The sequence below is a fragment of the Eleutherodactylus coqui genome, chromosome 1 (assembly GCF_035609145.1).
Source record: "Eleutherodactylus coqui strain aEleCoq1 chromosome 1, aEleCoq1.hap1, whole genome shotgun sequence".
Lineage (NCBI taxonomy): Eukaryota > Metazoa > Chordata > Amphibia > Anura > Eleutherodactylidae > Eleutherodactylus > Eleutherodactylus coqui.
Window position 1 is genome coordinate 184,698,657 of NC_089837.1, and position 144,179 is coordinate 184,842,835.

Genomic DNA, 144,179 nt, shown 5'->3' on the forward strand with positions numbered 1-144,179 from the left:
ATTTTGTGGCACTCTCTAGGGTATCTCAACATCTCAGCTCGTATTAGAAATAACTTATTTTGAATGTCTGCATCCTTTTAGCCAAATAACTATTCTCTACATTGAAAAGTATTCTATAATGTATACAACTATACAAGTTTTCATTTTCTTTTAATCAATGTTCCATGTGCCTTTATTTCATTGTACATTGCCATATCTCATAGGTCTGCATTTTGATTAATAGATGATTGCAAAATATGAAAAAAAAAGTTTTTATTTAAAAAAACAAAACCAAAAAAATGTTTCGGTTCCTTTTTCTCCATCATTAGACAAAAGCAAGTACCCTTAGTTGATTTTATTGGGACATTATCACAGATATCTTGGTATACTGTATTTGCCTTAAATGAAATGCTTAAGAGCTTGAAATTTACTAGTTTTAATTTAATTTATTTAATAAAAAAAAAATGTTGTGCACATGAACTGCGCAATTCATATGAATCATATATAAGAAAATATATGGAATATTTTTTTTTTTCCTGAAAGACATAATAAAACACAAATCTGTTTTATTTTGCTTGGTTTTTAAAATCCTGAAATAGTTGTGTTACTTTTTAATGCACTGTGCTACAATACTGAAATATTGACACTCATTGTAAAGAGTTCCGGCGCTTGCCCTTGAGGGTTGAAGACTGGCGATCACTGCTAGCTTGCATATAATCCTCTTTCCGCACTGAGATGTGTCAACGTGATCCTGCTGTTTTATCTTATTGTGCATACAGAAATCTACACAGCTTTGTACATGCAGTCTGAGAGACAGAAATCTTATAGGGAAATTCCAGGCAAAACTGATACACTGTGTTATGCCTACTCCCGGGTCTGATACATTAATACTATGAGTACTAAAGAGCAAATCTGTGAGTCATGCTCTGCAAGTCATGGTCTGCCCTAAACACAATGTAAAATTGGACAAGAAAAACGGAATTCTTGACGGTGTGCACACAGCTATGGTACAAGTTGTTAGTGGATGCTACAAGACCCTTCACTTCTCCTAGCAAATCTGTTTTACTAAATACTAGTATTTTTAGAGTAAACCCTTTAATTTAATATCTTCTTAGAGAAAAACGATGTATCCCTCCATAGTCTGACGCTGTCCAATCAGTGCTGACGTTATTAGACTGTGTAGGGACACACCCCTTTGACAAAGGGAATTAGTAATACCCATTGGTCAATTTATATATTTTTTGGAATAACTGAGGAACAACATACTGCAGCGTTATCTAGTATTGTTATTTTCTGGGGAATACAAAATAGACAAGTCATTCTCATCATAACAAAAGAATGCTTGCCTCCATCTTCGTACATATTATCTTTGTGCTTTTCACAAAAATATGTGCTTTAATTTTCAGCTTAGGTTATGTTCACATTTCATCTACAGTCTATTAAAAGGCACTGGGTTCTGCTGGTAGTCATTACACAATGGATCCATCCTATAATAATGGAGGTCATGACATGATTGTAAACAGAACCATAAGGGGTTGTACCACAAAGGATATTTATTACCATCCAGATGATGATCACTACCATTGCAACGTCAACTAATCATCACAATAGGGTCTCTATCCCCCGTTTCTTCTTATGACTGCAGTGAGGAGTTTGAGTGAAATGGTGATCAGGCATGCATCCTGCTGTTCTATTCATTGTTTATAGGCTTGACAAAAATAGCCGTGTACAGCAATCCCATAGACTTTGAATGGAACAGCACCTTAGGTGCTTGACCAATTCTCCAGTTAAACTCCTCCTCACTGGTATTTTGCATTCTGTTCCAGTGATTATTAAGGGTCTGAATGGTGGGGCCGCTGGATAGGTGATAGAAATTAATTCTGGGACAGCCCCATAAAGCAGTCTTCCAACAATAGTGTGTGATTGCATTTTGCTAGGAGAAGCCAACACTTACTGACCATGGGAATCCACCTGCCAGGACTCCCACCAATCATCTGACTGAAGGAGCACAGCTATGACTATCACACACATGTAATCTTAGACCACTAAGGAAAACAGAGGGGTGTTCACAAAATTTTAAAAGTGTATTACTCAGACCTTAACCAGCCTTGACCAACAGCTCACATATGGGGTTTTCTCATCATATAAAGAGATAATATATAGGAAATACCATAACTTTATGATGGGTGGGGGTCTGACCTCTGAGACCCCACTGACTTTAAGAATGAAAGGGCTACAGAGCTGGTTTAACACTGTGTCATCCTTCTACGTTTTCACATCACATTGGCCACCTGGCAGTCAACCGTATTCACAATGAGAGCATGCTACAGGTGCCTACAGGGTAGGTAACTGAGACGGCACTGTGCAGGTGTTATTGTTCAGAGCCACCTACAGGTGCGAAGAGTCACAAGTACATGAATTTTGTTGCGAAGACATCCAGTTCTTGATGCAAAGAACAGTCTTTTTACTAAACATAAACTGTAGAGATGAGCGAGCGTACTCGTCCGAGCTTGATACTCGTTCGAGTATTAGGGTGTTCGAGATGCTCGTTACTCGAGACGAGTACCACGCGATGTTCGGGTTACTTTCATTTTCTTCCCTGAGAAATGTGCGTGCTTTTCTGGACAATAGAAAGACAGGGAAGGCATTACAACTTCCTCCTGTGATGTTCCAGCCCTATACCACCCCCCTGCAGTGAGTGGCTGGCGAGATCAGGTGTCACCCGAGTATTAAAATCTGCCCGCCCGCGGCTCGCCACAGATGCATTCTGACAGAGATCAGGGACAGTGCTGCTGGTGCCGGAGCTGCTATAGGGAGAGCGTTAGGAGTTATTTTAGGCTTCAAGAACCCCAACGGTCCTTCTTAGGCCATAGTCAGAAATCGCAGATCGCACCTATCTGCGATCTGCGATTTCTGTTCTCTTCTCTATATGCGTGCAATGGGGCCGGCGGCAGCAGCGCCGACCCCATTGAGAACATATAGAAGACAAATCATTCTTCTCTGCCACAGCTGTAACAGCTGTGGCAGAGAAGAACGATTTTTGCCCATTGAATTCAATGGAGCCAGCAATACAGCAGGTTCCACTGAAAGCAATGGGTTGCCGGCGTGCGCGGGATGAATTGTCGGGAAGGGCTTAAATATAGAAGCCCTTCCCTGCAATTCATCCAGAAATGTGTTAAAATAAAAAAAATATATACACTTACCTTGTCCCGGCAGACGGAGTTCAGCGCGGCCGGCAGTGGGTGTGAAGGGGGTGTGAGTCAGACCTGCCTCTGATTGGCTCAGGAATTTATTTTTACACATTTCTGGATGAATTGCAGGGAAGGGCTTCTATATTTAAGCCCTTCCCGACAATTCATCCCGCGCACGTCGGCGGCCCATTGCTTTCAGTGGAACCGGCTATAGGCATGTAACCCAGGAGAAGTGGCAGCGGAGTGTCATGCAGGCAGTGATTGTGCTTTGTTGGAGGTAGTGTGGTGCTTAGCTAAGGTATGCATTGCTAATGAGGGTTTTTCAGAAGTAAAAATTGTTGGGAGGGGGGGGGGGGCACTCTTGCCGCTATTGTGGCTTAATAGTGGGACCTGGGAACTTGAGATGCAGCCCAACATGTAGCCCCTCGATTTTCACAAATGAAAACCTTAGAGAGCATCGGCGATATACAAAAATGCTCAGGTCGCCCATTGACTTCAATGGGGTTCGTTACTCGAAACGAACCCTCGAGCATCGCGATAATTTCGTCCCGAGTAACGAGCACCCGAGCATTTTGGTGCTCGCTCATCTCTAATAAACAGCATACAACATAATGGCCATAGTGGAATACACAAAGATATTCTCAGTAGGAGGAGCAGTCGTATATATTACACAACCATAGTACAGTCCACAGGTACCAGGGAAGGCAATGGTGTCTCTCTCTTTAGCACAGCAACTTTTGGAATCCTTCCATGATGCAGAGATGAATGTTTATAACCTCTCAGTCACCTCCCTAACACCTGCTCTTGTTAAGGGGGTTGTCTGGGTGGTATCCACATTTTTTTTTAATAGATTCAAATTAGTTAAAATAAGATAATATTATTTTATTTTATTTTAACAAAGCTTGACAAAGACCTCGGCATGTAGGTCGAAACGTTGTTTTTTTTTATTATGGAGGAATACATTTTGGATTTTTTTAATCATCTGATGCTGCCTGGAACTTTTGTTACACTGGATGATTACTTTGGTCTCTAATCCTGACCTGACCTGGCTTTGCATCGTTCTCCTCGCCTTGGATTAGGCTCTGAGAAGACCAGGAGATTTTTGAATCTTTGTATGCTGATGGTTATACAATATTTCTATTCTCTTGGCATCATGGCTGCCAGCATCTGAGTGGGGATGCCAGGTGAGTGACACATGGTCACTGTAGCCTCTAATTAGCTGCAGTGGTCAGATGGTAGCTGTTCCAAAACAAAGACAGAGGTGAGGACGGGCAGGAACAGTTACTTTTATTTTTTTTTAAAACAGATTTGGATGTATTTAAAAAAAAAAATGATATAACACCCAGACAACCTATTTAAAGTTTATACTAGAGATGAGCGAGCACCAAAATGCTCGGGTGCTCGTTATTCGAGACGAACTTTTCGCGATGCTCGAGGGTTCGTTTCGAGTAACGAACCCCATTGAAGTCAATGGGCGACCCGAGCATTTTTGTATATCGCCGATGCTCGCTAAGGTTTTCATTTGCGAAAATCTGGGCAATTCAAGAAAGTGATGGGAACGACACAGCAACGGATAGGGCAGGCGAGGGGCTACATGTTGGGCTACATCTCAAGTTCACAGGTCCCACTATTAAGCCACAATAGCGGCAAGAGTGGGCCCCCCCCCCCCTCCCAACAACTTTTACTTCTGAAAAGCCCTCATTAGCAATGCATACCTTAGCTAAGCACCACACTACCTCCAACAAAGCACAATCACTGCCTGCATGACACTCCGCTGCCACTTCTCCTGGGTTACATGCTGCCCAACCCCCCCCACGACCCAGTGTCCACAGCGCACACCAAACTGTCCCTGCCCAGCCTTCAGCTGCCCTCATGCCACGCCACCCTCATGTCTATTTATAAGTGCGTCTGCCAGAGGAACCGCAGGCACACACTGCAGAGGGTTGGCACGGCTAGGCAGCGACCCTCTTTAAAAGGGGCGGGGCGATAGTCCACAATGTTGTACAGAAGCAATGAGAAATCCAATCCTGTGCCACCTCCATCTGGAGCTGCACACGTGGGCATAGCAATGGGGAACCTATGTGCCACACACTATTCATTCTGTCAAGGTGTCTGCATGCCCCAGTCAGACCGTGGTTTTTTATAAATAGTCACAGGCAGGTACAACTCCGCAATGGGAATTCCGTGTGCACCCACAGCATGGGTGGCTCCCTGGAACCCACCGGCGGTACATAAATGTATCCCATTGCAGTGCCCTGGACAGCAGAGCTAAAGTCAGATTAAATGCAGGTGGGCTTCGGCCCACACTGCATGCCCCAACCGGACCAGGGTTTTTAATTCATAGACACAGGCAGGTACAACTCCCTATTGTGAAGTCCCTGTGGACCGACAGCATGGGTGGGTGCCAGGAAGCCACCGGCGGTACATAAATATATCCCATTGCATTGCCCATCACAGCTGAGGTAATAAATTCATGTTTAATGCAGGTGGGCTTCGGCCCACACTGCATGCCCCAGTCAGACTGGGGTTCTTTAGAAGTGGACACATGCAGTTACAACTCCCTGTGGACCCACAGCATGGGTGGCTCCCTGGAACCCACCGGCGGTACATAAATACATCCCATTGCAGTGCCCAACACAGCTGATGTAACGTCAGCTGTAATGCAGGTGGGCTAAAAATTAATTTGATTACACTGTAGGCGAGGGCCCCCAAAAATTGGTGTACCAACAGTACTAATGTACCTCAGAAAAATTGCCCATGCCCAACCAAGAGGGCAGGTGAAACCCATTAATCGCTTTGGTTAATGTGGCTTAATTGGTAACTAGGCCAGGAGGCAGCCCAGTTAAAATAAAAATTGGTTGAGGTGAAAGTTTCAACGCTTTAATGAGCATTGAAACGTCTAAAAATTGTTTACAAAAATTATATGACTGAGCCTTGTGGGCCTAAGAAAAATTGCCCGTTCGGCGTGATTACGTGAGGTTTCAGGAGGAGGAGCAGGAGGAGGAGGAGGAATATTATACACAGATTGATGAAGCAAAAAGGTCCCCGTTTTTGATGGGGATAGAGAACGATGCTTCCATCCGCGGGTGCAGCCTACGTATTGCTTAGGTATCGCTGCTGTCCGCTGGTGGAGAAGAGAAGTCTGGGGAAATCCAGGCTTTGTTCATCTTGATGAGTGTTAGCCTGTCGGCACTGTCGGTTGACAGGCGGGTACGCTTATCTGTGATGATTCCCCCAGCCGCACTAAACACCCTCTCTGACAAGACGCTAGCCGCAGGACAAGCAAGCACCTCCAGGGCATACAGCGCGAGTTCAGGCCACGTGTCCAGCTTCGACACCCAGTAGTTGTAGGGGGCAGAGGCATCACGGAGGACGGTCGTGCGATCGGCTACGTACTCCCTCACCATCCTTTTACAGTGCTCCCGCCGACTCAGCCGTGACTGGGGAGCGGTGACACAGTCTTGCTGGGGAGCCATAAAGCTGTCAAGGGCCTTAGAGAGTGTTGCCCTGCCTGTGCTGTACATGCTGCCTGATCTCTGCGCCTCCCCTGCTACCTGGCCCTCGGAACTGCGCCTTCGGCCACTAGCGCTGTCGTATGGGAATTTTACCATCAGTTTGTCCACCAGGGTCCTGTGGTATAGCAACACTCTCGAACCCCTTTCCTCTTCGGGTATGAGAGTGGAAAGGTTCCCCTTATACCGTGGGTCAAGCAGTGTGTACACCCACTAATCCGTAGTGGCCAGAATGCGTGTAACGCGAGGGTCACGAGAAAGGCATCCTAACATGAAGTCAGCCATGTGTGCCAGGGTACCTGTACGCAACACATGGCTGTCCTCACTAGGAAGATCACTTTCAGGATCCTCCTCCTCAGGCCATACACGCTGAAAGGATGACAGGCAAGCAGCATGTGTACCCTCAGCAGTGGGCCAAGCTGTCTCTTCCCCCTCCTCCTCATCTTCCTCCTCCTCCTCACCGCGCTGAGATATAGACAGGAGGGTGCTCTGACTATCCAGCGACATACTGTCTTCCCCCGGCTCTGTTTCCGAGCGCAAAGCGTCTGCCTTTATGCTTTGCAGGGAACTTCTCAAGAGGCATAGCAGAGGAATGGTGACGCTAATGATTGCAGCATCGCCGCTCACCACCTGGGTAGACTCCTCAAACTTTCCAAGGACCTGGCAGATGTCTGCCAACCAGGCCCACTCTTCTGAAAAGAATTGAGGAGGCTGACTCCCACTGCGCCGCCCATGTTGGAGTTGGTATACCACTATAGCTCTACGCTGCTCATAGAGCCTGGCCAACATGTGGAGCGTAGAGTTCCACCGTGTGGGCACGTCGCACAGCAGTCGGTGCACTGGCAGATTAAACCGATGTTGCAGGGTGCGCAGGGTGGCAGCGTCCGTGTGGGAATTGCGGAAATGTGCGCAGAGCCGGCGCACCTTTCCGAGCAGGTCTGACAAGCATGGGTAGCTTTTCAGAAAGCGCTGAACCACCAAATTAAAGATGTGGGCCAGGCATGGCACGTGCGTGAGGCTGCCGAGCTGCAGAGCCGCCACCAGGTTACGGCCATTGTCACACACGACCATGTCCGGTTGGAGGCTCAGTGGCGCAAGCCAGCGGTCGGTCTGCTCTGTCAGACCCTGCAGCAGTTCGTGGGCCGTGTGCCTCTTCTCTCCTAAGCTGAGTAGTCTAAGCACGGCCTGCTGCCGCTTGCCCACCGCTGTGCTGCCACGCCGTGCGACACCGACTGCTGGCGACGTGCTGCTGCTGACATATCTTGATTGCGAGACAGAGGTTGCGTTGGAGGAGGAGGAGGAGGGTGCTTTAGTGGAGGAAGCATACACCGCCGCAGATACCACCACCGAGCTGGGGCCCGCAATTCTGGGGGTGGGTAGGACGTGAGCGGTCCCAGGCTCTGACTCTGTCCCAGCCTCCACTAAATTCACCCAATGTGCCGTCAGGGAGATATAGTGGCCCTGCCCGCCTGTGCTTGTCCACGTGTCCGTTGTTAAGTGGACCTTGGCAGTAACCGCATTGGTGAGGGCACGTACAATGTTGCGGGAGACGTGGTCGTGCAGGGCTGGGACGGCACATCGGGAAAAGTAGTGGCGACTGGGAACTGAGTAGCGCGGGGCCGCCGCCGCCATCATACTTTTGAAGCACTCCGTTTCCACAACTCTATACGGCAGCATCTCCAGGCTGATAAATTTGGCTATGTGCACGTTTAACGCTTGAGCGTGCGGGTGCGTGGCGGCGTACTTGCGCTTGCGCTCAAACACTTGCGCTAGCGACGGCTGGAAACTGCGCTGACAGAAATTGCTGGATGGGGCCGAGGACAGCGGAGGTGAGGGTGTGGGTGCAGGCCAGGAGACGGTACTGCCTGTGTCCTCAGAGCGGGGTTGGATCTCAGTGGCAGGTTGGGGCACAGGGGGAGAGGCAGCGGTGCAAACCGGAGGCGGTGAACGGCCTTCGTCCCACCTTGTGGGGTGCTTGGCCATCATATGTCTGCGCATGCTGGTGGTGGTGAGGCTGGTGGTGGTGGCTCCCCGGCTGATCTTGGCACGACAAAGGTTGCACACCACTGTTCGTCGGTCGTCTGCACTCTCAGTGAAAAACTGCCAGACCTTTGAGCACCTCGGCCTCTGCAGGGTGGCATGGCGCGAGGGGGCGCTTTGGGAAACAGTTGGTGGATTATTCGGTCTGGCCCTGCCTCTACCCCTGGACACCGCACTGCCTCTTGCAACCTGCCCTGCTGCTGCCCTTGCCTCCCCCTCTGAAGACCTGTCCTCAGTAGGCGTAGCAAACCAGGTGGGGTCAGTCACCTCATTGTCCTGCTGCTCTTCCTCTGAATCCTGTGTGCGCTCCTCCCTCGGACTTACTGCCCTTACTACTACCTCACTGATAGACAACTGTGTCTCATCGTCATCGGCCTCCTCACCCACTGAAAGGTCTTGAGACAGTTGCCGGAAGTCCCCAGCCTCATCCCCTGGACCCCGGGAACTTTCCAATGGTTGGGCATCAGTCACGATAAACTCCTCTGGTGGGAGAGGAACCACTGCTGCCCAATCTGAGCAGGGGCCCGAGAACAGTTCCTGGGAGTCTGCCCGCTCCTCAGAATGTGTCATTTTCATGGAGTGAGGAGGCTGGGAGGAAGGAGGAGCAGCAGCCAGAGGATTCTGAGTTGCAGCACTGGACGGCGCAGAACTGTGGGTGGACGATAGGTTGCTGGAAGCACTTTCTGCCATCCACGACAGGACCTGCTCACACTGCTCATTTTCTAATAAAGGTCTACCGTGTGGACCCATTAATTGTGCGATGAATGTGGGGACGCCAGAAACGTGCCTTTCTCCTAATCCCGCAGCAGTAGGCTGCGATACACCTGGATCAGGAGCTCGGCCTGTGCCCACACCCTGACTTGGGCCTCCGCGTCCTCGGTCGCGTCCACGTCCTCTAGGCCTACCCCTACCCCTCAGCATGCTGTATTACCAGTAATGCAGAAACAGAACGCTGTAATTAAATGTGCCGCTTATTGGCCTGTGGTTGGAGGCTGACTTCGCTTACGGAACGCCAGGAAATAATTTGGCGCAAGCCTGCTGTAACACTTAGCTGGCTGCGTATGATTTTGTAGAACTACTACACCCAGCACAGACAGACCCAGAACACTGAGCACAGTCACAGGCAGGCCAAATAGATTTTTTGCCCCAAATTTTTTAGCAAAGGCCCACTTCCTATATTCAATCAATATGTCTTCTGTCCCTGCCTACGCACTTCTGTCCCTGGAGTATGTCACAGAACTGCAGAGTGTTGCACTGTGGACTGCAATACAGCAGTGATTTCACAGCCCAGACAGAGCCAGGAAATAATTTGGCGCAAGCCTGCTGTAACACTTAGCTGGCTGCGTATGATTTTGTAGAACTACTACACCCAGCACAGACAGACCCAGAACACTGAGCACAGTCACAGGCAGGCCAAATAGATTTTTTGCCCCAAATTTTTTAGCAAAGGCCCACTGCCTATATTCAATCAATATGTCTTCTGTCCCTGCCTCACAATATATGTGTTCTGTCCCTGCCTCACAATATATGTCTTCTGTCCCTGCCTACGCACTTCTGTCCCTGGAGTATTACTGCAGGGCGCAATGCTCTGCACGGCCGATATACCAAAAAAAAAAAAATGTGCAACACTGCACAAAGCAGCCTCCACAGCACTGCACACGGTTAGATGTGGCCCTAAGAAGGACCGTTGGGGTTCTTGAAGCCTAAAATACCCCTAACACTCTCCCTATAGCAGCTCCACCAAGATAGCACTTTCCCTCCTCTATGTCAGAGCGCATCTGTGGCGAGCCGCGGGAGGGGCCGATTTTTATACTCGGGTGACACCTGATCTCGCCAGCCACTCACTGCAGGGGGGTGGTATAGGGCTTGAACGTCGCAGGGGGGAGTTGTAATGCCTTCCCTGTCTTTCTATTGGCCAGAAAAGCGCGCTAACGTCTCAGAGATGAAAGTGAAAGTAACCCGAACATCGCGTGGTACTCGTTACGAGTAACGAGCATCTCGAACACGCTAATACTCGAACGAGTATCAAGCTCGGACGAGTACGTTCGCTCATCTCTAGTTTATACCTCACAGCCTCCTTAGTCTGTGGTATCCAGTTTTCTAAGAGCCCTCAGCATTAATCTCTAACACCTTCACAGTTTCTGCGTCTGCTGCAACAACTATTCCACAAGTTCTGACTCTCCACCTGCAGCTCTCCTAAAGGGGAAGGCAAACAGAGCAGAGCACAAACTTAGGCCTCAGTCAGACAGGCGTTTTTTCAGGTGATTTGCGCATGCGATGTGCGCATATATAGACCCAATGCTTCGCAATGGGATCGGTCACATGTCCGCTTTTTATGGGGATGTGTGATAAATTATAGGACACGACGAATCGCAAAACGCGCCTATCTGCGTTCTGCGATTCCTTGTGTTCTATATATGCGCTCAATGGGGCAGGTGGCAGCAGCGCCAACCCCATTGAGAACATATACTATAAAGATCGTTCTCCTCTGCCACAGCTGTAACAGCTGTGGCAGAGAAGAACGACTTTCGCCCATTGAATTCAATGGAGCCGGCAATACAGCTGGCTCCATTGAAAGCAATGGGCTGCCGGCGAGCGCGGGATAAATTTTCGGGAAGGGCTTAAAAATATAAACCCTTCCCTGAAAACCATCCTAAAATGTGTAAAAATAAAAAAATATATATACTCACCTTTTCCCTGCAGTTCAGGAGCTCTGCCGCGTCCGGCCGGCAGTTCTCCTGAACTGCTCTGTGTAGCATTCAGCAGCTATTGAATCACAGCTGAGAGCTGCCTCTGATTGGTCCCTGCGCTCAGCCAATCAGAGGCAGCACTCACTCACCCATTCATGAATTCATGAATGGGTGAGTGAGAGCAGCCTCTGATTGGTGAGAGCTGTGACCAATCAGAGGCAGCCCATTCAGCAGGCGGGGATTTTAAATCCCCACCTGCTGAATACTACACAGAGCGGTTCAGGAGAACTGCCGGCCGGACGCGGCTGCAGGGAAAATAGTGAGTATATATATATTTTTCATTTTTACACATTTTAGGATGGTTTTCAGGGAAGGGCTTATATTTTTAAGCCCTTCCCGAAAATTCATCCCGCGCTCGCCGGCAGCCCATTACTTTCAATGGACGAACATCGTTCTCCTCTGCCACAGCTGTGGCAGAGGATAGTGGGCAGAGCTGGGCCGTTTCGCCGAAAGCGCTGCTAGCTGCAGATTTTTCAGCGAATCATCGGCCCCGGTCACGCGATTTGCGGATGCGCATCCGTCATGCAATCCGCAAATCGCGTGAAAAAACGCCCGTCTGACTGAGGCCTTAGACAGTGCTGACAGTCCTCAATCTTTCTGCATCACCTCTCTCTTTGCCTACTCACAGGGCATACATCCTTCAACTCAACTGGTGTACCCCCTACCTTGAATTCTCATTAGTGAGAAGGACATCTTCTTATGAAGACTAATTGGACAACCCAGCATGGGCAGAGTGACATGCCTATGTGAGTTCATGCTACTCTTTGCATGTCAATCACGTTTACTGCCATTATCGTTCCCTACCCATCATGACATTTGGATCTGCACTTCCCCTTTGTCATGTTAGTCAAGCCATCCTCGGACATAGCCAATAAAGGCCTGCACAGTAACGTGTTTGCCATATGAAAATATCAGTAACAAGTAGCAGTGCACTCTGCCAACTTGAGGACCTGCACAGCAGAAACATCTGACTGCAGGTCTTGTGTACACAAACACCATATGAAGTAATAATATAGTTTGGCCACTAGGTGGCAGCATAGCAGTGGGAACATATACAATAAATAATCGTATACGTATGCAAGCTCAACACATTTAAAAGAAAGTTCGGAATGTGATTGTGGGCACTTCACTACCTGACACAGAAGAAAACTGTGATGTGGGTGCAGAACTAAATCAGCCCTGCAGCCCTTCATGAAGAGGATCAGTGAGGGTCCCAGCAGTCAGACTGCCAGCAATTATAAAGTGATGGCATATGACAGCGAGATGCCATCATTTTAAAAGATTAGAAAACCTTATCCTGAGTGCATGCAAAAAAAGGTGGTCAGACTGCTGCTCATATACCACAGTGTTTCTGTGGAGATTTCCTGGGACTTTCCACAGTAACCAATAAGACTGTAAAAACCAAGATGGAATAGGCTAGCTGCACTCATGTATCTTCCATGAATTTATTACATTGGGTTTCTTCAAACCTCAGTGTGAGAAGCACTGGGCTACATGATATAGAATGAAAGTTTTAGGCCCCTGTCCACGGCCGTGACGGAGTATCGCCAGCGTTATTCCGCCGCGGGTGACGAGGGGGGAGCACTGAGAGGCCTCAGCAGTGAGCCTATCTGACAGATAGGCTTACAGCGGAGAATCGCGGCATGCCGCTTTTTTTAGTCCCACAAGCGGAGAATCGGTATGATTCTCCGCTTGTGGACAGGAGGCTGCACTTTCCATAGCAACGCTATGGAAAGCGTGCACTGCATTACTCGCGGCCGGATTATCGCCGCGGATAACGCAATGCACAATCATTCGTGGACAGGAGCCCTAAGTGTGAGCTTTATCTAGTACTTTGTATATCTATTTGTTCTACAGGTTCAGTGATTGTGTCGTTTGGTGATTCTTCTAATGCAAACCAATGTTAATGTGTGCCTAACTTTGCAGGTGACTTTTCAGAACAAGCATCCATGTATGTTCATGAGGAATAACACTGGATCTGGTTGTTATATGACTTGCATATGGCATTTTTCATCAGTGTTCCCTTCCAAGGGCTGTATCTGTAATTTTCAGTTGTTTCTGAGCTGCTGGGAGGACACTGCTGCTACAATGTCTCCTATATACTGCACATGGGAAACACAAATTCTTCTCGCTAAGTGCTCCTTCACATGGACATATTTGTGCGTGTAAAATATGCGCACACAATACTCAGTAAATATAACCCATTTATTTCAATGAGTTCCTTCATATGCTTATATTATGCATGTGTATTTTCTGCCATGCAAAGAAAGATAGAACATGCTCTATCTTTCTGCACATTTGCACACCAAAGGTCCCCATATAAGTCAATGGGGGGTGCTCAAATGTGTGCGCAATATGCAAGGAGATGCGTGAAACACTGTGTAATTTCGCTGGAAAAAGAACACATCTGGAACTAATTATACATTTCAATCAGTGCGCTTGGTTGCCGTGCACAAATGCAGATGCCCTGCAGACAGAAAAAGTATAGTAAAATACGTGGATATGCATGCAAAAAAGCTTTATTTATAGCACAAAAAACTTGTGCTAAGCCGTGCGAAATTGCAATTCCGCACATGTGAAGCTGGCGTAACTCTCTGTAGCACACACATAAACAGGGGCGTAACTATAGAGACTGCAGGGGATGTGGTTGCACCCGGGCACATGAGCCTTAGGGGGCCCATAAGGCCTCTCTTCTCCATATAGGGAATCCACTACTATGAATAAAGCATTATAGTTGGGGGCCCAGGTTTTGTATCGGGGCCCGGGAGCTTCAAGTTACGCCTCTGCAAATAAATAACTATGTACGAGTTCAGGCACTAAGGTGGAGCCTCAGGTGTAGAAGCCGCAGGTCTGGAGCATAGTCCGATGGAAAGCCAGGAGTCCTTGAAGACCCATATACTCTGAACGAATATCGGGCAAACGATGCCCGACACACGTCCCCGCACATACTCACTCCCGTGCTGTTACACAAGAGCGAGTATCACTGGCTTGCTCAGCAGGAGGGCGGGGAGCTGGAGAAGATTTCTCTCCCCGCTTTCCCCTGCCGCTCTCCATTTACTTAACACAGCGGCCGTTCAATGATGAACTGCTGCTATTTACATTGAACGATCATCGTTCAGGATTTTAAGCTGTATAAAATCCTGAACGATGATCGTTCAGTGTAAACAGGAGCCGTTCAGCACTGAACGACTGCTGTGTTAAGTGAATGGAGAGCGGCGGGGGAAAGCGGGCAGAGACATCTCCTGCAGCCGCCCCCGCTGCTGGCTGGCCACTCTGTCAGAGAGCCAGCGATACTCACTCCTGTATAACAGCACGGGAGCAAGTATGTTTGTGGGCTAGTGGCGGACATTGGTCCAGTATAAATGCTGTCACCTAAGAGCCCATACAAACCCTTTAATTTGAAGTGATTTTATATAACATACGGTAAACTGTGCAGCATGAGGCTAGCAGCAATTAGTTCAATGATATGCGGACTTCCTCTGCCCTCCAGCCATTGATAAATTTCACAACAGTGTGGAGAACACTTTAATGAGCAGCTGGAGGGCATAGGAAGCTTGCATATCATTGAACTCCTTGCTGTAGTGCTGCCTGGGTTTTCTCGTCCGGTCGATATACGGCGTCCCTCTCTGCAGGGGGAGGAAGCTGGAAGAGCCGGGAGCAGTGCTCTGAGCTCCTGCCCCCTCTCTGCCTCTCTCCACTATTTGCAATGAAAGGGGGCGGTACAGGGGTGGGACTAAGTGGGAGAACTTAGCTCCACCCAGTCCCACCCCTCTCATTGCAAATAGTGGCGAGGGGCGGAGAGGGGGCAGGAGCTCAGAGCACTGCTCCCGGCTCTTCCAGCTTCCTCCCCCTGCAGAGAGGGACGCTGTATGTCGGCCGGACGTGAAAACCCAGCCGATATACAGTCTTCTGAAGGCGCCCTAAGAATTTAGTTCTCTAAAACCCCTTCATTTTAAAGGGGTTATCTGAGAAATTAAAAGCTATTTCTTGCTGCCCAATTAAAAATTAAAGGGGTTGTCCAGGGGACATGCATTTTTTTTATAAAGTTGCATAATATACTGAAGAAACATTACAAAAGCCATACTCACCTCCTGCTCAGCTTCTGACCAGTCCCTGCTGCGCTTTATTACGGGATGCAGGGAGCTGGAGATGACGTGACCAACATCAGAGACATTTGAATGCGGCAGTCAATCACCAGCTCAATTCAGCCAGTGATTAGCTGCAGCGATCACATGACTTAAGGCTCACTCACAAGGGGTAAAAAGAACTGCAAAAAGAACGGAGGCAAAATGCTTATTTTATTCGGTACAGCTATTGCGGCAGCTTAGCCACACACTTGTATAAACCCTTCCCCTCAGCAGCCATCTCTGCACACTGTGGAGCCGCTTAGGTGGGAACCGCACACGTGACCACTAGCCCCGCCTCCCCGGCAGGCATCTCTGCACACTGTGGAGCCGCTTAGGCGGGAACCGCACACGTGGCCACTAGCCCCGCCTCCCCGGCAGGCATCTCTGCACACTGTAGAGCCGCTTAGGTGGGAACCGCACACGTGACCACTAGCCCCGCCTCCCCGGCAGGCATCTCTGCACACTGTGGAGCCGCTTAGGCGGGAACCGCACACGTGGCCACTAGCCCCGCCTCCCCGGCAGGCATCTCTGCACACTGTAGAGCCGCTTAGGTGGGAACTGCACACGTGACCACTAGCCCCGCCTCCCCGGCAGGCATCTTTGCACTGTAGAGCCGCTTAGGCGGGAACCGCACACGTGACCACTAGCCCCGCCTCTCCAAAGACAGATAAGTCCCTGCGTGACGTCACTGCGGGCCGATACCGCGGCGGTTGTAAGATGTCGGACTGGAAGGAGGAGGAGGACACTGTCGGAGCGCGCAGTGCTGCGGGGAGCCAGCCCTGGGCGCCCCCGGCCCGAAGGGAATGGGGTGAGCCGGCATGGAGGAGGCCAGGACAGCGTGGTTGTGGGAGAGAGGAAGGCGACAGCCAGCCTAGCCAGTCCTACAGACCGCCGGCCAGGGGAGTAATGGAGTTCCGCAGGAGGGACGGCGGCTACGACGCGGCATCTAAGCCCCTGTGCTTCCACCTGGACAGCTCGGTGATCGGACAAGTGATAGGTGAGTACCGGGGGTGCTGGTGCCCCACACCCGCTAGCATGGGCTTTCAGCTGGGGAAAGCGCCCCCTGCTGGCAGGATTGTACTGTTTTTTTCCTCCTGCTGGCATGTAATACAGTGTTGTAGACTGGTGGGGGTTATGTGTAATAAGTAAAGGTGTTGTGGGGACAACACTGATGGGGCCACACCATAGTAGTACTACAGATACCAGCATGCCACCCATTGCCTCAAAGCTGCTGTACTGCTGAGTGCAGCACCACCAAGGAGCAGCCACTGGGCCCGACAAACCGTGAAGTTGCTGCCACTACAAGAGATGGTGCCCGCAGCGGTACCCGGCCTGGGGGCAGCGGCGCCCGTGTGTACAGGGTACATTTAGTCGTCCTCTGTGCTGCGGATGGTCATTACGGCTCACGTCAGACACGCACAGTACAGAATTTATTGTTAAACTGCTTTTCCTGCGTCGCCGCCCAGCGATATTGCGGAATCCACGGCCTTCTTGCAGCATCATTGCGAATGGGTGCGGATTGGACGGCTTCTGTTGACTTCAATGGAAGCCGCTTCGTGGAGTTCGCGATGAAATAGAGCATGCTGCGTTTTTTTTTTTTTTTCTTTCTTTTGTTTTTCCTTCACTTGTGGATACCACTTTGGTTTCCACTCGTGCGCAGGAAGACTCTATTTCCTATAGCATGCTATGGGCGCTAATTGCTGCAGATCCGCGGTGCGGACGCCCGCTCTGGATTCTGCCTCAAATATCCATCCGTGGGCAGACGCCCTAGAGGTCCCTTTATGTGGGATGAGGCTGGGAAGAGATGAACTGATAGTCCATCAGCCGCTCGCGGCCTTCAGTGGTGACACTTCTATGGCTGCTGGAGCCTGTGGGTGGTGCTGACTCCATTGCAGACAGTGGTAGAGCACCGCGATCCCCTGCTGCGGCTGTGACAGCTGCGATGGGGTGATGGGATCACCGCAGGGATGTGAGGCTGCTCCCATGTGAAGACGCCTCCATCCAGGGGTTTCAGAAGGAGGGTGTATCAGCCCGTGAATCCCGGCCCCACAGCGCCCTCACCAGTGTGCAGGGGGCCTGGCACAAGCATCTGTAAAAACTGTGTGACGCAGGGGTGAGCAGCATTTTACTGCGTTTTCACTGCATGTTTAATCTGATGATGTCCTCGCCTTCCCCTCCCCGGGACATAGTAAGCAGCACTAAACTCCGTACACAGAGCTCTACAGCATTTTTAACGCACCCTGTTCATTTCAGTGGGTCGTGTGGGGTGTCAAAAAGGAGCTGCCATGCTGGAGATGGAGGATGCAGCGCTCATGTTAGTGCCTTATAACCTCTGCACTAAAACGCCCATCTGAGAAGCCCCATTGGAATGAATGAGGCTTAGTGCGGGGCCTTTAGTGGAATGTCTGAGGCCTAAGAGGGGTGTATAACGTATAACCCCCCCCCCCCCTCCCCCCCTATATATTTCAGTGTGGTGGTGAAATAGACAGATCTGCCTAATAATGGTGATACATCCCCACCTTATACCGGAAACACATGAAATAACCGGTAACAAAACGCCTGTTTGACCAACTGCAGTATCTCCCTCGTCACCATTAATATGGCGCTGCGCTGTGCATGTATATTTCCAAGCATTAAGCTTTGGGCACCCCCCTCTGGAGCAGCAGCGGACCACCTCCTGTCGGGAGAAAGGGGATCCACACCTTGAGATCCAACTGAGAAGACTGTGGAGGCCGCTGTACACACATCTGCCAGGCCCGGTGGTGGCTCTTCTCTTACATGGCTGACCAGCTCTGTGCTGCCCTACAGCCCTCCATCTGCCGTCCTCTCAGGGTTCCCGGATATTCGACAACAGGATACACTGCTGGCATAATGTTCTGCCGTCAAAGTGATAGACCTCAATCGACCCCATTATAAGGCAGTGGGTGCGGTTTGAAACTCATAGGACATGCCTGATCGATGGGCCCCCCCTGACCCATGTTCGGCACCTTAGAGAAGATGAAGGGGTGACGTGTGAGCACCAAACATCCGTGTAAAGATACTGCCCATTTCCAGTGACTGGTAGGCTATGCGAGGCCCCATGTTAGACTGGGGACATGGGAGTATGTAATCATTTTTTTAATTAAAGGGGTATTCCCAGCATTAACACTTATTACTATTGCCTATCCATCAGATAAATGCCTGCTCACTGGAGGTCTCGCTGATCACAAGAACAGGCTTTCTGAGTACCCTTTTCTCCTAACGGCATTCCCTGCAATGAGCAGGAGCGTAAAGGGCCACTCCGATGAACTTCTTTTACATCCCTGTCCTTTCACCTGATTACCTCTGTGACACTCTGGAGGTTTCCTGTGTATTGCAGTTACTTCCATGCAGTGCAGCCTCCTGTCTGATGCTTATTAGACATCTTGAGAATGAGATTTCTTTACTTTCTTTTCCCTAAATAAGCTGCAGACCATATTTATTGAGTCAAGGAGTGAGCTGTGATCTGCTCTATTATAACTGTGTGACAGGAGCTGTATGATAGGAGTGTCTTTGCCCCCCTTCAGTCAGTTTCTGATTCATGCAACAGCTAAAGTAATACCAGCTTGCTTGTATATACTGGGGGGATAGCTACATGGTGAAGGAGAAGAAAATCACCGGAGTAGCCCTTTAAGGGTGACTACCCACTACAGTTTTTTTTCCACTGCGAAATTCGCAGTGTTTTTTTTTTCTGCAGGGGTCTATGGGGCTTGTAATGTTAAAATCACATTTTGCGTGATCACGATTAACAAGTCCCATAGGCCCCTGCAGGAAAAAAAAACGCTGCGAATTTCACAGTGAAAAAAAAACTGTAGTGGGTAGTCACCCTAAGAGCTGTGGCTGAGCGTTCATCCTGCCCCTCTAGGTCCATGATATGGGCATAGATGGCTTCTCTTTGGCAGTCCCATAGAGTTGAATGGACCAAATGCACCAATCCTTTCAAGCTGCTCACTATGGGAGTGCAGTAAGGACATGGGACTCCATTCATGTGATTAGTGGTTGTTCCAATTGTAGGAACCCCCTCCCCTTCCTCCATTCAGCGGTGAAACATGCATCATCTATCCTGTAGTTGGTGTTGATCGGATGTTAGTTCTGGAACTACCCCTTTAAGGTCAGGCTCACACAAGCGTGTTGGTTTGGCATTATACACTGTGCCAATCTGCCATAGGCGGCCATGTTGCTACTCACACGACTTGTGCAAGTAAAATTGCAGCAAGTTCTCTCTTGGCGCTTATTACGTGCGCATACACGCCATCATAGTGCATGGCTGTGTGCCGTGTGAGTATATATGAGCCTGCACGCTGCCAGATACGCTTGTGTGTGCCCATTCAAAGGTAATAAATTTTTTATATATTTTTTCAGGGCGTGGAGGGGCCAAAATAAGGGAGCTGGAAGAGGCATCCGGTTCAAGGATTAAGGTAAGCAAGATGGATATACTATTACACTGAAATTAATGTGTCGTTAAGGGGTTTTGTGAGATTACGACTTTTTTCAAGCAGAATTGATTCCATAATTCGTTAGTTTTCCCACTTAAACATTTTTCCCTTCTTGATCCCACAGCTGTATATGTAGAACACTGCATGGACCACACAGGGGTGAGCCGGCTATCACTACACATGGCAGCGGTTGTGCACTGCGCATGACAGCACATATTGCGCACGCAGTCGTGCGCCGTCTGACTTGTTGCTTTATTTAGTTTTTTAATTCCCTACTCTCATAACGGTTTTGCACAATGTATTGTGTACGTACAGCGTTGAATACGCAACCCATATAGAGAACGATAGGGCTGTACGTAGCACACCATGAAATAGATCATGCTGCGTTTTTCACATGCGTATTTTACGCAATGTATCTACGCTACTGTGAATGGATTAATGAAAATCCATAAACTTTTGTGGACTCCATTCATACGCAGTGAAATCAGGATAAATGCCTGAGCGGCGCAGCTGAAGATGGCGGAGCTCGTTGGTCCCCTCGGTCCCATAGAAGTTGACAGGGCCGGGGTCACACATTTACACTCTACAAGAAGGGGCAACTGTGTGCCGTTCTTGGCATTGCTGTCAGTCAAGAGATCTTATTTCTTTTAGTGCACAAGTGTGTGAGAACAGCTTGTCCTGCTTTACTTCTGTTTAGATCGTGAAGGAGGATTACGATTCACTGGTGAAAATATTTGGAAACCCTGAGCAACAGAATAAAGCCAAAGTGTTGATTGATGACATTTTGGAAAGATCTGAAAGACCTGAGAGTGGTGAGTAAATTATATTGTAAAGGTATGAGGGTAACCAGCTGACAGCGATGGGGTTACAAGTTGTCGTCTATGATCTTATCTTGAAGTCTTTATTTTCAATCTATTATTTCTCTCGTTTTATGAGGGAAATGTTGAATTTAGTTATTTCACATGTAGTGCTACAATTGTGGCTTTCATTTAGAAATAGTTCTAAAAAAACGTTTCAAGTAATCTTTCTTAGGCTGGGTTCACACAGGGCAGATTTGCCGTGGAAATTCCTTCCAGAATTCCGCTGCGGCAAATCCGGCTGGCTAATCCCGGGATTAGCCAGCCATGTGGACCATATTTTAGTCAAAAATCTCGGCCACACAGGAAGGACGATCCATTGCTGCAGAAGCCATCGCTGTGGCCGCGGATTCCCTGGCTGCAGCATGTCAATTTTTTTTTTGTTGCAGTTGCACTCTCTTTTAAAAATGCAGCAATACTGATTGTTTTTTTTTTTTGACATTTTGAGTGTATTTAACCATTTGAAAAGGGTTTTTTTTTTTTAACTTTAAACTGAATTTTCTTTTTCTTTCAATTAGACTTTATTGAACTTTCTGTGACTTTTATTTAGTCTCTATAGGGGACTTGAAGATGCAATCGTTCGATCTCTGATAGTACACTGAAATACTTATGTAGTGCATTCTACTAACCGTTTGACAGCAGCCTATTAGACTCTGCAAGAGGCAGGACCTAATAGGCTGACATGGAAGCAATTGTCAGGCTTCTGGGTTCCATGGATGCCAATTAGTACCTTGTAGTCATACTGTGGGTAACAGAAGGAGCCCCTCCCCCTGTCATCTGCGGTATTAGTGTATCTTGACGCCACCGGAAGCTAGGGGTTTGACAGGAGGAACGCCCCCCCCCCCCCCCTCACACCCCTAGCTCCCGATTGGCTCAAGACCTGAAGGTGCTACTACTGTGGATTGTTGCCTGAAGCGACCGGCGCTGAGCTCCAGCGTTGGGAGTGCAGTAGCCACTAGTCCCCCCCACGGACTCGCCGCTCTGCTCTTCCTACAGTCCTCGGAGAGTGTGAGGTTCCAGCAGGGAATACTGATGGCAGGGCTAGGTCACAGGTGCAGCATTGTGCTTCCCGCTCCCTGCGCTGCACTAATTGCATTGGTTTATGTCTGTTCCCCCCCTGTCTCTGCTCCGTGGTTGCCTGCATGCGTTGCTTAGCTCCAGCGGTGGACTGAAACGCTCATGTCCACCCGTCTGTGCTCCCTGCTCATCCCTCCCCCTGGCTGCGCTGCAGGCTCTGCGGTGGACTTAAAGGCGTCCCTCAGGCTCCTCTCCTCGCTGCGCGCCAGAAAGGTCAGCACTGACTGCAGCGTCTGCTCAGTATTGGCCGGCATTTGTCCTCTTGCTTGCCACCCGGCCGCCCGTCTGGCAGACGCCTTCCCGCTCCGTCGCTGACGCCCCCTCAGGGCTCCATTCCCGAGTGCAGGCAGACAGCTTTGTGCCGCCGGCTGTCCAAATTTCTGCTCCGTTACTGGCAGTTCCCTGCTGACAGCTGGCAATGGCAAGGTTTGCCCTCCCTGCTGGCCAGTGTGGGGCGCCGCTGGGTAGCCAACTTTCCGGAGTGGATGTACGGCTACACTGCCGGCGGATGCTATATGCCTTTTGCAACAGCAGTCTTCAGTGCCCTTGCAGGACCTGGTGCTGCACAAGCACTGCAGCCAATCAGGGACAGGGGCGTCACCCCCTGTCAATCTTGACTCCACCAGGAATCCCTGGTGGCGTCAAGATACACTAATACCGTCATCTGCTTACATGCTGCAGTTGCTATTGATTGTGGCATGCAAGGGGTAAAACTGCCAGAATCTACGGTTTCTCTGCTACTGGTGGTTAGAGCAAGAGTCTAGCTATCAGTCAGCTAAGTCACTGCCTTAAAAAGATGCACGTGCAGCTCTAAAATCCATTAGTGATGTCAGTAAATAGGCATATTGGACATTACTGAGATGGGTTAAGATGAAGCGGGCCATAGTTAAGTTGTGGAAATATCTTAGCTAATTTATTCAACTACATTTTAGCTTTTAAAGGAACACTGACCACAACTGATATATCACAGTTCAGGCCTGTAGTGACAGTACATGACAGGGTTTTTCTGCCACTTTTGCTGTAGGCATAACACAATGTATAGCTTTTGCCTGAAGTCACATCCTGGCTATGTTTTGCATGCAGTGTGTTAATGTTTTGTAAACTGTATCTCTTCTAACTGCAGGAAGGCCGTACAGGGGCAGTCAGTCCTACAGCGGCACTGAGCCCATGGCTCCAGAGAGACCTGTAATTAACTGGGCTTTACTTCGAGAGAATAAAGAGAAATATGAAGCAATGAAATGGGCAGGTTCGTGGCTTTTGTTTGTGTTGTCCTTTTTTGATTTTTAGTGAATGGAGGTGGCCGGGGGAGAAACTAAATAGGGGTTTTCTATTAATGTACAGAACAGACAGATTAAGTGGATTGCAAACATGCATAGAATCTCTGCAGTTATACCACACCACTCCTCCCCTCCAACCTACCAGACTGTTTTATAGCAGGAGTAGAACTTTATACGGTGACTGGTATTACTGCTCCATGCATTTAACACAGAAGTGACACAAATTTATAAAGCACAGGGAGAAATCGTTAGTTGTAAGGGGTCAATTTTCTACTTCTTATGGAGACCAGGTATTATCATCCCTGCATTTAAAGGGGTTTTCTGGGCAAATACTATTATATTAGTTGATTGGCTGGAAAACCCCTTTAATGAAATCTGCTTAAAGGGGTTATCTGGGGAGAGAAATATCCGAGCAAGTCTAGGTCCAGCACTGCTGGCCCAGTTCTGACATCTGGTCACATTGTATGAATTCTTCCTCCCCCTTTCATTGTAGGGGCTTGTTGACTGGCTCTTTTCAATAAATAAGCACCCTTCTTTGTCAAGGCCCTGACAGAGAAGAGTGCTGAGTTAGTCAAATCAGCTGGACCCCTGTCTGATGTCACGGGATAACAAGAGGGGTGATGTACAATGTGACCTGTTGCCAAAACCTGGCTGGAAGGGCTGATGATGGCACCACCACGCTCAGACTGGATTAGGTATTTCTTTCCCTGGACAACCAATTTTTGATGATTACCTTTTTCTTTCCCTCTTAGACGTGCCTCCAATTCAGAAGGCATTCTACAAAGAAGCACAAAGTGTTGCATCAATGACTGAAGAGGAGGTGAAAGATTGGAGGTAAAAATAGATGTATTTAGATTCTATTTCTTGTGAAGTGAGAAGCTAAAAAGGGGTTTTCAGGATTTTACTACTGATCTGTCCTTGATTGTTAGTCTGGGGGAAGGCACCACTCAGGACTCCCAGTGATATTGGGCAAGCTGTCAGTTGTGATGGAGCTACAGCCGACAGCTCTGTGCCATTGCAGTGGCCTGTGTTGGTAATTGCAAGCATAGCTTCCATTCAATCTAGAAGTCAGCTTTCAACTCCGTCCCCATAGACATCTGGCCCAATGTCAGCTGATCACTGGGGGCGTAGAGCTGCAGACCTCCAGCTCCTGAGTTATGAAAACATTGCTAAGCCCATTCAGTTGCGCTGTGGGCATTGGTGGCCACAGCTAAAGATGATTGTAGGTCCCACACCTATCAAACTTTCATGGTATATCTTGTGTATATACCATGAAAATCTTAGATGGGAATAAACCTCAGGATATAGGTCATCCTTTACTTAGACCAGCATTCCATAAGCCAGTCAGTGTGTGCCCATGCAAGACTCGTAATGCATCTGGTGGCACAAAGGGAAACCTACTTCGCTAGGTAAATTTCAGTTATAATCTGTCAGTTTCTTGCATAAATTATAGTAAATCTGAAGGGCTTATGAAGCCATGCCCCCCCCTTTTTTTTTTTTTTGTAATCTGTGCACCAGTATCTCCATCTCCATCACAAGACCAGGAAACAATTGAAGGATCCCATTGATTGTAAGCAGAGAATTGTAGAGCTGCTGTTTATGCAGGGCATAACCTTTATTTGCTGAAACCACTTACCTAAACATTGATGCAGACCACGTAACCCCTTCATGCCAATGGCATTCCCTAATGGCAGAAGTCTCCTCGTAGGATAATGTGCCCTGCTACATTTCGAAAAGCATTCAGGAATTGTTTGAGGAACAGAACAGTAGTTCAGGTGGGTGACTTGGACTCCAAATTCCCCAGATCTCACATCTGATCAAGCAGCTGTTGTATGTGCTGGAAAACAAGTCCAGTCTATGGAGACCACACCGGAAAACCTGCAGGACTTAGGGGAACTCCTGCTGCCATCTGGGTGCCAGAGATCACAGAATACCTTCAGAGGTCTTGTGGAGTCCATACTGTGTAGGTGTATAATATATTGTGTGTATAACCATCAAGTACACGTTGAAAAGGAAACCCCAGTACACAGAGAGAAAACTGAAGCAGGAACCTTATTTATACTTGTCACTACTGCATTGTTGAATCAAGTTCTTGCTTCACTGTTTCATTAAATGCTGCGAACCAAGAAAATAAACAAGCTAATGCACAAAAACCACTCAATTAGTGACTTATTTCAGGTGAGGACAAGATGTTAAAGGGGTTGTCCCGCGCCGAAACGTTTTTTTTTTAATTCAATAGGTCCCCCGTTCGGCGCGAGACAAACCCAATGCATGTGTTAAAAAAAAAACCGTGTAGTACTTACCCGAATCCTCGCGCTGCGGCGACTTCTTCCTTACCTTACTAAGATGGCCGCCGGGATCTTCACCCACGATGCAATGCACCGCGGGTCTTCTCCCATGGTGCACCGTGGGCTCTGTGCAGTCCATTGCCAATTCCAGCCTCCTGATTGGCTGGAATCGGCACACGTGACGGGGCGGAGCTACGAGGACCAGCTCTCCGGCACGAGCGGCCCCATTCACCAGGGAGAAGACCGGACTGCGCAAGCGCGTCTAATCGGGCGATTAGATGCTGAAATTAGACGGCACCATGGAGACGGGGACGCTAGCAACGGAACAGGTAAGTGAATAACTTCTGTATGGCTCATATTTAATGCACGATGTATATTACAAAGTGCATTAATATGGCCATACAGAAGTGTATACCCCAACTTGCTTTCGTGGGACAACCCCTTTAAAGAGGTTTTCAAGGCTATTTCTATTGATGATCTTTCCTCGGGATAGATAATCAATAGTTGACTGGCTGGGGTCCGCGTCTGGGACATTGGCCTATCTGCTGTTTTTGGGCACTTGATTTCAGCACTAAAACACGGGGCATGGATTTGCAGCAGATGGCTCAGACTCCTGTGCAGTGACCGGCGCTGGTAATTGATTTTAATGGGAGCAGTACCTGCAGTTACCAGCGCTGGCCATTATACGAGTTGGAGCTATCTGCTTTTGCTCCGTACTCAGTATTTTGGCACTGACAACGGGGTCCCAAACAGCTGATCGATCGGCCGAGGTCCCCAGTGAAGGACACTGGCCAATCAAATATTGATGGCCTATGCTGAGGATAGGTAACAGTAGATATAGTCCAGAAAACTCCTTAAATTTTTTTAGCTCTCGTGCTGTTTATAAACACCTGAACCAGCAACAAAAATAACATTTTACAGTATAGCACTTGGTCTTGTTAACCCTATTTTAATTTCTGTTTCTTTGTGGTCTTGCAGGAATATCAACAATAATATTATATGTAATGACTTACAGGAAGGCCAAAAGAGACCTATTCCTAATCCTGTACGTAGTTTTAATGATGCATTTCAACCCTTTCCAGAAGTAATGGCTGCTCTAGAAAGTGCTGGATTTCAAAGACCTACACCAATTCAGGTAAATTTAAGCAAGAGTGGGGCAGTTGAACCCCTTAACTGCCCATATACCTTTTTATGGCAACCGGTTAAGAGGCTTTATTTTGATGCGTATTCCTTTTTGTGAAGCTGTATCAGACGTCTGGCATGGGGGGGTGGGTGCTCTGCTGTCTGATAGTCCATCCGCTGCTCTGACGGGTGGGAGCGGAGTTGAGGACTGTTTCTTATTTAAATGGTTTTCTGTGTATTCTGTTCTGGATTCAGTAACTCTTTATTCACCTGTCTTGACTTTATTCTGAAGTGTCAGGCTTGGCCTATTATCCTTCAAGGAACGGATCTAATTGGAATAGCCCAAACGGGCACGGGAAAAACACTGGCATATTTATTGCCAGGATTCATACACTTGGATCTTCAACCAATGTAAGTCACTATTGTCTTATTAGCTTTTAGATACTGCTACACTATTCCAGCTTAACAATATCTAATTGTAGATTGCTTAAAAGGTTGATCCCATGTTAGACCTCTTATGGCTTATTCGGCTGGTTAAGCAGGCTCTGGCTGTCATATTTGGGCTACTACACTGTTTCCATAGCTCACACAGAAAAGAATTTGCTTTTTGGAAATGGCGTAGCCCAGAAAACCTGCCTATTTATGTAATGCTAGCCACCTCTGGATGCGGCAATCACCAGGCTGGTCCGGGAACGTTTGTTTACAGAATAGATGTGGGTCTCAAAGGTGGAACTCGCATCTTTCAGATATTTATGGCATATCTACATCGGGTTTGAACTGCCATAGACTTCAGAAAGTGATGCACGACTAATACTGAACACCCCAAAATTAATGAGGCTTGTGCATCTTACGCTGTGGACCCTTATCTCAGATTGGCATATAAAACACCAGTCTTAGATAAATGGTTCTCCATTCTTAAACTGCAGTGACAATTTAAAGCCAGACTCCACTGCTAACTAGAAAATTCAGCTGTATCCCATTCTTCACCCCTGTGTTGCTCAATGTTAGTGTAATCGGACAAATGAGATTTAATTTGATATGCATGGGGACTAATAAAATGACCCTGAACTTAAAGGGGTTGTCCCGCGAAACAAAGTTGGGGTATACACTTCTGTATGGCCATATTAATGCACTTTGTAATGTACATTGTGCATTAATTATGAGCCATACAGAAGTTATTCACTTACCTGCTCCGTTGCTAGCGTCCTCGTCTCCATGGTGCCGTCTAATTTTCAGCGTCTAATCGCCCGATTAGACGCGCTTGCGCAGTCCGGTCTTCTTTCTTCTGAATGGGGCCGCTCGTGCCGGAGAGCGGCTCCTCGTAGCTCCGCCCCGTCACGTGTGCCGATTCCAGCCAATCAGGAGGCTGGAATCGGCAATGGACCGCACAGAAGACCTGCGGTCCACCGAGGGTGACGATCCCGGCGGCCATCTTCGCAAGGTAAGTAAGAAGTCACCGGAGCACGGGGATTCAGGTAAGCACTATCCGTTTTTGTTTTTTTTTAAACCCCTGCATCGGGTTTGTCTCGCGCCGAACGGGGGGGGCTATTGAAAAAAAAGCAAAAAAACAGTTTCGGCGCGGGACAACCCCTTTAAGAGAAAATTTTGTAAGTATGTAAAAGAGGTAATAATCCCATATCACATCAATAAATCGATTTCTGGTACAGTAAGTTGATTAATATTAGCATGCCAAATAAGGCTAAGTTCACACAATTTAATTTTTATTTTTCTTCCTGACTGCATCACATGTAGAATGGTAGGGTTGGAAGAGACCTCCAGGGTCATCGGGTCCATCTCCCTGCTCAGTGCAGGATTCACTAACTGTCCAGCCTTTGTTTGAAGACTTCCATTGAAGGAAAACTCACCACCCCCTGTGGCAGCCTGTTCCACTCATTCATCACCCTCGTTGTCAGAAAGTTTTTTCTAACATCTAATCTGTGTCTGCTCCCTTTCAGTTTCATCCCATTGCTTCTAGTCTTTTCTTGTACAAATGAGAATAGGGCTGATCCCTCTACACTGTGACAGCCCTTCAGATATTTGTAGACAGCTATTGTCTCCTCTCAGCCTTCTTTTTTGCAAGCTAATCATTCCCAGATCCTTTAACCGTTCCTCATAGGACATGATTCATAGACCTCTGACCATCCTGGTAACTCTTCTCTAAACTTGCTCCAGTTTGAACATATACAGCAGTGTGCCCATTTACAGAACTGCTGTACATGCATGGTGCCCCTTCCCCTGGTTATCATGAGCTTCCTGCTTAAGGATGCAGATATGGCTAAAGCTAACAGCCACTGGTCCTGGTGCAGACATGGGGAGCTGACTGGTTCAGGTCTCGATAACCGCACCTGTTAGCTCTTGCTAGCTGTCAGATTCTCTTATGCTACAGGACCGCCATGCTCGGTGGGGTCCTCGCACCACAGGAGTGATCAGTTGTAATTGTAACTATATTGAGCCTGAATGCTTCCGGTCACGATGTTAATGCTCAGAGGATTTTAGTGTGTGCCCCACACAGAAGAGCAGCGGTTTGCTGCTACCTCACATCAGAGTAGAGCCAAAGTCTTGATGTTACTCATGTCCTTATGACAACACCCAGAGAAGAAGCTTTTAGGCAGGTTTTAACACAACAAAAAAAGAAGGGAAAAAATTGTAATCGCTTGCATTCCTTCATCCATGATGAAAAAAATGAGGCTCTTGAAAATATCGTGACACTTTTTTTTTTTCTTTAACTGTTTTTACTGTGCAAAAATAGGAAGAACATAAAAAATGCATACTTGGTATTGTAACCTTACAGGCCAATCTAATAAAAGTAACACACTATACCACAGTGAATGGCACAAAATTTAAAACTCTGTTGTAAAATTACTGTTTGTTTTTTGTTTTTTTTCATTCACCCAGAAAGTTAAGTTAGTCAATAAGATAAATGTATCCAAAAATGGCGCTAAAAATAAAATTCGTCTTGCAAAAGACAAGCTCTCATAACAGTTACGTGGATGGGAAAAATAAGTTGTGGTGCCCAAAATGCAGTGAAGTAAACATCTGTGATCCTGAAAGAAAAAATAAACTTAGTTCTGACGGGTTAAAATATACCTTTCTTTTTTTTTTTTTAGTGTGTGTGTGTTAGTCATTAAAAAAAACAAACTGACAAACAGGAGGAGCAGTATTACAGATAAGTGCTACATAAAGCAAACATAAGTGAGCGTATGCACTGTTTTAAGTGATTTCGAATTAGTGACTTTGGATTCAGGGACTTTCGAAGAGTCTAATCTATCTGCACGATCCCCATTTAGAATGAGCTCCATGGCTAACGATGTCAGTGTACATCTTGTGCCATGTATAAAGTCCTTGAACAACTTTTATACAGGGTGCAGATAAAAGCAGCAAAGGTGGAGACAGATGTAGAGCCAAGGAGAGTGACCGGGCTTTTTTCCATTTTTGTTTTTTCCTACTCCCTTTTAAAAAATCGTAGCTCCTTTATTTATCCATCGACGTCGCTGTATGTGGGCTTGTTTTTTGCGGGACGAGTTGTATTTTTCAATGGCACTATTTATTGTAATGTAATATAATGTACTGAAAAACTTTTTAAAAATTCTTAGCGGAGAGAAATGGAAAAAAAAACGACATTCCACCATCTTTCGGTGCGTCCTGTTTCTACGGCGCACAAACTGCAACAAAAACAACCTGATATTTTTATTCTATGGGTCAGTACGATTGCTACGATACCAAACTTGTATAGTTTTTTTTTTGTTTTTTTTTTGCTGTAGTACTTTTTTTCAATTTTCTGCGGTCATTTTGTGCGCGCAATACCTTTTTTTTATTTTTCTGTCGACGTTAGTTGTGCAAGGGCTCATTTTTTGCGGGATGTCCTGAAGTTTCCGATAGTATCAATTTGGAATACATACAACTTTTTGATCGCTTTTTATTGCATTTTTTCTGGAAGACAGGGTAACTAAAAAAGTGTATTTCTGGCACTCTTTATTTTTTTTTTTCGGACGACGTTCACCGTGCAGGAAAAATATTGCACTACTTTAATAGATCGGACTTTTACGGACGCGGCGATACCAAATACATATTTTTATTTTATGATTTAGATTTTTTAGTAATTGATATGGCAAAAGGGGGGTGATTAAAACTTTTTATAACTTTTTTTTTTTCTTACAATTTAAAAAACTTTATTGATCTTTTTTCTTACTTTACTTTGAAGTCCCCCTGGGGGACTTTAACATGCGATGCTTTGATCGCTCCTGCAGTATGACGTAATGCTATAGCATTACGTCATGCTGCTTTTTTACAGGCAGTCTATCAAGCCACCCTGTGTGGATAGCTTGATAGGCAGTATGCTAAGGCAGCCCTGGGGCCATTCATTAGGCCCCCGGCTGCCATGACACCTGCACGGATCCCCCGATCTCACCGCGGGGGGGCCGTGCGGGACCCCCAAACAGCGTTCAGGGGATTTAAATTCCGCTGTCAGAATTGACAGCGGCATTTAAAGGGTTAATAGCCCCGAACGGCCGAGCGCGGCTATTGCCCGCGGGTGTCAGCTGTAATAAACAGCTGACGCCCGCGCTGTATGGAGGGAGATAGCGGCACTACCTCCCTCCATACACTTCCTGCAGCTGCAAGACGTAAAAACACTATAGGGTGGTCACTAAGGGGTTAAAGGGGTTCTGTCAGGAAAAAAAAAAATCTAGACTCACCTGTGCCTTACCGGGCCATTCACTATAAACCTGCTGATCTCCTGATGTCCCACCCACAGCTTTTCTAAAGTGCCAGACTCTGGCACTGCTCCAACCAGTGCCGAACGGCAACTAAAGTAATAAATGGAATAGGTGAACTACAATACCCAGAGAAGTTATTTAGTTTAGAAAAGGAGAGGATACACCTTTGTCTTGTGCCATTTTGATCTTAAACCATTTTGTATGGTTCTCACTGTGACTTCCTAATTGCTGATCGATATGATGAGGTGCACTGGTACTCGTACCTCCCTCAGTGCTTCCCAAATCTTATGCTTATAGCTTGATAAAAATTGACACTTTTGAGCTGTGGTGTTGGAGAAAACGTATGCGAATTCCCTGGACACCTAGGGTCACTAACAAAGCTAGCTGTCCTAGGCCATGTCAACCCAGGTGTTCCTAGAAGGAAAGCTCAAGACAGAGACTGACTAACTTTGGACACATAATGAGGGTAAATTCGCTGGAAAAAGAGATGCTACTTGGAATGGTCCGTGGTAAAAGGATGACCATGTTCTCACGCAGTCTGTTATGCACAGTACACCTTTTTTGTTTTTTTTGTAGTACCTTTTTGTTTTTTTTTCGCAGTACACCTTTCTGCGAATTGCCGCGATTCTCCGCTCTCAGCCTATCTATCAGATAGGCTGACCGGCGGAGATTCGTCTGCCGGCTCCTGCTCCCCGGCGGCAGCTCCCGCGGCTGAGATCTGCCGCAAGATACCGCAACGTCCGTGGACACGCAGCCTTACAGTGGTAAAACAACAAAGTTTTCATGCAAGTATAATACAGAAATGACGAGACTAACACAAGCTAGTAGATGACTATTCTTAAAGTTAGTGTCCCATTAAAGGCTAATAATGTACAGTTGTCTTTCTATAAAGTATAGGTTTATCCGAGAGGGTGTATCTCAGTCATGGCCACCTCCGGACCCACCTACCTACCATGATTGACAATTGCAGTGCATAGATTAAAAACTGTCTTTCTGAAAAAATACAAACCTTCATATGGCCAAATAGATGAGAAAGTAAAGTTATGGCTCTGAATACAGAAAACAAAGGTTTGGTACTGTGTTAGCTAGTAGAGCAAAATGTGATTGTTCTCAGCAAGAGAAACCAAGTAATCTTGTAGATAGAATACCTTCTAATGGCCAACAAAATACATGATGTAATAGTGAGCTTGCGAACTTCTCAGGTTCTTCATCAGGCTGACTAAGAACCCAGGATTGTATCATATATACAGGATTACGTGGTTTTTCTTGCTGGGAACAATCACATTTGGCTCTGAATACAGTGACGTAAAAAATATATACTTAGAATTATTTTTTGGAGAAAATGTGCGGTTATTGTAAAACAGTTTTTCAAAGAAAAAACTACATGTATGGTATTGCCGTAATGCTAGTGACTAGAGCTGAGCGAACGTACCTGTTTAGGGCGTTTTTGCACTCGAGCACTGCTTTTTCCGAGTAACAGACTACTCGGACGAAAAGATTCGGGGGGCGGCGTGGTGGAGCCGGGGGTAGCAGTGGGGAACAGGGGGGAGCTCCCCCCCCCCCCCCCCCCCCTGTAACCCCCCGCTCACCCCCAGCGCCCCCCGAATCTTTCCGTCAGAGTAGTCAGTTACTCGGAAAAAGCGATGCTCGAGTGCAAAAAAGCCCTAAACGAGTACGTTCGCTCATCTCTACTAGTGACCCATGGAATTAAAGTAACTTGATAGTGCCGCACAGTGAATTGCAGTAATTTTCTTCTGCTGCTGAAGGAACTATTTTGTGGCACAGATAACTGATAAACTAACGGAACAAGAGCCCATTTACACGCAAAGATAATCGTTCAGCAATTGTTTTGCATAAACTGCTAATGGACACTAATGTCCATTAGCAGCTTATCACCTTCATTTGCATGTAAATGAGCCTCCAGGACCTGTATGCAGAGAACAGAAGGTGGTCTGTTTCCTGTATTCAGCTCCTTAGTTCTGCCGTAGGGCTGCAAGCTGAATACAATGTAATCAGCAGCTACCATGAAGAATACAGCATCATAGACGGCAAACGCAGCATGCGGTCTGTTTTATCTTCTCTCCAGCTGAACAATGGATTTTATGCTCACCTAAAAATCATCGTTCGGCCGAAGAGTGAAAGATGGGAGCATTTACATACAACGATTAACGCTCCAATGATGGCTTTTGAGCTAATTTTTAATGATAATCGTTGTGTGTAAATGGTTCTAAAGACTTCCCACACAAACGCACCACATGGCAGAATGATTTTTTTTTTCTTACATTTTTCAGGGAGAAATGGAAAAAAATAAAAGTTAAATGTTTCAGTGGTGCTATTGAAAATTACAGCTTGTACACGAAAACAGGCCCTTGTATGGTTACCTCAATGTAAGAATTTAAGTTATGGCTCTGTGAACGCGGCAACACAAAAAAAAAAAATTCCGGGGATCTTAATGCTATAACAGGCCTTTATTCTTAAGGGGTTAACCCATTTAGGACCAAGCACAGTAAATATACAGCACTTGGTCCCAGGCTTTAATCCCTGCCGTATGTAAAATTACAGTGGGAATTAAAGCCTTCTGCTTCTGTAATTAGAAGCAGGATGGGTTATCAGCTGTTAGTCACAGTTGATAACCCAGAGGAGAAGGAAGAAGTGGGTTTTTAACCTTTCTGCCTTCTCCTTCCCCGAGTACATAGTGCTCAATGAGCGCTGTGTACTTGAAAGTGGAAGTGTAACTTCCAATACGGGAGCCAGGGGGTCATGTGACTGCCGGGTTTCCCTACTATAGCAGAGTTGCAGGATCGTACTAGACCCTGACCAGCTCTGTCAGTGACTATTGTCACTAGAGGGGTGGTTGTTCCCTGTAACTGGGGCTCCTATGGATTCCCCACTTAGTGGGAAAATGTCAAATAAAAAACAAACATGTGAATGTCCCCCAGAGGTCTTGTATGATGTCATATGGGGCATAGATAGTAAAAAGAATAATTATATTAAGTAAAACGACAATATATACATGATAAAGAAAACCCAAAGCAGACGCCAATCAAAACTGTAGCGTTAATAAACAAATTTAAAAAAAACTAGAAATGTTTGAAAAAATCTTTTCCCCATGACATCATGACAGCATACGCTGGAGGTTGCTCACCTGCTGACCTGAAGGGACAGGAAGAGGCAGAATATAAAAAGCACCTCCCCTCCACCAACACCAGTGTTTTTCCTGTCCCTTCAGGACAGCAGCGGCAGAACTCCAGCAACGCTGTCCCATGCCGGAGGAGGGCTTACCGGCGAAGCGGCGGCGTGGATCTTTCGGGCAGCCCCGGCAAACCCAGTGGGAAGGACCCCATCTGGGAGCTTTCCGGGGACTGCGTGGGCCGGGGCCCAAGTACGGGTTGCCGGCACCACTGCGGCCGTCATTTCGGGCGGCGGCCGCCATCTCCGGTGGGCCGGGGTCCAAGTACGGGCTGCCGGCACCACTGCGGCCGTCATTACGGCGGCGGCCGCCATCTCCGGGTCCAGGGCCGACAGGAGCGCTCCAGGGGGCGTGGCTTCGGATACAGCGCGGTGACGTCAGACGCTCCGCAAAGGGGGCGTGGCCTGGCGCGGCCGGCGCCAAATTCAAAAATCTGCCCCTGCATCAGCTGGTGGTGTTTCTCCACGCTAAGGAACGATCCTAAGCACAGGAAGCGTTCCTGCAAGGCGCAAGATGTCGACCAGAGAGGACCCAGAGACCCTCCTAACTGTAAGTGGTCCAGTGGACCAACCTACACCTGCACTACATACACTTCCCGACTAACAGAGTTTCCCTTGTCTTACAGGACAGGGATACTCAAACCGAGGGAGGCTAGACGCAGGAGTAAAAAATGTCCAGTATGTCTAACCAAACTTGACGACTCCTGCACCAAAACGTTATGCGCTACCTGCTCCGCAAAAATTATGCAGGAGGAAAAAACTTCCCTTATGGCCGAAATTCGGTCAGTTGTCCGAGAAGAAGTGCAGTCCTCCCTCTCAGACCTCCAACCTGGGCCTTCCGGGGTTACACGCAGGTCGGTTCCGGCGGTGTCTGAGTCTGACTCCGACATAGCGGAAAATGTGGATTTTGACGGGGAAGTGACGCAGGAGGACAAGAAATATCTTTTCTCTACCGCGGACATGGATCAACTGCTAAAAGCAGTACGCAGGACCATGCAGGTGGAGGAAGACGTGCAGCAACCCCGCACAGTCCAGGAGGATATGTTCGCGGGGTTACTCCCGCAACAAAAATCTTCATTCCCCGTAAACGCCACACTCAAGCAGCTGATCCTAAATGAGTGGGAGAGCGTGGATCAGGCTCCGCTAATCCCCAGGGAATTTAAAGAACGCCTGCTATTCCCGGGAGATGAAGTGTCCTTTTTGGACGAGATACCTAAAGTCGATGCTGCAATTGCCATGGTATCCAGAAAGTCCGGATTGCCCTTTGAGGATACGTCCCACTTAAAGGACCCGTTGGACCATAAGGTGGACACATCCATGCGTAAAGCCTGGTCTACTTCCGGTCTCATCATGAAAGCTAACATCGCGGCCACTTCCGTGGCTCGTTCCATGGCAATCTGGTTGGACCAATTCGCAGCCCTAGTCGACCAAAAAGCCCCTAGGGAGGAGTTCGCAAGCGGCATCCCTCTGCTGCGAATGGCAACAGGGTTCCTGGCAGATGCTTCGATGGAAACAGTCCGCCTCGGAGCCCGCATGGCAGCCCTATCGAACACCGCCAGAAGGGCAGTGTGGGTGAAAGAGTGGTCAGGGGACGCAGCGTCCAAAAATAGGCTATGTACCCTACCGTTCCGGGGCGGGCGTATATTCGGACCAGACCTGGATCGTCTGCTGGAGAAAGCAGCTGACAAGAGTCACGGACTGCCTGCCACCAGACCACCCAAGAGACCCTTCACCCCTCATCCCTCGTCTACGTACGCCGGGAAGGGAAAGACCGGAAGATGGTCTTATCCAAAGGGCGGAAGGGGTAAGACTTTAACTTTTGTCCCTCAGCCCATACTTTCGGGCCCGGTAGGGGGTAGACTGACTCGCTGTGCCAATAGCTGGCGTAGTATTACAACTAATGAGTGGGTACTGCACCTAGTGGAGGAGGGGTACAGGATCGAGCTACTATCCCGCCCCCCGGACAGGTTTATGATAACCCCAACCCAGTCTCCAGGCCTAGAACAGGCTCTGTTGGAGGGCGTACGGAACCTGCAGGGTCTCGGCGCAATTATCCCAGTCCCTAAGAAGGAACAGGGAAAAGGTTTCTATTCCCCCCTCTTTCTGGTTCCCAAACCAGACGGCTCCCACCGCACCATTATCAATTTAAAACTGAATAAATTCATTGAATATAGGAGATTCAAAATGGAAACCATTAGAACTGCAACTCCTCTAATTGCCAGGGATAACGTAATGGCTACAATAGACCTTAAGGATGCCTATTTTCATATCCCTATTTACGCCAACTCACAAAAATTTCTGAGGTTTGCGCTGAGGGTGGAGGGGGAAATCCGCCACTTCCAGTTCGTCTGCCTACCATTTGGAATCTCCTCGGCTCCGCGAATTTTTTCCAAGGTCGTGATGGAAATGGTGGCCTTCTTACGAAATCAGGGTGTCATGATCATCCCCTACTTAGACGACTTCCTGTTGGTGGCAGATTCCCCGTCTGCTCTGAGATCACACTTGGAGTCCACATTGCAATTATTTAAGGAGCTTGGCTGGATTGTTAACGAGTCAAAATCCAACATGGAGCCAGAAACCAGGAAGAAATTCCTGGGTGTCATCCTGGATTCCAGTCTACAAAATTCGTCCCTTCCTCCCCTAAGAAAACATCTTATCATAGAGGAATGTTCCAACCTATATAAAAAACATAGGGTAACGATAAGAGACGCAATGCGGATCCTGGGACTAATGACTTCGTGCATCGGCGTGGTCCCCTGGGCCCAATTCCACAGTCGCGGACTCCAGTCACTAATTCTCCAGAATTGGGACAAGTTGCAGGCTTCGCTTGATCAGACAATCCCTATTTCTGCGGAAGCCAGAGCTTCACTCCGTTGGTGGGTGTCGTCGGACAACCTGTCGCAGGCATCCGATTGGAATTTGGACCCGGCCGTAATAATCACGACCGATGCCAGCGCCAAAGGGTGGGGGGCCCACTTTGAAGGCGGTTATGTACAGGGGGCCTGGGACGTTCACGAGAAAGCTAGCTCATCGAACTTTAGGGAGCTTAAAGCTGTATGGAAATCCCTGCGTAGCCTGCAAACACGATTAGTGGCGAAACATGTGAGGATCTTCTCAGACAATATGACAACAGTATCACTCATTCGCCACCAGGGTACCACCAGGAATCCTCCACTACAACGACTGGCGGGGCGGATCCTTCAATGGGCGGAAGGCACAACAAAGTCCCTATCGGCCTTTCATATAAGAGGAGCCGAGAACTCAGCCGCGGACTTTTTAAGCAGAAGGAAAGTGGACCCAGGAGAGTGGGAACTCCATCCAGAGGTGTTCAGCCTTCTTGTGGAGAAGTGGGGGGTACCAGAAGTAGACCTCTTTGCGTCAAGCGCAAACACCAAATGCCGGCTTTTCTTTTCCAGAGGCGCAGAGAAACAGGCCCTGGGCACGGACGCGCTCTCTCACCCCTGGGATTGGGACCTAGCGTATGCCTTTCCCCCCCTACCACTAATCCCGCTTCTGCTAAGGAAATTACTGCAGTCAACCCTAACAGTAATTTTTATAGCACCATATTGGCCCAAAAGACCGTGGTTCCCCCTCCTGAGATCCCTGTCAGTGGGAGAGCCCTTCCACCTTCCAACAAGACCGGACCTACTGTCGCAGGGCCCTCTTCTTTACCCGGAAGTTCACAAGTTCAGGCTTACGGCCTGGAGCTTGAGCGGGTAAAGTTCCTAGGAAAGGGTCTTTCCCCTAAGGTTATTTCCACCATTAGCGAGAGCCTTAAACCCTCGACACACAAAATCTACTCCAAAGTCTGGAAAAAATTTTCGGAGTGGTTAGGCCAGGACATCCAGCAGCTGGATCAGCCAGACGTCCGGAAAATCTTAGATTTTCTCCAGGCGGGCCTGGATAAAGGTTTGAGTCCGAATACGCTCAAAGTCCAAATTGCGGCCTTGGGGGCATTCTTCGATCTCGCGCTAGCGGAGCACAGGTGGATTAGGAGATTTCTTAGATGGCCGAGCAGATTACTTCCATTCACACGGGCCACGGCACCACCCTGGGATCTAACCATAGTCCTTCAGGCCTTATGCGACCCCCCATTTGAACCGATTACGGATCTATCCATCGCCTGGCTGACATACAAGGTAGCCCTGCTTGTGGCAGTTACGTCAGCCAGACGTGTGGGGGAAATCCAGGCCCTCTCACGAAGGGCCCCATATATGACTATCCACCCGGACAAAATAGTTTTTTCCTTAGACCCATCCTTCCAGCCTAAAGTATTGTCAGATTTCCACAGGGGCCAACCGATAGTTATTCCAGCCTTTTGCCAAAATTTCAAAAATGCAAAAGAACAAAAGCTCCATAATATAGACGTCAAAAGAGCGGTACTAGCGTACCTTGAGGCAACAGAAAGTTTCAGGAAGTCTGACAAACTTTTCGTTCAATTTCAGGGGCAGGCCAAAGGAAAGGCCGCTTCTAAAGATGCGATCGCCAGGTGGCTCAGGAGAGCCATCCAGGAGGCTTACAAGGCCAAGGGCATCCCCCCTCCAGAAGGATTGAAGGCCCACTCAACGAGAGCGGTGGCATCCTCTTGGGCGGAGAGAGCGCACGCATCGATTGAGCAAATCTGTAACGCAGCCACATGGACTTCAGGCCATACTTTCATCAAACATTATAGGCTGGACTTTAAATATAGTCAGGACGCATCCTTCGGTAGGAAGGTGCTCCAAGCCGTAATCCCTCCCTAAAAAGCCCATGCCACTTATTTGGTATTCCTCCAGCGTATGCTGTCATGATGTCATGGGGAAAACGGGAATTTTTTCTTACCGATAATTCCCTTTCTAGAAGACATCATGACAGCATACAGGCTTTTTTCCCCCCCTTACCAACATGGTTACCCTAGTTTGTCCAACACATGAGGTAATGTGTATGCTTTAACTTTGTTTTCTGAGGTGTGTGATGTCAATAAAAACACACCTTCTGGTTAAGTAACTGGTCACTGTGGTCATTTGGAACGCACTGGTGTTGGTGGAGGGGAGGTGCTTTTTATATTCTGCCTCTTCCTGTCCCTTCAGGTCAGCAGGTGAGCAACCTCCAGCGTATGCTGTCATGATGTCTTCTAGAAAGGGAATTATCGGTAAGAAAAAATTCCCGTTTTTTTAAAATATTTTTACCCCTAATAAAACTAAAAATGGGAATAAAAGTCAGTAAAAAATATAGCGCTATGTCACTGGGGGAAAAAACGCAGCAAAAATAATTTTGGTAGCTAAAGGAAAAAAATGGGGCTGTAAAACCACCACATGGATAAAATCCCTAAAAAGTGTCTGGTCCTTAAGGTACAAAACAGCCTGGTCCTTAAGGGGTTAAAGGTTTTGTCTCATGCAGAATGTTTATAGTTGCATCTAGCCCATAATAAACTTTTTTTGCATTTACACTTAATAAAGTTGCCATCACCAGATATTCCAGGACTGTTAGAATAGCGCCATCTGCTGTCCATTGTGTCCACCTCAGTATGTTGGCTGCTTCTGAAGAGCTAGCATTTTCCATGTTTGTCAGAAGAGATGAACAAGTGCTAAGAGTGAAACGGCATTACTGCAGTTGTTCCTTGTCTCATTTAGGCTGCTTTTACTTGGCTGAGAACCTCGCAATGCACAAGTATGAACCCCAATCTTTTGAATGGGGTCATACACATGAGCATTTTTTTTACCCTCGCATCGCATTGCAGCCTTTCCTATCTCTTGGGCGTGCCCTCACATTGCCCATTATTTTCAATGGGGTGGGTGTTCTAGATGCACACGAGTGTGATGCGATATTTCGATTGAAAACAATGGGAAACACTCCGCGATCCTTCGCCATGGCTGTCTGCCACGTCGGGGGATTGCTACGTCCCCAAAGTGATGTGAGACGTTTTTGATACAAAAGCTTCAACAAGCGCGATATCTAACTGAGTTTTAGCCTTGGACTACTTGCACATGGATGTTTTAAGTCACGCTCAAGATTCTCGGGTGCAAATCGCATCAGACCACACTTGGACATCCTATCCATGTGCTGAACACCACATCGGATAGGTCCTATTTCTGTCTGGTTTAACTATAAGCAATATTTTGCATAGGACAACTCCTTCAATAGTATTTATGAAAATAGTTTTTCTGAATTGAATGACCTGTTGAACAGTTTTTGTAAATGTTAAAATGGAAGAAGTAGTTTTGATCAGTGCTGAAAATGTATATGGAGAGAATAAGTAATATAGTACTTTCTACTGTTCCCTTCGAAATTTAGTCCAAGACATGAACGTGAAGGACCTGGAATGTTGGTTCTTGCGCCAACACGTGAGTTGGCTCTTCAGGTGAAGGCTGAGTGTTCAAAGTACAGATATAAAGGGTTTGAAAGGTACTATATTAAAATACAAGTGTTATGGATAAAACTAGAATACCGGAAATGAGCAATAAATATAGCTGTTTTGTAAGGATCATGCAGAAGATGCTGCAAATGGAGTCTTGTAGGAAGCCTGCAAAAATAATGGTACTCTGCTCATGTGTTTCATTTTGGCAGGTGACCACTTAGGGATGGAACTTAACCTCATAGTGACGGCCAATATGCTTTTTTACTGATCTCACTAATGCACTTAAAACCTGCACATGCAGCTCTTTTAAGGCAATGGCTTGTCAGCCAGACTCCTGCTCTATCTGCCAAGAGCAGAGAAACTTCAGATCCTGGCAGTTTAACCCCTTACTCAAGTCTTTCTTTAAAATGTAAATTTTATACTTAAACTTCATTGAAATTTTTTGACACCCCCCCCCCCCCCCCTCCTGCCCACAAAACCCATTTTAAGTGGGTTGTTAAAAAAAATGTTGTGGGTATTTTGTTTATCGTGCATGGTAAATGCCCAAAAAATTATAAAAGCTAATTCCAGAATTCCTATTTTTTTGTTCTCTCAAAAACAACAATAAAAAGCCATCTCAAAGTCACATGTACCTCAAAATTGTATGAATAAAAACTGCAACGCTTACTGCAAAATAAACAAGCCCTCATATAGCTCCGTTGCTGGAAAAATAGAAACGTTATTGACCTTATGGGGGATACAGATTCAATTGTTTTGCTTTAAAACTGTGGCTTTTATTGTGCAGAAGTATTATTGCAGTAGTCATGCTGATCGTGTTCGTTTTACCAAGTGGTGAATGTGTGAAAACAGAGCCCGAAAACAATGGTGGAATTTCTGTTCCACTGAAAAATGTAATAAGTCGTACAACACAGAGTGGTACTATTAAAAAGTACAGCTCATCCTGCAGAAAACAAGCCCTCAGACATCTATGTGGATGCATGGATAAATTTGAGTTCTGATTTTTATTTTTTATTTTTTGAAAGGGAGTAAGAAAATTCAAAAATGTAGAAAGTTCCCGTCTATCTTCGCTCTGCTCAGGTTGATTCACAGGTCTTTTTCTATTTTTGTATTTGGAAGAGACCCGCCAATCAAACTGAACCAGGTGGAGAGAAGCTGGAGGGGAGACGCCTAGCAGACATTTCTCTCTATGACCAATACTCATTGAAACTATGATTTGCCTAGTATGCTCCAACACTCGAGCAAATCATACTTTTGTTTAGTCCGGGGCACCTGTCACAATATCATGTGGCCTGTGCTGAGGACAGCATAAATTTGCCGACAGGTTCCATTAAAAAGGGAATGATTTGACTGTATTCCTTTATTGTAACTTTCACATAACTTTTACTTGGGTTCAAATGGTGACTGTTGTAATATTCCAACTAATTTTTATTTTTAGTCAGTGTTGTAGGTTTGTGACATTAAGAGTCTGATTATGGAAATTACTGAAGCTGTCAATATTTGCTGCTTTCGTTTTTAGCATTTGCATTTATGGTGGTGGAGATCGTAAAACCCAAATCAACGTAATTTCAAAGGGAGTGGATATTGTTATTGCTACTCCTGGGAGACTAAACGATCTGCAAATGAACAACTTTGTTACTCTTAAAAGCATAACCTACTTGGTAAGTGAAGAAGAAATGTTTGGCAACCTAAATGTATGTGTGTAAATATATATCATTTCATTCACTGTGTGTGTGTGTGTGTGTGTGTGTGTGTGTGTGTGTGTGTGTGTGTGTGTGTGTGTGTGTGTGTGTGTGTGTGTGTGTGTGTGTGTGTGTGTGTGTGTGTGTGTGTGTGTTATATATATTATATTTGGACTATTTTATTAATGATCTTATGTTCGTACATAACAAGAACATAGAAGATTCGCCATGCCCATACTTCCAGCGTTGTGGTACGCACGAATGATTGCAATTGTGGGAATTTGCACCACATCCCACAACGTTTCTTTAAAGATAGATATTACACACACACACCTTGATATGTATTCAGGATATGCTTGAAAAAGGAGGCATTAGACCCCTCTGAAATGCATTGCAACCCTACAACCGTACATAAGAACATAAAGAAAGGTTTACAAACACAGGATCATTAGTATAATCTTCTACATACCTCCACTGTGGGTCTCGACTGTAGAGATATTGGCAGACCAGAGTAATAGTGTTCTCAGTGGAGAATCACCTGTACAGTAAGTACACTGGGTTTTCTAGACTTGTTTTCTGCTTTGATTCTCACTTTCACTAGTCTGGGATTCCGTCCTGAGGGTTCTGTCACACGTGCAGAAAAGTGGCTTTGTGACGGACCCCTCTGAACTGAACCATTCATTGTCATTCGTAAAACGGACACCACTTTTGTATACATTTGACAGGGTTTCTGTTTTACATTTTGAGTAAAGAATAGCACATATAACTACACTGTGGGAACGCTCCCTAAGTGTCCCATTCACTTAAGTGTGACTATGTTGTAGTATAAACCATGCTATTAAAGTGTTTGATATCCTCTATTTTTGACAAAGATTTAGCATCCAAAAGCCAGCACACAGATTTTGCCCACCAATACTCCTAAATCCATATGCTGATCCGCAGCTCAAACGCATGAAAATCCGTGCCGAAAAACCTGATGCAGTTATTGTGTGAACAAGTACAACAGAATTACCCAAGCTTTTCCTCTATGGCAGGGGTCCCCAACTCCAGTCCTCCGGGACCACCAACAGGTCATGTTTTCAGGATATCCTATGGTAAGAACACCTGTGGCAATGTCTGAGGCACTGACAATAATTACATCACCTGTGCAACACTGAGGAAATCCTGAAAACATGACCTGTTGGCGGTCCCTGAGGACTGGAGTTGGGAAACACTGCTCTATGGGATCTATTTTTTTTTTTTTGTGCAAGTTAAAGCAATCCTGCAGTCCATGTCAAACAAAAGGTGGCCGCACAGCTTCTCTGACGTCCTGATGCACACTGTATCAATAGTCTAAGACCGTGTTCCCAACTCCAGTTCTCAGGGACCACCAACAGGTCATGTTTTCAGGATTTCCTCAGTGTTGTACAGGTGATGTAATTATTGTCAGTGCCTCAGACATTGCCACAGGTGTTCTTACTATAGGAGATCCTGAAAACATGACCTGTTGGTGGTCCCGGAGGACTGGAGTTGGGGACCCCTTGTCTAAGAGACTACATGCTGATTTGACTGGCCAGTGTCGCTCACATGGGCAGAGCTGCCCAATCAAAGAAGCGTGTAGTGACTAATGATGCACTATCAATGCATCGTGTGCATCAAGTAGTCAGAAATGGCACTGACATCTTTGCTTCTCCAGCACCAGAAGGTCAATTGACGTTTTGAAGATCTACCATGGGTTCCTGGACAAGCAAAACTGTAAAAGCTTTTGCATGACTCTTTATCTGACCTTCTAATAGCATTCTACAGTAAGGGACTTATTGCACATAGTCAAGCTGCTGCTGCCATCAGAGAAATGTCTTTTAAAATTATTTGCCAATTATCTTTCCCACATCTGCTTTGAAGCCAGTTAATGTACAGCCTGGTGGCCTGACATCAAAATCTACTGCGCCATACTCTGAGAACTACCCATAGATCACAATCTGCTATGTGGCCACTACAACCTTTTTTTTTTTTCTGTAACTCTATAGGTTCTAGATGAAGCAGACAGAATGTTGGACATGGGGTTCGAACCACAGATTATGAAAATTCTCATTGACATTCGCCCTGATAGACAAACAGTAATGACTAGGTAAGTGGGGTTTTTTTGTCTTTTGGTTTGTCATTTTACCTGGGTTTTTCCCCCCCTTTTTTACAATTTGTTTTTTCCCCTCCCCCTGATAGGAGGGGAAACCCAAATGCTAAAAAAAGTGAATTATAATTGATAGCTGTTAGGCTTGGTTCACACTACACTTGGCAGCACAGTTGAAATAAAAATAAGAATTCATCCTTATACTTTACAACTTTAAAAGGTTTGCCTGTGGCGGTCGCTGACAACCAAGCCTCATACTTGTATTCTGTGTGCAGCTGAAATTAGACTTGGATACTAAACACATTGCAGATGGTCTAGACTTATTACATGTACCTGTAAATTGTGTACAATAATACACTGATCAGTCATAATATTAAACTGGAAAATAAAAAGGAATAAGATGGATTTTCTCAACTCTAAGGGCTTCGTCACACAACTGTATTTGTGCGTGTAAAATATGTGTGCTAAACACAGAGAATAGAACCTAGTGATTCCAATGGGTTCATTCTCATGAGCATGTTTTGTGCACGTGGAAAAAAGTAGGACCTGCTCTTACTGTTTTTTTGTGCTGCAAAGACTCCCATAGAAGTCTATGGGAAATGTGCAAACACACAAGATGAAGCGTGAAACACCGCAAAATGTGGGAAAAAGACGATATTTGGACCTCATTTGGCTAACTAGTCTTTTAATCCATACAACGGGTGGGTCGAGCACATGTGTGATATGGCCCTGCATACACAAAAAAGTACAGTTGTCCACATAAGCCCTAATGAATGAAGTGTTGGAGTATATTAACCCCTTAGTGACCAAGCCTGTTTGTGCCTTAATGAGCAGGCCAAATTTTGGAAATCTGACATGTGCCACTTTAACATAGAATAACTCCATAAAGGTTTTGCATATCCAAGTGATTCTGACATTGTTTTTTCGCCACATGTTGTACTTCATTTAGGTGGTAAAATAGACTGATCGATTTTGTGTATATTTATTAAAAGTGCCAAAATTGGGAGAATTTTGAGAAAAATAACCTTTTTTTTTTTCCATTTTGAACTGCAATATGTCAAATATGTGCAAACCTCCTGTACAATTTTTGATGAGGTATAAATTTCCATCTGTTTACTTTATTCTGTAAGTACATTGGATAAACTAGTTTTTTTTTTTGTTTTGTTTTTTTAAAAACCATTTAGATGTACAAATTTAACATTTGTGGAGCATTTTGTTTTCCTACACCAAGCCAAGATTGCAAAGGCTCATGGGTGTCAGAATGATAGATACCCCCACAAATGACCCCATTTAAAAAAAATACACCCCTTCATGTATTCACTGTGTGAGAAGTGTCGTGAGTATTTTAACCCAACCGTTTCTTTTCAGGAGTTAATGCGACAGTTGATAGCAGGGAGCTGTCACCCACACAGACCCCGGGGCTTAATTCCCATGTTTTTATGGCCCTGGGGGTTAAAGCCCAGACAACCAGGACATGAAAATATGTATGGGTGGTCACTAAGGGGTTAAACTGCAACCAGTCTGTTCTAATGGAGTGTTCTCAGTATGCACTTATACTGTCAATGTCACACAGAAGAGCATCTGTAGCACTAATTGTTGCAAAATGTTTGGGGTCTGCCACTCAGGACACCAACGAACAGTTGTCTGAAGTGTTTGCGGCACTTAGGTGAGTGTCACAGCCCCTTCACTGCAAACTAGACAAAGCACTGTACATTTCATAGCAGCTATGCCTGGTATATAGTAGACTTAATCCCATTCACTTGAATGGGACTGAGCTGCACTTGGGCCATGCGCCTTTTGGATGTGACATTACAGGCCTGCGAAGAGTGTCACTGCTGCTTCATTTAGCTGATCAATGGGGTTCAAAGTGGCAGGCCCCTACTGATCTGATAGTGTTTCCCTAAAAATAAGACCCTGTTGAATATTCATTTTTGCCCCAAAAGGCACAGCGTCTTCTTTTTGGGGGCTGTCTTATCATACTTGGCAGTCCCCAACCGGGTCCCTCCCACTGATCTCCGCACTTCCTACTATATAGGTATAGAATCCAACAGCGCACACAATAATTAAATCCACAGAATCAGATAGGGAGAAAAATTCACGCAGAGCCGTAATAGGGTCAATGAACATAAATTCCCCCTAAACAATCTCAATGTCAGATAAGGATACGGCAGCATGTGTAGGTAGAAAAAGCTTTTTTATCGAACCTTTATTTGTTCCATAAAATCAGGAATGACCGGCAACGTTTCGACCTGTGTGGTCTTTGTCAAGCGTTGCCGGTCCTTCCTGATTTTATGGAACAAATAAAGGTTTGACAGCTTTTTCTACCTACATATGCTGCCGTATTCTTATCTGATCTCCACAGTTCTGTCAGGCTTCCATGGCTGTGATTGGCTGAGCTGTGGCGTTCGATGTACCAATCAGAGCAATCGCTTACTGGAGGTGGGGTTTACAAACCTTTACCAGCAAGCGATCTGTGTGTGACTGAGAATTGCAAGGAAGCCTGCTGGGACTGAAGAGATCAGCTGGAGGGACCCAGACGCCACCTGTTAGCTGAGTATTACTTTTTTTCATGTAGTATATTTCCTGTGGGTAGGTCATCAATACCTTGGTCCCAGAAACCCTTTTAACCCTTTGCAATCCAATTTTGGATTCAAGGTTTCCTCGGGGGCTTTCTCTTTCTGCCATTATAGAATGACGCCATCTGCTGGCTAGATCCAGTACTGGGATATGGCACATGCTGGAGAGGCCACCGACAACACAGTGGCCAGTAATATACAGTAAGAATACCCTGCCGGACATCTTCCGACATCGGAGCTGTAGAGCCTTCAATTAGAATGTCTTCAGACGTCAGACAGTGGATTGGAAAGGGTTAACCCTTTCGCGGACATGCTCATTTTTCTGTTGATGTAGCCATACTTGAACACCATAGAAAATCTTTGGTGGGATTTGAAGGAGATTGCCGCATACAAATCTAAGAATGTTAGTGAACGTGCTAAGCTTTCTCAGGAACTGTCAGAAGCTGCTGTCTGGCTATGCATCACGTTTGCAGCAGGTCAGAACAGCAATAGAGTGCTCTACTAAGTACTAAAGACATTTGTCATAAAGGGATTGAACAATTCAGACATTCCAGTCATCATTAACAGTAGCATTTTGTGTTGAATTTGAAGAAACCATTTGTGTTCAGCTATTCAAACAGCTGAACATTTGTAAATTTGTCAAGACTAATGTGCTATGAGGGTTGTTTAATTTTAAGCGCAACTGTATTGGTTGAGTTTTTCTTGCTTGTGCTGTACGTGTACAAGCAGACTCTATAGCCCTGATGAAATCCATAGGGCCCTGCGATGCCATGGAAATTGAGTGGCACACTGTGATCTTGTCATGGTGGGCATTCAGGAAAAAGAACAAGGCTCCTCTGTCAAGCTCTCTAAGTGTCACAGTCAGCGCTAACATGGCATCTAAAGGGTTACCAGCTGGGATCGACCTTCTCTCCAATCCTGGCCACTGTGGCCTAGTGTCAGCTTTATTTTACAGCTGACAGCTTGCATGTATGTAGCAAGATGGGGAGTCAAGCCTATTACTTACAAACACCGCACGCATCCACCATGCATGTATCGTGAATGCTGTGAAGGGGTTAATGTTAGTTATAATAGAAAGGTGTCTGAAAAGACAATGCATTACAGCTTGCTGTGTATGGGGCTGTACAACTAGTGAGTCAGTCCCTATGCAGAGCCTTTTCCACCACCTACCGTGCCTACGATGGGTACGTGAGCATCAGAATCGGACAATGGAGCAATGGAAAAGACAGCCTAGCCTGATTTTTAAGTAATGTTTTAATTTACTCTTGAGGACCAGGACTGATGGGTGCGCATGCATCACTCACTTAGTAAAGACAGAGCACCAGGATGCACTGTGGGAAGAAGGCCATGTGATGCCCTTGACAGTGTTCTGCTTGGGAACTCTTGGACACATACCATCTACCTAAATAATGTGGCAGGTAGACCCCCTCATGACAGTGGTATTCGCTATTAGCAGTGACTTCTTTCAACAGGATAAAGTGCATTGCCACGTCTCAAAAATTGCTCACGAATGGTTTGAGGAACATGACTGTTCAGGGTAAAAACCTCGAAATCCAATCAAGTATCTGTTGGAAAAGCAAGTCTGATCCATGGGGGCCTTGTCTCATAGCTTACAGGACGTAAAGGAGTTTTACCGAGAATACATTGGTAGTTCAGTCGTGTCTATACCCCAAATCACTATTTGCGAATAAAATTTTTAAACATGTCCCTTTCCTCAGTACTTCTAAAAATACATCAGTCCTGCTTTCGATTTACCTTCTGTTGCTACTGGACACATCCTCACAGTAGTTTTTCGCTTGGTGGTCAAGTATGTACAATCTGTTCTCCTCACAATCCCATGCACAGTTTTCCCTTCACCCATGACTGCACCAGGAGAAAAGATCCACCCCCAAGGACAGGAAGCCTGCGAATAAAAAGGTGGAACATTTCAATCGTATTGGTGGTTTCCTGTCCTTGGAGGGAGACCTGCATTTCCAATGCTTTAAAGGACATACACTTTTTTTTTCCTCCTTACCCAATGATTAAGTGGCTCCTTACGGCTCTTCTATCAGTGGATCCCGCTCTAGAAGAACTGCTAATGCGACACCATAGATTCTCTCCACGCTCCGAGTCTGGTGGCAGCAGAGGTAGCTCTTTTGGGTTCTGTGCATTCTGGGAGTGGGAGAATGTGGCATCTGGTGCCCCGCAAGTGGTCTTGGGGCTACTTCCGACTCCTCTTCTGTGATTTGCACGCTTGTGTGGCTGGAGGGAGGCCCTTCCACTACAGGTCGTGTCATTTATGGCGTGAAATGTTGATGCAGCCAGAAGTTATCGCGCAGTACACCCTAAGCGCGGTGGTGTTCAAAGAATCGCTATAGCGCTGAGAGAATTTTTTCAAGCAGCAGTCCTGGGGGGTATCTGTTGCTGTAAGATCTGATAGCTGCCACATGGAAGGAGAAGGAATACCTAGTTTTATTGCCCCTTGTTCCCATACCAACTAGGCCTCCATAATTACCCCTATTTTGAGATGTTTCACAGTTTTACATTATTAATTTTTATCTAAGTTTTAGGGAATGCCAAAAAGTTGAGGTTTTTTTTTGTAGTGGGTCAGTTTATTTATTTTTGCACAAGTGTACAAATTCAGGTGTGCTCTGAAAGGCCAATGGGTGTTCCCTCCATTATAGGCCTAGGCGTGTGTCCTGTAAGTGGATTGGGGCTACAATAAGGGTATTGCTGAACACAAGAAGATTATTTTTTTTTTCACCTATTTTACATAAATTCCTGCAAAAACACAGGGCTAAATTCTTAGTTCCCCTTCTAGATGATTTTATTATGGGACCTTCAGTGGTGGCGGTCTTCATGTTGGTAGCTCAAGGGCTCTAAAAATGTACAATGCAGCCAAAAACACTTAAAAGCAAAATTTATGTTCTGAAAGCTACCAGTCGCCTCTTTTGGGACCTGTTATGCGTCCAGACTTAAGGTTAGGGCCACAATGGTTGTTTTTCTGAACACTACAAAGAGGGGTATCCATTTTGGGGTGAACCTTCTTTTTTTGTGCACTAGACGAAAAAACTCTTATGTCATATTTGCAAATATGTGAAATTTTATTTTTATCCTCTATTACATTTAATTGCTGAAGAAAAACCAAGCTCAAAGTACTCCTGACCCCCCTCGGTGACTATATTAAGGGGTGTATTTTTTTAAAAGAGGTAATTTGTGGGGGTATCTATCATTCTAATACCTATGAGCCTTTGCAATCTTGGCTTGGTGTAGGAAAACGATGTTCCTCAAAATTTTAATGTTAAATTTGTACGTCTCCAGAATGGTTAAAAAAACCTCAACAAGTTTTTCAAATGTGCTTTCAGAATAAAGTATACAAATGAAAATGTAGATCTCATTAAAAAAAATTGTACAGTGTATTTGCACATATTTTGGCATACTGCAAGTGAAAATATGAAAAAATTACAATTCTTTAAAAGTTTTTTCCAATTTTGATGCTTTTAATAAATATACACATTCTATTTGTCTGTTTCTATCACCTAAATGAAGTACAATATGTGGCGAAAAAAAGCGTCAATTACTTGGATATGCAAAACTTTTAGAAAGTTTATTCTATGGTAAAGTGACACGTGTCAGATTTCCATAATTTGACCTGGTCATTAAGGTGCAAACAGGCTTGGTCACTAAGGGCTAAAAATACCTGATCAATTAAAAAAATATTGGCAGGAGACATGCTCCTCGATTTTTGTTTGTTGAAATCTTATGAAGTCCATGCCCCCACAGGTCACAGCTCTCTTCATGGCACAAGCATGTGGTTGTAATGTTATGATTCATCCCTTGGTATGTTACATGAATATGCTAAAGAGTTTGCATGTAGCAGGTTTATGTTCAGATTGGTAGCTACACTTTTCAGAACAAAGCCAACATGTGTATAAGTCAGTGGCAATCGTAAGCTACTGTGTAGGTATACAGTTACATATGTTTTTGCATTGCTTTAAAAATACACTTAACTATATGGGTAAATGTGTTGTGAATGATGGGTGGCCTGTAAGTTCACATGTGGAACATTTACTAATATGTTCAGCCGTAATTTTCCAAAGTGGGTTCAACAAACAGTTGCTCACATCACTTCTATCTATTCTGAAGAGCAATAATTGTCAAATGAACAGCTCATGCTTATTAAATTTGTAATAATGCGACACCGTGAGATGCATTTGAGATCTTGCTATACTGCCACGTGCTTTCGCTTTTCACATGGAGGATTGCTGAGGTATTTGTTTTGCAGGACTTACCAGAAGCAAAGATCAAATGCAGTAGCATGACTCATGTCATTATTTTCACATGCCCGTTAGGCTTTCCATTTTCGTGCCCTGCTATAGGAGCCAGAAAAGTCCGGCATTATCGAAGAAATAGCACAGTATACTACACTGTCCTAGATTTTAACCCCTTGGTGACCACCTGTACGTGTTTTCATGTCCTTAGTGTCTGGGCTTTAATCTACAGGGCTGTAAAAACACGCCAGCCCCGTAGACTAAAGCTCTGGGGTCTGTATATGACAGTTCCCTGCTATCGGCTGCTGGAGGTAGCCAACAGCCTCAAGCTGTGACCGGGGGTTGCGGTGTGCAACCCCCAGTCACATGATTGCTGTTATCCAATGGAAGGTGGTGATCCCATAAAAGTTCAGATCCATGAGGAGAACTGAAACTACTCAACTCCAGCCTCTGCAATATCCTGCAGCTTTCTGGTCCTGGAAGGACCTGCTGCCTGCTTTTAAAAAAGCGCCAAAGGGTCGGGCGCATGCGCAGAAGACCAGGTAGCCCGGAAAATGTTTAATCTCCCTGATCCCGGCTAGCAAGGATAGCCAAATGCAGGAAGATGTCCCTGGGGTCCATGGTATGCAGTCCCTGGTCACATTGGATAATGGCAATCATGTAAAGTTTAAAATTTTAAAAGTTAGTGGAGATGTAATTACATACTTAAGGCCCCAGATTTGTCTCCTGATGGGACCTTTTCCCCAGCTTCTGCGCATGTGCCCTTAGGCAAAGTGGCAGACACATGTGCAAAAGCTGAGAATTGCCCGGCAAATTTAAAATCTCCCTGCTCCTGGCTACCAAAGGTAGCAGAGAGCCTGGAGGTTTCGTAGGGGTCTTGCAGTATGTGGTCCTTGGTTACGTGATTGCCGTTATCCAATGGATAATGGCGATCATGTAAAAGTAAAAAAAAATAAAAATTTGTCTCACATCCACTTACGGATCAAATTTGTGAAGGGAGGTGAAATTACCGTATATACTCGAGTATTAGCCGACCCAAGTATAAGCAGAGTCAATAAGTTTTAACACATAAAACTGTTCAACTTATTGACTCGAGTGTAAGCCGAGCTAGACTTGCGTATATACTAGGTAAAAAAAAAGTGCAATACTCAACTCCCAGCCGGCGTCTGTGTCCCCGGTGCGATGGTCTCTGGCAGTGCAGCAAGCTGCTTCAGACTTCTCTCCGCTCTGATCTCTCTGCTCGGTTTTCAATTCCCCCGTCGTCAGCGCTGTGTAAATAAGCTCTGTTATTGGATCAAGCACCTGCCAATCAAAGCCGGCGCTCGATAAACCAATCACAGCCATTCTGTGAATGATTGAGCGCCGGCTGTGATTGGCTGGTGCTCGATCCAATCACAGCGCTTTCCTACACAGCGCTGACAGTGGGGGAATTTAAAGCTGAGCAGGAAGATGACAGCGGGAAGAATTCTCAAGCAGCTTGCCACTCCGCCGGGGAGACTATCATGCCGGGGATACAGACGCAGGCTGGAAGGTGAGTATTGCAGGGTTTTTGTTTTTTCTTTTTTTTTTTTACCTCACTCGAGCCGAGTGGGGCTTTTTCAGCATAAAAAAATGTTCTAAAAAAACTAGGCTTATACTCTAGTATATATGGTACTTACCTTAGACCCCTGGATTTGTCCCCCGACAGGATCTTTATCGGCAAACCTTTTCCTGCTTCTGTGCATGTGCCCGTCAGCAAACCTCCTGGCTACTTAAGGTAGCAGTGATCGATAGCAGCGATGACCTGTCCCTAGTCATGTGATCGCCATTATTAAAGTGCTAATGACCGTGCATGTTCATGTGCATGTGTGCGCGCGTGCTTCTCATGCTCAACCCCTGATCACATGATGGTGACGTCATCGCAGGTCCTAAAGCATAAAATGTGCAGAGTCTGACAGGGCCTGTGATGTCAGTCATGTGATCAGTCACCTGGGCTTTGGCCTCCGCCCCTGATCACAGGACGCAGACGTCATCATTGGTGCTTCACTTTAGTAAAAAGCCCGACGGCCGCCGTCTAACGAGACCTGTGATGTCAGTCATGTGATCAGTCACCTTTGTGGGAAGATTTGGAGGTCACATGATGGTGACTTAATCACAGGTCCTAAACCAGCACAGGCTGACTAAATGTATGTAGTACAGTTGTGTGTGCCTGTGACATGTGCATGTCAATGTATCAGAACTGTTTGTGTCTGTTAGGAAATGAATAGTACCAGTGTTCACAATTACTAAATAATTTCCTAGTTAGTATTCCAATGGATAATGGCGATCACGTAAAAGTTTTTTTTTTTTGTTTTTTTTGTTTTTTTTAATTGAAGTTTCATCTCCCCTGAAGATGGAACAGAACCAGAAGCCTCTACATTTTGAACCCCCAACGCGATCATCCTCCACTGACCCTCCTCAGCTTCTGCACATGCGCCTGTCAGCAAAAGTATGGACACGTGCAAAAGCCGGCAGGGCCCATTAAATTTAAAATCTCCTTGCTCCTAGCTACCAAAGGTAGCTGAGGGCCTGGAGTAGTGACCGGAGGCCTCGTTGAACTGTCCCCGGTCACGTGATCGCTATTATCAAATGGTCTAAAAAGGTAGCAATCTACCTGAGTCCGGCCTCACACGACTAGATAGGACTTGCGGATTCCGCCTGTGTTTTGATCCGCGGTAATATCAATCAAATGCATTGTATTACACAATTCCTTTCACATTAGCAGGTTGGAATTGTGTAATCCACTCACAGAAAACAAAACGCAGCAAGCTCTATTTTACCACTGATATCCGTGACTGAGACCATTGTGTCTTCACTGAGTGACAGCACGAGAAATACAATTAATCAAAAAAGGTGTACTGCGCATGACCGCCTGTGTGAGTACGCAGTTATGTGCAGTATATTATGCAGTCGTATGCAGGGTCACGGCTGGGCTCACAGCTGGCATCTGCTGCGGGCCTCCGCAAGCGGATTCTACATACGGCCGTGTGAGCCCGGCACTATTCAGATTGCTACCTCTAATGCCTACATAAGTCCCAGGGTCCACTCTCCTTCCTGCGGTTCCAGGAGCAGCATGTTGAACGTTTTTTCTGGGTGAGATCACCGCACCTCAGCAAGCTTACTAAAGCTCACAGAGTGCCACTGTTTACACCCCATCCCTGCCACTAAGGTCAAGAAATACACCCCAGAAAGTGTCAGGTTTGCAGCTAGCATGGGAGGAGGAGGGATCCCCTTTTTTATTGCCCTATGTGACAATCGCAACCAGGCCTCCGTAATTACCCCTCTTTTGAGACATACCACCCATTTTTACATTATTACTTTTATGTAAGATTTGGGGAATGCCAAAAAGGTGGGGGGGGGGGATTATTTTTAGGTAGTCAATTTCTTTTCTGCACAAGTGAGCAATGGGGCCTGGAATTTATTCAGTTGTGCCCTGAAATCCAATGGGTGTTCCCTCCATTGTCGGCCTAGCCATGTGTCCTGTAAGTAAATTGGGGCTACAATGGGGTATGGCTGAACATGGAAGAACTAGTGCTATGTAACTTAATGTGCATCTCCCAAGTTTTTCCTGCTTGAAACAAAGGAAACCGTCATGAAAGTGACATGAAAAAAAATTACATTTTATCTTTCACATGCTTTATAATAATTTTTGCAAAACACTGTGGTCACAATGCTCAGTACACACCTAGATAAATGGTCTAAGGGGTCTAGATTTCAAAATGGGGTAATTTTTTGGTGAGCGTTCTATCGTTTTGGCAGCTTGATGGCTCTACACGTGAGCAATGGAGCCTGCAGTTTATTCAGTTGTGCCCTGGAGCTCCCTCCATTACAGGCCTAGCCATGTGTCCAGTAAGCAGATTGGGGCTACAATGGGTAGATCTCAGGACAAACAGGGGGATCTATTTTTTAAGGTGCAAGTCTTCATGCATATGTGTGCTGTACAAGAAAACATTGTATTTGAATTAATCTAAGCAAAGCAGAAAAAAAAAAAAAATTATGATTTTCATTTTAAAAATACGCCGTACACCCCTAGATGAATTTGTTACAGGTCTAGTTTTCAAAATTGGGTCATTTTAGGAAGTTTATGATCATTTTGGTAGCTCAAGGGTTCTACAAGTGAGCTATGGGGCCTGAAACACCTTCCTGCAAAATTTCTGCACTGAAAGCTACCGGCTGCTCCTTTCGGTTTGGGCCCCCTTATGCATACACCGATAAGATTAGGGCCACAGTGGGTATGTTTCTGAACACAGGACAAACAGGCATATCCATTTTGAGGGGAAAATCCTCATTTTCATATGTCTTTAAAATGACATATTTGCAAAAATAAATTTTTACATTTTTTTTTCTCATCTAAATTGCATTAACTCTTGAAAAAAAACCTATGGAGTCAAAATACTCCTGACAACCCTCAGTTACTATATTAAGGGATCTTATTCTGACACCTGAGGAGCCTTTGCCATCTTGGCTTGGTGCAGGAAAACATGTTCCTCAAAATTATAATCGCTGTTAAATTTGTACATCTCCTAAATGTTAGTCTTTCAAATGTGCTTCCAGAATAAAGGAAACAGATGAAAATGTATATCTTATCAAAAATGTGTACAATATGTTTGCACATATTTGAGATACTGCAGTTGAAAATGTGAAAAAAATGACAATGGTTTTCATAATTTTCCCAATTTTGGTGCTTAAATAGACCAATTTAATAGATATGCACAAATTCTACCACCTAAATGAAGTCCAATATGTGGGGAAAAAAACGTCAAAATCACTTGGATATGCAAAACCTTTACAAAGTTATTCTACGTCAAAGTGACACATGTCAGGTTTCCAAAATTTGGCTCCACCACTAAGGGATCAGCGGACTTTGGCAACAAAAACTTCAATTGGAGCCTACAAAGGTGGTGATAACAAGCTCTAAGCATGATTTTGTGTTCTTCCTTTGCAGTGCCACCTGGCCGGAAGGAGTTCGTCGTTTGTCCAAATCTTACTTGAAGGACCCAATGATGGTGTATGTTGGAACTCTGGATTTAGCTGTAAGTTTTTGTTTTGGGGGGTAAGGAGCAGTAAATCATTGTTTTCTAATGTAGGATTGTGTTAAAAAATGCTGCCTTTTGGACTCCTTCACTTACGTATGAGGTAGCAGACAACATGGAGCTGTCATGCCCCCCCACCCCCACCCCCACCCTTCGATTGGATCCATGGTGACAGCTGAAAATACTCACCCCCGACCTCCGTGATGTCTGCCTGCCAAAGATAGCCGAGTGCAGAGATGTGACTTGGGAATTCTGTATGTGGTTCCCGGTCACATGATCACTGTTATCCATGTAAAAAAAAAAAAAGTAAAATAAAGTCCGTTTCATCTTCCCTTACGGATTGTAACGAAGCTCCCCGGATTTGTCCCACAATGGGATCTTTTCCACGGACCTTATCCTAGCTTCTGCAATTGCGCCCATCAGCAAAATGGCGGGCGCATGCGCAAAAGTCAAGCATTGCCCAGGAATTTCAAAATCTGTGTTCTTGGCTTTTAAGAGTAGCAGTGAGCGGTTCCTGGTCACGTGATCACTGTTATCCAATGGATAGATCCAAAGTTTCATCTCACCTCACCTATGCAATCTGTGAGAGGAGATTAAACGTTTTACCGGAGGCCTCTATATTTGAACCCTGAGTCATTCCTCCTCCATTGACCTTCCCTGGCTTCAGCACATGCGACCGACGGCAAAATGCCAGACACATTCACAGTAGCCAGGAAGGGTCCAGGAAATTTAAAATCTTCTTACGCCAGGCTAGCAAAAGTAGCTGAGGGCCTGGAACAGTGACCAGTGGTCTCGTTGAGTGGTCCCCGGTCCCATGTTAAAAAGGTAGCCATCTACCATTAGGCCGGTCTCACACGACCAGATAGGAATTACGGATTCTACATGCGTCTGATCTGCGGTAATACGCGAATCAATCAAATGCACTGGATTACAGAATTCCACTCACAGCAAGTTGTAATTATGTAATTTACTCACAGAAAACAGGACGCAGCAGGTTCTATTTTACATTTATTTGGTGCAAGTTGAGCTACAATTCTACTAGATTTAGCTTTATTAAACCCATTAATAAAAGACAGGAAAAAACGTCCTGCCAGTGGGTTATGTTCCAGTGAAGAAATATAGTAATGAGTATAATTCTTTCACTTCTATGTATGTGGGATGTATAATTTTGGTTTGTTTTTTTTATTTCTTCTTTCTTCGTAGTGTAAGGTTTATTAATGTCTTTTTTTAATTTCTAGGCTGTTAATACAGTGGATCAGAAAGTCCTAATTGTTGAAGAAGAAGAAAAGAGAGAGGTCACTCGACGTTTCATTGATTCCCTAAAACCTGAAGATAAAGTCATCATATTTGTGGGAAAGAAGCTAATGTATGCGTGCTGCACTAAATCCATGCTAGTACAAATGTTGGAGGCCACAGTGCATGTGCCTTGCTGCCATGGGAAATGCTAATTTTCTAAATCATATGTATGCACAAGTAACATTCTTGATTTGGCCTTGTTACCAAACACAATGTATACAGCCACGTGCCTCTGGTCTAAGGGGGTTGTGTGCTTTCTTCTGTATTTCACAATGGTCTGTGTTAAAAAAAAAAAAAAAGCTGCATGCCCTAGTCTCATCTATTTTTGAAGGTCCTTTCACACAAGTATAATTTTTCAAATGGTTGTAAGATTGAAAGATTTAAGGTGCATTTACACACACAGATAATCGCTCTAAATTCATCAGAAACTGACAGTTGTGAGCGATCATTTTGCATATTGTACTAATGGGCTAATGAGCCCTTTAGTACCTCACTGCATGTATAGAGAGAACAGCGGGTGGTCTGTTCTTTAAATACATCACTATTCTCCAGCGGGACAGCTGCTGTTAACTGTTAAAAGAATGTTATCAGCGCTGCACGCGGAGAACAGAGCATGCGGTCCCTCTTTTCTTATTGTCCTGAGGGACGAGGATTTCATGCAGACCAGAAGTTAGCGATGGACATAAAGTGCACGATGGGCACACATTTACACACAACTATTATCGCTCAAAAGATGGCTTTTGGGTGATAATAGTTGCGTGCAAAATGGCCTCTAGCGATGTATTTGCATTAAGTATTAATGGATTTAATGGCCATTAACACTTTAATCATAATTTGCAAGTAAAAAAACCTTTTAATCATAATTTTTTTTCCTTCAGGAGTTTTATTACTGAGCCAAGCATGTGTTAAGGCCCTTTTAGATGGGACAAATGTTGGGCAAATGATGCCTGACACTCGTCCCCGCACATACTTACTCTCGTGCTGCTGCATGGGAGCTAGTATCGTTAGCTCTTAGCGGGGAGGCGGAATGAGGTTTCTCTCCAAGCGCTCCCCCACCCCACTCCATTGACTTAACATAGCGGCCGGTCAATACTGAACGGCCGCAATTTATACTGTACGATGAGCGATCAGCAGATCGCTGATCGCTTAGTGTAAATAGCAGCTGTTCAGTACTGAACGGCTGCTATGTTATGCCAATTGAGAGGGGTGGGGGAGCGAGAGGAGAGAAATCTCCTGCAGCCTCCCTATCTCTCTGCTGGCTGCTCTGTCATTCCATTGTTCTCCTGGGAGAATACAGTGTATTTGTTATATATGCAAAGCAAAACACAAGGAGTACACTGTGTATCCTGCAGTCTTTTGAAAGATGAGCGAAATGCATTCAAATGGAATGTATTTGCTCAGTCTGTCAGCTGCTGAACGATGGATTTTATGCAGAGCTAAAATCCATCTTTCAAACGAAAAATGCATGATGCCCCCGTTTACGTGTAATTATTGTTCATTTTCGGACATTTGGACACATTTTGAGCGATAATCGTTGAGCGGAAAAAGGGCCCTAAGACGTGTTCAGTCCAAGTAGGTTTTTTACACTCTACAATGACTAAGAATCATCCTTTTTGCTCTGTTTTGCATATCTGAAAAGATCTCGCTAACCATTTTACAGATCAGAGATGCGTGATGAATCGTGATATCTACAGGATACCCATTAAGTGGACATAAACCTAAATGCCAGTCAAAGGTCTTAAAAAGGATAGTTAGGGCCCCTGTCCACAGGAGTTGCGGTATCCTGCGGCGAATCTCCGCTGCAGGAGTCGGCAGACGGATCTCCGCAGGCCAGCCTATCTGACAGGCTGACCGTGGAGAAGCGCGGCAATTTGCAGCATGCTGCAAATTGCCAGCTGCGAGCGGAGAATCACAATGATTCTGCGCTCGTGGACACTGGGCCGGCGCTTTCAATAGCAACGCTATGGAAAGCTTAAGACGGTGTGATTCACCAGCACCTTTATAACTACCTCTTTTCAACATGCAAATTATGGCCAGCAGAACACGTTTTTGTTTTTTGGCTTTTATTGTGTTTTTTTTTTTTGTTTGTTTTTTTGAAGGGAGGAAAGAAGAATAATTGTATTGGCTCATAAGGCTTTAACTTTTTTCTTATAAGAACTCTATCTTTATGGTCATCATAGAGGGCTCTTATTTATAGAGATCATATTTGTAGACGTCAGTTTTCCTTTTCCCTTTTTATATTTTGTTTAGTGTTTTATGAATTGCTGTTTTTTGATATTCTGTTTATAAATATTCTTTATAAATGCTTTTTTTTAAAATTCTATTTCAGTGCTGATGATTTAGCAAGTGATTTCAGTCTTCAGGGAATCCCTGTTCAGGCTTTACATGGTAATAGAGAACAATGTGATCGAGAACAAGCACTGGAGGATTTTAAGACCGGTGAGATACATTATATCCAATTTACTGATTGCACATAAAGTATCATAAGCAAAATACATCCTGAAACTCTCATTCTGTAAATCTTGACACAATGTGTGGTTTTTTTCTCATCCGTAAAAATGGGAGACACAGCAAGATCTTGGGGTATAGTTGTTACCACGGGGAGGTGACACTAAGCAAAGAGAGAGTTTGCCCCTCCTATCAGCTATACCCCTCCTTCAGACACTGAATCAAATCGTCTTTTCCTGCAGACACTAAGCTAAAAACCATCAGATTGTGAGAGTACAGGGAGGCACATCTCCCACGTGGAGGGCAAACAGTACGGTGTATCTGCTGTGCTGTTGCGCCCAACCCACAGAAGGAAAAAAGTGGCACGATCATGTCTTTGTACACTCGATCGTAGCCCACCAGCCATAGGGTTCCCCACTCTGGAGCAACTCCCATCCTCCGTGACGGCAAGTACAGTGGGAAGTTCACTGGTGAAGAGGGAGCTGTACCAAAGAAGCTCAACCTGCGGTAGAGAAAAGGCGGCTCTGCAGATCTTCCCTGTAGCTTCTCCAAGAGAGGTGAGTATTACTCAACCGAGAGGGGTAAGTGTTAGGTCCTGTTTTTTTGGACCTACTAGGCCCTTGCCGCGGTCCGCGGTGGTGTGCTGCTCCAGATGTCGGGAGCCCCACAGGCTCGGCAGCATTGCTAACTCCGGCTGGCCCGGCTGAAAAATTTAGCTTCCAGTTTTCTTGGGCCTCCTGGACCGCACCCACAAAAGACGCTGGCGCGGGAACTGTGAGGAGGCCCTTTCAAATGAGGGGCAGGCCTGGCCTGTAATTTCCTCCCTGTGGTGCTCCCATTTGCCTCCTCTTCCTGCTGCTGTCGCTACTCTGCTTCACAGAAGCTTACTGATGCTGCACAGGAGAAGCACCTGCATCACTAGGGATCCCGAAGCTCCAGTTGTGATCCATCTGCGGCCCCAGACCAGGTAAGCTCTGCCTCTGGCAAACTTCCCCTGCGATATACCTCACCTGCAGTAGCCCTTGCAGCGTTTCACCCAGTGATGTTTTAACCGCTTATTTGGCACCATGTCCAACCCCAGACAGGAAGGTCTGGACAGATTACAGCCAGAGCAATGGTTTATGCTTGTGCTCTCTTAGACTGGCCTCACCTGACCAGATTTGAATTGTGGGCTCTGTCCGCCCGGGTGGTACACGGTAGCTCGCTGGCAATCGCATTGTTTACGCAGTTTTGCAGTGTTGAAATTGCATAATTCGCGAGCGGGGCTGTATGTTCCATCCTACCGCATATTTACGCAACGTAGAGCCCCATTGTTCTCTATGGTAGCGAATATACCTGCTGTAAGGAGAATTTGTGTTTACCAAGGAGAAGGTAATCTGATCTTGTGTAGGAAGCACAGGGCCCTCAGGAGAAATAGAAATCACACCAGCCTTGTTGCGGTATTAAATGATTTCTAGTTTATTCTAAGGTGCATGTGGTGTATATACCATAAATGACATCACAGGAAAAGTATATACCTCCAAGATTAATAATACATGATGGGCTACAACGAAAATGATTAACGCCTTAGTGACGGAGCTTTTTTGCTTTTTTTCATTTTCGTTTTTTCCTCCTTCCTTTTAAAAAATCGTAACTCCTTTATTTATCCATCGACGTCGCTGCATGAGGGCTTGTTTTTTTGCAGGACGAGTTGTATTTTTCAACGGTGCTATTTAATGTACCTTATAATGTACAGAAAAACTTTTTAAAAATTTTAAGTGGAGAGAAATGGGAAAAAAACGACATTCCACTATCTTTCGTTGAATTCTGTTTCTACGGCACACAAACTGCAACAAAAATGACCCGATAACTTTATTCTATGGGTCAGAACGATTACTACGATACCAAACTTGTATAGTTTTTTGTTGTTTTTTTTTTTCTGTACTACTTGTATTTTTTTTAAAGATATTTAATTTTTTTAAATTATTTTCCGTGTCCATTTTCTGCGCACATTAACTTTTTTTATTTTTCCGTCGACATAGTTGAGTGGGGGCTCATTTTGTGCGGTACATCCTGTCATTTCCGTTGGTACCATTTTTGCAAACAATTGACTTTTTGATCGCTTTTTATTACGTTTTTTTTCTTGGAGATAGGGTGACCCTGAACATCGGGGGATTTAAATGCCGCTGTCAGAATTGACCGCGGCATTTAAAGGGTTAATAGCTTCGTTCGCTGGTATGGCCGATTGCGGCTATTGTCCGCGGGTGTCAGCTGTAATAAACAGCTGATGCCCCCACTGTATGGAGGGAGATAGCGGCGCTATCTCCCTCCATACACGTACTGTAACGGCAGGACGTAAAAACACTATTGGGCCGTCACTAAGGGGTTAACATATGTGTAACTATAATATTCAAAGAAACCGTTATGATTTCAGTGAGAAGGTATGCAAGGGAGGCGGTCTGAGACTGTCTTGTCTTCTGTCTGTCTTTATCTCGCACCATTCACTTGAATATAAAAAGGTTTCACTGATACATTGATCTACCATTTTCTTAACACCCGTAGCCCATATGCAATTAAATTGCATATGGGCTGTGGATATACGCGTCATCTCTAAGTGACTGTACGTGATATACAAACACAAAAACGTGTGTACTGCGCATGACTGCCTGCGCGAGTCCGCGGTCATATGCAGTACAATTTTGCCGCTATAAGCTTCCGTATGCGGGGTTATAGCGGAGATCACAGCTGTAAACTGTTTCCAGGTTCACTTTTCAAACGCTTTTTGAATATTGGCACCACATTGGCTATGCTCCAATCCAGTGAAACAGACCCCGTAACCATAGTGTTCTTAAATGTAAGAAACTGGCACACTGCTTAATTCCCTTAGAACCCGGGGGTGTATGCCATCGGGACACGGCGATTTGTCTATTTGAATCTTTTTAAGGGTGGCTCTGCACTTCTTCCTGGGTTAGGCTGGTGACATTTAGGCTGCCTGCCACGGGTGGGTTTGAATTGCGTTCCCCGCAGCGATAATCCGGCCGCGGGGAACGCAGTGAAAGCTCTCCATAGCGTTGCTATGAAGAGCGCTTCATCCCTGTCCACGAGCGGAGAATCATTGCGATTCTCCGCTCGTGGGCGGCAATTCACAGCTTGCTGCGAATTTACCGCGATTCTCTGCGGTCAGCCTATCTGTCAGATAGGCTGACCGCGGAGATCCGCCTGTCGGCTCCTGCTCTCGGGTGGCAATATCCTCTGCGGTCAGCCTATCTGTCAGATAGGCCGCTGCGGGATACTGCAAAGCCTGTTGACAGGCAGCCTTAGTGTGGAGAGTTTACTTGATCACTCTGCATTATCTGATATTTAATTTTCCTCTGTGAATACACTGGAGAAAAAGCTATTTAATAGATTTGCTTTCTCCTAATTTCCCCCTTTTAATAAATGTAGGAAAAATTTTGAAAGGCCAACACTTCCAGTATTAATCTTTTTACTATTATAGCAACCCGGGGATCATTCGCTCACATCTTGGGTAGACACCAATGGGTTAAACTCCAAATTCCTGTTTATTTTCACCTTCACAGCAATATCAGCTTGCTTCAGCACAGCACTTCATCAAATAAGCTTAAATGTCCTTTTACTTCAGGGTTTCATAAACAGTCCAACTATGGTCCTCACCCACCCTCCAGGGCAGCTTCATCCAGTTGTCTTCAGCTCAGGACTCACTCTACTTTCCTCAGGAAGGTTTCACCTAACTTTCCTGAGGCACACAGACTGCCTGTCTGTTGCCCCCTACAGGCCATCCTCTGTAATGCACCTCTACACTATTTATATAATTGAAAAACAGTTAGGCCTCCTTCCCACGAATGGATTTACGCCGCGTAATTCGCGGCGAAAATCTGCGTTGCCCGCTATTAGGTTCTATTGAACCTAATAGCTCAGTGCTCACAGTGCGGAATTCCACCGCAGAATTCCGCACCGTGAAATCTCCCGTCCTCACCCGCGGCATGCTCTATTTGCCGCGGGTGTACACGCTGACGGCTTCCATTGCAGTCAATGGAAGCCGTCTGTTCACGCTATCCCGCCTACCGCCGCCACGTCCTATGACGGCGTCTTCACGCTATCTTCCGCTGGTAAGTATGGGGTCTCTGGGGGGCGCCGTGACGGGCTTCGCCGCGGAATATTCCGCGGCGGAGCCCGTCACGCTTGTGTGAAGCCGGCCTTAGGCCTCATGTCCACGGGGAAAATAAGATCCGCTGCAGATTCTCAATGGAGAATCTGCAGCGGGTCCCTCCTGCCCCGCGGACATGAGCGCCGAAAATAGCAATTTAAAAGCATTTACCTATCCGGCGCGGGCGGGGAAGGTCAGCTGTTCCTCACGGCCGGATCTTCATTTTCGGCCGGCGGATGAATTCCTGACGCCGGCAGCGCGTCGCCGGCACGTCGTCGACGTGCCGCGCGCATGCGCCGGGCACATCCGCCGAGCCGAAGCAAGGAAGATGCGGCCGTGAGGAAGAGGAGACCTTCCCGGTCCGCTACGGATGGTAAATACTTTAAATTCCTATTTTAGGTCTCCCGCGGATCCGGACGGCTTCCATAGGCTTCAATAGAAGCCCGCGGGAGCCGTCCCCGCGGGAGACCCGCACGAAAATGGAGCATGGTCCAGATTTTTCCATGCTCCATTTTTTTTTAAATCCCTTTTATTGACGATCCGCGGGTATTTATCTACCCGCGGGTGGTCAATGCATCCCTATGGGGTGCGGATCCGCATGCGGGAGATCCGCTGCGGATCTTAAATCATATTTTGCCCGTGGACATGAGCCCTTAGGGTTAGTTTTATGCTCTTAACTGCTTTTATCTGCTTTTTACATAATGTATTTTTTCCTTTTTATAGGTTTTTTTAGTGCTTCTTCGCTGCCTTCTTGTTTTAGTAGTTTTAAATGCTTTCTTTTAGGGAGAGTGTATATAACGGTCTGAAAAGAGACTTCACCAGAGACTCGCCATGGGACGAGGTGGTATAAAAATTACACCTCCTGAAACTGGCCAACTGCAGCCTCCCCTTAAGGTTGGGGGAGAGGTGAGGGGGCTTCCTAGTGCGCTAGTGGGCCCAAAATCGCAGCAGCGTGCGCCGCCTGCAGGACTCAGAGTCCTATCACTCCCCTACATACCTGAGGCAGCAGACATCCCCCGTAGTTACCCCACGGCCTTCTGCATCCTGAGGTGAGCAGGTGCCCTGTGCCTAGCCTGGGTCTTTGGTCTAGGGAGGCCCTCCTTTCAGCAGGTAGCAGCCGTCTTAAGTGAGGGCATAGAGTAGCTGGCTCTCCCTGCAGCTGCAGAGGAGAACAAAAATAACAAGTAGAGGAGGGGGAGAGAAAATGAGACCCATCCATCTAGTTACAGAAAGAAAGGTGCAGGCCATCCATGCAGCAGCAGAAAAGGGTAGGCTGTCCATCCAGCTGCAGAAAGAAAGGTGCAGGCCATCCATCCAGTGGCAGAAATAGGTAAGCTGTCCACACATCTATCCAACCAGCTGCTGAAGGAGACAGTCCACCCACCCAGCTGCAGAAAGACAGGTACAGGCCACCCATACTGCTGAAAAGGGATGGCCCATTCACCCATCCATCCACTCAGCAGTAGAGAGGTGCGGGACAACCATCCAGCCAGCTGCAGGAAGGAGAGCGAGCAACCTGTGACTTTTAAAAGCAGCTTTCTGGAGAGGAACGCCTAGCCCACCAAGGCAGCAGCCATCAGCCTCTGGGGCCCCTGACCCTCGGAAAGGGGGAAAGCGCAGCAAAAGCACCCTGACAAACGCTACTGCAGCGAAAACTTCTACAATCAAGATAAGAAGCACATAAAAGCTGATCAGAATTTAACCTGGAAGCTGAGTAAGATTATAAAGAGACCGAGATAGCTTGTCAAGCGCACTGCCTCCCTTTATGTGCCTCCCCCAAAATACCCGAGAAACGCGCGCCAAGGCTAAACAGACCACAAAACAGCCTATCTGAGCTTTCCGGATCTGGTGCTAACATGATAAGCATCTAAATGAACCCCATCTACTTCCCCCGGCTTCAGATAAGCAGCAACATCAACGCAAGTCACCTCTGCTCGCTAAGATAGATTCTAAACCGCAGCAGGGAAAGCAGAGATCCAACGAGAACCCTTCTAACCCCTGAACCATTAGGAGACGGCCACAGTAGTAGCCTGACTGCAGCTAAGGAAGACCTCTAAAGGAAGAAGGTCACAGCAACACCAACCGCACAGACAATACCGCTAGCCCACAGAGTTAACAACTGAAACAGAATACCGAAGCACAAGCAAATAGTTTCACACCCCCCAATCCTCACCTGCCCACTCCACGCCTTTCCTCACCCCCACACCCAAACCAGAAAATCTTTAAAACAGAACAGGGGCAGTACAGTAACAACCTACATAACCAACAAAACCCACAACATGTATATCATGTTGTGGAACGTTAAGGGCCTGGGCTCTCTCCACAAGAGGAACATGGTGCTGCGCCATCTCCAAAAATTCCGACCTGCCCTAGTTTTGTTACAAGAGACTTACCTGTTAGAGAGAATTCTATTGCCTGAAAAAAATCATAGGTGGGCACAATAGTCAGACCATTAGCTGTGAAAGGGAAAGCAGGGGTCATTGTAATTAACAAATCCTTCCAGGGCACCCAGATTACAGACAAGGAGGGCAGATGGTCACACGTGCTGCTAGAGGAGGGGGGATCCAAGTACAGCATATACAACATTTACGCCCGAAATGGAGAAAACAAACGTTTCTTCAAACGAATAGAACTACTCCACAATAATCCTGTGGTCTGCGGAGACATGAACACAGTCATGAATGCACTAGAAGACTGAAGGGGAACATCACAACTAGTATGCAACAGAGACAGAATTCTGAAACCCCTTACACAAACAGCCGACCTAAGTGATACATGAAGATACTGTATTTACATTCTGACAGCAGGGAATATTCATTTTACTCACATACACACCAATCATGGTTACGTATTGACTACATACTGATCGCAGCATTAAGTACACAAAATGCAGGAAGCAAATACTAGACATTGTAATCTCTGACCACTCACCAATAATGATAAAGCTACAAAATACCCAAAGGACACTGATTTCACATGGAGATTCCCACCTTCTTAACCCGAAATGAACTTCCTAGCAGCACTTCTAATGTGGTTGCTAGATTACGTGGACTACAACAAGGAACACATGGCAAACCCAACCCTTTTTTGGGAAACGGTCATCCAGGATAACCTAATGGGATACATGTCCAATCTGCGCAAAAAGATAAACACACACCATTATGAAGCAAGTTTCAAATGGTATTATTGTGTCTTGTCACCACCAGAAGCTAGGGGTTTAACAGAAGTTGCGCCCCTGTCACACCTCTAGCTCCCGATTGGCTGACTTCTCCAAGATACTTGCAGCATCGTCTGTATACAAAGTTAGCTGGGCTGCACGGTAACGGTTAGGGGTTTGTCTTCAGGTGAGGTTTACATTATTAGCTGTAAATACCTCCATGTTACTGGGGTAGCATGGAAGCATTAACACTGAATAATATAAGCCTGACCTGAAGACAAACCCCTAACCATTACCGTGCAGCCCTGCTAACTTTGTATACAGACGATGCTGCAAGGATTTTCCCTGTATCAGCTGTCCCCCTAGCATTTTCCCATGTTAACTGTTACGGCTAACGTCCAGGCTGCAGAAACCCTCCTTCACTGAGGCAGGGGCTCTGCTGCCTCAGTGTTCGGGTGTCTCCTGTCAGGCCCCCAAACCCCCTGCACAGAAACATGGGCTCTGCCGCCTCACTGTTTGTTTCTCTTCAGCCGGCGCCGCAATTCCATCAGTGAGTCAGGGCCTCTGGTCACTCACTGGTCTGGTATGTCCTGCCGCTGCAATCCCCCTGCACTGAGGCAGGGGTTCTGCTTCCTCAGTGCTCCGGTGTCTGTTCCGCCGCCACATCCACTCCAACCCTTGCTGTAGGGAGATGAGAAATCACTCAGTGTCTCCTCCCACAGCTGGGTGTCCATCTGGTGCCTCCGGCGCTCCACCACTCCCAGCTTTGCCGAGGTCCTTCTGTGCCTAAGGATCTTTTGCAGGTGATGCTGCCACACTGGAGCAACCCCTAGTGGGCTTTCAAGACCTGCATGCCAGCTTGATCTGTAGCCAATCAGCTACAGGGGGTGTAACCGGCCTGTCAGTCTTGTCTCCACCAGGACTTCCTGGTGGTGACAAGATACAATAATATCGTCTCAAACTACTCAAAGCATACACTTCATTTCTGCAGACAGACAACACAAAACAAAGAAATATGGCGTCTTGCTAAAGCTGATTTTGATCTTTGGCTAGACAGGAAAGAAAGGTCACACCAAAAGTACCTGCAAGCTTAGTTATACAAACATTGTAACATAGCAGGCCGGCTTCTGGTGAGACTAGCGAAAGGTCAGCATCCCAACAAACACAACATCCATTAAAGATAAAAACTGTCAAACACAAAAACACTCAAGGCAAATAAACTATATTCCATAATTACTTTGCAACACTATATAGGCCGCAGACAAACCATACGGAATGCCGGAAAGAATTCCTTAAGGTTTAGCTACAACTTGCGTCACTAAATGAAAAATAACAGATGTTCAAACAGGCAATAAGACAATTATCCAACGGTAAAGTACCAGGCCTGGATGGATACCGTGGGGAATTTTAGAAGTACTTCAAAACCATATACCCCACACTAACAAATCTCTTCAACCAAATACTGCAAACTGGAAAGCAGTCTGATCAAGCCAACCTAGCGCACATAAAACTAAACCTAAAACCAAACAGACATGCAACTCCCAGAATCATATATCCCTATATCACTTCATGAACCAACACCTCAAAATATTGTCTAAAATCATGGCAAACACAAGACCTTGCTGCTAGGCCCGGTACAGGTGGGGTTTGTGAAAGGCCTCTGCTCAACGTCATATGAGTGCGCAATTCTATTAGCATTGGATGCAGAAAAAGCAACCTAACCAAGTTTAAGGTGCTATTTGAAGGTGACATGTTTGCTTTAACCCCTTAATGACATGGCCTATTTTGGCGTTGAGGGCCAAGCGATTTTTTTTTTTGGTATTTTTCCATCTCCATTTTTCAAAAGCCATAACTTTTTTATTTTTCCGTGGACGCGGCCGTATAAGGACTTGTTTTTTGCTTGGCGAGCTGTAGTTTTTATCGGTGCCACTTTCGGGTACATAGACTATCGTAAAAAAAAATTTTTATTTTTTTTTTATAACAGGGAGAGAAAACGCATCAATTCTGCCATAGACTTCTTTTTTTTTTTTTTTTTTTTTACAGCGTTAATCATGCAGCATAAATGACACACTAAATTTTTTCTGCGGGTCGGTACGGTAACAACGATACCAAAATTCTTTTTTTTTTTTTTTTTTTTTTAGGTTTTTACACTTTTTGCAATAAAACCCCCTTTTTTTTGGAAATCTTTTTTTCTCTATAGCTGCATTCAAAGTCCTGTAACTTTTTTATTTTTCTATGTACGGAGCTCTATGAGGGCTTATTTTTTGCGAGATGAGCTGTAGTTTTTATTGGTACAATTTTGGGGAATGTGCGGCTTTTTTGGTCACTTTTATTGCATTTTTTGGGAGGCAAAATGCTAAAAATTAGCATTTTTGCCTCTGTTTTTTAGCGTTTTTTTACGCTTTTTGTTGTACAAAATAAAAAGCGTGTTCAACTTTTTGTACACGTCGTTACGGACGCGTCAATACCCAATATGTGGGGTTTTAATTTTTTTTCCCATTTTTTATGCTAATATTAGAAAAAGCATAAAAAAAGGTTTTTTTTTTACTTTTTTTTTTTACATTTTTACTTTTTTTTTTACACTTTTCTTTTCTTTTTTTATACTATTTGAGTCCCTCTGAGGGACTTGCAGCACTATGCCTATGATCGCTGTCATAAGGCATGGCAGAGCTACTGCTCTGCCATGCCTTATCGCTTGTACAGCGATTATAGGCATAGGCAATACAGGACGCCGGTGTCTGGCGTCCTGTTGCAATGGTGACAGGCCAGGCTCTCGCGATGACATCGCGAGAGCCGGCCGGAGACAGAGGGAGTGCGATCCCTCTGTGAACTCTTTCCCTGCTGCGATCTACTTAGATCGCGGCAGGGAAGGGGTTAACAGCGGGGGGCGCGTCTCCGATGCCCCCCCCCCGCTGTTGCAGCGAGACGCCGGCTGTGACTGACAGCCGGCTCCTGCTGCGGGATAGCGCGGTATCTTATGTGATCTCGCGCTATCCCCAGGACGTACCTGTACGTCCTGTTGCGGGAAGTACCAGGCTCCCAGGACGTACCGGTACATCCTGGAGCGGGAAGGGGTTAAATAGAGCTGATTTATTTGTGCCTAGCTCCATGGTTTTCTCTACTGTAGCACCAGTGAGGTTCATTCCCTACACAGATGGCTTTAAGAATTCCCCTAAAAAACACCTCCTTTTAGAGGTGCCTACCACGTTCCCGAATCTCTCCTCCATTTACCCTGCTTCTACACTCCTTAGTAGTTGACCCACTGCATCCCTCACAACCCTATTGCACTTCTTACCTGTTCTCAAAGTAGGGTTAGAAATAAGATTAAATTTCACTCAAGGGAAATTGGACAAAGATGCTTAGGTGATTAAGCTAACCCACCAGATATGTGACACCAGAGGGGTGCCACACCACAATCCAATACTGCCTACAGATCCGTGTATAGATGATAGATGGAGAACCAGGTTGCAATTAATCCAACGGAGAGCTGTCAACGTCACACCTGCGCAGATGACCAATAACATGGAATAGGGAAAAAAGGAAAGGAAGGGTGCTATAACTACAATAAATCATTATAGTTTGACTGATTAAAGTGAGTAAAATTAGATACTCTCATAGTGGGGTTGGGTAGGTTCAGTGTCGATTGCATCTTTGGGATTGCGTGGATTTAGTTCAGACTATTGCCCGGAGAGGATGCTCTTAATAAAAAAAAAAAAAAAAAATATGGAAACTCAATGCGTTTTGGGTTGTTGTGTTTAATGGATCCCCTCAGCTCTTAAAAAATGTAAGAATATATACCATACTTATATAGAGGAATTCCACCAGTCATGTATGGGTGCTCCTAGATTTTTCTGTAAAAATCATGAAACGCAACCTAGAGTAAGCCTTAAAGGGATGGTACGAAGATATAAAGTTCTATCTACAACTTTGGTGGGGGTCCATCCTCTGGTTACCCCCCTGGATCCTGAAAAGTGAGATCCTGAAGGGACTGGAGCAGTGTGCGTGTGGGCATTCCATTCATTACAGTGAAAGTGATAAGAGTTCAGCACTTGGCAGTTTCCAAGCTTCCAATTGAAATAAACGGTGCCTTAATGTGGATGCACAACCACTTTTATGTGTACACTAATTTCCTGCGTGTTCTGTCTTTCATTTATATATATATATATATATATATATATATATATATATATATATATATATACACACACACACACACATATACACACACTACCGTTCAAAAGTTTGGGGTCACATTGAAATGTCCTTATTTTTGAAGGAAAAGCACTGTACTTTTCAATGAAGATAACTTTAAACAAATGCACTCTATACATTGCTAATGTGGTAAATGACTATTCTAGCTGCAAATGCCTGTTTTTTTGTGCAAAATCTACAAAGGTGAATAGAGGCCCATTTCCAGCAACTATCACTCCAGTGTTCTAATGGTACAATGTGTTTGCTCATTGGCTCAGAAGGCTAATTGATGATTAGAAAACCCTTGTGCAATCATGTTCACACATCTGAAAACAGTCTAGCTCGTTACAGAAGCTACAAAACTGACCTTCCTGTGAGCAGATTGAGTTTCTGGAGCATCACATTTGTGGGGTCAATTAAACGCTCAAAATGGCCAGAAAAAGAGAACTTTCATCTGAAACTCGACAGTCTATTCTTGTTCTTAGAAATGAAGGCTATTCCAATGCGAGAAATTGCTAAGAAATTGAAGATTTCCTACAACGGTGTGTACTACTCCCTTCAGAGGACAGCACAAACAGGCTCTAACCAGAGTAGAAAAAGAAGTGGGAGGCCGCGTTGCACAACTAAGCAAGAAGATAAGCACATTAGAGTCTCTAGTTTGAGAAACAGACGCCTCACAGGTACCCAACTGGCATCTTCATTAAATAGTACCCGCAAAACACCAGTGTCAACATCTACAGTGAAGAGGCGGCTGCGGGATTTTGGGCTTCAGGGCAGAGTGGCAAAGAAAAAGCCATATCTGAGACTGGCCAATAAAAGAAAAAGATTAAGATGGGCAAAAGAACACAGACATTGGACAGAGGAAGACTGGAAAAAAGTGTTGTGGACGGATGAATCCAAGTTTGAGGTGTTTGGATCACAAAGAAGAACGTTTGTGAGACGCAGAACAAATGAAAAGATGCTGGAAGAATGCCTGACGCCATCTGTTAAGCATGGTGGAGGTAATGTGATGGTCTGGGGTTGCTTTGGTGCTGGTAAGGTGGGAGATTTGTACAGGGTAAAAGGGATTCTGAATAAGGAAGGCTATCGCTCCATTTTGCAACGCCATGCCATACCCAGTGGACAGCGCTTGATTGGAACCAATTTCATCCTACAACAGGACAATGACCCTAAACACACCTCCAAATTGTGCAAGAACTATTTACAGCAGAAGCAGGCAGCTGGTATTCTATCGGTAATGGAGTGGCCAGCGCAGTCACCAGATCTGAACCCCATTGAGCTGTTGTGGGAGCAGCTTGACCGTATGGTACGCCAGAAGTGCCCATCCAACCAATCCAACTTGTGGGAGATGCTTCTAGAAGCGTGGGGTGCAATTTCACAAGCTTACCTCAACAAATTAACAGCTAGAATGTCAAAGGTGTGCAATGCTGTAATTGCTGCAAAAGGAGGATTCTTTGACGAAAGCAAAGTTTGATGTAAAAACAATGTTATTTCAAATACAAATCATTATTTCTAACCTTGTCAATGTCTTGACTCTATTTTCTATTCATTTCACAACGCATGGTGGTGAATAAGTGTGACTTTTCATGGAAAACACAAAGTTGTTTGGGTGACCCCAAACTTTTGAACGGTAGTGTGTGTGTGTGTGTGTGTGTGTGTGTATGTATGTATGTATGTATGTATGTATGTATGTATGTATATGTGTATAATATATATATATATATATATATATATATATATATATAATATACATAATGTGAGTGCGTGTGTTTTTGCATAAATGCGCAATGAATACACAGATTTACTGCGTATTTACGCATGTCCATTCAATTCTATGGGCTAATACAGTGCATAATAAAAACCAAAATGGGTCATGCAGTGTTTTGTTGTTTTTTGTTTTTTTTTTGTTTTTTTTATTTTCATGCAACCGAAAGTCATGTAAAATACGCAGCTGTAAAGAAACCCACGGAAATCAATGGGTTCTATTCACTGTGTATTACGCTTTGACGTGATGACAACCTGGATATTTGAACTACCTAACAAGCAACATTGTTTTGGACTTAAAATATGTATAATGGACTCTAGTTAGAATGTTAGTCATTCTGTAGGTTTCAGTATTATAAAGAACAGAAAGGCGAGGATCTGGCTAACGCTAATGTCATGTACGTTTACATTGATGTACTCTGAGACTGCGCTTCTTCACGGCCATCTTTTTTTCTTCTAGGAGCAGTAAGAATATTAATAGCTACCGATTTAGCTTCTCGCGGGCTGGATGTGCATGATATTACCCATGTGTTCAACTTTGACTTCCCGCGTAATATTGAAGAATATGTCCACCGAGTTGGCCGTACAGGACGGGCTGGGTTAGTAGATGTGTGAATCTTACAAACTAATACTGCAGTATCTAGTAGTACATTTTAACTATGGCTTCAATGGCAGTGTTACCCAATACTCAGTCATACCAGTTATTTCACCTCATGTCGCCTTGATATTTTATTGCACAGCAGGCACATGAAAGTTTTCGTGACTTAATGGTGGGTGTTTAGCAAAACTAATGCAGGGGAAAATTGGAGCCGGTGCCTTGAACTAATTTCTGCCATAATGGTGCTCAGATTTGGAGAAAAGGACCATATTGTCCCAGAGCAGGGGCTGCCATCCTGGGGGCTCTGCCTCTTACCAAACAGAGGGCATCAGAAAACGAGAACATGAACATGAACAGGGCTCAGCTAATCGGTCCTCTGTGCCTAATTAGAGTGGTTTTACCCCAATGACCCCGTTGTTTAACCCCTTAGATGTCGCGGTCAGTGCTGGCTGTGAGGGAAAAAAAATTTGTTAGGGCTCATGTCCATGGGCAAAAGAAGAATTAAAATCCGCAGCAGATTTTAACTCTTCTCCTGCCCGCGGATCCGCATCCCATGACCACCCGCGGGTAGATAAATACCCGCGGATGGTCAATAAAAGTGATTTTAAAAAAAATGGAGCATGAAAAAATCAGATTTTACTCACCCGCTCCGTTTCTTCTCTTCGCCGCGGCGCCATCTTCTCTCAGTCGCGGCCGGATCATTTTGCTTCGGGACGGCGCATGCGCGGGGCACGTCACCGACGTCATCCTGCGCATCCGCCGGGCAGAAGAAAGCAGATCCGGCTGCGACGCAGAGAAGATGACGCCGCATCGAAGGAAGTATCCGGAGCGTGCAAGAGGTGAGTTAATTCTGATTTATTCTTCTTTTCAGCCCTCATGTCCGCGGGGCAGGAGGGACCCGCTGCAGATTCTCCATGGAGAATCCGTAGCGGGCCTGATTTTCCCCGTGGACATGAGGCCTTAGTGTTTTATTTGTGAGACAAAATAATTGTTCATCCGTAACCACCCATACTATAGAATATATGGTAACACCCTAACCTTAGTAATATAGTCGTTTTATGGTCATCGTGCCTCCAAAAAGAGGAATAATAAGTAATCAAAAATCATGTGTATCCCAAAATGGGTCAATGAAAACTGTAAGTTCTGCAAAAAAAAACAAGTCCTTTATATAGCTACTTAATGGGAAAAGTGAAAATGCTCTGTCTTGGCCTGCAGCAACAAACGCATCCTATGGTAAAAATAAGTGTTAAAGATGAGCGAGCATACTCGCTAAGGGCAATTTCTCGAGCGAGCATTGCCCTTAGCGAGTACCTGCCCGCTCGAGACAAAAGGTTCGGGTGCCGGCACGGGGGAGCGGTGAGTAGCGGCAGTCAGCAGGGGAAGAGGAGAGATCTCCCCTCCGTTCCTCCCCGCTCTCCCCCGCAGCTCCCTGCCCGCCGCCGGCACCTGAACCTTTTGTCTCGAGCGGAAGGTACTCGCTAAGGGCAATGCTCGCTCAAGCAATTGCCCTTAGCGAGTATACTCGCTCATCACTAGTGTTAATTGGTTGCTATGGGCTACACTTTCCTTTGCACTAGTTTTAATAAATCTCCTCCTGTGTATTCCTATAGGACTGCAAATGTCTCTTATACAACCCAAATATAACAATAAGCCTATGCTCATACCACATTCTTTTGGCATATCAGTACCCCTTTTTTAAAGACAGATGGGAAAAAAGGGTATGCCCCATCAATTATTTCTTAAAATATAGGGTGAGAATGCAAAAATGTGTACCTTTTTTATTCTAGTGGGTGTCTATGTAATGCAACTACAAGACACAAATGCATAGATTGCCCATCGAGTATTATATTCCATGTCAGGTATACATTTGGGAGCGTTTACTTGAGTGTAGATGCCTAAAGTAAACCTGTGAATAGTCTTAGTATTTCTGTTGACCTAGCTCAGTCTTGGAATCAGCCAGTGTGTGATCTCATGTTTACTTCTAGTCGCTCAGGTGAATCCATGACATTGGTGTCTAGGAAAGACTGGAGAGTTGCAGGGGAACTGATAACCATTTTGGAACGGGCAAGTCAAGTAAGTTTTTTTGTTTCTTGTTTTTTTGTTTTGTTTTTTTGTTTTTTTTAACCCTTTCCAATCCACTGTGACATCTAAAGACATTCTGATTAAAGGCTGTACAGCTCCAATGTCAGGAGACATCCGGCAGTGCATTCTTACTGTATATTACTGGCCGCTCAGTTCTCAGGGGGGCCTCTCCAGCATGTCACATACTGCAGTACTGGCTCTAGCCAGCAGATGGCGCCATTGTATAATGGTAGAAAGAGAAAGTCCCCTAGGAAACCCTCTCCCGGTTAAAAGAATCATTACTCCTTTATTTATCCATCAACGTCGCTGTATGAGGGTTTGTGTTTTGCGGGACGAGTTGTATTTTTCAAAGGTGCTATTTAAAGTACCATATAATGTACTGAAAAAAATTTTTTTGAAATTTCTAAGTGGAGTAAAATGAAAAATAAGACATTCCACAGTCTTGTTTCTACGGCCCACTGCAACAAAAATGACATGATGATTTTATGGGTCAGTACAATTACTACGATGCCAAACTTGTATGGTGCTTTTTTTGTTGTTTTTTTTGCTGTACTACTTTTATTTATTTTTATTTTCTGCCGCCATCTTCTGCTCGCAACAACTTTTTTATTGTTCCTTCAACATAGTTGTGCAGCAGCTCATTTTTTGCAGGACATCCTGTAGTTTGCCTTGGTATTTTGGAATGCATACGACTTTTTTTTTTTTTTTTTTACTGTGACCAAAAAAGCGCATTTCCATCTTTTTTCGCACAACGTTCACTGTGCGGGGTAAATGTGTTGCTTTGATCAGACTTTTACAGACACGGTGATACCAAATGTATATATTTTTTTTATTTTGATCCTTTTTTTTGTAAACATGGCAAAGGGGTTTTGTTTTTGTTTCTTCTGAACTTTTATTACTTTTTTTTCTTTTCTTTCAAATAATTACTAACCCTTTTTTGTTACTTTTTCTTTATTTAGTCCGCGGAGGGGACAACAACATGCGATGCTTTGATCACTCTTGCAGTAGGATGTAATCCCACAGCATTAAATCATACTACTATCAGGCAGGCAGTCTATCAAGTCACCCTTTTTTTTAATTATTATTTTGGGGTGACTTATTCATTTAAAATGGATTGCGTATTTTTTAAACTCAACAAAATGATGATCCCCGCGCTCCTGATGGGTGGATGTTAATGTGAAGAATGAATAGATATATATGATGCACTTCATAGAAGAGTCCGTTCCAAGTTAGGGCCCTTAACAAACCAAGGGACTCTTATGGAACTTCATTTTTTTTTTCTCTTTATTGAAAGATAACAAACACACAGACATAATATAGTATGAAGTGCAATGTGTTTCGGAGCTGCAAAAATAACCTCCTTTTATCAAGCATAGTGAATAGGTGGAATGCATAAGTTATATGAGCAGTACACAAGCAACCATAGAATTCTTCTTTACAGCATAAGATTCTCCTTTATTGTCTCCATTAGTAAAATGCAATGTTTCGACCAATACCTCTGGTCTTTGTCAAGCTAATACAACAGATTCCATGCACAGAATGCATAAAAACAACCAACCAATTAAGACAGTGAATCGTCACACCCCTATACCTCAGTGTGTAGATAGGCTATCCAGAGTCAGTGTCAGGTGTAGAGAAATCATCCTACTCTAACCTAAAGTATAACCAGCTGTTCCATGATGCTGTCCGGCGGCCAATGGATGGGGGTGTGCCGATTCACTGTGTTTTAGTTGGTGGTTGTTATATATTCTGTGTATGTGATCTGTTGTATTAGCGTGACAAAGATCAGAGGTATTGGTCGAAATGTCACCTTTTACTGATGGAGACAATAAAGGAGCATCTTATAATGTAAAGAAGAATTCTATGGTTCCCTGTGTGCTGCTCGTTTGATCATTTCTGGCTGTGTTATGCAGGATTTAGATATCCAAATCCTAAAGCGTGCACATTTTCTTCGCTTCCCCACGGCGTGGTATGTGGTTGTGCTGCTGACACCTTTATTTTGTGTGTAGGTTAAATGTGTTTTTTTCAAAATTTTTCTTAATTGAAAGAGACTATGGGAGTGAGGATGAGGGAATAGGGACTCAAAGCTGCTGCGGTAGATACTGCGATAGTATGGGCTTGGGGTGTGCAACACACCAGCCTCGTCACTCCACGCAGCCCCAGGCGTGCAGCTGCACCAATTATTACATTTCCTATAATGTTTCTTAGACTTTCTATGGAACCATATATCATGTACTGCGGTGGGGTGCCAATTGTTGCTCTAAATATATTAGGTAACTCTACAGAAGCTGTCGACTTATTTTATGCTAAAAATCTTTTATGGGTAGGATGGGGCAGTAAAAAATGTTGATTTGCATGTTGTGCAGGTGTTTTTTTTTTATTTCTTTGACACCGCAATCTGAATGCTTTGTAGGTCTCTGGGTCTTGCAGTCAATAAGTAGACAAAGGTGATTTAGATGAGTGAACAATATATACATGCAATATCTTTTTATTTCATAAACAGTGTGAAAAGGTGAGCAGACTGAAGTGAGAACTGTAAGTATATGTAGCTCCCACTTCAACTTGCTCTATCTCACTGTAGATCGCAGCTAAGGCTGCAATCCCAATTTTGTTTTAAAGCCAAGAGTCTCAGTTATAAAACTATGCCAGGTTTGCAATGTATCCAATACATCTCTGGCTATTGAATCTCCTCCTATCTAAGAAGTATGAGATGTGTTCTAAAAGATGCACACTCCAATTTTTGACCCTTTTCTGAAGATAAGAAATGTTTTAGAAGTCCAGAGATTTTATTGCGTTGTTCATGTTCAAGGATACACCAGTATATAGTACTGTATGTTTCATTAGGAAGTTCCACAAGAGCTGATAGAGATGGCTGAGAGGTATGAGCGGTTTAAGAAGAAGAAAGACAGTGAAAGAGACTTGATGCCCCGTAAAGGCCGATGGCGTGACAACTAATGGTTAAGGTATGACGTGCATTTTGTAACCATTTTATAATGTATGCTGCTGTACCTTTTATGGTTTGGGCCTATTGTAGTATATTAGGAAATCTACTATGTGAAGGCAAACAGCAAAATGGCATAAACTATTAAATATACTGTATTAGCATGGTTAGGCAGCCTTAGAAGGATGGAGATCTATTGTAACTTTAGAGGGTTTTCAGATCTACTTGGTATCAAATTGTGACAAGACAATGGGGGTAAAGTTATCAGAAGTGTCTTAAGACACTTTGCCTGGAAGGGTTTTACTTTCTAAATTAAACTCAGAGCTACAGAACATACAGAAGAATACATAATTACATTCAATGACTACTTCTCTTATTGTAGATATTCTCTACCCTCACCATTAGGCCTCTCACACGGGCTACAAAATCATCGCTACAAACCGCATGTATGTGAAGCCCATGGCTTCCAATGGGTTCTTTCACATGAAATGTTTTGTAGCCTGAAATAATCCATTGGAGACCATAAACTTCATATACATGTGTTTTGTAGCGATGATTTTGTAGCCATGTGAAAAAGGCCTAATGAAGCTTCTTCCAGCCAAGTCTCATTTCTGCATAGTTTGCTGCCCAGTCACTTTTAAAATCATCCTTCATCCATTCTCAATGCAAACTAATCATTCTGGTGCTCTAATAGTGGCATTTTGCTGCTACTATGCCTGCTGTTACCACATTGCTCCCAAATGTAGTGACGTAACTATTGTCAGCCCAAAAATGCTGTCATAGGGGTAGTGTCCCAAAAGAAAGTGCCAGCAACAATAATTGCCATAAATGGCATCCCAGAGTGTAATAGTGCGCAGATAGCGCCTCTGATGGTAATGGGTGCCAACCATTAATAGTTGTGCTAAACAGATTTTGCCCTCAATCTCAAAGTATGCACAACAGTCCCTCATAATAGTGTGACACCAGAGTGCACCCACAGTACTGTTCACCCAAAATAACTGTGCCAAGCATAGTACTACTTTTGTATAGTACTACAAATATTTTAAAGGATCGGCGAAAGTCCCTTTCCCAGGCTACCTTATATGAGAGAGATGTCTCTAAGCCATTGTTAAGCCAACCTGAAGGAGCTCTAGATTTCCGTCCTAGTAGAAAATCAAGATTACTAAACAATGGCGCTACTATACGAGAAGGAATAAAATTCACCCTTTGGCCGCCTGCAGATGGTCGGGTCGGATCCTGCTGCGAGAATTCTCGCAACGGGATGCAGACCCGTGCCCCTGCACAGCCCTGCGGCTCACCCGCTCCTGGCGTCTCCAAAGCTCTGATGTGCCAGCTGGCGCAGAGCGGAGCCGACCCGTCACTACTGACATTTCTGTGCGGGCCTCTGCAAGACCCGCACAGAAATAGAACCTGCCGCGATTTGTTTTCCGTGTGTTTTTACGTGGACAAATCGCGGCCGTCTGCATAGGATTGCGTTTTGTAATGCAGTCCTATGGCCACGGGTGGAAATTCTGCGGGAAATCCCGCCGTGGAATTTCCGCCTGTGTACAGGGGGCCTTTTACAAGCTCTATGGCATAAGCCCAGTGAATAGAAGCATGCAGGACACATCACAGGACCAAGATATACAAAATAAAGTATATACAGGGTCTGAGGGACAAGCTACTTGTTCAGTCCTGAAGCACAGGGTTGAGAATGCAGGGTAATTGCAGGGCCTGATGATATTTAAATAGCGAACCCCTAAACCTTCCTTTAGATTTGGCCTATAAGCAGTACAGTGTGGGCATCTTTGATTTCTACACCAAAATTATACTCTCCTTTCTTTTTTTTTCCATGGGAAACATTGCTGCGGTGAGAGTCCCACTCTGTACTGACAATGTAAGTCACATGGCCACTGCAGCCAATTGGAGGCCACAGCATCACTGACCATTCTCCTGGCATTGGAGCCCAGGATGGAAGCTCCATGATGCCAGGCGTACAGAACGGCGAAGCTACAGCTGTCGCCTGATGTCCGCTGCCAGTACAGACAGGTATCGCCTCTGCACGGTTTCCCAGGGGGAGAAGAGAAGCAAGTATTTTGTTGTAGGGCATGGATCGGTGTTAATAAAAAAAATAAAGGTTTTAAGGTTGGACAAACTATATAAGTGCTTAGGATTTTGAGTGCTTTTTAGATATTTTTAAAATTGTTGTAAATGGGTCAATGTCCTGTACAGGTTAGGAAGGTAAACGAGATTTTAGAAACCTTAAAATATACATCAATCACCTACCTTGATCTTTCACATGCTAACACTATACTGTATGGCTAGGGTCAACGTTTCAGTAGTCCTAATAAAATGCAAGGGCAAGAGGGGCCAAGTTTGCCTTGTTCCCCTATTGATGGTGATCCTCTGATAGAAACCCCCCCCGAACCTGTACAGGAGTCATCAGACTAAAATATAATATGAGTACTTTGAAGAAACTGATCACTCATTTGGGATAATATTTTTAACTCCCTTTGGCACTCAAACTCCTTATGTACTGTAAATTAAGTAACAAAACATGCATTTTTCTAATCTCTGCCCCAACCCAAGTACATTGTAGAGCAGAAATGTGTCTAGTATAATTTTAGGGTGGCCCATTTGGATGAGGACACTTGGTCTGGTGTGTAGATGTAATATTCTACTAATGCCCCTTGTGCTACTAAATCTGAACCTGACAAGATGCTCAGTCCAGCAGGCAGGAAGTGTGCGGTTTCCCATCTAGTCAATTGTTCGAGTTTTGGTTCTTTTTGTAATGAATACAAGCAAATTATTCGGCTAAAGAGTGACCCGCTCAAATATTTCTACTGAAGGCTGATATCAGTAAAACCATGGAGAAGCAAAAATGGCTGAGCCGCTTCTCTGATCACCTGAAGCACAGTGTGCATAGTATGCAGCAGTAGTCTAAGATGGCACATGCCACTCTGACTGGTCAGCATTGTCCATGTGGGCAGCACTGATTGATCCAAGCAGTGTGTAGTGTTTTAGACTAATGATGCATATTAATGCCCAGTGTGCATCAGGCAGTTAGAGAAGCTGCTGTGGCCATCTGTGTTTCTCCAGGTCTGGTGGGTCGCTTTAATTTTACCAATTACTTGAAGTTGATGCATCTGTTGGAAGTGACTGTGTCTGACATAGCTGGACCCTTCCAATGGAGCCAACACACACAATTCCTAACCAGCAGTTTTATGCTTCTAATTTTTTTTTATTCTCAGGATATTGTACCCAGAGAGATCTGTCCCTCGCATATGTACAGGAGTCATTTTTGAAGTTGTCCTCTATCCACATCCTTCCAACTGGAAACTGGAACTTAAAGCCGTTTAGAAGGCAATAAAACTCTGTTAGGAAGATTGTTTTTGTTTAATGGTCACTGTTCAAGGCAAGTTGAATGAAGGTCGACTTCTCTCTTCAGCCAACTGTTTTTCTGTTGACATGAATAAGGGTACAAACAAGCCAACGATGATTATTATGCTTGCATAAAATTAATGGTAAACAAACAAGTTGTTGTTCATCATTCAGTTGTTGGCCATGTTTACATTGAACAATTATCGTTCAATTTCGAATGATCCAGCAACTTCTTCTTTTTTTTGAACGATAATCGTTCCATGTAAAAGCACCCTGGTCAGTGGTGCCTCTAATCAACATACTTATGTGCTGCACTGAATATTTATAGCAGATTTCCACTCGAAATGTAAAATACAGCCTTAGGGCTTATTCCGACGTGCGTATATCGGCCAGGTTTTCACTCCCGGGCAATATATGCTGTCCCTCTCTGCAGGGGGAGGAGGCTGGAAGAGCCAAGAGCAGTGCTCTGAGCTTCCGCCCCTCGCCACTGTTTGCAATGGGAGGGACGGAGCGGAGCTAGGTTCTGTACCGCCCTCTCCTATTGCAACTAGTGCCCAGCGGGAGCTCAATGCACTGCTCCTGGCTCTTCCAGCCTGCTCCCCCTGCAGAGAGACAGCGTATATCGGCCAGGCGTGAAAACCCGTCCGATATACGCACATCGGAATAAGCCCCAAGCCAAAGTTTTAGCAATTTGTTTTTTTGGTTTTTTTTTTCTAACAGACATTTTTATATTCAATTCTTGCCTCACTTGATGCCAAGGTAACAATAAGTATAGCCATATTGCTTGTCACCTTTTAACATGCTGACAAATTTATGAAGAAGCCAAATCAAAGGGACAAGTGAGTTTTTAAGACTTCCTCAGCAGTTGTTTCTACCAATATGACTGTAATTACAAGTCATTTGTGCATACAAAACGGTAACAAATCAAACGAATGCCAAAAATTGCTAAGCATTGGTCACTTTCCTAATTTATTATATGTCAAATTTTACATTTCGGTCGAACATACTTTCTAAATATGAAAGGTTAGAATAATTTAGAAGTTAAAATGTAGAGTTCTATGGGTTGGATTGCAGTAGAAGGATTAGGAAGCCGTAGCCTTTTTTTGAAGCTTTTTGCATTTGACTTGACTAAATTCTAACAAATTGTTAAGGCGTTGAAAACTTGTCCATCTCATGATTAAAATAAAAAATTCAGTTTTTACTTTTTTGTTGTTTTTTTTTGCTAATTACTGTTTTTGGGAAATCTTCCATTTTAATTTGTTAAGACTACTTTAAAAAAATCCAGATGACCCCCCAAAGTCAGGTTGGCAGCCCTTTTATTTGCATAATCGTATAGAGGAAAAAAATTGGATGAAAAGTTGAAGATTGGTCAAAACTGCATCACATAACAGGAAAATACTCTTGTCAGCTGGTCATCAATGTTATTGATAGCATAATCAATACGCCTCCAACTTGCAGGGAATTGATCATTGTGAATCACGCCAATGGCTTGGATGAAGTGGTTGCATTACTAGTAAGCAAAGTGTTCATCTACCCTTGGCTCTTTTTTTTTGACTTTTTCTGGACAGCTGCATGGACTCCATTATGTTCAATAGCCATTTATGTGGCTAACCGGAGAAGGAGAGACTAAGTAAATCAGCGGAGATCCTAGCATTTGGACCTAAGTTAATCAGATATTGCTAACCTATCCTAGCATTATGCTGCCAGTGTCTGTGAGACATCCTCTTTAACATCTGCCCATAGTAGGGCAGCATTAATCTACTCACAAGTTCCCTATAAATGGGCCAGTTTATTTATGCGCTCTAATTCTGGCATTCATACAGATACAGAAATTTTGGCTAGTCCCTATACGGAATTGATTCTTCATTGCCTGTTTGAATAGGCAAGATCCATCTAGAGTTGATTGCCAGTTTACCAAAAACACCATTTCTGTAGCTCTGTTTGTACAGAATTGACTTTCTACATGACTCTTGGTAATACAATAGATGTCCTCTTATGCTACTTGTCCATATTCATGTTTATTTGTGGGAATAACTTGTAAATTGTGCGTTAGTCTTGCACATTCTTGAAGATTCCTATTAAAGGAGGTTCTGGTGAAACTAACACACTTTTTATTTTTCTTTCACACCACAGTTAATAAAACCTTTTTTTTTTTTTTTTTTTGAGTGTTAAAGGGCCTGGTCCAAGAGTTTTTCGGTAATTGTGTTCTGCAATAAAATAACAAATTGGCATACACGTGCCTCTCCCCACTCCTGCTCAGTCTTCTGTTTATTTACAGGCTTCAGTCCGCTTTGTTTATAGGACATCACAGGCACTGCAGCCAATAACAGAGCTCAGCAATTCAGCGCTGAGCTGCTGTTGGCTGCAGTGCTTGTGATCTCCCGTAAATGGTCTGGAGGAGCCTGTAAAAATGACGTCCTAGGGGAGAGGTGAGTATCGGCAGATTTCATTATTCTACTGCATGGGGAAAATACTTTACTGAAAAATAGAATTTGGACCACTCCTTTCAAGGGGTTGTCAGAGTTGTGGGTTTTAAGTATAATGACTAATGGGAATATACTTCCTTTTTCCCATTTCTGCTCTGTCCCGCATTGTTGCTCGGTCCTCCTGGTTTGCCAAGTTGAAAGGTAGCAAGTTCGTATACGGCTTTAAAGAAGGACAGATGGGTTGATGCGATGCAATCTTATAAATAAGATAATTGAATAAAATAGGTGATAAACTAAGTTACATGAAATAGATGATACGTACACTTTTATAATATTTTGTTAGGCAAAGGTTAAGTACTAATTATCACCAAGGCATATACATGAACATATTCATATTACCCACAAAAACTTCATCTGTCTTGGAACATCAACTGAAGGAAGAAGCAGCAAAAGACAGAGAAAAAAAACCCATCTGTAGGAGCCTTACTTAACGTCTGTCTTAACATCAGCTGGAGAATTGGACAGCGGAAGACCGAGAACCCCTGGGAAACACTGTGGTCAGTGTCTTCTGTCTTCCCTGCACCCTCTCCAATCTTTTATACACTATAAAGTAGTTTATCTACTCTGCCCTAAGCTTGCATATTTACATTGTAAAGAACAGAGTGTTTCCCTGAAGATATTGCGAATTGGCCACATTTACAGTAAAGGCCCTTTTACCTGTAATAAGTGTCTGGCAAACAATGCCCAACACTTATTCTCGTGCTGTTAAACAGAAGCGAGTATCGCTAGGTCACTCGGTGTGACCAGAGGGAGGCGGGACTGCTGGAGGAGAGTGCTCTCCCCCCGCCCTTCTGCATTCACTGTAAGCAGGGGCCATTCCGTTTTTAAGTATGCTTAAAACTGGACAACTCTCATTCAGTTTCTGCAAGCTCACGCAGGAGGTCATGCACAGCACACCGTTTTTGTTTATATTTCCCACGATAACACGGGTGCCCGCAGCCCGTACACAATGTAATTGCGTATGGGTTGCGGGTATATCCGCGACCATAGAGCACAATGGGCTTTATGTCACAGATATCCACGGTAAAATAAAACATGCTGCGTTCTGTTTTCTGCAAGTGAATTATATAATTCCGACCCGCTAATATGAGAGGAATTGCGTAATCCAATGCATTTGATTGATCTGCAGCAGTACACGGATCAAATGTACGTATTCCGCAATTCCTATCTAGCCATGCGAGACCGGCTTAAGGTAGATCGCTACCTTTTTATACCATTGGATACTGGTGATCACGTGACTGGGGACCACTCCACAAGGCCTCCAGGCATTGTTACCTTTGGTAGCCAGGAGCAAGGAGATTTTACATTTCCCGGGTCCTCCCCGGCTCCTGTCCATGTGTCCATCATTTTGCTGGGAAAAGGTTCGTGGATAAGGATTGTGTCATTGAAAATCCGGGGGCTGTAAGCCGGTCTCGCACGACGGGGTTTGAATTGCTGAATTCATGAGTCACCCGCAGGGCGATCTGCGATATTGCGCACACATTCAAATATTAGAATATTCGCAAGCAGCAATTGCAATTTCCACTTGCAGAAATAAAAGCTCAGCATGTTCTGTTTTAGTGCAGATTCTACAGGGACAGTGAACATTAAAGTCAATGGAAGCCGTCCGTCCTGCAGCCCATCTGCAATGAGCACTGCGGGTACCCACTAGTCACGGCGCGGGAAAAATAAATATTTAAGAAGAAAAAAAAATCTGTACTGTATGTGGCCGACAGCGGCTCGCTGCGTCTATATACGGTACAGGATATACCAAATGACAAGACCGGATTTCATAGCGGAATCCGACCCCTCTGTGTGAGACCAGACCAAATGTACCTTTAAATATCTGTATTGTGGATGCCTCTGGCAGCTCGCTGTCGGTTATGCACAGTACAGGATTATTTTTTTATCTTTTTTTCTGCGCCATCGCTATGTTAATTGAAGATTGGCAGCGGGTCAGGCAGATTCCATTGACTTCAATGAAGGCCAACCATGCGGAAACCGAACGAAAATAGTACATGCTGCAATTTATTGTTTGTTTTCTTTTCCTCTGCTCACACAATTAGTTTCCACGAGTGTGTAGGGAAAAAAAAGTGTTTTTTGCATAGCATGTTCCGAACAGTATTTTCTGTGGATCCTTGGTGTGGACTGCGGATTCCGCATGGCAAATCCGTTCATGTACCACTGGCCTTGCATAAGTAACTTCATGTCTCGTCATGGATACGATCCGTGAGGGTAGCCAAAACACTAACTTTTTAAACTTTTACGTGATCACTGTTATCAATTGGATAACGGTGATCACATGACCGTAGACCCCATACTGTGGCCCCTGCTGACCTCTCCTGCTCTCGGCTATCTCTGGTAGCAAGGAGGTCATAAATTTCCTGGGCTCTCCGGCCTTCTGCGCATGCGCCCGACACTTTGCCCTTGATGCGTGGAGGACAGCGGCAGATCCTTTCAGGAGCAGATTGCCGCAGGACATCAGAGGATGGAAGTGAGTAGTTTCAGCTCCCGTCACAGATCCGATCTATGAGGGGAGATGAAACTAACTTTTTAAAAACTTTTTTACAACTTTATGCGATCGCCGTTATCCATTGAATAACAGTGACCGTGTGACTGGGGGTCGCACACCGCTATTCCCCATGATAAGCTCCAGCAGCAAATGGCAGAGAGCTCTCACACTTGCAGACCCCCTCGGCTTTAGTCTACAGGCCGACACGGTTTTTACGGCCCTGTAGATTAACCCATTCCCGCTGCAGGGCGTAAGTTTACGTCCTGGGAGCGGGGTACTTCCCGCAACAGGGCGTAAACTTACGTCCTGGATCATATGTGATCCCGCGCTATCCCGCAGCGGGAGCCGGCTGTCAGTCACAGCCGGCGTCTCGCTGCAGCAGCGGGGGGACATCGGAGATGCGCCCCCCGCTGTTAACCCCTTCCCTGCCGCGATCTAAGTAGATCGCGGCAGGGAAAGAGTTCACAGCGGGAGCGCGGCTCCCTCTGTGTCTCCGGCCGGAACTCGCGATGTCATCGCGAGAGCCCGGCCTGTCACCATGGCAACAGGACGCCAGACACTGGCGTCCTGTATTGCCTATGCCTGAGATCGCTGTATGAGCGATAAGGCATGGGAGAGCAGTAGCTCTGCCATGCCTTATGACAGCGATCATCAGGGCAGTGATTAAAGTCCCTCAGAGGGACACAAACAGTGTAAAAAAAAAAAGAAAGATTTAAAAAATGAATTTAAAAAAATGTAAAAAAAAAGAGTAAAAAAACCATTTTTTATGCTTTTTCTCAGATTGGCATAAAAAAAGGTAAAAAATAAATAAAACCCCACATATTTGGTATTGTCGCGTCCGTAACGATGCGTACAATAAGTTGCACATGCTTTTGACTGTGCACCGAAAAAAACGCTAAACAAAAGATAAAAAACTGAGGCAAAATGCTCATTTTTAGCATTTTGCCTCACTAAAAACGCAATAAAAGTGATCAAAAAAGTCGTATGTACGCCAAAATGGTACCAATAAAATCTACAGCTCGTCTCGCAAAAAATAAGCCCTCATAGAGCTCTGTACATCAAAAAATAAAAAAGTTACGTGACTTTGAATGCAGCAATTTAGAATAGAAAAAAGATTTCCAAAAAAAAGGGTTTTTATTGCAGAAAAGTGGGAAAACCTAAAAAAATGTTAGAATTTTGGTATCGTTGTAACCGTACCGGTCTGCAGAAAAAATGGAAAGTCTCATTTATGCTGCATGATTAACGGTGTAAAAAAAAAATAAAAAAATCTGACAGAATTGATGCGTTTTCTCTCTCTGCTATCATTAAAAAAAAAAAAAAAAATTTTACAATATAGTCTACGTACCCAAAATTGGCATCGATAAAAACTACAGTTCGCCACGCAAAAAACAAGCCCTTATACGGCCGCGTCCACGGAAAAATAAAGTTATGGCTTTTGAAAAATGGAGATGGAAAAATACCAAAAAATCGCTTGGTCCTCAACGCCAAAATAGGCCATGTCATGAAGGGGTTAAAGCCCAGACACCCAGGATGTGCAAACACATATGGGTGATCACAAAGGGATTAAAAAATATTGGTAAAAAGATCACACTTAGAGAGGTTTCACACCGGTGCGAAAAGTGCACGATTTTCGCCTGATGTGAGTGTCAGTAAAAAAAAAGCAGATTATGAAATCAATGATTTTTACTGGTTTCCTTCCCATGTTTTCACTGATGCGATGTTGAGCGAACAAAAAATTGCGGCATACTCTCTTTCTGCATGATTTTTTTTTTCAAATTTATTTATTTTATCTCCCGTGTTCCCCTATGAAGCCTCCTGTGTGTCGCGATATTAACATTAGACAGTTCTATTGACTTTTGCATTTTTAAAAATTGCATGTTTTCATCGTGGGCTGCAGCAATGCGATGTGAGATTATTAAAAAAAAAAAAAAATTGCGATTACCAATATGAAACTAGCCTTAAAAGGCGGTACTTGATAAGCGCAAAATATACAATTTATGTTGCTCCATGTAACACCGGCCTCTTCCGAAAGGTGGTTATTGCATTTTTGAGCATAGAAGACGTATTATCATAGTTCCTACTTATGGAGCTAGATAATCGGCGTTCTCCCAACCTTAAAATACAATTAAAATCACCTGCTAACATAAGCGGTTCAGAGTCATTAATAAATAAGGGTAGAATCTCTAACATACTTGCTCTTTGATTTTAATCTGGCCAACCATAAAAGCTTAAAAACTGTCAATTAATAAAAGCTTTGATCAATAAAATTCTGCCTGGTAAAATTTTATTAATAAAATAAAAAAAACATTCACTTTAAAAAGCATGGCGAGCCCTGCTCATCTGGACTCATTAGATCCAGACTAATGTGCAGGGCGAGCCCTGCTGATGTGGACTCATTAGATCCAGACTAATGTGCATGGCGAGCCCTGCTGATCTGGACTCATTAGATCCAGACTAATGTGCAGGGCGAGCCCTGCTGATGTGGACTCATTAGATCCAGACTAATGTGCATGGCGAGCCCTGCTGATCTGGACTCATTAGATCCAGACTAATGTGCAGGGCGAGCCCTGCTGATGTGGACTCATTAGATCCAGACTAATGTGCATGGCGAGCCCTGCTGATCTGGACTCATTAGATCCAGACTAATGTGCAGGGCGAGCCCTGCTGATGTGGACTCATTAGATCCAGACTAATGTGCAGGGCGAGCCCTGCTGATGTGGACTCATTAGATCCAGACTAATGTGCATGGCGAGCCCTGCTGATGTGGACTCATTAGATCCAGACTAATGTGCAGGGCGAGCCCTGCTGATCTGGACTCATTAGATCCAGACTAATGTGCATGGCGAGCCCTGCTGATGGGGACTCATTAGATCCAGACTAATGTGCAGGGCGAGCCCTGCTGATCTGGACTCATTAGATCCAGACTAATGTGCATGGCGAGCCCTGCTGATGTGGACTCATTAGATCCAGACTAATGTGCATGGCGAGCCCTGCTGATGTGGACTCATTAGATCCAGACTAATGTGCAGGGCGAGCCCTGCTGATGTGGACTCATTAGATCCAGACTAATGTGCATGGCGAGCCCTGCTGATCTGGACTCATTAGATCCAGACTAATGTGCAGGGCGAGCCCTGCGGATCTGGACTCATTAGATCCAGACTAATGTGCATGGCGAGCCCTGCTCATCTGGACTCATTAGATCCAGACTAATGTGCATGGCGAGCCCTGCTGATCTGGACTCATTAGATCCAGACTAATGTGCATGGCGAGCCCTGCTCATCTGGACTCATTAGATCCAGACTAATGTGCATGGCGAGCCCTGCTCATCTGGACTCATTAGATCCAGACTAATGTGCAAACACCTACGCATCTGCATATTTCTTGTAATGTGCTTTATACGCAATGCCACACATAGGTAAAGAGGAGCGACCCAGTTAATTTGCTTCTCTAAGCTGACCCTGTGCTCAGCCGTCATCCGCACGTAGCTGTATTTTCTCTTCTGTACTACAGATAGTCCACACAGCTCGGCTTTGGACATACACATTACAGATTTTTTTTTGACTGCTCTTCCCATGGAATCCACGGCCCATCTGCAATGTCATTTGTGGACTGGCTGCAGGTCGGACGGCTTCCATTGACTTATATGGAAGTCGTCCGTGCAGAATCCGCAGGAAAATAGAGCATGCTGTGATTTTTCATCCGCCAGCATAAACCGCAGTCCCCCACATTCGAATCAATGGTAAGCAAGGAGGATGCTGGAGAGGAACAACCATCACTCAACTGACCCCCATAGTACCTGAGGCTGTAATCTGTGTGACATCCCACACAGACCCCATAGGTAATGTGCCTTCCCTGGGCGCCATCAAATCAGCCATCTTTTCCACTTGTATCCCCACAGCAGGGGTGGGTACTTGGTTCTCATCTGATACTTTGAAGGTTGCCCCTGCATCCCCCACCTCGCAGGGTGGGGGGAGGGGCATTTGAAGATGACTCGGGAAACGTTTGGATTCTCTGCTTCTGCAGGTACTTCCAGCAGTTCCTCCTGTACTACCCCTGACTACAACTTGCTCTTTGAACCTTTCCTCCTTTTCATAACTGCTGTTGCTACCCCAGGATGCTCTGCCTTAGACACCTTTTGGGCTGGTGCCTCCTGAGGACCAGGATCAGCTTCATCTTGGTCCTCCTCTGATCTTGTTTTCTTCTTGCACCTTTTTATGTTTTGGAACGCTTTCATCTCCCTCAAGGGACCTGTTTGAAGTATCTATCTCTTCTGGTTCCTCTCCTTGGGAAATTGCACTTTGGTCCACTGCCTCCCTTGGCTGGTTCTGGTTGTGTCCAGACTGCCTTTGTTGCTCCGTATTCCATGTTCTATGGGGGCAAGGATTATAAAGATGACCATCTCTGCTGCAAAAATGGCAGTTTTTTTTCCTTTTTGGCACTGATTTGTATCGTGGTCTGCACCACCAACAGTTCTTACAGGTGCTACCACAATACTCTTTTTGATGGTTATATTTTTGACAAATTTGGCAGTAGTCTGGCATTCCCGCAAAGTAGAGGTTGTCACTCACATTGGCCAATTCAAAAAGTGCAGCGCTGATCTTATTTCCCTTGTGTAATCCCATGTATTTGAACAGCGTACTACCGCGGATCATACACTTGCAGAATCCGCAATTCAAATCCGGTTGTGTGAGAATCTGCCCCCCCCCCCAAGCTATATGGGTGGAGATTGCATAGATACAGACACCCAGCATTCATGCTGGCGGTTAGGGCTACATGGAGACGTTGGTGTCAACACAGGGCGTGTAGCGAAAGATTGCAGTGTAGCCCTGCGAATACAGACCATAGTGGAACTTAATGCGATCTTGTTGCGACTTGCAAGTATATTGCAGAGTCCAAAAACGCAGGATTTATGAGATCTGTGGGTTGCAGGAACCTGTGAGCTGCAATGCGATCACATTTACTTCCGTTATGTTCCGATGATGCAAGGCTAAACTGCAATCTTTGCCCATGTGACCTGTGTTATGTCCAAAGTCGCAGAGTAGCTCAAGCTGAAGGGTGTGTTCACATATAGCTGATTTGGTGCTTATTTGATTGTAGATCTGCAGCAGATTTCACTCTCAACTGAAATCAAACTAAAGGGTTGAAATCTACACCAAAATCTTTACAAAATAAATTAGAATTACTCCGCAACCACTCTGCTTTTTCTGGTTGCTGTTGACCAGGAATGGTGCCTGCTGCAGCCAACCGCTGGCCATAGTGGCCTTCTATAGCAAGTGATTGGCTGCCACAGTAACCAGCAACAAGGAAGGAAAGAGTGGTAGTGAAGTCCTTTTAATTCATGGAAAAACCCCTTTAAGGGTGCGTTCACACGAGCGCATAAACGGCGCATTTTTGCGCCCAATCGTATAAACGTGACCATCTGAGGCATTGGTTTCCAATGTATTCGTTCGCACGGGCGATTTTACGGCGCGTAAAAACGGCAACCCGAAAAAAAAACGGAACATATGCGACCGAAATACGCGCCAACGCATATTCGATGGCCGAAAAGATCGTTTGCAAAGTAGGAACAAACGATAATACGCTTTCTAGCTCTGGTCATGATCGACGAAAAACGTTCTTTCCGGCGATTATACACTGCGCACGTGCGAACGTAAATACGCCTACGCTCGTGTGAACGCACCCTAAGGTATATTCACCTGCAGTGTATTCGACGCAGACATTATGCCGCTAGCCTGCAGTGGCCAAGTAACTGAGTATATCCTCAAGCTTCTATCGGGTGCCAATCATACGCTTACGTGTAGTACACCAGCTGGCTTTCATACTATTAACCCAGGCAGGCTGTCCGCACATACGCTGAGTGTACCACACAAAGTACTGATACCCAAGGCCCCCCAATATCTCCAGCCCAGATTCCATCCTGGTTCTTCAACAGCATTTTGCACCTGTGTAACCTACACCTTATAATATTTAGCCCAAAATATCAACTAGTATCTCATGCTTATTATTGCAGGATGCACTGTGGCCATGTGATGCTGGAGTTTGCAAGGTCAGTACTGTAGAAGGCAAGGGGCAGCCTGTCTCATCTACTAGTATGGGTGTGAACAATACACTGTAATACCGTATACTGCACTACTTGTAACTGACTGTCAGCCTCTACAGATGTTCATACAGGGCGTAAATGCTGCAAAATACCTACATGGAAAATCAGCAACATTAAGGTTATGTTCGCGCAGTGAAATTTTCCATGTCAAAATAGGGTTGTTTTGCCATGGATCCACGTGTGGAATTGATGCAGAAAATCATGTTTCTGCATCAAGAACGTCACTTTCACATGTGGAAATGCAATTTCTTACGTTGAAATCCTGCATGTGGATTTTGCCCATTGCTGGGGCACATTCCATGTGCGGATATGCACCAGAAAGTTTCCAATTTTTACAGTTTTTGAGGTGGAATTTGCTGTGGAAAATATTTGAACACCGGTGCAGAAATCTGAGGCTATTCTCTAGCAGTACCGCAGGCGGATTTAACCCTTTGAATGGGCAAACTTGATGTGTGAAATTTACAATGTTTTAACATGAAGGGACAAGTTGCTTCACACAAATCCGTGCAGAAATGCGTTGATAAGTCTGCACACAGATTTTGCCCATAATAGGGTTAAACCCAGGTGTGGGTCAGTGGCAGAATAGCTGGGGGTTCCTGTCGCAGTTTTACATTTAGAATCCAGTGTGTGAACATACCCTTACAGTACAAACCATGCAGGAGAGATTCATATACTGACCAGAATAGTGCTGAATGCGCCTTCACACTTTCGATATCGCGGGGTTTTTTTACGCAAAGGTCAATAGGGCTTTCTAATGTTAAAAACTCATCGCACAGAAATTGCAAAGCACAAACTTGCGATTTTTGTGCTATGCGTTTTTAACATTAGAAAGTCCTATTGATATTTACGTTTAAAAAATTACAAGTGTGAAGGCACCCATAATGAATGACGACTTTAGACTTATCAGCCACCATCTTGTTTCTGAGAAGTATCAGATAGGAGGTTGCACTACATGGAAGAGACTGCAATGTACATATAGTGTCAATATGACAAGCAGATGAAGGCGGCAGGGATTCCCCACAAACAAGAGGATGCTCCGAGGACTGGCAGATTCGGATGGCTTGTGTTTTGATGCATAAATGCTGTAGATTTTGCAGCCATAGAAAATCTGCATTTTTGCTACAGGCGAACATATCTTAAACCCCTCTGCTGTGAAGACAAACAAGAATAAGGTGTCACACGGATTCCAATTGTGGGATCGCCGTTTGTGCGGACTTTCTACGGCAAAACGCAGACATTGAAAGGCATGTAATTTAATAATATTTATTTGTATAGCACCAACTTGTTCCACAGCGCTTTTAAACAAAGCAAGACAACAATTGCATGTAGTATACAATTATTTAGAGAGAGACAGGATGGGGGTGATTCAGAAGGTATGGGGGCAGAAGAAAAGGCAAGGGGGAGCACAAAACAGTTAGCAAAATTACATATGGTGTTTAATTATTAAGAAACAGAACCAGGTGGGTGGAGGGGGTTGTTTGGAGAGAAAGTGTTTGAGGTGGGAAACAACCAGGTGTTCTAGTAGTTTTGAGAGGGGTTGGTGATTGGTAGCTTTAGTTGGGGCAAGTGTCATTTTTTTTTTTTTTTTTTTTTAAGCAGAGGGGAAATGGAGTGTTTGGATGAGGAGGAGAAAATGCCAGAGGTCAGGGAGAGGTTGCAGATGGTGGTGAGGTGGATAGTGACAGCCGGAGAAATGGAGCTGAGGAGTTGTGAGGGTGGCTAGCGCAGGTGCTGGGGCGAGCAGTGGAAAGCAGGTTGGAGACTTCCTTTGTTGATTTTAGTATAGATAGTGAGTGATGGATGCATTGCTGAGAAAAACAGGGTCAGGGCTAGCCGTGCAATTTCAGAGATTTCTTTTCGGATGTTTTCAATTCTTTTCTTCTAAATGGGCAGCTAGCTCTCCAGCACTGAGATCTGTCACTGTTTTTCGGGGCTCAAGAGGGAGTGGAATGTATTGAAAAGTCATTTGGGGTTTTGGGATAGTGATGAGACAAGTAAAGTGAAGGACAAGGTTGTAGGTTTTTGAGGATAAATTTGAAATCTGTGGGCTGCTTTGACTTTCTCTATAGCCATTCAGCACACCTAGAGCACCACCGGATGAAGCGCGTTTGGGGCGTGAGTCAAGGTTGCCGTAGTCTGCGGTGGATGGCTTGGGTCACAGGGGGTGCCGCTTCATCGAGGGTGTGCCTGAGGGTGGTAGAGTAGTGTTTGGCAGCCAGGTTGGGGCAGGAGAAGAGAGAGAGGGTGGACAGGGAGGACTGTAAGGAAGGTCTTGGCGAACTGTTGGGTGCAGACAGTCTGAAGGTTCCTAGAGGTGCGATAGGTGAAAGAGTCTGGGGAGATGCTAGGGTCCCTCATGGGTAAGGAGAGGAGGTTGTGATCCGAGAGTTTGCAAAGTGAGAGGTAGAACAGAGGTGGAGGAAAATTATGTCGAGAGTGTTGCCGTCTCTGTGAGTGGGGGAGTTGTGATAGGCCGAGGGGGGAGGTGAGCATTAAAAAGCGGGGAAGCGGATGGGGAGACAGGATCATTAGTGGGGATGTTGAAGTCCCTGTGGATGAGGATTGGGATTTCACAGGATAGGAAGTGGGAAGACAGGTGATGAAATGATTGAGGAATAGGTGGATGGGATGCGGGGGCCGGTAGATAACAGCGACACGCAGGGACAGTAGATGGAAGACTCGTAGTGTATGGACTTCGAACAACTGCAAGGTGAGTGAGGGAGTCCCTGGCCTTCAGACATCTACGCTCCTAACTCACTGTCCCCGAGCAGTGGCCATCTCCCGTCTCCTCCCCCCGCTGTCGCGCTCTCTGCCGGTCTTCCATCTCCCCTCCCACCTCTGCTATCACTGTTCCCAGCAGCTAACCAGCTTCGGTCCCAGACTCTGTCACTCTCCCCGCCGGCCTCCCATCTCTGTTCCCATCCTCCACCGCCATTGAAGCTGGTCCCGCTTTCACATGGATGGGGGCGTTGCTGCAGAAGCTGGCCCCGCTGTCACATGGATGGATGGAGTGAGGTCACCACCGGCTCACCTCCTCTCTCTGTGCCCTGCCTGCCGGGTATCAGCCGCTGGCAAGGTAGTGGCCCCACTTTTCTCCCCGTCCCCCACCAGGTGTCAGCCACTGTCTTCAGCCGCTGCCGGTGAGGTAGCCAATTGCTAGGTGTGGGTGTTCCCTATAACTCAACCTGGACCAACCATGTCTCCACCCATACTTCTGGTGGAGACATGATGCACCAGTACTGGGCCAGGGTTGGGAGAGATGTCCCCCACCGCCATAAGTCATAGGGTAGCGAGAGTGAGGTGATTGGGGGATTTGTGAGGCTGGCAATGGTGTTTCTTGGCGGTATGAGGGGGTTGGAGGCATTTAAAGATGAGAAGTGTGTGGGAGCTGTGCATGGGCGAGGAGAGGAGGGAGGGGATAATGTGGATCAGGGTTGGGCATAGGAGAGTGTTGAGACTGGCAGTGAGGATGGCGATAGAGGCTATAGCAGAGATGAGGTTGTTGAGGTGCAGGGTGTTAGTGTAGTCTACCTGTCTCCTGCCCTTTCGAGCGGCCATGTCTAGATGCGCGGCTCGCTCGACTGAGCAGTTGGACAGGTGAGGCAGGGTTTATGTGGAGCAGGCTATTGCAGGTGATAAGGCGAAGGAGGGGAGGACCAGTCAATGCAGAGAATGGAGCAAAACATAAGCATGAGTGAAGTGGAGTAGAGATGCAGTCTTTGCAGATGTTGAGATGATGATGATAAGACACGTGCAAAATGGAGCAAGCATAGATGAGAGCAGGAGAGTGTAGATTCAGTCTTTGCAGAAGGAGACTTTGCGGGTTAGTTAGGCGAGCTTGATAGATGATGAGTGAAATGAAGCAGCCCTTTTGGGAGATTAGGAGAGTGGGATAGAGCAGGTGGGGCAGCCTTTGGTGGCTTTTACCCTGGCGTCCGACCTCAGTGGAAGATCGTCGTGGTAGAGTCTGTAGAGAGGCTGCGGTGCCGTTCAAGGCCTGGCAGATCAGCAGAGCTGGTGTTATTTCTTCTCCTGGTGATCGGGCGGTGAGAAGGTAGAGGTGGCTGCAGGACTTAAGCTGGGTGGAGAGGTGCCAGAGACAGGGTGCAGGGGTCAGGTTAGGTGTTGAGGTGATAATGTGGCTTACCTATCTGCTGCACTGTATAACACACTTCATACGGGTGAGACAGGCGTGTCCTGACCCTTACGTGCCAGAGAAGGTCATGGTACGTACGTCCGTCTCGCCGCTGATCGCCCAACTCCTCCACTCCTTGCTTGGCAAAGTGTACTGCTCCTCCGCTGAGCATACTCTGCACCCCTGGTGGTCAGCTACCCCGCCACTATGTAGGGGTGCCGGGTAGTGATTGCCCAGGGGAGATAGAAGGGTGACGCCTGCTCCGGGGAGGTGTGATAGCAGCGTCTGTAGTGATTTTTGCCTGGCCTGGAGGGTTAGGGTTGGTTTTCCTGTTAGGCTTACATTATTACCTCTAAATGCTGCCATGTTACCGCTGTAACATGGAAGCATTTAGAGCTCATAATGTAAGCCTAACAGAAAAACTAACCCAAAACCTCCAGGCCAGGCCAAAATCACTAGAGACACTGCTAGGACCTTCAGGAATTCAGCCAATCGGGAGCTAGGAGTGTGACAGGGGCGTTCCTCCATGCAAGCTGTCAAACCCCTAGCTTCCAGTGGTGACAAGGTACAATAGTACCGGATCAGTGTGCCAACTGCAGACTACACAAACCAAAACCGCACCAGTCTGAATGGGCCCTTAAAGTTGGACATTCCTGAAAGCAAATTTACTGTAGCTCTAAGGGTAAGTTCACATGTGGCATACTTCATAAACTTCCCTCTATGTGTTAGCATGTGGAAAATATGCGTATTAGGTTACCTTTGCACAGGTCACGGTTTCCAAAAACAGCGAATTTATTACAGAAGGTTTCTGCACCATGTGGTTGTCAAAATCATTAGAAATAAAGTGCAATAAGCATATAATCTTTATCGATTTAAATAAATGGAGCCAAGCTGACCACCATCCAATGTAAACTAAGTCCATAACTTGTGTAAAGCATGGTCCGAGGAATGGTGTAATCATCACAGCGTGTTTCAGGCATCACTTTGATTATGGCTGTCTGTCCACGGGTGAGTTTTCACTGCGTTCCCCGCGGGGAACACAGTGGAAGCTCTCCATAGCAATGCTATGGAGAGCACTTCCCCCTGTCCACAAGCAGAGAATCGTTGCAATTCTCTGCCCACGGCCAACAAATCGCAGCATGCTGCTATTTGCCGCAATCCGCCTGTCAGATAATCTAACAGCGGAGATCTGTCTGCAGGATACCGCAATGCCTGTGGACAGGCAGCCTATTTAAATGAATTACAGTACAAGCCACAATGACATTAAAACAAGAACCAGTCCGTGCCTTTGATGCCCATAAAATTACATCATGGGGCTGAAAGTTGAGAAACCAGCACAATTCTTCAAAAGACTTGGGCCTCTTTCGCAGACGCAGTGCGATTTTCGGCTGCCTGCATCATGCCCGAAAATCTCATGAACGGGGGAAAGCCGCGACTAGGTTTCCTGTTTTCTTGCCCGTTTACAGTCGGGCTGAAGCGTATATCTGCCGCTGCTCGGAATTCCGTGGGCTGAGACCTTAGTGCTGAAAGAGGCAATAGAAGCTCTCATGGAAGCATGAGGGAGCTGCTGGCAAGGGGAGGGATTGTAGCAGCGCTTGCCATGCTAAATTCCCCCTCTAGCCTATGGGAGCTGCAGGCGAGGCGAAGGACTTTAAACTCCCTCCCTCTTCTGACAGCCCCCATAGGAGTCTATAGAAACATACTGCGTAAAAGCAGCCGCTTGGAATGGTGCGTAAGCACTCTTCCGGCCAACTGATTTTACACAACAGAAAACTGCCCATCTGAACAATTGTCGATTGTTTTGGGCGACGTTTTATTGCGGCAAAATAGCTGCGATGAAATGCTCATGTGAGGTCTTGTGCGCACACGCTCCCATAGACTAATCAGACATGTGCATGCAACCTACTTTAAAGTCCTACTGGGTGCACATGATTTCTTGGGGCACAGTGTTGGAAAAGGGCACTGGTGACTAACAAGCAGCTCCATGGACCCCTCTTCCTTCAACTGCTATTCCAATGTAGTTTATGAAGCTCAGAAGCAGCTGACAGGTCCCCTTTAAAGAGTTCTCATCAGCACACTGTTCATCTGCAGCGCAAGGTAGCCTGCAATTCTTTTGTTTAAGACATCCTTAACATCTCAATTTAAGCTACAGATTTTAGCCAACCCTTTAAGCGAGTTAAGTGCTGGCTTTTACTTTCCCTCCCGCTGGCACAGAATGCTGCGGTAAGGCACTGTACACAATGTTAGACCACTTTTCTGACACTTGATTTCAACGGGCGACACATTTATACTCTTAAATAGAACAAATGGAACTTGAGAAACGCAGCTTTTGACCGCTGTTCTCAGAAGCCCCGTTGAAATCAATGAAGGAGTCTGACAGCGCTTGAAACACCACGCTAAATGCTGTAAAAAGCAGGCTGTGTAAGAGCAACCTAAGGAGAGCACCTAGGTGAGTGAGGAGACTTAAGGCCATTCATGCTCCTCTGGGTAACATGCAGATAAGGAAGATGAAACAATACCTCTGCATCAGCAAGTATTTGTTATAAGAATTGTACATAGAAAGTCTTACATTGACTTGCAAAAATGCTGCCAATAGGTGGCGCTGCAGAGGTATTGTTCCATCTCTCTTAGAAGGGCTCATGTCTACAACTGTTCTCAGTGTATCACATGTTCGTTGCATGGATGCACGATATGTGGTGTATGGACTTTCATTGATCCATGCAGACCGGTGTGTGGACACTGCATATTAATACACCAGAAATAGATCACAGCATACATACGCAGCGTGAGCCCTCTATTCTTGTGATACACAATACATTGCCCATTAGTGGCGGTTTCATATGCATCCTTGCAGGCGTGCACAGTGCAAATGCGGTCTCTGCTGTTGAGTATATGGCAGCCAAATGGATAAAACACTGCAGGGAGATCTGCAGCGGTTTACACATATGGCTGTGGGCATAAGCCCTTAAAATACATAGCAACCACCACTTAGACTTACATTGGTTTCCCCCACTATTCAGCAATACAAGGAACCCACCATCTAAAAAGGCCCTCACAGTTTAATTGCCAGAAATATACCATAAACACCAACAGCTGGCAGACTTTTCCCTCTAAGCCTGGGTTCACACTAGGCGGATTCCCGTCGGAAATCTTGCGGTTTGGCTGCAGCGAAAACCGCGATATTTCCGCTGGGAGAACCGCCGCGGCTTTGCTGCGGCCGGCGCTCCCATAGAGGAGAGCGCGGCCGCAGTGAAATGAAAAATAATGGACATGCTGCATATTCTGAAACCGTGGCTGCGGCCGCCGCAGGAGCGGTTCCAGCCGTACCTACCGCATCGGATTGGCCGCCCCGTGTGGACGAGATTTCTGAGATTAGCGGCCGCGGGCGGATTTGCCGCGGCTGAATTCTGTGTGGCAAAACCATGGCAAATCCGCCCTGTGTGAACCCAGCCCATCAGGATAAACTGGGAATGCATAATCAGTTTGTTCCCAGCAAAAAAAAAATAAATCGCGGCCTCTTAACACACTCATGTATGAGGGAGCAGAGGAAATCGAAATGCACCCACCTGGGAAAGAGGATATGCTAAACAATGGACCACCTTGGGTGTAAAAGGCAAAGAGTCTTTTCAGCAACTGCACAAACCACCAACATCACCACTACAAAGGTAGTCAGAGCAATTAAACTGAAAGTCTTGCCATCAGCTCACAGGCCTCACCCCCATGAAACAAGCCAACAAGTTTTTTTGTAAGCTGCAGAAACGCCAGCTTAACAAACTGTTAATGACAAGGGAGCAGTTGTTTTTTTTGCATCTACACTGATCGATTAACACCCAAATTCATTCCTTGAACAAATTATCGATAGTTGTATAAGTGGGTCTTTACACAAAATTTAAATTAACTTAAGGGTTATACTTCTATTTTACTGCAGGAAGCAGAGGGCTCCATACATTTGCTCCGCGACCTAGGTAAAGTTCTACTTAAGTAAAAAGGGATTAAACCTGCGGTACCACCCCAGGCCACTGGATGGAGCAGTCCACTTCCTGCAGCAAGACAGCAGAAAGTAGGACAATACCCTTGAAGGTAGACCACTACTTCATTACAGTAATACTTCCAACATCGGAAGCTATGCAGCATTTTACAAGCCAAGGTCTCACCAAAAACCTTTCAATTGGACCTACTATCCATAGCAAGCACTCAGTACTTTCAAGGTAAAGAATAGGTAACCTGCTACAAAGCCACCTCCATGTCTTAGTGTACATATTTACTGTTATAATACCCCATTGTCATCAGCCATCACTCTTTAGCCATTAACCCCTTAACAGAACACAAGTCCAGGCTGCCTGGTACTTTAGAGGTACCAGGACAAATATTTGCACCATATGCATGGCATTTGCAGCAGGGAGTTGTCAGACTGACAGATGGCCTTCCGCTGCACCAGCTAGGATTGTTGAAGTGACCAATCCTGCCGTTAACCCCTTACATGCCTCAATCAAGGCACTCACGTGGTAACCAAAGTGGTTCAAAGGGAGAATGCTCCCTCTACAACATTGGCCCGCCACAGCAATTGAAAACAATTGCCTGGTGTCCTGTCTGCCATGGCATGTGACCAAACAAGCCCTCAAAGCTCAGTCAATAGGGTGGTGACTGAATGCAGCGGCAAAAAAAAAAAAAAAAAACACAATTGTAATATTTTTTCACCCTCCCCTAAAAAATAATGTATTCTGTACAAAAATGGTGCCAATAAAAAGAACTCATCACATGCACAAAAAAAAATTAAGCCTTCATTTGGCCATGTTGACTGAAAGATAAGTTATGGCTTTTTAAGGAACATTAAAATCTCTATAGAATGACCATGTCCTTAAGGGGTTCAATAGTTAAGAACGCTGGCTTTTGACAAGCCTTGCCCGGTTAACCCACTAATACAGACCACACACTTATTTCTCATTAACTTTTTTTAATGGTCTCAAATTTGGTGACAGATTTTGGTCAAGTTGTTTCCACTTAAAAATTACTGTTTTAAAAACACTAATAACTTAAAAACTGCCACAAACAAAATGGTCCACAGACATTCCTTTCCTTCGGAAGCTTTTACGATGCATTGTAATCATTAACCAGTCTTTTACTATTAAACTGAAATGGCCAATTAAAACAAACAGTTCTGAGACCGATCTTCCACCGCTGGTTAAGACTGAGGCGGTACTGGATTTTTGGAATATTCATTTGGCTTTCTGGGCCTTCTGAGCGGACTTTGTAACTTTGCCGGCACCAGCTGCCTTCTTCTCAACAGCCTTGATGACACCAACAGCAACGGTCTGTCTCATGTCACGCACAGCAAAGCGTCCTACAAGGAAAGACAACGGGGTTAGAAGTTCCATGTGTGGTGACAATCAATAGCAGCTCACTAAATGACGGGGGTACTCACCAAGAGGAGGATAGTCAGAGAAGCTCTCCACGCACATGGGTTTGCCTGGGACCATTTCAACGATGGCAGCATCACCAGACTTCAGGGACTTGGGGTTTTCTTCCAGTTTCTTACCAGAACGACGATCGATCTTCTCCTTCAGCTCAGCAAACTTGCAAGCAATGTGAGCAGTGTGGCAATCCAGCACAGGTGCATACCCAGCACTGATCTGGCCAGGGTGGTTCAGAATGATAACCTACAGAACAAGAGGGTATTCATGTAGTGTCTAGACAGACATACACAGCGCTAGAAGACAGCAGGATGGATCAAGTACCTGTGCAGTGAATCCAGCAGCTTCAAGGGGTGGGTCGTTCTTGCTGTCACCAGCAACGTTACCACGACGGACATCCTTCACGGAAACGTTCTTTACGTTGAAACCAACGTTGTCACCGGGCATAGCCTCGCTGAGGGCTTCATGATGCATTTCCACTGACTTAACTTCAGTTGTTACATTGACTGGGGCAAAGGTCACCACCATGCCGGGTTTAAGGACACCGGTTTCCACACGACCGACTGGTACTGTACCAATACCTAAAATGGCAAGGGATAGGGTTACTCTTTGCTGGCAAGGCTTTAATAGTGCAACAGCTCAGTCAGCACTGAAGTTGGGTCGCGTTTAAAATTACGTACCACCAATTTTGTAGACATCCTGAAGAGGCAGACGAAGAGGCTTGTCAGTGGGGCGGCTTGGGGGCAGAATGCAGTCAAGAGCTTCAAGCAGGGTAGTTCCGCTGCCCTTTCCTTCTTTGCGGGTGATGCTCCATCCCTTGAACCAGGGCATCTAAAAAGCAGAATCACCATTAGACTCAACACCCTGAGACAGTAATACACCAGAGGTTAGAAACCCACACAAACTTACGTTGGCACTAGGCTCAAGCATGTTGTCACCGTTCCAACCAGAGATGGGCACAAAGGCAACATTGTCTGGATTGTACCCAATCTTCTTGATGTAAGTACTGACTTCCTTTACGATTTCTTCGTATCTCTTTTGGCTGTATGGTGGTTCAGTGGAATCCATCTTGTTGACTCCAACAATGAGCTGCTTGACACCCAAGGTGTAGGCCAGGAGAGCGTGCTCACGGGTTTGCCCATTCTTTGAGATACCAGCCTCAAATTCACCCACACCAGCAGCAACAATGAGGACAGCACAGTCAGCCTATGAAAAAATAAAAAGTGGGTGGTTACAGACCTCATTAACACATGTAGCAGTTGGTTACAGACCTCATTAACACATGTAGCAGTTACTTGCCCGATAACTCTGCAACAAGTTAAAAAATAAATTCCAGGCCTGGTCAAAGATGGCCACACCACTTCTCTGCCCGAGGCACACTGTACATTAGTAGTATGAACCACTACATGCTGCTCTGACTAGCCCAGTGCTGCTCACTTGGGCACAAATGGTTAATGAAAGCAGCATGTAGTGTTTCATATTAATGTGCATCAGGTAGTCAGAAAGCGGATGTGGCCATCTTTGTTTGGCCGGGCCTGAAGGGTCACTTTAAAATAACCTTCTGAGGCTGGAGAATCAAGGATGGGCACACCAGCTTCTCCGACTACCTGATGTGTATTAGTAGACTAACACATGAGCAGCATGTGTCTTAGATCAGGAATGCGTGTACACTGTGCATCAGGTAGTCAGAAAAACTTGTGCCATCTTTGTTTCCCCAGACCTGGAGAGCTACTTTATACCATTAGAAAGCTATGCTCTTATCAAAAGCCTTTGTTCTGTAGCTGAAAGGGTTAAGAGGGCATTCGTGCTGTAGGTCTTTTTCTTCTGGCCTTCACTGATCCACTGGCTGGTTGCTCAGGCCCCCACCGATCTACAGCTGACTATGTGGAACAGAGCTGCTGTGCGACCAGGGGCTCTACTCCCCCCACAGCATGGAGATGGGAGCCTGCATCATAGTGGGACATGGGTTCTCCTGGTTTAGGGATCTGAAGGTCCCAGCAGTCAGACCCCACTGATGAGATCTTATCCCTACACACTTAAGACTTTCTGAAGATACATTACAAGCTCATCTTGGGGAGGGAGGGGTACAGCTTTAATGGGCCAGGCCCGCACTTACCTGGGAGGTACCGGTGATCATGTTCTTGATGAAGTCTCTGTGTCCGGGTGCATCAATAATGGTGACGTAATACCTGCTGGTCTCGAACTTCCAGAGGGAGATATCGATGGTGATGCCACGCTCACGCTCGGCCTTCAGCTTGTCCAGCACCCAGGCATACTTGAAGGAGCCCTTACCCATCTGTGGAGAGAGAGAGGTCAGCAGAGAGCTGGCAGCCGCCCCACAGCGTCACATTCCTCCTGCTCATCACGGGCAGCTCCTCGAAGGGTTAACAGGGCCCCTCACCTCAGCCGCCTCCTTCTCGAACTTCTCAATGGTCCTCTTGTCGATGCCGCCACATTTGTAGATGAGATGGCCGGTGGTGGTGGACTTGCCGGAATCTACGTGTCCGATGACCACGATGTTGATGTGAGTCTTCTCCTTTCCCATTGTGAGTGATCAGATGTTTGGCGATGGACACCTTCAAAGAAAAGGCAAAACTCACTAAGCATCCACCAGTACGGGGTTGTAGTATAAACCTCCCGGCAGCAGCAGCGCCCCCCGCAGGCCACACGGGGGAGCACGGCAGGCCCGGCGGCGGCGAGGTAATGGCGGCTGTCCGGCTCCCACACGCGGCTCCTTTGTCTGCTGTGACTCATCGCCCTCCATCTTGTGGCAGAGGAAGCCGCGCAGGACGGGGAGCGGCGCCATCTTTATGCCGTGCCGCCACCACACAGCCGCCGGCGGTCACCCGCCGCGCCCATCCGTCACACTGAGGCTCCAGTCAGCCAGCGCCGCCATGACAGCAGCAGCGCCACGCCGGCCGTTACACGGCGACCAACGCCGGAAACCGGGGAAATACAGCCCCGCCAGCACGGGGCGACCGCCGGAGAGTCACCGCAGGCCTCAGCGGCACCGGATGGCCCCGATGCTCCGAGATCCTGACTGGATTCCCAGTAGGCCGCGGCTCCGCACACAGGGCCACACACCGCCAGCCGCGCGGGGAGGCGCCCATCCAGGAAAGCCGGAACCGCACACAGCGGCGGCTGCGAACCCCGCCAAGTAACCGCCATAAACCAGCGTCAGCTCCCGCGGACCGTTGAGGCCTAGTCCCGGCCAGCGCTCCGGTCGCCATACCTTGTAAATCCGCCGCAGACCCGGTGAGGAAGAGATCGAAGTCAGCGGGCGTCACTCTTATATAGCATGCAGGGCGGGGTTACTGCATGACGTCATTCTGCCCAGAATTCCCGGGTTTGGGTGGAGTGTTCCATTCCCCTTGGTGGGGGAGGTGTGAGAACTACCATTGTGTGGCGAATAGTCACCAGCTTCTAGTATTATCAGGACTGACTCCTCAGGCCGCGGCTCTATATATTACCACAATGGGAGGGGGCTGACCGACCACCCGCCCCGCCGCCATTACACGTGTCTACAGAAAAGCCGGCGCCGAGGCTTCACGTGATGGCCGCTCTGGTGAGCCGGCAGCCGCGCCATTATGTAACCAGACGTCAGCGTGCTGGCCGCTCACAGGCCATGTGTTAGCCGGCGCCCGGCCAGGAGTCACACCGGCAACCGGATATGTGCGGCCGCAGGTGGCAGAAACCTAAGCAGCGCCTGTCAGCGCAGCTGCTGGCCCCGTCACACGGTGTATGAGGCGGCTGGCGCGAATACATGCTTCTGGAAGGTTCCCTGAGGGGACGGTGTGACGTAACGTCCCTGCGTGTCACCGCAGGCCTCACCATACAGCCCCCTCAGGGGGCAGATAGCGGCTCCTGTCTGTGTACAGCCACCATAACACTGCTGGACGTCTGTATGCTGGTGGCTAACAGGCCCGGGGGCACCGAACCATACAGTCACCTCACGGCGCAGATAGTGGCTCCTGCCTGTGTACAGCTGTCATAACCCCGCTGGACGTCTGTATACTGGGGGCTAACAGGCCCGGGGGCACCGAACCATACAGTCACCTCAGGGGGCAGATAGCGGCTCGGGCCTCTGTACAGCTGCCATAACCCCACTGGGCGTCTGTATGCTGGGGGCTAACGGGCCCGGGGGCACCGAACCATACAGTCCCCTCAGGGGGCAGATAGCGGCTCGGGCCTGTGTACAGCCGCCATAACACTGCTATGCTTCTGTATGCTGGTGGCTAACAGGCCCGGGGGCACCGAACCATACAGTCACCTCAGGGGGCAGATAGCGGCTCGGGCCTGTGTACAGCCGCCATAACACTGCTATGCTTCTGTATGCTGGTGGCTAACAGGCCTGGGGGCACCGAACCATACAGTCACCTCACAGGGCAGATAGCGGCTTGTGCCTGTGTACAGCCAACATTACCCCACTAGCCATTTGCATACTGGCGGATAACAGGCCTGGGGGCACCGAACCATACAGTCACCTCACGGGGCAGATAGCGGCTCGTGCCTGTGTACAGCTGCCATAACCCCGCTGGACGTCTGTATGCTGGGGGCTAACGGGCCCGGGGGCACCGAACCATTAGTGTTCTAACGAGCAAAAATGAACAAGAATGCCCGTCTGCCCGCAGCTGCCGATGGCTGATAAATAGGTCGCTTTTCTTTCCTTTTATAAAGGCATAACAATCAGCGCTGTCTCGTTCAGTTCCACCTGCAGGCACGATGCCGGGCCGGGAAACGTGTTTGTGTTAAACGCGCCTTACGTCACTTCAGGGAAATAGTGACCCTTCGCGGAGCGTTTCCCATGGGAAGCCTGGCATCACACTCGTGTGCACCCAGCACGCCCTGCAATGTTTTGCCCGCTCTATTGTAAACAATGGGCGATACGAGGGCACGCCCAATAGGTAGGACATGCTGCTTTTTTTTTTCCCGCATCGCGGTGCCATGCAGGAAGGCATCTCATGTGTATGATGCCATTCAAAAGAATAGGGGGCATCTTACGACACAGGAAACCTACGCAATTGTCTGGGCCGTGTGACGCCGGCCTTATAAGTAAACGATTTCTCATTTAAACAAGCCAACGCTGTATCTGCTGTACAAACAGGCTGTCCGAGCGAGCCGCCATCACTCACTCCTTCAAACAACCAGCAGGGCTAAAAGGACTCGTTCACCCGGCTGTACATGGATAACGCTGAGTATATTACGCAAAGTTATACCGCTGTATGAGACGGCTGTTGCCACATATGGCACAGAGTGCACTGCGCAGGACTGCGTATCCCACGGGTGCCGTCATGGACAGTGGGACTAGTTTATTTTTATTTTATGTTTTTAAATTCTCCACTGTGTCTCACAGTGATGTTACATATCTAACACCGCAGCTACCTAATATATTGTGTGTACAGCGTTCATCACTAGAGATGAGCGAACGTACTCGGTAAGGGCGATTTCACAATCGAGCACCGCGATTTTCGAGTACTTCACTACTCGGGTGAAAAGTACTCGGGGGCGCTGTGGGGCGGGGGGTTGCAGAGGGGAGGGTAGGGGTAGTGGGGGGGGGGGGAGAGAGAGAGATCTCCCACCTGTTCTGCGCTGCTACCCCCGCTACGCCACGCCCCACAGCGCCCCCAAGTACTTTTCACCCGAGTAGTGAAGTACTCGAAAATTGCGGTGCTCGATTGCGAAATCGGCCTTACCGAGTACGTTCGCTCATCTCTAGTTATCACACAACCCATAGAGAACAATAGGGCTGTACGCACGTAATATCTGGTAAGATAGAACATGCTGCGTTCTTTTTTTCACACGTATTATAGGCAATGTATGCAAATGTGAATGGATCAATGAAAACTGATGTACCTTCCTTGACTATTTACGCTCATGCGAATGAGCCCGAAGACCCTGTTGCAGGTGTGTGCGACTTGTACCTGAGTCTCGGGCAGAGCTTGCATCACAGTACATAGACCCCCTTCTATGTGCACTCCGACCCCCGCAGTCGGCGAACGTTGCCTGTCCTGTTCTGGTTCGTGACACACATCAGAATAGGGCATGATGTAACTTTATGGGAACATGCCTGTGTGAATCGCCCAATTGGCTATAATGGGTCTGTGTGCAGTCTGTGAAATCCATAGTCAGGAAATACACCCATGTGAATGGGCCCGATAAAGCATAACTGAGCTTTTCCATACAGTTGGGGATGTGAAATCTCAATATCCGTAGGGCTCAAAGAAGAAAGAAAGTCCACATTTTTAAACAGAACCTGCCGTTTAATAGATTAATGTCTTGGAATGGTGAAGGCAGATAAATGGAAAAAATGATCATAGTCCATTCCAGAGATGTGCAAAGAAAATAAGGATGCCAGGAGAACAATGACCCACAGGCTCTAGAACAATTAGTGCCAACGGCATACTGTAACTACGACAACAATTTACCGCCCTTGAGCAGTGTTCCAGATTATTGCACATAAAACAAAATATAAACGTGTCTGTAAATCCAGGCTTAGGGCTCCTGCACACTTGCGTTTTTCTTGCACGTTTTTTTCACGCGATTGTCAATGGGACTTTCTAATGTTAAAAACGCATCGCACAAAAATTGCAAAGGACAAACTTGTGATGTGTTTTTAACATTAAAAAGTCCCATTGACAATCACGATTAAAAAAAACGCAAGTGGGTGTGAGCCCTGAGTGGCCATACACTGACCCACCAATTCTGGCAGGACCAGGCCAGCCAAAAATTTCATATGAATGGGAAAGTCTCCACTTTCTCCCAATGTCAGGAAAAAGGATCAGGCTGTTGGAATTCAAAAGCCTGATCCTTTTTTCCTTGGGAGGTAAGCTGCTGCTAGAGGTGTCTGGCAGTGGCTTACTCCTCACTACCCATTTAGAACACCATGCTTGGCTCAGCCAAGTGTGCATGTTAGTCATATGTGTGTCATGAACGGTCATGTCCTAACTGCACATACCCCATAAACAGCCATCCACCACACATGCTGTGTGTAGAGCAGTATAATCTGTCTTTGGCAGTCGACACCTGCATGCAAGGGCCAGGATCAGAGAGAACTCTGAGCGCATCTGTTAACCCTTTTAATGCTGCTGTCATTTCTGACACCAGCATTTAAATGGTCCAATTGGGATTTAAGTGTCCTTAGTGCCCACCTGCAATAAGATAACCTGGGTGGTGGTGGTAAGGGACATCTTTAATAGGCAGCCCGTTAAATTATAGTATAATGTAATACCATGGTATCTCACTATATTGCATAAGCCAGTGTTTCCCAACCTTTTCAGCCTTGGCACACCCCTGAGAAAAAAATTTCAACCTCGGGACTTCCCTACTGAAATTTTTTTCAAAACGTACAAAAAATTACAGCTAAAAGTAATTTATGATCTTTTAGTCATTGTTCGCTACTCACATCTGAATTGTACAGTACTTTAAAATAGAAAAAAAGAGACCTACTTTTTGTGACTTCTGGACTTGCTTCTTCTTGCACAGCAGTTTAATATGTGGCCTGATTTTGGACAAACACAGTTTTAATTCAAACAGCAGTGTGTGGGCCTAAGGCTGCATTCACACGAACGTATATCGGCTCGGTTTTCACGCTGAGCCAATATACGTTGTCTTTCTCTGCGGGGGGGGGGGGGGGAGGATGGAAGAGCCAGGAGCAGGAACTGAGCTCCCGCCCCCTCTGCCTCCTCTCCGCCCCTCTGCACGATTTGCAATGGGGAGAGGCGGGACGGGAGCGGGGCTAATGCTTGGAACTTAGCCCCGCCACGCCTCCTTTCATCAAGAACAATTTGTGGGACTCACTGCCCGTTAGCCCCTTCCACAAAACGCAATTTGCAAGCATCGCTGCTCCTCCCCAAGCAGCAATGTGTGGCTACCGCTGTAACTCTCTCCCCCAAAACAGCAATATGCAGGCATAAGTTTTCACCCCCCTTTCCAAACAGCAGTGGTCAGGTGGCAATACCCTTTCCTCTCCCTCCCAAACAATTTGCGAGCACAATTATTACCCTCTCCAGCACCTGCTGCTGATGCCTTACTGTTCAGTAAAACCTCTACTAACGTTGATAATCCATCTAAGCCAGGGGTCCTCAACTCCAGTCCTCAGGGACCACCAACAGGTCATGTGTTCAGGATCTCCTATAGTAAGAACACCTGTGGCAATGTCTGAGACACTGACAATAATTACATCACCTGTGTAACACTGAGGAAATCCTGAAAACATGACCTGTTGGTGGTCCCTGAGGACTGGAGTTGGGGGAACACTGATCTAAAAGCAATTGACTTTACCTGAATCCATTGCTACTCGAGGTAATTATTTCCATAGGAATCAATGTAAATCCAATTAATTCATTCTAAACATTCAAAAAAAACCCACCAAACCACATTAATGGAGAATAAATATGGTCTTTAATACCAAAAACAGCCACAATAATAAATGAATATAAAAGACTAAAGAATAAATGAACATTTAACATGTTCTCGCAGCGGGACCCGACCCGAGCGCCTGCAAAGAGCACCGCTGACTCACCTGCTCCTGCAGCTCTGGCTCCTTTCATGTGCCGGTGCATGCGCAGAGCGGAGCCGGCGGCCAGTGAGTGACGTTTCTGGGCGGGGCTCTGCGAGCCCCACACAGAATTAGAGCATGCTGCGGTTTGTTCGCTGCGCGGGATTTCGTGCAGACAAACCGCGGCCGTCTGCATAGGATTGCGTATGGTAATGCAATCCTATGTAGGCATCCAGGGGCGGAAATTCTGCGGGGAATCCCACCGTGGAATTTCCTCCCGTCTGCAGGCGGCCTTACTATGTGTTATCTGTGTTGTTCCATAGGACCGCTGGTCACATCTACTACATCATCTGTCCTCAGCGTTATCACTAGGTTCTCTGTGCTGTTACATCAGAGTGCAATTGTACAATACTGTACTAGTGTACTACCCGTCGCCGATGATGGAGAAGGGTGGGTTGCATTCGCAGCAGGAGGAGGCGCATTAGTGCCCATTAATACTTTATGCAAAATTATCTCTAGAACTGTCAATCTTTCAATCGTTTGAAAATCTTAATGACAGCGCCTCAGACAAGTTGATTGCAGTCAGGAACTTCACATCAGGAATGCCTATTAAAATGAAGCACATGCAAGGAAAGCCGTGCACAGAGGAAACACCCTGTCCCAAGGGACATCCAGTGGAGAGCTGCAATAGGGAGAAGATCCCTGTGGACCAGCATGCCCCAGGTGAACACTATGGGACAATCTGAACTATAAGTGTAGGAAAAAAGAACCCCTCCGCTCAATCGTTTGAAAGATTGTCTTTACGTGAAAGTGGGCCTTTACCTGTGAATTACAAATGCGTTAAGGGCTTATTCAGACGACCGTATATCGGCTGGATTTTCACGCTCTCTCTGCAGGGGGGGAGGCTGGAAGAGCCAGGAGCAGTGCTCTGAGCTCCCGCACCCCGCACTATTTTCAATGAGAGGAGGTGGGACAGGGGCGGAGCTAATTCCTGGAACTTAGCTCCGCCCCATCCTGCCTCCCCTCATTGAAAATAGTGCAGGGGGGTGGAGAGGGGGCGGGAGCTCAGAGCACTGCTCTCGGCTCTTCCAGCTTCCTCCCCCTGCAGAGAGAGACGCCGTATATCAGCTGGGCGTGAAAACCCAGCCGATATACGGTCGTCTGAAAGCACCCTAAGGCTGCATTCCCACGAACGTATATCGGCTCGGTTTTCATGCCGAGCCGATATACGTCGTCCTCATGTGCAGAGGGGGAGCATGGAAAAGCCAGGAGCAGGAACTGAGCTCCCGCCTCTGCCTCCTCTCCGCCCCTCTGCACTATTTGCAATGAGGAGAGGCGGGGTGGGGGCGGGGCTAATTCTCGGAGCTTAGACCCGCCTCTCCCCATTGCAAATAGTGCTGAGGGGATGGGAGCTCAGTTCCTGCTCCTGGCTCTTCCATTCCCCCCCCCCCCCTGCACATGAGGACGACGTATATCGGCTCGGCGTGAAAACCGAGCCGATATACGTTCGTGGGAATGCAGCCTAAAGCAGTACCAGATATGTGTAGTTTTTCAATATTTATTCATGCGATGCACTATTTTGCAAAAGTAGTTTTTATGTTGCTGCATTCAGAGAGCCATAAGTTTTTTAAAAATTTTTCCTTTATTGTAGCCGTATGGTGGCATTTTTTATGGGGCTAGTCATATTTTTAGAAGAACCATTTTGCCATATATACAACTTATCAAGTAACTAAACTTTTTTTTTTGGTGGGGGGAATTTGCACCATTTTTATTCATCAATTTATATTTATGTTGTTCACTTATTTACTGTGCCGCATAACTAACATGTTACTTTTATTCTACTGTGTTTCCTAGGTAATAAGACACTGTCTTATATTAATTTTTGCCCCCAAAGAGGCACTAGGTCCAATTTTTAGGGGAGGTCTTATTATACTTACCTAACAGGCTTGGTCCACGTCTCTCCCGCTGCTCTCCAAAGCTCGGACACGCTTCCGGCAGTCCTTTGCCACTCGTACAACATCATTTCCAGGTTACGGGATTCATAACCATGGCTGTGATTGGTTTATTTAGCACTGCATATCCAGCGACTGCCATCACATTGTAGAGGTGGGATTTATGAATTGGCTGGGACACTGCCAATCACAGCCATCGCCAGTGCAGTATTGATTTGCTGAGAAGTGGTCAAAGAACTAATCAAAGCCATAACTTCCTGATTACGGGATTCATAAATTCCACCTCCAGGAAGTGAGGATGTACTGAGGACCGCGGGAACCGCTCCGAACCTCTAGAGAGCAGTGGGAGGGACCTGGACCAAGCCTGCTAGGTAATGTATTCTTTTGTTTTTATTTTATTGTAGTGTAACTAGGGCTTATTTTCTGGGCGAGGCTTATATTTCAAGCCTTCCGAAAATTAGGCTAGGGCTTATTTTCGGGGTAGGTCTTATTTTAGGGACACTGGGTAGTGTGATCACAGCAATGCCAAGTGTCTTTTTGTTATACTGCTTTTGCACAATAGCAACATGTCTTAAAGAAACAAGTTTTGTGTTGCCACATTTCAAGAGTCATGACTTTTTATTTACCCAACGATATGAGGGCTTGTTTTTTTGCAGAAAAAATATAGTTTTCTTTGCTACCATTTTGGCGTGCATTAATGTTATTTTTTTCAGAGGTGTAAAAGTTTTAAAAAAGCAATTCTATAGTTTTTTTATGCCATTCACTATGCAGTGTAAGTAATATGTTAGTTATTGGACGAGTCATGATAAATGTGGCAATCTATATATATATATAAAGACGAAAGCCCCCACTGACTCACTCACTGACTGACTGACTAACTCACTCACTCACTCACTCACTCACTCACTGGCCACTAATTCTCCAACTTCCTAATGTCGTAGAAACATGAAATTTGGCCCGAGCATTGATTATGTCTAAAATAGGAAAGGTTAATGGGTCCTAACTCGATTATTAAATTCTAAGCGCAAAAGAATTAGCGTCCAAATTTTACGTACGGAATCTAATTCTCTCACTTCCCGATGCCATAGAAACTTGAAATTTGGCACGAGCATTGATTATTATGTCATAAATAGGAAAAGTTAATGGGTCCCAACTCGATTTAATTCTAAGCGCAAATGAATTAGCGTCCAAATTTTACGTACGGAATCTAATTCTCTCACTTCCTGATGTCATAGAAACTTGAGGTTTGGTATGAGCATTGATTATTATGTCATAAATAGGAAACGTTATTGCTCATTAATGTATACGGAGTGTACCATTCGGAATTGTGTTTTCATTCTCATCTGTACAGCGGATGGACCCAGCAGCTCGCCGTAAGACATTTATTTGCCCACGATGACGTGGGTACCCACGACCTTTCTGCAGTGTCATTGAGGAAGGGCCGCTGGTTGGACGGCTTCCATTGACTTAAATTGAAGACATCCACGCGGAATCCACGCAAAAATCCAGCATACTGCAATTTTTCCTCAGTGAGCAAAAACCGAAATTGATTTCCGCTCGTGTGAAGAAATAATCGATTTCCTATAGCATGCTTTGGGCGGTATTTGCTGCGGATCCGCGGTGTGGATGCCCGCCGTGAATGCCGCAGCAAAAATCCGCCTGTGTGCAGGCGGCCTTAGGCTTAATACAAGCCAACTCACGACACACATTCACGTCGTAAAGACTTAAGGGATTTAACAGGGGGAAAAAACATTTTGTTCCTTTGGCTCCTAAGAATAATAATAAAAAAAGGAGCCAAATTATTTTTTTAGCAACAAGAAAATACCTTACTCATATTGGGAATCAAGGTCTGTTCAAACTATGTGGCTCCCCAAAATTAGTTTACGTAGATGGGCTTACCCAAAGGGGTTCACGATATTTGATGAAAATCTAGTTATGTCTATAAATAATTTTAATAGGTGGTTAATAAAGTTGCAGTGCTATTTATTACCTGTGTGATAGCATGTGAATCGCTTTTCTGCGTAAGTCTATGTTATCGCTGGAGTTTCTTTCAGTACTGCTAAAAGGGGGGTGGTAGATGTTAATTGCACCCAGCTCCAGGCTAATGTGTTGTTGTTATCATTATAACAACTGTTTGTTTTGGGAAACTGGTATAAGATTATTCTAACATGTCCTTTACAGATGCCAAAACCCTCTCCATTGATGTCAAATGTCATGGAAATGTTACAGTGAGAGCACATAGTCCTTCCCAGGCATATATCCATTTAGGCTGCCTGCTGCCTGCACACAGGCGGGTCAGACCCCACATGCGGGATTCCCGCAGCAGATTTCGACCCGATGCCCGGCCGGTGACCCCAGCGTACCTCTCCGCCAGTTTTCTCCTCTGCTGCGAATGTTCCGGCTAGAGCGCCAGTGCACGTGTACTACAGATGACGCGGCTCCCGCAACCATTCTGCAATGATGATTGCAGAATGGGCGCTGGACGGACGAATTCCATTGACTTTAATGGAAGCTGGCCATGCGTAGCCCGCACAAAATGCGATTTCTCCTCCGCGAGCGGAAAATTGCAATCGAGTTTCACTCATGGGCAGGAAATTGCATATTGCCATAGCATGCTACGGGCTGGATTTGCTGGAGAATCCAGAGGCGGAATCCCGCTTCAGATTTCGTAATGTAAATCCGCCCGTGTGTAGGAGGCCTTAGAGAGGAAATTGAATAAAAGTGATCCTCCAATTTGTCAGATACATGTGAGAAGATGACTTTGGTGCAGTGCATGGTCTTGCGCTGCCATCGCTTGCCAGAATAAGAGGGTTCTTCAGAAAGCTTTCTATAACTGGTAATTTGACATAACATTAAAGAGCAAAAACAGTAAATGAAATAAGGTGGCAGACAACAACGGCCAGCTTAGGGTAGCAGATGGATAAGGGTCTGTGTAAAAGGGCCCTAAAATACAGCACCCCATCTTTGGAGGGCAAGATGAAGGTTGTCTATGGGGCTGGAGAGGAAGATAAGGCAACTGGAGCCAGTTGGGTGGGCTGCAGGTTCTTAAAGGATTTGGCCTGTTATAGAGGGAGACCTCAGGAGGCGCTGCTTAGTCAAACATGCATGTTTATGATGGGCAGCGTGGGGGCATGAATAGTTGGTCAGTTTCCAGCTGTACTCTGATAACATCACAATAGCGAGTGCTAATCGAATCATCATATCAGCGCTTGTTTACCTGGCCTATACACAGGACGATTCAGAATGTATGGGGGACCAACAATTTTGCATCCAATCATTCTTCTTCTATATGGTTTCATCATTGGTGGCAACATATTCCCTGTTACATGGAGCGATGTGCTGCCAGCAAGGATGATTTCTTCAGTTGCACACAAGTTTGCTCTCAAGACCGCATCCGATGCTTCTTTAATAAAGCCTTCAGTAAGGATTCCTGACAGCACATCTAAGGCTCCCTGTGCACAGCCGTTGCGGTCAGGTCTCTGCGGTAAGCCTATTTGACAGATAGGCTCATGGCGGAGAACCACGGCAAATCGCAGCATGCCGTGATTTAGATCCCACAAGTGGAGAATCGCTGTGATTCCCCTGCTCGTGGATGCCGCGATTGCGCTTTCCACAGCAACGCTATGGAAAGCGTTCACTGCGTTACCTGCAGCCGGTTTATCGCCAAAGGTAACGCAATGAACAATCGCCCGTGGACAGGCAGCCTAAGGGTCTTTTTACAAAGCTCATCTTCATACAGGCCAATTTAGAATATATGCGGGCAAATAACTGTGCATACGATCATTCGTCTCCCATACAGTTTCATCCTTGTTGGTAGCACATGCCATGTTGTGCTGTTGACAACAGTGATTTATGTTGGCTGCACAAAAGATGCAATCAGCCAATGAACAACTGTTTCCTTCTTCAAAGCTGATCAGGTACAGCTTCACATTGTTCGATCTTTGGACAAACAGACATTTCTATGGACCTTCTTGACTGATCCTTGAGCTGTGTAAAAGGCCCTTTAGTGTGTGTCCACCTTAAAAATTTGAAGAAAAAAACAAATAAACACAGACTCCTTGAAGTTAATGGGGGTTTTCTCCATTACTTGAAATTGTTTTATTACCACTTTGTCCTTCCTGGTTGCTGCTGACCAGGTCATGTAACTGCTCACCCAATCACTGGCCAAAGCAAAGACCTTCTATGGCCAGTGATTGGCTGCAGCAGTCACATGTCCTGGTCAGCAGCAACCAGGAAGGACAGAGTGGTTGAGAAGCAATCTTAAAGGGGTTGTCCCGCGGCAGCAAGTGGGTCTATACACTTCTGTATGGCCATATTAATGCACTTTGTAATGTACATTGTGCATTAATTATGAGCCAAACAGAAGTTATTCACTTACCTGTTCCGTTGTTGGCGTCCTCGTCTCCATGGTGCCGTCTAATTTTCAGCATCTAATCGCCCGATTAGACGCGCTTGCGCAGTCCGGTCTTCTTTTCTGAATGGGGCCGCTCGTGCCGGAGAGCGGCTCCTCGTAGCTCCGCCCCGTCACGTGCCGATTCCAGCCAATCAGGAGGCTGGAATCGGCAATGGACCGCACAGAAGAGCTGCGGTCCACCGAGGGAGAAGATCCCGGCGGCCATCTTCACCAGGTAAGTAAGAAGTCACTGGAGCGCGGGGATTCGGGTAAGCACTGTCCGGTTTTTATTTTTAACCCCTGCATCGGGTTTGTCTCGCGCCGAACGGGGGGGCTATTGAAAAAAAAAACCCGTTTCGGTGCGGGACAACCCCTTTAAGTAATGGGAAAAACCCCTTTAAGTCATCTATTAAAAAGCCCAATTACGATGGATTAACTAGAACTACATAGGTTGTGTAAAAATGCTGAAGCATGCTCTTGTGAGTCCTGGTGATAATGTACACCGTGATTATTGCGTTGTGCTTTATCACTAGCTTTTGGCAGCAATATTAACTTATGGGGGAGTATAATATTGCATATGCAATATCATTCGCCCACAATTTCATGACAGTGTTGCACCTGTAAAGCCTGTAGTAAATCCATGTGCCATTTCCAACAAGGCTTTTTCACTGAATGTTAATAGGGTTTTCTAAACCTTATTTATTTCCATTGCATTGTAGTTTGTTAAAGATTGTAGGAGTGCAATTTCACGGAACTGGTGCGTATTTACTTCTACTATCAATAACCACTTTATGAATACAGAAATGTAGACACATACGGTATAATAAGGCTGAGCAGCATTTGCAGTAAGAGCAAATCAAGGCATTTGTGACAGGCAGGACATTCAGCTTCTCATTCTTTGGGAGGGGAATCATTACTGTCACATTATTCGCACAGCAGGTTTTTCGAGTGTAGCAGCTTCGGTCTGAGCTTGCTCATTTAGCTGAATATTATGGATTAGCTTTTTGCCTGCGGAAGGAAACATTTCATTTCTCACGTTCTGAAAGGAGAGATGAGGAAATATCTTCTGGCCTAGTCTAAAAGATATGTCAGAATGCTATACAGCAGTGGACCTGCCACATGTTAACAGAGACATGGAGGAGGATACACAGCTAGAAACTAGCTTCACTTCTAGCCAGGAACTTCTCATTTTGTGCTCTATGAATTATGTAACATTGTCAAGTCTGATACGGAAAACTGCGGTGTTATGCCACAGCTATTAGGTTCTATTGCACCTAATAGCTCAATGAAATAAACTGTGGCATGCTGTAATTGCTGCGGGAATACACGCAGCCGGCTTCCATTGTCAATGGAAGCCGTCTGTCATGCTATACTTCCGCTGTCAGCACAGCAGAAGTATCACGTGATTACACGTCACCGCCCACCGCGTCATGCGCTGTACTGCGCATGTGCATCGGCACGTCAGGCAGGACGTGCACAGCGGATTTGGGAGGTGAGTATGGGGTCTTTGAGGTGGGGAACCGAGATTGACTCCACCGCGATATTTCGCTAGCGGAGTCTATCACAGCCGTGGGCATTAGCCATAAAGCGGTCATATGCAACAGCAATGAAACTGAATAGGGCGGTGTACTGGTTCACATTTGTTTAAGAAAAAGATTTTTTTTGTATACATAACAAAGTGCTTTTTTTTTCTACATTATTTTTTTAATGTCCCTTTAGGGATCTGTGAACCCTTTACATGCCATAATGTATATTGATCAGGATATGTAGGGGGTTAACTGCGGGGATCGCTGGTCTTATTGATCCCTATTATTGCAACAGGAGGCCAATTATCTGTCACAGCCGGCTCCCGCTGTGGGATGGCGTGGGCTCACTTCTGTGAAAAGCTCAATATATTGAATACACCATATACTTGTATTGTGCATGCATCTTGAATACATATATACACATACATTGTTACAACTTGGGGGTTGTTAGCTCATCGGATCGCCATCTTTCCTCCACCAAATGGATGACCTCACACCAGTAAACCAGGCCAGAAGTTTAGTAAATCCATCCTTTATTGTGGTAATTGAACAGCAATCATAGCACAATCTTCACAGTGTTGTTACGCGTCACAGTGCGCACGAATACATACATAGCCGTTACATAAAATAGGTTTTGCACCTAACTAACAAACAGGGCTAATGCCTTAGCATAACTTAATGTCCATCACCTCACACCCATTCAGGGTGAAAATCGTAGGGCCGTCCACCACTTGTGGTGTTCCTAAGTGGCAGCAGACATTCTACACTAGACCAATACTTGGTCTCCAATGAACTCAAAGTTCAAAAAGTCACGAGCTTTTCTGCACTGCAGCCAAACACCCCCAGGCATTGGCTGATTAAGTAATTAGGGGGAAAAAACCCTTCTGTGCTGGAGGTTTCCTCTCAAAACATGTTCTCAAGTTTCCAAAGGCCACTTCTGGTACTGCATTCCTACAACACATATACGTATTATATTATATACATACACATATACAGTGGATATAAAAAATCTACACACCCATGTTAAAAATCCTCACAAAGATGAATCATTTCAGACTTTATGACAGCATTCACTCTTTTTGGGTAGATATCTATCAGCATGCCACATTTTGATTTGGCAATCTTTGCCCACTCTGCCTTGCCATAGCACACAAATCTGTCAGATTGCGAGGGCATCTTGTGTGTACCATCCTCTTCAGGTCAACCCACAGATCTTCTTCTGGTGAAGCCATTCTTTTGTTGATTTGGAGGTATGCTTTTGGTTCCTTCTTGTGCTGAAAGGTGGAATTCCTCTTTAGCTTTTTAGCAGAGGCCTGACAGTTTTGTGTCAAAATGGGCTGATATTTGGAACTGTTCATAATTCCCTCCATCTTGACTAAAGCACTACTTCCAGTAGCAGAAAAACATCCCCAAAGCATAATGCTACCTCCACCATCTTCACTGTGGGTAGGTGTTATAATGGTGATGTGCAGAGTTGGCTTTGCACCAAATATACCTTTTGGAATTATGGACAAAATGACCAACCTTGGTCTCATCAGACCAGAACACGTTCTCCCACATACTTTGGCAGACTTGATGTAGGTTTTAGCAAAACATAGCCGGGCTTCGATGTTTTTCTTTGTTAGAAAAGGCTTCCGTCTTGCCATCCTACCCCACAGCCCAGACCTATGAAGAATACGGTAGATGGTTGACATACGCTACACAACCAGTACTTGCCAGAGACACCTGCAGCCCCTTTAATGTTGCTGTAGATCTGTTGGCAGCCTCCGGACCAATTTTCCTCTGGTCTTCATACATTTCCAAAGGACGTCCAGTTCTTGGTAATGTCAGTGTTGTGCCAAATTAAATCCATTTCTTGATGACTGCCTTCACTGTGCTCCATTGTATATGTAATGCTTTGGAAATGTTTTGGCCCCTTCTCCTGACTGATACAACACAACAAAGGGTTCTGCTTGTTGGAAGGTAAGATCTTTACGGACCATGGCTTTTGCTGAAAACGAACTAAAAAATGCTAGGAAAATCCATCTAAAAGAGCTGAACTTTATACGGGGGAAATCAGAATCACTTTAAATAATGGCAGCTTTTTACTGACTATTTAACATGAGTTTAAATATGATTGACAGTCAGACTTAATATTAACTCTTGAATAACAAGCGTAACATAGAAATCATCTTAATACTTACACACTACCACCCTAGGGATAACGGTCGATGACAAAAGTTTTTCCTTTTTTAATTATTTTTCAGTTTTTATAAGTGACGAACTCCTGTATAACATAATCCACGAAACAAGTTTGCATGTGAGGCAGTGTATTGCACAACATCACTCATCTACATACTCCAGATAATGAAAGCCTACATGCCAAGGGCATAACTATAGGGCAGTGATGGTGAACCTTTTAGAGACCAAGTGCCCAAACTGCAACCCAAAACCCACTTATTTATCGCAAAGTGCCAATAGGTCAGGGGGCGGGGCTTATCACGACGTATGATTTCACCCCCGTCATTGTAAAAAGGACAGGGCCGCTTCAAAATAGAAAGGGTGCAGCTTTTGACTGCTTTTTGAATGCGGAAATGCTGCGGAATTTGCCACGGTAATTACTGCCACGTGTAAACATGGTGGTAACAGGGACACCCCACGGCGGCCCCAGCGGTAACAGGGACACCCCACGGCAGCCCCAGCTGTAACAGGGACACCCCACGGCGGCCCCAGCGGTAACAGGGACACCCCACGGCGGCCCCAGCGGTAACAAGGACACCTCACGGCGGCCCCAGCGGTAACAAGGACACCTCACGGCGGCCCCAGCGGTAACAAGGACACCTCACGGCGGCCCCAGCGGTAACAAGGACACCTCACGGCGGCCCCAGCGGTAACAGGGACACCTCACGGCGGCCCCAGCGGTAACAGCGCCCCTTTCCCACGGCGGCCCCAGCGGTAACAGCGCCCCTTTCCCACGGCGGCCCCAGCGGTAACAGCGCCCCTTCCCCACGGCGGCCCCAGCGGTAACAGCGCCCCTTCCCCACGGCGGCCCCAGCGGTAACAGCGCCCCTTCCCCACGGCGGCCCCAGCGGTAACAGCGCCCCTTCCCCACGGTGGCCCCAGCGGTAACAGCGCTCCTTCCCCACGGCGGCCCCAGCGGTAACAGCACCCCTTCCCCACGGCGGCCCCAGCGGTAACAGCGCCCCTTCCTCATGGCGGCCCCAGTGGTAACAGCGCCTATTCCCCACCAAGACCCATATACGTATCCCATCTTCTGGTAATGGTATATCTTGTCACCACCAGAAGCTAGGGTGTGACAGGGTTTCCATTCAGGGACGCCCGTCACACCCCTAGCTTCCGATTGGCTACTTGCAAGCAGGTTCTAGCAGCAGCCTGTGCCAAGCTTTTTGCCTGGCCTCCAGGGTTACGCCAGTGCCCCCACACTCATGACACAGTGCTCCCAGCCACCCCTGCTGCTGACCCTGCGCTCCCAGCCTGTCATGCTCATGACAGTGCGCTCACGGGCCCCCCTTCCCGCTGTGGCCGCTGTCACTGTGCTCCCCGCTGTCCCACTCAATGCAGGCTGGTTCTGGCCATGTGCCCCCGCCGCTACTAGCCTCCCCACTGTTAGTTTGCATGCCGCTGCTGTACATTTTTTTCCTGCGCCGGCCCAGCGAGGACACTGACAGCGGGGGACCAGTCCCGCTGGTGGATACTGACAGCGGCGCAGGAGGCATGGAATATGCCTGCCCGCCGCTGCAGTGAAGAAGGAAGCGCGCCGGTCCGCCGGAACTGACAGCAGGGGACCAGTCACAGCCGCGGAGCAGGCAGGGAAGATGCCGGGCTGCCACTGCAGTGAAGAAGGGAGCGCGCCAGTGACACTGCAAAGGCAAAGAGCGAAGACCTTCAGGGAAAGGTGAGGGAGTACGCCATCAGGGACATGTCTCACCTGCCAGGGCCATTGGTCCGTCCTGCTGTATCTGGTCTCCCAGTCCAAAGCTAGGGGCGCTAACGTGGTGAGCGGCCGATGGCTCTGCGTGCCGCCTCTGGCACGCGTGCCATAGGTTCGCCACCACTGCTATAGGGGATGCGTTTGCACCCGGGCCCAGGAGTCTTAGGGGGCTCATAAGGTCTCAGTTCTCCATATAGGGAGCCCAGTACTATGAATAAAGCATTATATTTGGGGGCCCTGTTACAGATTTTGTATTGGGGCTCAGAGGCTTCAAGTTACACCTCTGCCTACAACCCTATATGAATTTACAAAGTTCTTGGGGCCCACATTAACAATGAGGCTTGTCAAGAAGCCCACATTTAGTCTCACACATGTAACCCTTGTGTTCTCTGCAGTAATATCCAGACACCAGTATGAAGAAATAATGCATTTTCTTAAATTCAGTGAAAATCAACAAGCCCTTCCCAGAACTGATCCAAACATTGATCATTTAATTTAAAATCTGGCCATTGATTACATTTTGTATTGAAGCATTTATAACTCTTTACACCCCAGAAAAAATTATTACCATTGGACGAGTCCCTCATGAGTTTAAAGGGAAGACTATCTTTTAAGCCATTTATACCATTAAAAGGGTGCAATTCGGGGTAAAGTTGTAAAAAGTTGCCGAAAATAAACAGGATATACTGCTGCTTGCAGAATTTTTGAAGGGAAGGACAGTAAAATTCATCCTCCACAGTGTCCCTCTAATCTGACCATCAGTGGGAGAAAATCCAGTCCTTCCTAAACAAGGGGTATCCCCTCTATATTGTTACACAAGCGTGCCCTTATTCAAACTCCCGCACACATCAAACACAGGAGCTTGTGGAACAATATGCAAAAATAAAAAGGGCTTTCCACAGAGGCTGGTGGGAAAACAAATTCCAAAAGTAACATCCTGCTTTTTTCAAAGTGAAGAACTGCTGGAAATGAAATATAGAGACCGAAAAGAGGTCTTTGTCCTCAGTACAGTTCATGCACATGCCGCAGTCAAGGAGAGAGGTTCTGTATTTAACAAGCAAAAACGGTGTAGATAAATTACAATCAATTCATGTGGTGGGGATGGGGGTTCATTTAGCAGATCATTTATTGCAAGAATATTTAGTTAAACGGAAAACAAGATCCATATACCTCATCCAGGTGGCAGTGCATAATAGTTTTGTCCTGTACAAAAAAAAGAGAAGGTGGCGATTTAGATTTTGATTACCAAGGAAATGTATTTGCATACCACCTCTTTCAAACTGAAGATCACAGACCTTGCCTTGAGCCTAAAGATGTCCGACGACTAGCGGAAAAACAATTTATTTGCCAAATCCCTGTCACAACCAGTAGGAAAACCCCGCAAAAAAAGATGCAGAGTGTGTAGCAAACACCGGAGTCACAAAAATTCACACGACTATTGCCCCACACACCCTAGCCTCTGCATCAAACCCTGCTTTGAGAGATTCCACTCTCTCCCACATTATTAAAAAAAAAATCATTTGATTTTTCCCTTTTTCTACCCTATTTCTTTGAGGGGGGTACTTCTATTCCTTTCATAATTCGCATTTTGTTATCTTCTGTAACAATGTGAAATTGATACTGTTTGTTCTAGGCCCTGATAGTTCACAAAATAGATAAGTAGCATATTACTAAACATAACCCAAAACAATTTTCAAAAATATTTTTTCCATTTTAGCACTTGTTACCACCAAATCTAAACTCTCAAAACTCTCACTATATCCCTAGATGAAAGGTGTCTAGTTTTTATAGTGCTCCTCTCTTTTTGGGCACTGTAATGTCTCCATATTTCTAAACACAGGAGAAACAGGGCATCAATCTTGATGTGCTTGTCTCAGTAATCATGTGTTGTCATTTTAAAGACACTTTTTTTTCGACAGATTTGCTAAGACAAAAAAAATCCTTTTCTATCTGCTTTACATAAATTTGTTTAAAAATGTTGGGGTCAAAATGCTCAATTTGGCCATACAAGAATGTATTAACCCTTTCCAATCCAATTTGTATCCTGGTTTTCCTAGGGGGACTTACTCTTTTTCTGCTGTTATACAACGGCGCTATATGCTGGCTAAAGCCAGTAATGCATGAGATGACACGTTGGATAGGCTCTGACAGCAGAGAGGCTGGCAATATACAGTAAGAGAACCCCGACGGACGTCTTCCAACATCGGAGCTGCACAGCCTTAAATCATAATGTCTTTAGACGTCAGACAGTGGATTGGAAAGGGTTAATCACTTTGCCAAATCAGTGCTTCCACAAGTGTGCAATGGGGCATGAAACATTTTCCAATAAAATTTCTGTTTCGAAAGCCACTCCTTTCACTTGGGCTCTGCCATGTGTCCATATATATGATTAGTACCATAGCAGTCATCTTTCTGACGACAAGAGAAACAGCGGTATCACATTTTGAAGGGTAAGTTCAAGTTTTTATATATGCTGTAGAACTGCTTTTACAAGTGCATATTTGCAAACAAAATTTTTTAAAGTGTCCTAAATTGCTCAAAAATCAGAAGTTTTTCGAATGCGCTTCCAAAATAAAGTAAACCCCCAAAAAAACTTGTACAGTATGCATGGACATACATGATATACTGATAGAGAAAATAGAAAAAACCCCACAAATTTTATTAAAATTTTCCACAATTTTGGCTTTTTAAATCATATTGATGGACTTTCACCGACCTAAAAAAAAAAAACTATATAAATTTGGTATTGAAATAATCATACTAACCCATAGAATAAAGTTATCAGGTCATTTTTGTTGCAGTTTGTGCGCTGTAGAAACAAGACGCACTGAAAGATGGTGGAATGTTGCATTTTTTTCACTTTACTCTACTTAAAAGTTTTTCATTACATTATATGGGACATTAAATAGAACCATTAAAAAAATGCAACTTGTCTCGCAAAAAACAAGCCCTCTTACAGCTACAGTGATGGATAAGTAAAAAGAGTTACACATTTTTTAAAAGGAAGGAGGAGAAACCGAAAATAGAAAAAAAAAAGGGGACGCACTATTAAGGGGTTAATGTAACACCAGATTTCCATAATTTTGTTTGGTCCTTAAAGGGGTTGTCCCGCGCCGATGCAGACATAAAAAAAACAAACCGTCCAGTACTTACCCGAATCCCCGCGCTCCGGCGACTTCTGACTTACCTTGTGAAGATGGCCGCCGGGATCTTCACCCTCGGTGGACCGCAGGTCTTCTGTGCGGTCCATTGCCGATTCCAGCCTCCTGATTGGCTGGAATCGGCACGTGACGGGGCGGAGCTACGAGGAGCCGCTCTCCGGCACGAGCGGCCCCATTCAGAAAAGAAGAAGACCGGACTGCGCAAGCGCGTCTAATCCGGCGATTAGATGCTGAAAATTAGACGGCACCATGGAGACGAGGACACTAGCAACGGAGCAGGTAAGTGAATAACTTCTGTTTGGCTCATATTTAATGCACGATGTATATTACAAAGTGCATTAATATGGCCATACAGAAGTGTATACCCCCACTTTGTTTCGCGGGACAACCCCTTTAAGGTACAAATGGGCTTGGGCACTAGGAGGTTAAAAATGGCATAAAAAAACAACAACCTCACTTTTTTGTATTTTTTTGGTGGGTTAACAAAAGTGTGCATGCATGAAGCCTAAAAATCGTTTTATTGAGTTCAGGATTGCATCACGTGATAAATCACTATGCGTTCTATTCACTCTATTGTCATAACTTCCATTTTCTAGTTTAGTTTTAATTTTATGTATTTATCCATTTCCTATTTCAAATGTACAGATTTAGCAGTACTCCTCATGATGTTAGCTGAAATTTTCCTACCTAGAACAAGATTTTTTGCTAATTCAAAATAAATAGAAAGACAAAAAAACTTTTTGTTTGCTGGAAATACGGATTGTGCTAAAGACAGCCAAATGCTAAGGAAGTGATAACTGGATGAGTGAGTGACCATGGTGGAGGGGGTACTCACATAACTAGATTGACCCGATGTTCGCCACATGAACATAAAATACTTGGAAAAATGGTTGTAAATACTTTAAGAACTGACTATTTTAATTAGCAAGGACTTTGGGATAAACTACATGTTCAGTGTACCAACTTCCATCTGAGTGTACCCCTTGAACTGTTCGCTGTCCACAGCTTGGTCTTCCATGTTTTGGGGACAGTCAAACTGGTAAGCACTTACTATGAATGTCGCTCAGCAATGCTTGACTCTCCCTAGCGGGGCTTCTGGCTGAAGCACAACAGCGCCGCTAGACTTAAAGGGGTTGTCTCACGGCAGCAAGTGGGTCTATACACTTCTGTATGGCCATAATAATGCACTTTGTAATATACATCGTGCATTAAATATTGGCCATACAGAAGTTATACACTTAACCCCTCCGGTGTTGGCGTCCCCGTCTCCATGGCGCCGACCGAAGCCTTCTTCTGCCTGGATTAGACGCGCTTGCGCAGTCTGCCCTCTTCTGTCCAGCTCCGGCATGCTCGCGCCGCAGAGGTCTTCTGCGCATGCGCAGAAGACCTGTGCGGCGCGAGCACGCCGGAGCGGCCCCTTCAGCGGGACAGAAGAAGCAGACTGCGCAAGCGCGTCTAATCCAGGCAGAAGAAGGCTTCGGTCGGCGCCGTGGAGACGGGGACGCCAACACCGGAGGGGTTAAGTGTATACCTTCTGTATGGCCAATATTTAATGCACGATGTATATTACAAAGTGCATTAATATGGCCATACAGAAGTGCTTAACCCCACTTGCTTTCGCGGGACAACCCCTTTAACATGGGAACTTTGACCTGGCCTGACAGCTCACTCAATGTATCAAACTCTAATTTTATGATTTTACGGCAGTGGTGAGGATGTAACAAATCTAATGACACCAAAATCATCCACCAAAGGTCACGCAAAGGGATCAAAGTGTGGTGCAAGACAAAGCCTGTAGGCTTTTTTTATATTAGATGTAAATGATGGTGGTGTGAGATTTTCAATACAGATGTAAGGCTATGTGATGATATTACACCATGGGTTCTATATACAAAATTTAAAACAAGCATCCATTTGTATAGTGAAATAGTTTTGCATAATTATATCATTGTGAAAGCTTTTTTCCCTTTTAGGGAAGCTTCACATTGATGCCACAGGCACACACTGTACATAAGAATTGGACTGTGCTTAGTACTGCAGCTCAATCCTGTTCTCTTGTAACTCTCAACCCCATAAAGTCATGCCGCCATAAAGACCACATTTTAAAAGGTAAGGATTATTCCCTCCCTGAGTGGTCAACCAGTTTACACTTTTAGAATTTAAAAAGGGAAGGATATAGTTAAAATACTTGTTTCTCTTTCTTTTCTCACCCTCTCCCACTCTTTAAAACAGAGCCCCTCTCTTTAAAAAAAAATAAAAAAAATATTATATATATATATATATATATATATATATATATATATATCTTTCAACATCAGACAGTGCCTTTAGCCATGGCCTTCAAATTCTTGTTAGCATATTCCTTTCTTGATAATATAGTTTTCATGTATCATATACTGATAGTCAGAACTGTTTTTCATTCTAAGAAAGAAGGGTCTTTTTTAGAGATGAGCGAACGTACTCGTCCGAGCTTGATACTAGTTCGAGTATTAGCGTGTTCGAGATGCTCGTTACTCGTAACGAGTACCACGCGATGTTCGAGTTACTTTCAGTTTCCTCTCTGAGACGTTAGCGCGCTTTTCTGGCCAATTGAAAGACAGGGAAGGCATTACAACTTCCCCCTGTGTTGTTCAAGCCCTATACCACCCCCCTGCTGTGAGTGGCTGGGGAGATCAGGTGTCACCCGAGTATAAAAATCGGCCCCTCCTGCGGCTCGCCTCAGATGCGTTGTGAGATAGCTGAGGGACAGTGCTATAGTGTTGGAGCTGCTGTAGGGAGAGCGTTAGGAGTTAGTGTAGGCTTCAAGAACCCCAACGGTCCTTCTTAGGGCCACATCTAACAGTGTGCAGTAGTGTGGAGGCTGCTTTTAGCAGTGTTGCACATTTTTTTTTTTTTTTGCTATATCGGCCGTGCAGAGCATTGCGCCCTGCAGTAATACTACAGGGACAGAATTGTGTAGGCAGGGCCAGAAGACATCTTATAGATTGAATATACGCAGTGGTCCTTGTGCAAAAAAAGATTAGAAAAAAATCTATTTGGCCTGCCTGTCACTGTGCTCAGTGTTCTGGGTCCGTGTGTGCTGGGGGTAAAATTTCTCCAAATAAATACGCAGCCAGCTAAGTGTTACAGCAGGCTTGCGCTAAATTATTTCCTGGGGTTCCGTAAACGAAGTCAGCCTCCAACCACAGGCCAATAAGCGGCACATTTAATTACAGCGTTCTGTTTCTGCACTACTGCTAATACACGATGCTGAGGGGTAGGCCTATAGGACGTGGAGGCGGGCGAGGACACGGAGGCCCAAGTCAGGGTGAGGGCACAGGCCGAGCCACTGCGGTGGCCAGGGGTAGAGGCAGGGCCAGACCGAATAATCCACCAACTGGTTCCCAAAGCGCCCCCTCGCGCCATGCCACCCTGCAGAGGTCAAGGTGCTCTACGGTGTGGCAGTTTTTCACAGAGACGCCTGACGACTGACGAACAGTGGTGTGCAACCTTTGTCGCGCCAAGATCAGCTGGGGAGGCACCACCACCAGCATGCGCAGGCATATGATGGCCAACCACCCCACAAGGTGGGACGATGCCTGTTCACCGCCTCCGGTTTGCACCACTGCCTCTCCCCCTGTGCCCCAACCTGCCACTGAGATCCAACCCCCCTCTGAGGACACAGGCAGTACCGTCTCCTGGCCTGCACCCACACCCTTACCTCCGCTGTCCTCGGCCCCATCCAGCAATGTCTCTCAGCGTAGCGTCCAGACGTCGCTAGCGCCGCAGTTTGAGCGCAAGCGCAAGTACGACGCCACGCACCCGCACGCTCAAGCCTTAACCGTGCACATTGCAAAATTGATCAGCCTAGAGATGCTGCCGTATAGGCTTGTGGAAACGGAGGCTTTCAAAAGCATGATGGCGGCGGCGGCCCCACGCTACTCGGTTCCCAGTCGCCACTACTTTTCCCGATGTGCCGTCCCAGCCCTGCACGACCACGTCTCCCGCAACATTGTACGCGCCATCACCAACGCGGTTACTGCCAAGGTCCACTTAACAACAGACACGTGGACAAGCACAGGCGGGCAGGGCCACTATATCTCCCTGACGGCACATTGGGTGAATTTAGTGGAGGCTGGGACAGAGTCAGAGCCTGGGACCACTCACGTCCTACCCACCCCCCGAATTGCGTGCCCCAGCTCGGTGGTGGTATCTGCGGGGGTGTATGCTTCCTCCACTAAACCACCCTCCTCCGACGCAACCTCTGTCTCGCAATCAAGATGTGTCAGCAGCAGCAGCACGTCGCCAGCAGTCGGTGTCACGCGGCGTGGCAGCACAGCGGTGGCCAAGCGTCAGCAGGCCGTGCTGAAACTACTCAGCTTAGGAGATAGGAGGCACACGGCCCACGAACTGCTGCAGCGTCTGACAGAGCAGACCGACCGCTGGCTTGCGCCCCTGAGCCTCCAACCGGGCATGGTCGTGTGTGACAACGGCCGTAACCTGGTGGCGGCTCTGCAGCTCGGCAGTCTCACGCACGTGCCATGCCTGGCCCATGTCTTTAATTTGGTGGTTCAGCGCTTTCTGAAAAGCTACCCCCACTTGTCATACCTGCTCGGAAAGGTGCGCCAGCTCTGCGCACATTTCTGCAAATCCCACACGCACGCTCCCACCCTGCGGACCCTGCAACATCGGTTTAATCTGCCAGTGCACCGACTGCTGTGCGACGTGCCCACACAGTGGAACTCAACGCTCCACATGTTGGCCAGACTCTATGAGCAGCGTAGAGCTATAGTGGAATACCAACTCCAACATGGGCGGCGCAGTGGGAGTCAGCCTCCTCAATTATTTACAGAAGAGTGGGCCTGGTTGGCAGCCATCTGCCAGGTCCTTGGAAAATTTGAGGAGTCTACCCAGATGGTGAGCGGGGATGCTGCAATCATTAGCGTCACCATTCCTCTGCTATGCCTCTTGAGAAGTTCCCTGCAAAGCATAAAGGCAGACGCTTTGGAATCAGAAACGGAGGCGGGGGAAGACAGTATGTCGCTGGATAGTCAGAGCAACCTCATGTCTATATCTCAGCGCGTTGAGGAGGAGGGGGAGGAGCATGAGGAGGGGGAAGAGACAGCTTGGCCCACTGCTGAGGGGACAGATGCTGCTTGCCTGTCATCCTTTCAGCGTGTATGGCCAGAGGAGGAGGAGGAGGGGGAGGAGCATGAGGAGGAGGGGGAAGAGACAGCTTGGCCCACTGCTGAGGGTACAGATGCAGCTTGCTTGTCATCCTTTCAGCGTGTATGGCCAGAGGAGGAGGAGGAGGAGGAGGATCCTGAAAGTGATCTTCCGAGTGAGGACAGCCATGTGTTGCGTACAGGTACCCTGGCACACATGGCTGACTTCATGTTAGGATGCCTTTCTCGTGACCCTCGTGTTACACGCATTCTGGCCACTACGGATTACTGGGTGTACACACTGTTCGATCCACGGTATAAGGAGAGCCTTTGCACTCTCATTCCCGAAGAGGAAAGGGGTTCGAGAATGATGCTATACCACAGGGCGCTGGTGGACAAACTGATGGTAAACTTCCCATCCGACAGCGCTAGTGGCCGAAGGCGCATTTCCGCGGCCCAGGTAGCAGGGGAGGCGCAGAGATCAGGCAGCATGTACAGCGCAGGCAGGGGAACACTCTCTAAGGCCTTTGACAGCTTTATGGCTCCCCAGCAACACTGTGTCACCGCTCCCCAGTCAAGGCTGAGTTGGCGGGAGCACTGTAAAAGGATGGTGAGGGAGTACGTAGCCGATTGCAGCACCGTCCTCGGTGACGCCTCTGCCCCCTACAACTACTGGGTGTTGAAGCTGGACACGTGGCCTTAACTCGCGCTGTATGCCCTGGAGGTGCTTGCTTGTCCTGCGGCTAGCGTCTTGTCAGAGAGTGTGTTTAGTGTGGCTGGGGGAATCATCACGGATAAGCGTACCCACCTGTCAACCGACAGTGCCGACAGACTTACACTCATCAAGATGAACAAAGCCTGGATTTCCCCAGACTTCTCTTCTCCACCAGTGGACAGCAGCGATACCTAAGCAATACGTAGGCTGCACCCGCGGATGGAAGCATCGTTCTCACTCACCATCCAAAACGGGGACCTTTTTGCTTCATCAATCTGTGTATAATATTCCTCCTCCTCCTCCTGCTCCTCCTCCTGAAACCTCACATAATCACGCCGAACGGGCAATTTTTCTTATTCTTATCACAGAGACGGGAAGTCTATATGTAAATTTTTCTTAAAAGCCCTTCACAGGTATAGACTAAAAGAATATAGTTTATTAGAAACTCTTAAAAACATATACGGGCTGACTAACAGTACTAACATAAATTAACACGAAAAAGAGGAGAAGATATATTTAGGTGCAAGTTTGAATTATGCATCCAATGTCTCCAATGTAGATGATGGTCACAATAGCATGGTCAGTATAAGTGGATAACTTTAGTGCATATACAGAGTTCCTGCACCGAATGACTGGTGACAGTCGTATGTAGAGGTCGCAGAGAACTACGGCTCTGAATGACCGGTGAAGTCACAGAGAAATACGGCTCAACGCGTTTCTCCGCTCGCTTTAGAGCGGTTCATCAGGAGCCACAGATGTATATTTGACCAAAAAATCTTTAGTGGGATTAATAGCGTCAATCATTTAATTGACTAAGCTATCTTCCTCTTTTAGGATATATAATCAGTAGGATTAAATTGGCAAGAAAGTGGGTTGTCTGCGAAGATGTCGCCAACAGGTATATATATATACCAGACACCGTTAGACAAAAAGCCAGCACGGTACGATGGTATAGTGGCTATGTTGGTAAAGAAGGAAGGAAGACTCGGATAAAGAACTTGTGCATTGACAGTAGTCACAAGTCAGATGCGTGTTTAGATATGTCAGCTATAAGGATCCTGTATTTAGCGCTGTATACCTATCCTCCTACAAGTGTTGCAATGTTAGCAGCACTAATGTAGAACTTCTAGTCATATGCACTGACATTAATGAAAAGTCAGGTGCATGTTCAGATAGGTCAGCTAAAGAGGATCCTGTATTTAAAGCTGCATACCTATCCTCCTAAAAGTGTTGCAATGTCAGCAACACTAATGTAGAAATGCTAGACTCCTATCAAAAGTTCAGACAACCAATCTAATATTCAAGCAGGCAGCCAAAAATAGGCTTCAACAAATTTTTCTGCTCAAACAATAGGTCCCCAAGATAAGGCTACCTAGTGTGCCAAACATAGAGTAAAATAACAAGCAGATAAAGCCTGTGGCCCTGATGGTGAGCCACAGGTAAAATTGCAATTGCAATTTTTCTTAGGCCCACAAGGCTCAGTCATATAATTTTTCTAAACAATTTTTATACGTTTCAATGCTCATTAAAGCGTTGAAACTTTCACCTCAACCAATTTTTATTTTAACTGGGCTGCCTCCAGGCCTAGTTACCAATTAAGCCACATTAACCAAAGCCATTAATGGGTTTCACCTGCCCTCTCGGTTGGGCATGGGCAATTTTTCTCAGGTACATTAGTGCTGTTGGTACACCAATTTTTGGGGGCCCTCGCCTACAGTGTAATCAAATTAATTTTTAGCCCACCTGCATTAAGCACGACATTACTACCTCAGCTGTGTTGGGCAATGCAATGGGATATATTTATGTACCGCCGGTGGCTTCCTGGCACCCACCCATGCTGTGGGTCCACAGGGAATTATAAATGCATCTGTTTCCACTTGTAAAGAACCCCAGTCTGACTGGGGCATGCAGTGTGGGCCGAAGCCCACCTGCATTAAGCACGACATTACTACCTCAGCTGTGTTGGGCAATGCAATGGGATATATTTATGTACCGCCGGTGGCTTCCTGGCACCCACCCATGCTGTGGGTCCACAGGGAGTTGTAAATGCATCTGTTTCCACTTCTAAGGAACCCCAGTCTGACTGGGGCATGCAGTGTGGGCCGAAGCCCACCTGCATTAAACATGACATTACTACCTCAGCTGTGATGGGCACTGCAATGGGATATTTTTATGTACCGCCGGTGGGTTCCAGGGAGCCACCCATGCTGTCAGTCCACAGGGACTTCACAATAGGGAGTTGTACCTGCCTGTGTCTATGAATTAAAAAGCCCGGTCTGACTGGGGCATGCAGAAACCTTGACAGAATGAATAGTGTGTGGCACATAGGTTCCCCATTGCTATGCCCACGTGTGCAGCTCCTGATGGCGGTGGCACAGGATTATATTTCTCATTGCTTCTGTACAGCATTGTGGGCTATCGCCCCGCCCCTTTTAAAGAGGGTCGCTGCCTAGCCGTGCCAACCCTCTGCAGTGTGTGCCTGCTTTTCCTGTGGCAGACGCACTTATAAATAGACATGAGTGTGGCGTGGCATGAGGGCAGCTGAAGGCTGGGCAGGGACAGTTTGGTGTGCGCTGTGGACACTGGGTCGTGCGGGGAGGTTGGGCAGCATGTAACCCAGGAGAAGTGGCAGCGGAGTGTCATGGAGGCAGTGATTGTGCTTTGTTGGAGGTAGAGTGGTGCTTAGCTAAGGTATGTATTGCTAATGAGGGCTTTTCAGAAGTAAAAATTGTTGGGAGGGGGGGGGCCCCACTCTTGCCGCTATTGTGGCTTAATAGTGGGACCTGTGAACTTGAGATGCAGCCCAACATGTAGCCCCTCGCCTGCCCTATCCGTTGCTGTGTCGTTCCCATCACTTTCTTGAATTGCCCAGATTTTCACACAAGGAAACCTTAGCGAGCATCGGCGAAATACAAAAATGCTCGGGTCGCCCATTGACTTCAATGGGGTTCGTTATTCGAAACGAACCCTCGAGCATCGCGAAAAGTTCGTCTCGAGTAACGAGCACCCGAGCATTTTGGTGCTCGCTCATCTCTAGTCTTTTTCAAATATCCAACTACATAAAATTATTTTGTGGGCAATAACGAGAGCCTCATTGTTTTTTTTTTCTTCCTAGATATTTTGAATATGTCACTTTAAATATACTAGTTGGATCTCAGGAAATACATACGGTATGATGCTTTGAATATAGTAAATAATCTCTATCCAATAACATCTCATTTTCAAACATCTCCATAAGAGATTATAAGGTTCCCTTCATTCATTTTGCACGCATCACACAACCCATTTTTCACCATTTCATTTTAATGTCACTTAGAATAATGGAGCAGATGCAAAAGTAATAATACATTTCCTTTCTCTAGATTTACAGAAAATATTCCAAGCATCAAAGTAACATCTCTTTCTATCATATATATGATATTATTGTATGCTGCCACTATTCTTCTATATTTCTGGATCTGACTTTTGAGTCTTGGGGCTCAGACTCACATTAGTAGCTGGCATTTTTTCCACCTCTCCCTGTGGGGAATATATATTGAGTGCTGCTGCAAACCTTCCACCAAGCAGACACTGAGATAAGTGTTGTCAGTGCAGTATCACATGGTGATTGTAACCAGCCAACCATCTAGTGTATATTATGTTCAATAGTATTTTATTAAGGTTTTTTACAAGATACAACACACAACATTTCTTTTCATGTCGCTCCTGGATCCAATTTAACTTATGATAATTAAACTGAAATTAACGTTTAACATACATTGTTTATCTGTTCTCATTTTTCACAACAAATATCTCCTTAACCTTCAACGCTGTCCTCCAGCTGAATTTATCTTCGTGTCTAACGTTGTTTCTTAATTAATTGAAACTGTCAACATTGTAACTGCATTAACTTACTTTCGTTCTGTTATCCGGCTTCCGCCCCGCCCCACGCGTGACCAGGACGTGGCGGTCGTCGGATCCCAATATAACTTTTGATAACATTGCTTGTGAACTGATCATATGGTGTGTTGGGAGAAAAAAAAAATGTAAGATAGTAAGAGAAAGAAGAAAAAAGGGTAAACAGATGGGGTAGGATTGGTAAGAAGAAAGAGTACAGGGGGGTAAAGAATACCTCTTTATACCTCGGATCTCGGTGCGCCCGTTAGTCCCTAGTTTATTTATTGGTTGGGCGAGTCGCCTCCCCGCAGCCACCCATTAAAGTCTACTGACCTTCGGAAAGTCAGCCATGGCTCCCAAATCGCATGATAGGATGTATATTTGTTATCGTCGCTTGCTCTCAACTCCTCCATATGGCTAATCTCATCAAGCGCTGTCACCCAACTAAGTCTGGAGGGCGGGGTTTGCGATATCCATAGACGGGGGATTGATACCCTTGTCGCTAGCAAAAAGAATCGGAGAATTCTTTTCTTATTTGTCCCTATTGACCCCGGTAGAACTGACAGGAGGGCAATTTCGGGAGTGAGTGTTAAAGATTCTCTGGTTAAGGCATTGTATAATTCCTCCACCGCCTTCCAGAGAGGCGAGACTTGGGAGCACGCCCACCATATGTGTGTAAGTGTCCCGGTTTTCGTCAAGCATCTCCAGCATTGGTCCGACACCCCTGTGTAGAATTTAGCCAATCTTGCGGGAGTACGGTACCATCTCGTAAGCAACTTGTAGTTCAATTCTTGGTGGTTACCTGATACTGTCTATCTAGTGTATATTAGGTGCTTGGCCAACATTCTTTTACCAAATGACAGAAAAAAAAAAGGTATTGGCCATATTAAATTTCAACAGGCCCAATCCCTTTATTCAAGCCAGATAAGCCACCAGAGGTGTCTCAAAGAAGTTTCTTTCTCTCTCCCTTTTAAAAAAACATATGCATGCTTTGCATAACAGAGGAAAGTTGAGAGGAATAACTGTTACTGTCTCATGTAAAATCCCAGCAAACAGCTGGCCAATGAGCAAACAGTAACCTCCCCAAAATGCATGTAAATGAAAAAAAGCCTGCAATACACATAGGTTTAGTTTGGTATGTCTTCACTGTCTTCTGTCATGGGGTAATAATTCTCTAGCTTTTTTTATTGTCTTAAGATTTCCTCCCACGTAAGTAGACTCTCCTGCGCAAGTGTACGTTTCCCTTCCTGTGCTAGAACTAGAGATTTTATTGTGTATCTCAGCTGTCTGTATTGCAAATGAAAGGACTTTGATCTGCTAAATTGCTGGATCATGTTAGAAACCTTGCATGTAACTCTGTCTTGAGTTGAAGATAAAGAAACCTTCCCTGACCAGTTGGCTATTATTCTTCATCCAAGTGCCATACACCACAAATTATAAATTAGCTGATCTATAATTCTAAAAACATTTTTCTTTAACTAGGTCTTATGGTTTTGTGGTTGAAGCTCCAGAAATTTGTCCCCAATGGTGTGGCATGGAGCCACCAATCTTTTGTCCACTTTGTCCTTCCTAATTCTGCTGGGGTGTCCGTGTGGATAACAGTTTCCAAAAATGATCTGTCCCCAGACAGGAATACATGGAGCAAATTTATGAACATCGGCCCTCAGTTATCAAAACTGTCTAACAGGAAATCAACAAACAGTAAAAAACTGTTTTGGATACCCATAACAACCAATCACAGAGCAGCTTTTGTTTTACCTCAGCACCAATCACAGCACAGCTTTTATTTTACCTCAGCAGTATAATATATAGCAACCAATGACGGCGCAGCTTTCATTTTACCTCAGCAGTATAACAAATGAAAGCTGAACTACGATTGGTTGCTATTGGTAACAAAAAATGCCAAATTTTACTCAAATCGGACCAGAACTGGGAATTGTATATGACACAAACAGATTTTGTGTTTTAGATATAAGATGCCAAGCAAGCGAAGGACCTGTTTGGGCAGAAGGACAACAGCCGCACTTAAAGTAGCAGCCGCTCAAGTAGCTGCAGCGCTGGAGCAAACTGACGCCCAACTCGAGAATCAAAGCACTCGACATTCCGCTGCTTGACTAGCTGAGATGGTGGAGCAAACTAATGGCCAACTCGAGAATCAACACAAGTGACAAGCGGTTGCTCTAACTGTAGAAACTGATGAAGCGAAGCATGCCTGACATTCTTCAGACCAAGAGAGAAACTCAATTTTGAGAAGAAGAGCATGGAAATTCTTGGAGGGGGAAGCTTTTAGATACAATGCAAACTACGAGGGTCATCCCAGCTTTCTATTAGCCAAATGAACAAACCATGTTCATATTGTGATGCTTTAAAGTGGCCCAAGGAGACCCCTGGACTATGTTGCTGTGGTGGAAAGGTTTTACTATCAATGCTTAGAACTCCTCCTAAACTACTAGAGACTCTTATGTCAGGGTCATCTTCCGGATCTAAACATGTCATTTGAAAACATGAGTTGTACTTTCTCATTTTCCAGGAAATCATTTGGCGTGACAAAGAAATTGAGCAATGGGGGATATCATCTTTTCTTACTTAAAATGTCACATTTTGTATTGGACCGTTTTGTATCAGGTACCCGGGCTAGTATACACTAAATGAGGTAGTGCTAGGGAAAAGTGATATGGAGAAAAACCTGGGGGTACTAGTTGACTGTAGACTTAACTGAAGCAATCAATGCCAGTCAGCTGCTGCAAAGGCAAATAAAGTCTTGGGGTGCATTAAAAGAGGTATAGTGTCGAGGGACAAGAACATCATTCTTCCATTATATAAGGCACTTGTCAGACCTCACATGGAATACAGTATGCAGTTCTGGACACTGGTGCTCAGGAAAGATGTTGCAGTGCTTGAGGGGGTTCAAAGAAGGGCAACTAAATTAATAAATGGAATAGGAGGACTAGAATACCCAAAGAGGCTATCAAAATTAGGATTATTCACCCTGGAAAAAATACGGTTAGGGGCCACCAAATAAGTATGTATGAATACATTAGGGAGCAATACAAGGATCTCTCCCATGATCTGTTTATACCCAGAACTGCGATGGTAACAAAAGGGGCATCCTCTACGTCTAGAAGAAAGCAGGTTTCATCACCAACACAGAAGGGGGTTCTTTACTGTAAGAGCAGTGAGACTGTGGAACTCTCTGCCTGAAGACGTGGTGATGGCAAAATAAATAGAGAGGTTTAAGAGGGGACTAGATGCCTTTTTAGAGCACTACGACATTACAGGATATAGATATTAAATAACCAGAAGGGTTGTTGATCCTGGAATCTTCCAACAGCTGAACTTGGAGTCAGGAAGGAACTTTTCTTTGAAGAGCGTTGATCCAGGGATTATTCTGACTGCCATTAGGGGAGAAAAATTCCTTCCCGACACCATAAGTGGGGTAAATTAGCTTCTACCTCATTGGGGATTTCTTTGATCAACATGGGGCAATCAGATGAGGGAGGCAGGAATGGAAAAATGTATTTTCACCCTAGTGGCACTTTAAATTTTCACTGCCTAAGGGTTCATGCCCACGGACAGAGCGGGATACGCCTGAGGTTTTACGCCGCAGGAATCCCACGGGGATAAACAAAAAAAGTCCCTGCTGGTGATCGTGGAAAAAGCGCACTTTTTACCACGTTTTTCTGTGGTCTCCATTAATACTCTATTAATGTAGACCTCCCACCGCGGAAAAACACAGTAAAATAGAGCATGCCCCGAGGTTTTTTTTTCCGCGGCGTAAATCCGCGGCAGAATCCCGCTTATGAGGATTGAGCTATCGGGTTCAATAGAACCTAATAGCTGCGTTATTCCACTGCGGGGAACGCGGCATAAATCCATCCGTGGGCATCAGGCCCAAGGCTTTTTATACATTGCTAATGTGAACTCTTCCAGCCTTTTTAGCCACATGCACAAAAATTAGTCACAGCAAATCTTGTTTGTCCTTAATGTTGCAATATTTGAAGCAAATCCAATTTAAACAGCAGACAGATAAAATACCCATATAATTCTATTTACCAATACTTTTGCCTCAAAAACAGCAGAATTTGTATCACAAAACTAATTTTGAATGTCAGTCCTTACAAATTACTAGTCATTACTGTGCTGCAACTTGTATACCATCTATTTTACAGTCTGTGGTATCTATTGTTCTGCATTACTATACAAAGAAAATGTACCGTCAGTTCAAGGTCTGTGTTACCATACAGCGCGGCACGGGATCCCGCAGTCGGCGCGCGTCGCTCCGGCGTCGGCTCCAGCAGCCTGGAGCCCTGTGTCGAGGTTATCCCAGCAGCTTGGGACGGCCGGTGGGCGGCGGCATGGGCGTGTCCACCCGTAGGGTGCCGCCCGCACTCCTCCGTTCGTCTTATACAGCAGTGGGTGGAGTTGCCTCCTCCCACTCTCCGCCCGGGGGCGGAACCTTGTGGTTAAGAGACTGGCAGTGATGTGAGCTCACTGCCAGTTATTGGTTCTGCTTTCAGCTAGTCAGTCTGTCTGCAGTTTACCTCAGCCAGTCACTAGTTGTCTGTCAGCCCTGCTATCCTTTCTCAGCCTGTTTCTGTTGGTCCTGTTAGCCCCTAGTCTGGTCTGTCCCAGTCAGCACTAGTTGCTATTCGGGTCCTGTCTATCTGCCTGTGAGCTCCATCTCCAGCCCTGCTTGTACTTGTAAGTTTTGTTGGTTTGTTACACCTGCCTCTTCTGTCGGCACTCTGTCCCCTGTTAGTAGTTCCAGCTAGGCAGTCGCCAGGTCCCTAGCCAGTGCAGGGACTGCCGCCCAGTTGTCCGCCTGGGGTTAGCCAGGGCCGAGGCAAGTAGGCAGGGACAGTGGGGTGCAGGAGATCAGGGCACCCCAACTGGCGCTCGGGGGGCAGAGTGCCGTAACATAATAACTGGCCCTTAAAATACCTTTTTTTTCATGGCGGCGATCAGCGCCCTTGCAAACCAGCTGCAAGACCTGGTGCCGGTGATCCGGGATTTGTCAGCTCGCATGGTGGCCCAGGAGCAGTGGGCGTTGTCGCAGGGGCAGAACGCCTTTACCAGTCCCGAACCCAAGTGCCCTCTCCCCGAGGTGTTCTCTGGGGAGAGGAACAAGTTTTTCGTTTTTCAACAGGCGTGTCGCCTGTTTTTTCGGATGCGTCCCTGTTCTTCGGGCTCAGAGGCCCAGAGGGTCGGGCTTATAATGTCCCTGCTGCGGGGCTCTGCCCAGACTTGGGCCTTTTCTATTCCCGAGGGTTCCCCCTCCCTGCAGTCGGTGGACTCCTTTTTTCAGGAACTCGGGGGCATCTTCGATGAGCCGGACCGAGTGGGGTTGGCGGTTTCACGGTTGCTGGCGCTGCATCAGGGGTCGCTTTGTGTGGAGGATTATTGCTCCAGTTTCAGACGCTATGCGGGCGACACTGCATGGAACGAGAGTGCCCTGAAGGACGTTTTTCTGCAGGGTCTCTCGGACGCGGTCAAAGAGCTGTTGATCTCCCATCCCATTCCCGGGTCCTTAAAGGAGGCCATGGAGCTAGCGGTGAAGGCAGATAGGAGGCTCAGGGCTGGGAAGCAGGACAGGCAGACCAGTAGAGTCAGGGAGGTCGTTTGTCCGGTTCCTTCCTCTTCCGTACCAGTCTCTGTTCCCGAACCTATGGAACTGGACCCGCTGGACCCCAAGGAGCGACGCCGAGTTCGGTTATTGCATCATCTCTGCCTCTACTGCGGGAAAGCTGGACATCGGGTGATAACCTGCCCCCTGAGGCCTCAGCGCCCACAGTCCGAATCGGCAGAAAGACTCCCAGTCCTAGGCGATTGCAGGGAGGGTCGCCTAGGACCACAGGTACGTCCTAGACTTCTAATACCCTGCCAGGTTAGATTCCGGAACTTCTCCCGCCTAGGGCAGGCATTTATTGATTCCGGAGCAGCCGCTAACCTGGTAAGCATGCGTCTTGTTGAGCCCCTGAGGGCGGAATTTTTGGCGCTGAAGACGCCAATTCGTTTTGCTAGCATTGATGCTACTCCTCTGGCTTCGGGCTTGGTACGATGGAGGACCCCAGTGTTACAACTCACTGTGGGGGGTCGCCATTCGGAAGGTCTATCATTCCTGGTAATGGAGAAAATGTCGGTAGACATGGTACTAGGGATGCCGTGGCTGGCGTTGCATAACCCCCAATTCGATTGGGCCACTGGGGAGCTAACCCAGTGGGGCCCGTTCTGCCATAGCCATCGCGCTTCCCATCCTCCCTGCTCAGTCGAGACCGCACTCAGTCCCCGAGGTCCCACTTACCTTCACACCCCGTCCGCCTGCCCTGCTGCTGATGTCGCCACCGATGCCCTGCAGGGGGGACGGAAGAAAGGGGTGGGGTCTCGTATGCAGTTGCGTTGTGAGGAGAGTCTGTCGGTGGTTGAGCCGTACAGGGCGGGACAGAAGGGGTACCGGTCCTCTGGAAATCGCAAAAGGAGGGGTCGCAGGGGGTTCCATAAGTCTGTGTCGAAACCTGTTGTCCCTTCGGTGATGCCCACCTCCGGTCCCCCGCCGCCCACCCCGGTCCGTGATGAAGTTGAATACGAGGCCCAGGAGATCCTGGATTCTCGCCGGGCTACAGGAACCTTACAATATTTGGGGGCCCGGAAGAGTTTTTTGGAGTATGATAGCTCAGATGACAGTGATTTTAAAGTTGGAGATGCCTCAGATTTTGAAGGCAGCGTCATTGGTAGCGAGGATGGGTCAAAAGACAGTGGTGAATGGTTGGACATTGACTCAGAAGACGACCTGAAACATGACGATATGTCAACGGTTGGCCCTGAAGGAAATGGGGCAGCCACAGACTACCGAAGTCATGGACCTGAGGATCAGCCCATGGTGACCGCCCAGGTGGGTCACATTCTCGGGTTGGTACAGCGTTTTCGCAGCCGCCTCCTGGATAAGCCTGGTCGAGTTTCCGGGGGCCCGGAGGTCCCCCGTCAGAGGGGGGGTAATGTTACCATACAGCGCGGCACGGGATCCCGCAGTCGGCGCGCGTCGCTCCGGCGTCGGCTCCAGCAGCCTGGAGCCCTGTGTCGAGGTTATCCCAGCAGCTTGGGACGGCCGGTGGGCGGCGGCATGGGCGTGTCCACCCGTAGGGTGCCGCCCGCACTCCTCCGTTCGTCTTATACAGCAGTGGGTGGAGTTGCCTCCTCCCACTCTCCGCCCGGGGGCGGAACCTTGTGGTTAAGAGACTGGCAGTGATGTGAGCTCACTGCCAGTTATTGGTTCTGCTTTCAGCTAGTCAGTCTGTCTGCAGTTTACCTCAGCCAGTCACTAGTTGTCTGTCAGCCCTGCTATCCTTTCTCAGCCTGTTTCTGTTGGTCCTGTTAGCCCCTAGTCTGGTCTGTCCCAGTCAGCACTAGTTGCTATTCGGGTCCTGTCTATCTGCCTGTGAGCTCCATCTCCAGCCCTGCTTGTACTTGTAAGTTTTGTTGGTTTGTTACACCTGCCTCTTCTGTCGGCACTCTGTCCCCTGTTAGTAGTTCCAGCTAGGCAGTCGCCAGGTCCCTAGCCAGTGCAGGGACTGCCGCCCAGTTGTCCGCCTGGGGTTAGCCAGGGCCGAGGCAAGTAGGCAGGGACAGTGGGGTGCAGGAGATCAGGGCACCCCAACTGGCGCTCGGGGGGCAGAGTGCCGTAACAGTCTGCTGCTCACATTTTCTCTAAATAGGGAACTTTAACCCCCAGGGACATTGCTTAGTTTGGTACTTAAATAGACTGTCACCATCTTCTTGCACCCCTCTCTGTTCGCAGCATAAACTAG

At 46.1% G+C, this 144,179-nt stretch overlaps 3 protein-coding genes across 5 annotated transcripts in view; 2 read left to right on the plus strand and 1 right to left on the minus strand.

Annotated features, from left to right (window-relative positions):
• Nucleotides 1-354, plus strand: part of KCNQ5 (potassium voltage-gated channel subfamily Q member 5) — a 563,081-nt gene extending 562,727 nt beyond the window's left edge. For all 3 annotated transcript variants that reach the window (XM_066604505.1, XM_066604514.1, XM_066604523.1), the window contains one exon: nucleotides 1-354. This exon is cut by the window's left edge and continues 2,163 nt beyond it. The gene's annotated coding sequence lies outside the window, so the exon portion shown is untranslated.
• Nucleotides 355-16,316: 15,962 nt separating this feature from the next.
• On the plus strand, nucleotides 16,317-82,706 carry DDX43 (DEAD-box helicase 43). The gene is made up of 17 exons (XM_066590488.1): nucleotides 16,317-16,596; nucleotides 19,980-20,035; nucleotides 20,751-20,865; nucleotides 23,111-23,233; nucleotides 24,017-24,098; nucleotides 26,531-26,687; nucleotides 26,967-27,085; nucleotides 40,852-40,962; nucleotides 42,432-42,573; nucleotides 44,601-44,701; nucleotides 56,491-56,578; nucleotides 57,817-57,944; nucleotides 60,204-60,313; nucleotides 74,039-74,177; nucleotides 76,162-76,249; nucleotides 79,103-79,221; nucleotides 82,430-82,706. The coding sequence occupies exons 1-16, from the start codon at nucleotides 16,317-16,319 to the stop codon at nucleotides 79,211-79,213; spliced, it is 1,950 nt and encodes a 649-aa protein (XP_066446585.1). The 3' UTR covers nucleotides 79,214-79,221; nucleotides 82,430-82,706.
• Nucleotides 82,707-102,705: 19,999 nt separating this feature from the next.
• On the minus strand, nucleotides 102,706-106,566 carry EEF1A1 (eukaryotic translation elongation factor 1 alpha 1). The gene is made up of 8 exons (XM_066604534.1): nucleotides 106,415-106,566; nucleotides 105,584-105,758; nucleotides 105,299-105,478; nucleotides 104,092-104,388; nucleotides 103,863-104,013; nucleotides 103,507-103,763; nucleotides 103,194-103,428; nucleotides 102,706-103,112 (listed from the first exon to the last, which is right to left on the minus strand). The coding sequence occupies exons 2-8, from the start codon at nucleotides 105,725-105,727 to the stop codon at nucleotides 102,988-102,990; spliced, it is 1,389 nt and encodes a 462-aa protein (XP_066460631.1). The 5' UTR covers nucleotides 105,728-105,758; nucleotides 106,415-106,566; the 3' UTR covers nucleotides 102,706-102,987.
• Nucleotides 106,567-144,179: the final 37,613 nt, after the last annotated feature.

Coding starts and splice junctions, on each gene's coding strand:
- DDX43 (XM_066590488.1), top strand. CDS start 16,317: ATGTCGGACTGGAAGGAGGAGGAGGACACTGTCGGAGCGCGCAGTGCT. Junction 23,234..24,016: donor TGAAGCAATGAAATGGGCAG/GTTCGTGGCTTT, acceptor TTTCCCTCTTAG/ACGTGCCTCCAATTCAGAAG. Junction 42,574..44,600: donor TTAAAAGCATAACCTACTTG/GTAAGTGAAGAA, acceptor GTAACTCTATAG/GTTCTAGATGAAGCAGACAG.
- EEF1A1 (XM_066604534.1), bottom strand. CDS start 105,727: ATGGGAAAGGAGAAGACTCACATCAACATCGTGGTCATCGGACACGTA. Junction 104,014..104,091: donor TGCTTGAGCCTAGTGCCAAC/GTAAGTTTGTGT, acceptor TCTGCTTTTTAG/ATGCCCTGGTTCAAGGGATG. Junction 103,113..103,193: donor CTCTGACTATCCTCCTCTTG/GTGAGTACCCCC, acceptor CTTTCCTTGTAG/GACGCTTTGCTGTGCGTGAC.